This window comes from Hakea prostrata, chromosome 5 (genome assembly GCF_041222555.1).
Source record: "Hakea prostrata isolate BN-2017 chromosome 5, UWA_Hpros_2, whole genome shotgun sequence".
Classification (NCBI taxonomy): Eukaryota; Viridiplantae; Streptophyta; class Magnoliopsida; order Proteales; family Proteaceae; genus Hakea; species Hakea prostrata.
Window position 1 is genome coordinate 25996701 of NC_142604.1, and position 144179 is coordinate 26140879.

Below are 144179 nucleotides of genomic sequence, written 5' to 3' on the forward strand. Positions count from 1 at the left end.
ACAAGATATTCACAGATTGAGAAGCGTGCTCTGCTCTCATGATGGCCGCCAAGAAGCTAAGGCCATATTTTCAGGCTCATCCAATTGAGGTATTTACAACTTTCCTCTTAGTAAAGTTCTTAATAAACCTGATTTGTCTGGAAGGATGGTGTCCTGGTCGGTTGAACTCAGCGAGTTCCAAGTGAGCTTTAAGCCCAGAATCGCAATCAAGGCTCGGGCATTAGCCGACTTTGTAGTAGAAACTCTTGCACCGGTGGAACCCACCATTGAGGATCCCATTATACCAACCACTTGGGAGGTATATGTGGATGGTTCGAGTAATAAAGATGGAGCAGGAGCTGGAATTCTATTAAAAAGTCTAGCAGGATTTATTATTCGATATGCTTTGAGATTTGCATTTGAAGCAAGTAATAACGAAGCAGAATATGAGGCTCTGATAGCAGGACTTCGGTTGTCAAAAGCATTATGTATTGCAGATGTTACTATTTATAGTGACTCTCAACTTATAGTCAACCAAGTCCAAGGGGAGTATGGTATTAAAGAACCACACTTGCAGAAATATCAAGAGATAGTGCAGGCATTTCAAAACCAATTTCGGAATTTGAAGATATCTCAGATTTCGAGGAATGAAAATTCAGTGGCATACCCCCAAAGCAATGGACAGGTAGAGGTTACTAACCAAACGCTCTCTGAAGGAATAAAGAGAAGACTCGAAGGCGACAAAGCTTCTTGGGGGTCGAAGAACTTCATAATGTACTGTGGGCTTATAGAACTACGGTTCGAACACCCACAGGAGAAACTCCATTCAGGTTGGCATATGGATCCGAAGCATTGGCACCAGTGGAGATAATGGCGGGGACATTACGGGATCATGAGTTCGAGGAAAAAGCAAATGAACAAAGACTGCTTGATAGTCTTGATCTGTTGGACGAAGTTCGGGCAAAGGCAATAGCACGAACTCAACATTATCAAAGAAGGATAGCGTCTCATTATAATACTCGAGTGAAGAATCGTCGGTACTTAGCCGGAGATTTGGTGTTGAGAAACACCCTAGCTTCCGACCCGCGTCACCAAAGAAAATTGGACCCTTCCTGGGAAAGACCTTATATGGTTGTAAAACCAGTTGGTTCAGGAGCTTACAAGCTGAAGAACATCAACACCCGAAAGAGTTGGATCGTTCGTGGAATGCCGGCATCTCAAAAAGTTTTATCCTTGATGATGATTTCAATTTTGTTCGCGATGTAATCATTTTCAACTCAATCAATGCAATTTTTGGTTTTCAACAAAATATCTTTTGATTGGGGGGCATCATACACTACATTCAAGAACAAGATCCAACTATAAGGCATCGGATGAAAATTCGTGTGGGTCCTTCAACACTTATGGAATTTTTTCGAACTTTCTTAAGTCGAGGCATCGGATGAAAATCCGAGTGAGTTCCTTTTGCAAGGCGTCGGTTTGAAACCCGAGTAAGTTCCTTCAAGACTTATTGAATTTTTGAATTATCCTTAAGTAAAGGCATCAGTTTAAAACCCAAGTGAGTTCCTTCAAGACTTATTGTATTTCTCCGGAAATCCTTAAGTAAAGGCATCGGTTTAAAACCCGAGTGAGTTCCTTCAAGACTTATTGTATTTCTCTGGAAATCCTTAAGTAAAGGCATCTGTTTAAAACCCGAGTGAGTTCCTTCTCAGACTTATTGTATTTCTCCGGAAATCTTTAAGTAAAGGCATTGTTTCAAACAACTAAGACCTAATGCAACAGCGATTCAAGTGGCTAGCAAAGTTCAAGATGAAGTAAATTTCTTATTTCTTCAAAAGATCGAAAGAGGCCAGTATCAAAACAATTACTATAGCTGGATACAATCTTCGGTCAAAAAAGAAAGTCATCATCAGTGACTGTCAGAAGTTATACAAGATCGACACGACTTTGCTAGAACAAACATATGAGTCAACCATTGGATTGGATTCAAGGTAAAGAAGAGAAGAAATGAGGATTACAAAAAATATTTCGGAATGCATAAAATCCTCCGCAATTTCATACTATTTGTCCAGTTTGTCTAGGAGAAGTATGGTCCTCGACCAAACTCGCATTCAGGACAAGCTCGTCATAATTGACTTCTTCCAGGGGAGAATAAACAGGAGAATCTTCCAGATAATGCATAATATTTGAATCAGAAGGTGGAGGATCAATCTTATCCTTGGTCCAGTCGGGAGGAGGAATACCCAGGTCGGTAAATACTTCAGGATGGCAAACAGCATTGTAGGGAGTCGTATCAAAATGAGGATCATTCCTTAATATTGATTCCCATACTTCGTTCTCACCATCCCGGTACGCCTGCAAGTTATAAGCATTCAGCATATCAACAAAGGGCTTACTTGTGTAAATACTTGAAGACGCAGCTCTGCGAACATCGGTTGGAAGGGATTCGGGCAAAGGAACGACAGCTTGCCTTTGAGGTAACGTTTCGAGATCCTTTGGCTCCCGACTTTCCAACTGTTCGCTCCGATCGCCGGATCTTCTCCCTGGCATCATCCAAGTCCGATCGAAGACGACCAATCATCGAATTTTTTTCTCCCCGCCACCTCCCAAGCTAGATTCCGAAGGCGAGCAATCTCAACATCTTTAGCTTCAGAGATTTCCCGAAGCCTCGGAAACTTCATTGCTCAACCTATTGAGCCTAGAAACTGCTTCCACTTGGTTGTGGAAGTTACCAACAAGACTCCTGCAAACAACTTCCGAGTTAAGAAGGAGCAGAAGAGTAATTTTTCAGAATCAGAAGATAATGAAGAAAGACTTACATCACCAGTGACTTCGTAAAGACTTCATCTGGAAGTTTGGAAAGAACTGCGCTCTCAGAAGTCATTCGAGCAGCAGTACACCATTCCAACGTTCTGTCAAACTCGTTTGACACTAATTCAGGCGAAGGATGAGAAGGATGAGCTACACCAAGAGAAGGATGAGCTGCATCACTTGTCAACCGACGGCGCTTCCTGGTGGCAAAATCCTCCGACTCGGAAGGAGAGGAGGAGGATGCCAAACAAGCACTAAAATGGGAAATAGGAGCGGCACCTGCTGGGACCACACCTTCATCAGACGCCAACATAGTTGCCTCAGATGCCCGAAGAGTCTCCTTCGGGGGTGCACCAACAGTCTCACCAGCAGGGGCGTCAGCAGCACCATTGGCAACGGAGTGATCAAGATCTTCCTGGGAAAGACGAGCGATCATTTCGGGCAAAAGAGGCGCAGGGACGGCATCAATAGAAACTGTGGGAATCTGACTTGAAGATTCACCGATAGCAGTCGCCTTACGCTTGGAGGATTCACTAGCTGAAACCACCTCACTGGCCCCAACCACCACCGACGGAACGATTTTCTTGCAAGATTTTGCTCTGATAAAGTTCGGGTTGATCTTGGGAGCCACTATGCAAACAAACAAGCCGTATCAATACAGAAATCAAACGACAACAAAAAGAGGGAAAACCCTAGTTTTTTATCACTTCCGACAAAACCAAATAACTAAACCCCAAGTATAACTACTGTGCAGTTTACTCAGGGGGGAAGTGGGGAAAGAGATGAGTAATCAAGAAACTCACTTATCCAGAAGTTGATAGAGCTATTGTTGGAGTACGAGGAATACGGAAGCAGGCCGAAGGACGAAAGGTCGCTTTAGCACTTTAGCAAATCTAACTTGCAGATAGCACGATAGATGGAGGGTACCCACGAAGGCTTTAAATAGCCTCAGGTACTAAGACGACGGTTGAAGGCTAAGGACAACCGACAACCTAGATCAAAATGACGCTTCGAAATCCACAGAAAGCAAGATCAACGGTCGGAGGGATGCCACATGGAAACATGTGGAAACGAGCACCTGACGCAGAGATACCTCCAATCGTCGCACCGCCATTAAAACAATGGATGTATTTCCGATTCATTGAAAACAGTGAATGGTATACAAAAGCAAGAAAACGTTTGAACTTCGCAGAAAGGAAACGTGCGGACTTTGCAATAAATGAAGTGATGGGGAAGATTAATGCATCTTTCCGAAACGCATCTTCACAATATTTCTACAAGATTATTATTCGGCGAGGAATGTAAAGTTAAGTGATAAGTTTTATCATTTATACTTTGATATTCAAGGCAAGATTTCGGCAAGAGACGGGGAAATATAAAGGCCAACATGAAAAAGAAATGTCTATTCATTAAATAGAGGGTAAATCTTTACAATAAAAAGATAACTCCCTAAGCCTCTTCTTCATTGTTGCCCGAGGGACCCTGGTCGGGAGGACTTTTCTCAGGATCTTGAGAAGAGCCTTCCTCAAGAATGGCATCGGCTGAGTCCTCTACAATAGCAATTTGAGACTCGGCTTGTGGTTTCTCCTCTGGAAGTGCCGGCTCGTCACCCAGGTATGCCTCATATTGAGGGTCAGCTGGAAAAGGATCATCTTCTTCTTGAGCCCAGTCCGGGAGATCCATACCAACTTTCCCGAAGACCTCTTTGTGGCACACCTCACGAAAGGGAGCAGTGTTGAAGGCAGGGATTGATGCGAGAATTCGCTCCCAAAAGTCGTTCTGCCCCAAGCGATAAGCTTGAATGTTGTAGATACCTAGCAGCTCGGAGAAAGGTACGCTGTTCAGGTATTTCCGAACACACTCCTTCCGAAGCTCTGGCTTTATATGCTTGGGCTTGCTAGGGATCGCCAACTTCAGATGTTCTTCGAGCTCCCTACTTTTGAATTCAAGCCTGTCACCAAACAACGTGGCATCTGCTTTTTGCTTCCTGGCCTCGCGCTCGGCAACAGCGGCACGAATCTTCGAAGCTTCGAGGGCCTCCTTGAGGGAGATCACTTCTTCCTCATGCTTTTTTTGTAGCTCCACGGCAACTACAGTCAGCTGGTCTATTTCAGATTTGGCCTTGGCCAAATTCTCTTCACGAGTTTGCAAGAAGGAGCTCAGAGCGACCAACCCGGCTCAATGCTTCCATGTGTTGATAAAACCTCAACACAAGCATTCCTGGGAAGGCGGAAAATATCAGAAGAAGTCATAAGAAATTATGAAAAAATAAGTAAGCAAGAAGACCGGTACCTTGTAGATTGACTAACAAGGGAGATGTCATCCAGGGCTTCAAATTCCTGGCGATCAGAAGGAGCAAGACTGAGGGAGCTACACTCTGCAGCTTTCTCAGGATCCCGAGTCACCCTGTCGATCAGCTTCAGGGTCCACTGGGGGGTGAAGACCTCCTCACAATCCGTTGAAGCTTTGGATTTTTTATTGGAGGAAGCATCAATTGTGTCATGCCTCCTTTTGGTTCGGGCGGAGGAAGAGACATTGGACCTCTCCACCATCGGTTTTTTCCTTTACCCGAAGCATCAGCCACGGGCCCGATATTCCTGATACCCCTATAAGAGGGGTCGGGAGAGGGAACTGAAGCCTCTTGATCTACGGTCAAGGCTCTGGGTGATCGTTGCTCGGCTGTCACAACGGCCCTAGCGGCCTTCACCCGCAGGCTCTCAGGGTTCATTCTTGGAGGCACTGCAAAGAAGAATGACAAGAGTCAGAATTAAAGACATATCACTTCAGCAAAATTAAAGGATGGTGGTTAGAAGCTCACAATGAGCCAAGCCCCAGTACTGAAGAATGGAGTTATACTCCACTTCAAGTCCATGTATCTCTTAATACCATGGAATGGATTTGATCTTCCTGACGGCCACCTCGTCTTCTCTGGATAAGGGAAGGCCTCGGTTATTCTCGGAAGAAGAAGTATACCTCCTCCAGGCGGTTGGGAAGTTAAGATCTGATGGAGGCACTCGACAGAAAAAATATCGTTCGCGCCATCTTTTGTGATTAGAAGGGCAAGTTCCTTTGGCAAGGATGCTGCCCCTCCAATCAAGTTCAGCCTTATTGCGTTTGGACAGAAAAACCCATCCGGGAGGATGGGAGATAGAAAGAACATGAAAATATACAAAGAGAGAAAGAGATGGCGTAATGCCAAGTTCAAAACACAAACCCAAGAAGCCGACGATGAGACGCCAGCTATTGGGGAGGAGCATTCTGGGACAAATGTTCCAATGATTCAGAATTGCGGAGAACAAAGGATTAAAAAAGGGAAAGCGAACCCCGCTTTCCAGTGCATCTATATACAGAGAAAATTCACCCGAAAGGGTTGAATCAACCCTCTCATCAGGGTGGGGAGCCCTAACCTAATAAGAGGAAGGAAAATCAAAATCTTGGATAGCTGAAAGAAGGGTTTCCTCATTATAAATGGAGGGAACAGAGCCAGGTCCACCATCGGACCCGGAAGTTTGAGGCTGCCTAGAAGACTCGACAATCTTCGAAGATCCAGACTCGAGAAGGACAGGAGAAGTTTCGGTTTTTCTTTCTAAACCTTTTTGAGAAACTTCAGCAAACTCGCGCCAGAGGACAGTTAGGGTTTTGTTATCACTATCCGACTGCTCAGGAGCAGGAGAAGCAAAAGTCTCACTACTATTACCAACACTGGGTACCAGAGAAGCCCTATCGTCCGCCATTACTTGTTTCAGTAAACTACAAAAAGAAAAAGACCAGTAAACTTACTGATTCAGTGAGGCGGAAGCTTGAGAGCAAGAAGGCGCGAAGCAAACAACAAAGGTTCAAATTCCAGACAGGAAGAATGAAACCTACGAAGACAACGAACCGCTTTTAAAACTCCCGCACGAGTGTTCGGGAATCTGAACGATCGAGATTGATTCAAAATCAACGATCAAGATTGAAAGACGTTTTGAAAGTTTGAACTCACGAATCCGAAATAGGCGTTCGGAAACCGTCGCTTGGATGACGTGAGCCACGACAGATCAACTGCAAGGAGATACGTGGCCTTACACTCACAACGCTCGAGGAAAAGTGACCACCGCATTAAATGTGATATGACATTTAATGAAGCACGCAGAGATTATCACCTGACGACGAACCCAGTTAAAAACCAAGCCCTCGGGATCGACCGAACGCTTGGTCTGGGGGGCTCGTGATACGGAGAGATTATGATCTGACCGGGTTCGTACCTGGTCTGACCCTCGATCCTGGTCGAGACGGAGAGAACCGACCCGCTCCCGAGCGAACCGGATCCAGAAGATGGCTTGCTGAAGAAGAAAGCTTATTCGGCTGCAAGCGTGCCCTAATCCTACTTATGGATTAGGGTAATTACCCTAATGATGGCAGACTCGAATTGACGGCTGCGGATAATCATTATTGAAGGGATAATCATCACATGACCTAAAGGTTATCTCAGGAGTCCTCTACTAGTCCAAACTAGTAGAAGTCTATTGCTCAACGGATCTAACTGTTAAGATCCAACGACTACCCGAAGAAGGCTCAAGTGCATCCAACGAAGGAGATTCGAAGGTACACTCTATATAAACCTCAATACCATACAAGGTGAGGGGATTGAAAAGAATACTATCTGAGACTCAGGTTCAGATACATACTGATAGACCTAAACTATCAAGCAATCTGCGCGATCTAGATCACCTTTCCCAGCTTCTTCATTCCTTAGCTCGTGCTTCTAGCAGAGCCGTTTGTGATTAAGTTCATCAACCGACTTAGCCTTCGGAGGTGGACTCCCGACCCCAGCGGTCGGGCCACATCTGACGCTTTCGTTTTGCAGGTCATCACGAGGAAATCTAAGGGCGACGAATTTTAAACACCCATTTTTTTCTTTTTTTTTTTTTGTTTTTTTTTTTTTTTTTCCCCCCCCCCCTCCCACCACACCCACCCCAATAGAAAATTTTTTTTTTATATGGGGTAGATAATGTTTTTTTTTAGTTGAATAAAAAAAGTGTGTGTTGTTTTGGGGGCCAAAGAGAGGGGATTGTGATGTTTTTGGGGTGTTTTATTTGGGGCAAACCAAAAATTGGGGGTGGGTTCAACCAAAGGTTCTTTGATATGGGTTAGCAACATACATTGGGCTTTGATATGATACAGCAACACAAAAAAATGAAGTTTCCTTTTGCAATTGTTTTAATATATATAAAAAAGAGGGCTTTTTGTAAGTTCCTTTTGCAATCGTTTTTATATGAAAAAAAAAAAAAAGAAAAGAAGAAGTGAAGATTGCTGCAACGTTTTGGGAAAGTAGATTTGAGAGAGAAGAGAAGACATTGCTGAAACGATTTGAATCTTTCTTCCTCCATATCTTCTATTTTTCTAAAATTTTAAAAAGAGAAGAAGAAGTTGTTGTTGCTGCTTGAAGATCTGAGTTTTTAAACAAAAAGATGTTGCTGCATTTTTGAACAAGAAGAAACTGTTGTTGAAGGTTTGCATTTTGAACAAAAAGAAGCTACTGCTCTGCTTGTTGAAGATCTGCATTTTTGAACAAGAAAAAGCTGCTGTGAAGGTTTGCATTTTGAACAAAAAGAAGCTACTACTGTTGCTGTTGAAGATCTGCATTTTGAACAAGAAGAAGATGCTACAGGAAAGTCTTTTGTTTTGCTGAATAAGAAAGAAAGTGGAAAGAGAAGGAAGAAGACGCAGAAGAAGAAGAAAAGAAGGTAAAAGAAGGTAAAATGGTTGTTGTTACCTGCTTTCAAGAAAGATAAAGGGCTGCTGTTAGCCTGTCTGAAAAAGTGCAGCAAGGATGTACTTGAAACAAAAAACAGAGGTGCAACAAGTTTTTTTTTTTTTTTTTTTTTTTTAAGAGAAAGATTGAAAAGAGAAAGAAAAATTGGAGAAAAAAAAAAAAAGTATTGTTACCATGCATCTTACACAAGTGAGGTAACCTGTACTCACAAGTTCTTGTCTATTATTTTCTAAGCTACGTTAACTAATGAAAGACATAGATCATAAATTAGGGGAATTTGAATTATTTTTTTACATTGTAACCTAGCAAGTTGGAGCTTGTTTAGGGGGTTGGGGTTGGTGCCATTGTCTGAATTGCATTTTAGACTAAAGCAGGGATTATAGCAGTCAAAAAATCTAAGGAGTGTATTGAGTAATATATGAAACCTTAGGTAGGGTATTACTCCATAGACGTAGGCAATTTGGCCAAACCACGTAAACTCTGGTGCATTGTGTCTTTGGTTTATTTTACTTTGTTGCACATATTGGAGTGCCTTGATTGTAGAGTGATGGTACAGAGTTTGGTAGACCCAGTCACAATGTGGTGTGTGGTAGATGTGTCCTTGTACAGTTGATAGCTACGAGAATGTTCTAATCAATCTTGTTTTGAGATTAAAGAAACTTCACATTAAAGCGAATTTTTGAAGACATTGATTCACCCCCCCCCCCTCAATGTCAATCTAGGAATAACTGAGATCAAAATTTTCATGAACTGGGCATCGACATCTGGTGACAATAAATTTGAACCAGAACAAAAAATGAGGTTGCCAAGCATTTAGAAGGCGCTGTGCTCGATTACTTACCAAGTTGAGAGTCCATGGGCCAATGGTATTTAAGCAGAAGATTTTCGATTTCCAAATTGAGACAAGTTGAAAGAATAGAACTTACCAAAGATTGTCTTTCAACCAAATACTTTCCGCAGGGATAAGAAGCAAGGTAGTTGTGCAAAAAATAGAAAACCAAAACGGTAATAGAAAGAAGACGACTTGGGCTCCACCATTGAGGACTTTTCTCGAACACATAGTTGATATCTCGATGATTAAAATTAGCAACTCTTAAAAGTATAGAAAAGTGAAGCAGAAGACAGGGAAGAACAAGAGATTTCAAAAAAACATGACTTCTATAGGGGAATTTTTTTTTTCAGATGAGGGAGATCAGAAAACTTAACACATTACCTCTATAACACAATCTGATGTAAATCCTGTCACAAAAAAAACGAAAGCAAAACATAAAAGATCAAGATGAGTGAAATTATAAATAATTAAGAGATTTTTATGAAGAAAATTTACCTTAGAATGACGAATCAGTTGGAAGACTTGAGAAGTCTTCAGCCACCGAGTCAGGGGACCTAAAGAGGGGCCGACCCCCCCCCGGGGATTTTTTTAAAATTTTATACAATTCCCTTAATTCCTTTAATTTTTCTAGTTTTTTCTCCTCTCATATGTGAAATGCCGCTATTTGGTCCCTCGATATTGAGAACAAGTTTTTAAGGTAAAGTAATAGGTATAAATGTGATTCTTAATTAAAAACTAAAAGATATAAATGTCATTCCTAATTAAAAACTAATTCCTCAATCCCTATTTATTCTCCAGTCTTTTCTCTTTTATTTTTCTTCCTATTTATTCACTTATGTTTCTATAAACGTGGGTTAAAGTAAATTTTAGAAAAAAAAAAATCTTATTAGGTATTCAAAAATCAAAATGTCATTCCTAATTAGAAACTAACTCTTCAATCCCTATTTAATCTCTCCCATCCGCTCTCTCCTCTCTCCTCTTTTCGTCCTATTTATTCTCTTCCCTTTCTATAAGCGTAGGCCTGGTTAAGAAAATTTGGAAAAAAAAAATCTAATCAGGTACTCTTTTCTCTTTCTCAATTTATTTATGTTTTTTTTTTTTTTTTTTTTTTTTTTTAATATTCTATGATTCTTTATTTCTTATGCAATTTTGTTATTTGATTTTGTATTATGATTCCTATTTATTCTCTTCCCTTTCTTATAAACGTGTTTAAGAAAATTTGAAAAAAAATTTATTTACTCCACAATTAGGTACTCTTTCTCTTTCTAAATTTATTTATAGCTTATTTTTTTTTTTTTTTTGTTATTCTTTTTATTATATTTTATATTCTGTGTTTCTTTATTTCTTCTACAATTTTCGTTATTTGATTTTCTATTGTGAATAAAATGTTTATATTAATAGGTAACTAACAACTATTAGTTTGCATCTTACATTAAAAAAAAAAATTGTTTACATTTCTTACCAAAGAAAATTTTGGCTTGCATCTAACTTTTTAGGGTTGAAGTTATGTGTATATATATTTTTTATATTGTTGCTTTAATTTTACCTATATTTTGTCGAAAAAAAAATATCATTATCAATAAAAAATTTTTTTTTCAAATACGTGTGGCCCCACAAAATATATATGGATCTATTCTTTAATATAATAAAATAATTTAGAGGTAGGACTCCAAATGAGTCTTATAAGGGCCCATACAATATGTGTGGTAAAAAAACATTAGTGCTTCCCCAACGTGAAGGTTATTTGGCTTTTATTCTTCACCCTCAAATATTACATCTTGGTCCGCCCTTGCACTGAGTGCAATTCATTCTTCCTAGAGCAACCTTATGGCTTGAGAGTGAGAAGCGAGAAAAGAAGGAAAATCAGTGATTTTATAAAAGAATGTGCATTTACCATTTTACCCTTATCTTAATATGAAAATTTTAAGTTCAACTGTGCAAAAATGGGGAGAATGGATTCTCACTCATAATCCATAATGGACAAAAAGTCCATGGATTTTGAGAATTTTTCTATTATTTTAAATAAAAATAAAATTGAAAATGGATAACAAAACGACCCACAATTGAAAATGAGAATAGATAAAAAAAAAGAGCCTTATTTATTTAGATAAGAATGAATCAACTTATAATATAAACCTAAAAAATTCATATAAAAATAAAGAGTATATGTGATGACTCTCTTTTAAATTCTAAAATATCCATTTGGAATATAGCAAAGTGGGTTTTTTCTTTTTTCTTTTATTTTTCTTTTTGGGGTCACCAACCATATCAACAGGATATGAATGTTTCTAGCCCATCGTCACACGATCAACTATTTTTATATAATAAAAGAAGAATAAAAAAATTAAATTACTGTAAGTGGGACGTTTAAATGGAAAATTGAAATCTATACATGTATTGTTATCCAATTCTTTAATATCAATTAAGTTACTTAATTGGATTTTGCTTTCTTTCTTCTTCTTTTTTTCCCCAACTAATATTTCATTTTTTTTTGGTAAAGCCAACTAATATTTCAAGTTGAAATAACGTGATTTCCCCCCCCCCCCCCCGAGATTTCTGTATTGGTTTAGGGTCTTTTTGGTATCCACTCTCATTTTATATTTTACCTATTTAAAACAAAATAAATATAAGGATCTATTATCTGTCAAAAATGAAAAATAGTTTGGTTATTTTAGTCTAGAATAAATTATGGAATGAGAAATTAAGTCTTGTATATCAAAATGAAAAATTGGCAAAATGGATAATTAAGATTGGAAACATACACCATTAGGGTTTGGGAGTGAAAACAAAGTAAAATAATAGGGTTTTCATAGAACAATAAAAAGTATATTTACTATAGTATCCTCAATTTGCATTGAGATTTTAAGTGTCTCAAGCAAAGATGAAGAGAATGAATTTTTTTGTATCAATTCTCATAAAAAAGAGATGTTTTTTGCAATGATCATCCCGGATCAAGCTTGTCTCTAGGAATCTCAGCCTTTTGGCCAGTGTCATGGCATCCGATGGTTGGGTTGTTGTCAACACATCTTGTATCACAAGCTATATAGTCCTAGAGGAGCTCATTCTAGTCATAGTCCTTGGCCAGGGCCTCTATCAAGCAAGCAATGCTTTTGCAATAAAAGAAAAAACAAAAAATAATGCTAATAACCTTTTAATTTTGCTTTTTTGTTTAAAGCGGCCCCCCCACACCGCCCCCCCCCCCCCCCCCCCCGCGCCGCGCGAAGCAAAAGGGGGGGGGGGGCGGCCGGGCCGGCGGGGGGGGGGGGCCGCCCCCGCGGGAGGGGGGGGGGAGAGAAAAAAAAACAAAAGCAGGCGCGGAGGGGGGAGGAAAGAAAAAAAGAAGAAGGGGAGGGGAGATAAGGAAGGGGGGGGCGGATAGTTGGGGGCTATCGGAATGTGTCCGAACGGGCGCCGAGTCTCGTATAATATTCTCCTTGATCAATTGATCCGTCCCTCACCTTGTATAGTAGTGAGGTTTATATAGAGTGTACCTTCGAATCTCCTTCGTTGGATGCACTCGAGCCTTCTTCTGGTAGTCGTTGGATCTTATCAATAAGACCCGTTGAGCGATAGACTTCTACTAGTTTGGGCTAGTAGAGGACTCCCGAGATAACCGTTAGGTTATGCGATAGTTATCCCTTTGATGATGATTATCCGCAGCCGTCGCTTTGAGTCTCTGTCATCATCGGGTGATTACCCTAATCCATAAGTAAGATTAGGGCACGCTTGCAGCCGAATAATCTTTCTTCTTCAAGCAAGCCATCTTCCGGATCCGGTTCGCTCGGGAGCGATTCGGTTTTCTCCGTCTCGACCGGGGTCAAGGGTCGGACCAGGTGTGAACCCGGTCCGATCATAAACTCTCCATATCACGAGCCCCCTGCACTCCAAGCGTTCGGTCGATCCCGAGGGCTTGGTTTTTAACTCGGGTTCGTCGTCAGTGATGATCTCTGCGTGCTTCATTAAATGTCATATCACATTTAATGCGGTGGTCACTTTTCCTCGAGCGTTGTGAGTGTAAGGCCACATGTCTCCGTTGCGATTGATCTGATCTGTCGTGGCTCACGTCATCCAAGCGACGGTTTCCGAATGCCTATTTCGGATTCGTGAGTTCAAACTTTCAAAACGTCTTTCAATCTTGATCGTTGATTTTGAATCAACCTCGATCGTTCGCATTCCCGAACACTCATGCGGGAGTTTTAAAAGCGGTTCGTTGTCCTCGTAGGTTTCATTCTTCCCGTCTGGAATTTGAACCTTTGTTGTCGCTTCGCGCCTTCCCGCTCTCAAGCTTCCGTCTCACCGAATCGCAAGTTTACCGGTCTTTTCTTTTTGTAGTTTATCGAAACGAGTAATGGCGGACGATAGGGCTTCTTTAGTACCCCATGTTGGTGATAGCAATGATGCTTTTGCTTCTCCCCGCCCCCGAACAATCGGATAGTGATAACAAAACCCTAACCGTCCTCTGCGCGGAGTTCGCTGAAGTTTCTCAAAAAGGTTTTGAAAGAAAAACCGAAACTTCTCTCCGTCCTTGTCGAGTCCGGATCTTCCAAGATCGTTGATTCCTCTAGGCAACCTCAAACCTCCGGGTCCAATAGTGGACCCAGCTCTGTTCCCTCCATTTATAATGGAGAAACTCTTCTTTCCGCTGTCCAAGATTTTGACCTTCCTTCCTCATATCAGTTAGGGCTCCCCACCCCGATGAGAGGGTTGATTCATCCCTTTCGGGTGAATTTTCTCTCGTACATAGATACACCGGAAAGCGGGGTTCGCTTTCCCTTTTTTAATCCTTTATTTTCCGCAGCTTTTGAATCACTAGAACATTTGTCCCGGAATGCTTCTCCCCAATAGCTGGCGTCTCATCGTCGACTTCTTGGGTTTGTGTTTTGAGCTTGGCATCACGCCATCTCTTTCTCTTTTTGTACATTTTCATGTTCTTTCTATCTCCCATCCTCCCGGATGGGTCTTTCTTTCCAAACGCAATAGGGCTGAACTTGATTGGAGGGGCAGCATCCTCGCCAAAGGAACTTGCCCTTCTAACCACAAAAGATGGCGCGAACGATATTTTTTCTCGTCGAGCGCCTCCATCAGATCTTAACTTCCCGACCACCCGGAGGAGGTTTACTTCTTCGTCCGAAAGTAACCGGGGCCTTCCCTTATCCAAAGAAGACGAGGCGGCCATCAGGAAGATCAAATCCATTCCGTGGTATCAAGAGATACATGGATATGAAATGGAGTATAACTCCATCCTTCAGTACTGGGGCTTGGCTCATTGTGAGCTTCTAACCATCATCCTTTGATTTGACTCGAAGTGATATGTCTTGAATTCTGATCCTTGTCCTTCTTCTTTGCAAAGTGCCTCCCGAAACGAACCCCGAAAGCCTCATGGGTGAAGGCCGCTAGAGCCGTTGTGACAGCCGAACAACGATCGCCCGGGGTCTTGACTCGCAGATCAAGAGGCTTCTCTTCCCTCTCCCGATCCCTCTTACAGGGGGTATCGGGAATATCGGGCATGTAGCTGATGTTTCGGGTAAAGGGAAGAAACCAATGGTGGAGAGGGCCACCGTTTCCTCCTCCGTCCGAACCAAGAGGAGGCATGACATAATTGATGCTCCCTCCAACAAAAAATCCAAAGCTTCGACGGATGGTGAGGAAGTCTTCCTCCCCAATGGACCCCGAAGATGACCGACAGGGTCACTCGGGATCCCGAGAAAGCCGCAGAGTGGAGCTCTCTCGCCTTGCTCCTTCGATCGCCAGGAGTTTGAAGCCCTGGATGACACCTCCCTTGTGAGTCAATCTACAAGGTAACGGTCTTCTTGCTTATTTATGTTTTCATAATTTCTTATGACTTCTTCTGATATCTTCTGTCTTCCCAGGAATGCTGTGTTGAGCTTTTATCAACACATGGAAGCTTTGAGCCGTGTTGGTCGCACCAGCTCCTTGCCGCAAACTTGTGAAGAGAAATTGGCCAAGGCCAATTCCGAAATAGACCACCTGACCGCAGCTACATCGTAGAGCTGCAGAAAAAGCATGAGGAAGAAGTGACCTCCCTCAAGGAAGCCCTTGAAGCTTCAAGAATTCGTGTCTCTCGCCGCCGAGCGCGAGGCCAGAAGCAAAAGGCAGCTGCCACGTTGTTTGGTGACCGCCTTGAAAATAAGAGTAGGGATCTCGAAGAACATCCGAAGTTGGCAATCCCTAGCAAGCCCGAGCATATCAAGCCAAACCTTCGGAAGGAGTGCATCCGGAAATACCCGGACAGCGTACCTTTCTCCGAATTGCTAGGTTTCTACAACATTCAGGCTTATCGCATGGGGCAGAACGACGTTTGGGAGCAGATCCTTGGAACGATCCCTGACTTCGACACTGCTCCTTTTCGTGAGGTATGCCACCCAGAGGTCTTCGGGAAAGTTGGTATGGATCTCCCGGACTGGGCCCAGGGAGTAGATGATCCTTTTCCAGCTGACCCTCAATATGAGGCATATCTAGATGACGAGCCGGCACTTCCAGAGGAGAAATCACAAGCCGAGTCTCAAGTTGTTGCTGTAGAGGATTCAGCCGATGACATTCTTGAGGAAGGCTCTTCTCAGGATCCTGAGAAAAGTCATCCCGACCAGGGTCCCTCGGGCAACAATGAAGAAAAGGCCTAGGGTGTTGTTCCTTTGTAAAGATGTACCCTCATTTTAATGAATAGACATTTCTTTACTCATGTTGGTCTCAAAATTTCCCCATCTCTTGCCGAAGTATTGCCTTGAATATCAAAGTATTAATGATAAAACTTATCACTTAACTCTTCATTCCTCGCCGAATAATGATCTTGTAGAAATATTGTGAAGATGCGTTTCGGGAAGATGCGTTAATCTTCCCCACTACTTCATTTATTGCAAAGTCCGCACGTTTCCCTTCTGCGAAGTTCAAACGTTTTCCTCGCTTTTTGTGTACCATTCACTGTTTCCAATGAATCGGAAATACCTCCATTATTTTAATGGCAAGTGCGACGATTGGAGGTTTCTCTCGCACTGTGTGCTCGCTTCCACATGTTCCCATGTGGCATCCCTTCGACCGTTGATCTTGCTTTTTACGGATTTCGAAGCGTCGTTTCGATCTGGGTCGTCGGTTGTCCTTAGCCTTCAACCGTCGTCTTATACCTGAGGCTATTTAAAGCCTTCGTGGGTACCCTCCATCTATCCTGACTTCTGCAAGATAGATTTGCTAAAGTGCCAAAGCAACCTTTCGTCCTTCGGCCTGCCTCCGTATTCCTCGTACTTCGACGACAGCTCTATCCATTTCTGAACAAGTGAGTTTTAGATTTCTCATCTCCTTCCCCTTTTCCCCCCAATAGTAAACTGCACAGTAGTTATACTTGGGGTTTAGTTTTTTGGTCTGTCAGATGCTTTAGAAAACTAGGGTTTCCCCATTGTTGCCGTCGCTTTATTTCGTATCGATACGGCTGTTTGTTTTTTTTTGTATAGTGGCTCCCAAGATCAACCCGGACTTTATCGAGCAAAATCTCGCAAGAATAGCGTTCCGTCGGTGGTGATTGGGGCCAGTGCGGTGGTTTCAGCTAGTGAATCCTCCAAGCGTAAGGCGATCGCCGGCGGTGAATCTTCAAGTCGATTCCCGCAGCTTCGTTGATGCCGTCCCCGCGCCTCCTTTGCCCGAAGTGACCGCTCGTCTTTCCCAGGAAGATCTTGATCACCCGCTGCCGATGGTCCCGGCGGCAATCCCGCCGGTGAGCTCACGTTGGTGAGCCTCCGTCGTGCACCCCCGAAGGAGACTCTTCGGGCATCTGAGGCAACTATGTTGGCGTCTGATGAAGGTGTGGCCCCAGCAGGTGCTGCTCCTATTTCTAACTCCAATGCTTGTTTGGCATCCTCCTCCTCTCCTTCTGAGTTGGAGGATTTTGCTACCAGGAAGCGTCGTCGGACGACAAGTGATGAAGCTCATCCTTCTCTTGGTGTAGTTCGTCCTTCTCTTGAGTAGCTCATCCTTCTCATCCTTCGCTCAATTAGTGTCAAACGAGTTTGACAAAGCGTTGGAATGGTGTACCGCTGCTCGAATGACTTCGAGAGAGCGCAGCTTCTTTCCAAACTTCCAGATGAAGTCTTTACGAAGTCACCGGTGATGTAAGTCTTTCTTCATTTTCCTCTCGATTTTGAAAAATTACTTTTCTCGCTCCTCGCTAACTCGAAAGTTGTTTGCAGGAGTCTTGTCGGTAACTTCCACAACCAAGTGGAAGCAAGCATTAGACTCGTAGAGGTTGAGCAATGAAGTTTCTAGGCTTCAGGAATCTCTCGAAGCTAAAGATGTTGAGATTGCTCGCCTTCGGAATCTAGCTTGGGAGGTGGCAGGAGAAAAGAATTCGATGATTGGTCGTCTTCGGTCAGATTTGGATGATGCCAGGGAGAAGATCCGGCGACGGAACGGACAGTTGGAAAGTCGGAGCTAAAGGATCCGAAACATTACCCGAAAGGCAAGCCGTCGTTCCTTTGCCCGAATCCCTTCCAACCGATGTTCGCAGAGCCTCGTGTCTTCAAGTATTTACACAAGAAGCCTTTTGTTGATATGTTGAATGCTTACAACTTGCAAAGCGCATCGGGATGGTGAGAACGAAGTATGGGAATCAATACTAAGGAAAGATCCTCATTTTGATACGACTCCCTACAAAGGTCGTTTGCCATCCCGAAGTATTTACCAACCCGGGTATTCCTCCTCCCGACCGGACCAAGGATAAGATTGATCCTCCACCTTCCGATCCGGATATTATGCAATATCCGGAAGATTCTCCCGTTTATTCTCCGCCGGAAGAAGTCAATTATGACGAGCTTGTGCCGAATGCGAGTTTGGTCGAGGACCATTCTTCTCCCCGGACAAGCCGGGCAAAGAGTATGAAATTGCAGAGGATTTTCCGAATATTGGAATATTTTTGTAATCCTCATTTCTTCTCTTCTTTTCCTTGACTCCTCTCAATGGTTGACTCATATGTTTGTTCTAGCAAAGTCGCATCGATCTTGTATAACTTGTTAACAACACCTGTAATGACCTTCTTCTTTGATCGAGATTGTATCCAGCTCTTGTAATTGTTTTGATACCGGCCTCTTTGGATCTTCTCAAGAAATAAGAAATTACTTTATCTTGAACTTTGCTAGCCACTTGAATCGTCGTTGTATTAGGTCTTAGTTGTCCGAAACAATGCCTACACTTAAGGATTTCCGGAGAAATACAATAAGTCCGAGAAGGAACTCACTCGGGTTTTAAACCGATGCCTTATACTTAAGGATTTCCGGAGAAATACAATAATGTCCGAGAAGGAACTCACTCACTGGTTTTAAACCGATGCCTTATACTTAAGGATAATTCAAAAATTCAATAAGTCTCGAAGGAACTTACTCGGGTATTAAACCGACGCCTTGCAAAAGGAACTCACTCGGATTTTCATCCGATGCCCCGACTTAAGAAAGTTCGAAAGATTTTCCATAAGTGTTGAAGTGTTGAAGGACCCACACGAATTTTCATCCGATGCCTTATAGTTGGATCTTGTTCTTGAATGTGGTGTATGATGCCCCCCAATCAAAAGATAGTTTGTTGAAAACCAAAAATTGCATTGATTGAGTTGAAAATGATTACATCGCGAACAAAATTGAAATCATCTTCAAGGATAAAACTTTTTGAGATGCCTAGCATTCCACGAACGATCCAATTCTTTCTGGAATCAATGTTCTTCAGCTTGTAAGCTCCTCGAACCGACCGGTTTCACAACCATATAAGGTCCTTCCCAGAAGGGTCCAACTTTCTTTGGTGACGCGGGTCGGAAGCTAGGGTGTTTCTCAACACCAAATCTCCGGCTAAGTACCGACGATTCTTCACTCGAGTATTATAATGAGACGCTATCCTTCTTTGATAATGTTGAGTTCGTGCTATTGCCTTTGCCCGAACTTCATCCAACAAATCAAGACTATCAAGCAGTCCTTGTTCATTTGCTTTTTCCTCGAACTCACGATCCCTTAACGTCCCCGCCATTATCTCCACCGGTGCCAATGCTTCGGATCCATATGCCAACCTGAATGGAGTTTCTCCCGTAGGTGTTCGAACCGTAGTTCTATAAGCCCACAAGACATTATATAGTTCTTCGACCCAAGAAGCTTTGTCGCCTTCGAGTCTTCTCTTTATTCCTTCCAAAGAGCGTTCGGTTAGTAACCTCTACCTGGCCATTGCTTTGGGGGTATGCCACCGAGGACATACGATGCTCGATCATATATGTTCCACAAAATTGCTCAAATTGTGGACAAATCGAACCGAGTACCATGGTCAAGTGACAATTATCTTTGGAATCCCAAAGCGATATATGATTGATTCAAGCACAAATTTCTCCACTTTTTTCTCAGTAATTGTCGCCAAGCAGCACCGGCTTCTACCCATTTTGTGAAGTAATCAATTGCTACTATCGTATATTCTCGTCCGCCCGATGCCTTGGTGAATTTGCCCATGATATCAATTCCCCACATTGCAAAGGGAATGGGATTTAGAATTGAAGTCATAATCTCCGCCGGGCGCTTCGACATCGTAGCATGAATTTGACAAGCTACATCGACGAACGTAGTCCATAGCAGCTTCTTGGATCTTAGGCCAATATAACCCCAATCTTAGAATTTTGTGGGCCAGGGCTCGCCACCCATGTGAGCGCCACAAATTCCTTCATGAACCTCAGCCAAAGCCGAGTTTGCTCCTTCGGGGCCTATACATCTCATAAGGGGTCCAAAGATAAGATCTTTTATATAGTCTCCCATTCTGAATGACAAATCTAGCTGATCGAATCTTGATCAACCTTGCTTCTACCGGATCCTCGTGTAACTTGTCATCTCTTAGATATTCAATTATTGGATCCATCCAAAGAACGTTCGCTTCAATATAAGAAATTTCTTTCTCATGATAACTTGGAAAAGTTACCTTCTTCAATATAGACCGAAGGGTCTAGATTCTTTTCCTTGGCATTGGCTAGTCGGGATAGCTCATCTCGCCACCGAATTTTCATTCCTCGAAATCCGAGATATCTTCAAATTCCGAAATTGGTTCTCAAATGCCCGCACTATCTCCCGATATTTTTGCAAGCGTGGTTCTTTAATGCCATACTCCCCCCGGACTTGGTTGACTATAAGCCGAGAGTCACTATAAATAGTAACATCTGCAATAGCTAATGCCTTTGACAACCGAAGTCCCGCTATTAGGGCCTCGTACTCCGCTTCGTTATTACTCGCATCAAATGCGAATCTCAAAGCATATCGAATAATGAATCCCGCCGGACTTTTTAATAGAATTCCAGCGCCGCTCCATCTTTATTACTCGAACCATCGACATATACCTCCCAAGTGGTTGGTATAATGGGATCTTCAATGGTGGGTTCCACTGGTGCAAGTAGTTTCTACTACAAAGTCGGCTAATGCTTGAGCCTTGATTGCAGTCCCGGGCTTAAAGCTCACTTGGAACTCACTTAGCTCAACCGACCATGGATACCATCCTTCCGCACAAATCAGGTTTGTTAAGAACTTTACTAAGAGGAAAAGTTGTAAATACCTCAATTGGATGAGCCCGAAAATATGGCCTTAGCTTCCCGGCGGCCATCATGAGAGCCAGAGCCTCGCTTCTCAATCTGCGAATATCTCGTCTCCGCATCCAAAGAACACGTGGCTTACATAGTAAATCGGCCATCGTTTCTTATCTTTCTCCCGAACAAGTACCGCACCGACCATGAAAGGGATGTCGCTAGATATAGCTGTAATATTTCCCCTTCTCCGGCCCGGACAGATCGGTGGTTGTCCAAGTGCATCTTTTAATTCCTCAAAAGCTTTCTCGCACACTCTTCACCCACTTTGCTTCCTTATCGCCCTTCAGTCTTTAAGTGCCTTGAAGAAAGGCAAACATTTTTCTCCGCACTTGGAGATAAATCGATTTAAGGCAAGAACTCTCCCCATCAAACATTGTACATCCCGAACGGTTTTGGGAGCCTCCATATCAATCGAGCTTGTATTTTGGCAGGATTTGCCTCAATTCCCTCTCGTGATACCATGAAACCCAAGAATTTGCCCGAGGAGACTCCAAAGGCACATTTTTCGGGGTTCAACTTCATTTGATGTTTCCTTAGCACCGAGAAAACCTCACCAAATCTCGCAATGTGATTTGCTTTTGTAAAGCTTTTCACCAAAGATGTCGTCAACATATGCTTCAACGTTCTTTCCTATCAGCTCTTTGAAAATCTTGTTGACGGCCCTCCGATATGTTGCTCCCGCATTTTTCAGGCCAAAAGGCATGACCTTGTAATAATAGCTTTCACGATCACCATAAAAGCCGTATATTTCTCATCTTCCTTATTCATAAGGATCCGATTATACCCCGAGTAGGCATCCATGAAACTTAAAGTTTCATACCCCGCAAGTAGCATCTATCAAGAGGTCAATCCGAGGCAACGGGTAACAATCTTTTGGGCAAGCTTTGTTTAGATCCGTGTAGTCCGTACACATCCTCCACTTCCCATTCGCCTTTTTCACCATCACCACGTTGGCCAACCAAGTTGGGCACTCGATTGGTTCTATGAAACCAGAATTCTTAAGTTTTTCAACTTCATTCCGAACGGCTTCATACTTTTCAATAGAGAAATTTCTTCTTTTCTCGTATCACCGGTTTCGCCTTAGGGTCTATCCGTAGTTTGTGCTCGCAATGGCCCGATCGATCCGTGCATGTCCTCAGCAGACCACGCGAATACATCTTTATTCTCGTTGAAGAAATAACTTCAATTCATCTTTAAACTCTTCCAAATTGCTCAGACCCGACATAAGTAATCTTTTTCGCATCCTCGGTACACAACTGGATTTGCTCCAGTTTCTCCACCGGTTCGGGCCTTTGCATCTCTCGTCTCTTCCCGATCATCTCGAACTTCTATGGGGAGGGCAAGAACCTTCTTCGGACCCTCCTTGTCTTTTAAATAGGCAACATAACACCGCCGAGAGATCTTCCCGGTCGAGGAGACTTGACCGATTCCCATATCAGTCGGGAATTTTATCTTCAGTGCTTTGTCGAAACAATAGCACCTATCTTGGATAAAGATGGTCGCCCAAGAATCATATTATAGGCTGGTAGTTCTCGAACCACCGGAAAGTTGATTCGGACAGCTTGTTTCTTTGGGAAAACTTCCAATGGAAAGATCCAACCGAACCGATCCTTCCGCCACCGCAGATGACCCCGCAAAGCCATATAGGTGTGTTGATGAAGGTTTCATCAAATCTTGATCCACCTTCAATTTTTGATACACTTCGTAAGAAATTAGGTCACCGCACTGCACTCGTATCAATCAATACTCTATGCACTTCCCGCCGTGCAATCTCTACCTTGATGACTATAGCATCATCATGAGGTAAACAAACATCTCTCTCGTCTTCTTCGCTAAAGGTGATAGAATCTTCACCATTCAGCTTCTTCCGCTTCGCGCCTCCCGGCTCCAACAAATTTGGATTTGGTTTTTAAACTCCGGAATGATTCAGGCTCTGGACCCCCCGAAGATGGTAAGGATCGGTGACCGAGTAGCAGCTTCAATCACCTCCTTGCCTTTTTTGGACTTCGGGGCCTCCCTTGATCGTTCTCGAACCGACCGAACGATTCCTTTTAGGGGCAGCCGCACGTGGCCCGCGTGGCTCCTCCCTTCTTCTCGCTAACAAAATCGGACAGATGTCCCCGAGATATCAATCTCTCAATATCTCGCTTCGTATGACGACAATCATTAGTGTAATGACCATAGTCCTTGTGGAATCGGCAATACTTTTCCCGATCCCGCCGCTCTCCGGTTTCAAAAGAATTTTAGGCGGCCACTTCAAAATATTTTTTCTTTTGAGGATATTCGTAATATCGGCCCGAGGAGCATTCAATGGAGTGTACTCACTTCTCGCGGGGGATCTTTGGCGCCAAGGTTGGGATCTTCCAACCCGATCACGAACATTCTTCCTTGGCTTCGTCTCGTCAGAGCCTTTTGTTCCTTATTGGAGACTTTATTATCTCCTTGGCGCGCATCTAGAATCTCCATGACTTCAGCCTCGCTTCGGCATCTCTCGTACCAACTCAAAGATAAGTCGTGGGTATATCATGTAGTAATAACTCCAGGAGTTTCCGATTTGTGAGTCCCGTGAATAGAGCGGTTCTGCCACCTGCTCATCCAAGTTTTCTATCTCCATCGTCACCTTGTTGAATCTTTTCGTAAACTCTCCGATCGATTCGTTCTTTCCCCGTCTGACAAGAACAAGGTTTCTTCCGTTTTCTTGACTCGTATCCCACTCCGGAATCGCCCTATGAATTGGCGTGCCAATTCACAAAGTTTACGATCCTTCCCGAGGGGAGGTTAGAAAACCACTTTTGTGCCGCTCCAGCTAGAGATGATCCGAAACCCCCGCATAAAATTTCATCGAATTACTCCGAAACGCCCATGGTCTCGTTGGTAATAGCCAATGTGAGCTATTGGATCTCCTGAGCCATCGAATGTTGAGAAGGTAGGCAAACGGAAGTTATGGGGAAACCGATATCCCGCGATTGGCTCAAAGAAAAGGAGTCTTCCGAATGACCGAGTAAATATCCTCGCTATTCTTCCCTTAGCCAATTGCCCTAACTTCTCATTGATGTTGGCCAATTCTTGACCAATCTGGGTCGGGTGATCTTCAAAGCAATACGATCACGACCTCGATTAACACGATCATCACGTGCTACTCGATCATCACGAACAGCCCGTCCTTCACGAACGTTTCTCTCGTCACGAACCGCTTCGATCATCACGAACGGTTCTTCTCGACAATGGGTGAGTGAGTTCTTACCCTTAATCCAACCTTGTATTTGAATCGGTTGTACTCTCTTGCGGTCTATCGAACCGATCGCCTCGCCTTAGTTGATCATCAATCCTCCGAAGTCCTCGATCTCCTTCACGAAAATTCTGATCAACATTCCGGTCTTCAGCCATTCTTTGGTCACGTGGCAATGCACGTCTCCCCGAATCGTGTTGATCGTGTTCTTGTGGCAAAACCACTCGCCTGGTGAGCAAGCGGAGTGCTTGGCTCACCTCCAAGAGTTGAATCTTTACCTGATCCAATTGATCTTGGATTGTATCAGGAGGATTACGTCCTCCCCGGCCCTTATCCACTTCGATAGGATTTTGGCTTTCCCGGGGAATATCTGGATTATTCACCCTGTATCCGAACACCGGAATTGCGTTGTGCAACGGCTGCGGCTGATCTAGTCACCATGGCTTTTTCAAGTCTTTCCCACAGACGGCGCCAAATGATGCGTCCAAAATCTGCTCAGCCCTTGGATCTCCACGTAGTGTCCCGCAAAACAAAAGCGCCAGATGTGGCCCGACCGCCGGGGTCGGGAGTCCACCTCCGAAGGCTAAGTCGCTTGATGAACTTAATCACAAACGGCTCGCTAGAAGCACAGAGCTAATGAATGAAGAAACGGGAAAGGTGATCTAGATAGCAGGATGCCGATAGTTGAGGTCTATCAGCATGTATCCGAACCCGAGTCTCGTATAGTATTCTCCTTGATCAATTGATCCGTCCCTCACCTTGTATAGTAGTGAGGTTTATATAGAGTGTACCTTCGAATCTCCTTCGTTGGATGCACTCGAGCCTTCTTCGGTAGTCGTTGGATCTTATCAATAAGACCCGTTGAGCGATAGACTTCTACTAGTTTGGGCTAGTAGAGGACTCCCGAGATAACCGTTAGGTTATGCGATAGTTATCCCTTTGATGATGATTATCCGCAGCCGTCGCTTGAGTCTCGTCTGTCATCGTGGTGATTACCCTAATCCATAAGTAAGATTAGGGCACGCTTGCAGCCGAATAATCTTTCTTCTTCAAGCAAGCCATCTTCTCGATCCCCCCCCCCCCCCCCCCCCCCCCCCCCCCCCCCCCCCCCCCCCCCCCCCCCCCCCCCCCCCCCCCCCCCCCCCCCCCCCACACCCCCCCCCCATAACACAATACAAAAAAAAAATATTATTAATTTATATAAAAAAAACAAACAAAATCACCCACACACACATATATATCTCTCTTTTTTTTTTTTTTTTTTTTTTTTTTTTTAAAAAAAAAAAATGGGGGGGCCCCAAAATATATTAAAAAAAACAACCCAATACTTGTGGAGGGGAAACACCCCCTCTAACCCCCCCCCCCCATACCCCCCTCGCACCAACAATTTATATATAGGGGGGGGGGGTTTTTAAAAAGGCCGCCCCCAATGGTCAAATCCACGACCTCTCCACTAAGAGATATGGATCATACCATTCGACCAATTCTGCATTGGCTAGATAGGAACATTTAAACCTTGCATACATACATAGAGCTACATTAGGGCCAACAAGTTTTTGAAATTTTCCCTAAAATCCTCTTTCAGTCTTTTTATGTATGAAAATATCAACACCTAGTCCCCAAATATTTTGAAATTTCTTTCATTTTCTTCTCAAAAATTTAAAATTTATCCTCAAATCCACTTTTCATGTTTTGAAATATTAGTACTTGAACCCCCAATATATATAAAAATAAATAATAATAATAATAATAATAATAATAATAATAATAATAATAATAGTAATAATAATAATAATAATAATAATAATAATAATAATAATAATAATAATAATAATAATAATAATAATAATTTAACAACAAAAATAATGAATAATACATTTATTGTGTTTGATGTGAAATAACCCCACCATAGAGAGAGATGAGCGTGAGGGAGAAGGTGCAAGAGGTAGGGCAGGCAGTAGGGTTTGAGTTTCTTGGATTTCTTAGTAAGCATGTCATCGCTTTGAGCTTCTCTCTCATGATGGAGTTCTTAGTGACCTATTTTACTTCTCCTTGGGTATGGGGGTGTTGGGATGTAGGGATGTCAATGGTGTGGTTTGGAGTGGTTTCAGGTTGGGCTTAATATTTTCGAGCTCAAATACACCTAGCCCAAACACAGCCCGTTAGAAAAATATCGGTTTCGGTTTGGTGTGGTTTGGGTTCGGGCTAACTAACGGTTTAGGCTAATGGTCTATACTCGGGTTAACTAACGGTTTGGGCTAAGAATTTATTGTATGCAAGAAAGAAAAAAAGTTGAGTATCCTACAACAAGAGCCAAAATTCTATGGAAAGAAAATTTGTTATTGATTAATTCCCATTAAAAAAATGAAAAGTCATTCCACATTGTAAAAAAACACCCACTTTATAGAAATCAATAACTGAAATAGTAAGTAATAACATAGAAACTACAAGTTCATTTCCTCAAGCTCCACTGGATAGTCCTCCTAAAATAAATCTTCAAACTAAAAACCCTTTTAAATTCCAACTTGTGCTATTATTGATTGTCTTGAAATTGGATTCTTGCTTTGTGAGAATGTTGATTTTTTTTCCCTTCTACGAAATCCGTCTATTTTTTTTGTTGGTATTTAGCTTGATATGCAAAGAAATACCTTTGGATTGGATAAATATTTCCTTAATTAAACAAACTTGGTACATTCAATTGGGCATTCGTACTTAACCCTTCTAATTGTCATTTACAAGTAATAGAAAACTATTTGATCTTTGAATTCGTACTCAGTTTTTATGATAGTCTATACCAACTACCTAGTGGTAATATGATAACTCAAACAATATTTAATGTAAAACTATAAAGCAGGTTGTAAAATGGTTTATAACGGGTTGCGGTTTGGGTTCAAGTTGGTGCGGGCTCTGCCACCCTCAGCCCAAACACGGCCTATTAAGGTTCTGTCTGGGCCGATTCAGGCTATAACGGGCCGGTGCGGTTCGGTTTTAACGGATTCGGGCTAGAAATTGACACCCCTATTGGGACAAGTGGAGATGGCTGATCTATTGCTCCTAGGCTAGGGTCACATTGGTGAGGAAGCAGTGAAGAGTGAATCATCACTCGTTAGTAGAAGGTAACCGTTTCCTCACCTGCTCAGGTCTTGTCTTCCCTATTTTCAGTTGGCATGTCATGGTGCATGTGAGATCTTCTTCTCGCTGACAAATGAAGGAGACCTTTGAGACCTTGGGTGTTATCGCCGGTTGGAGGTGGCATGTGCATGCTGCTACTAAGACTCTCCCACTTACAAGTGAAAGATTGATAGATGTTTATCAATTTGACTCTTTGCATCTTACTGAAGTCTTGTAGGTTTGGGTTTACAGTCAAAGGATAAATCCTCTTAGATGTCATTCTTATATCTTCCTGGAGTCGACGTTTTCCACCCTTCCCTATCTCTGTGATATATTTATTTTGCAAGTTGTTAGTGTGCATGGTGCCTCTGTCAGCTTAGAGTGACGCTGCTCGCTTAGGATTAGCAAACGAGGAACAGTGCATGTGCCATTTGTGACAAGCTCAGGCTATGATTATGATAGGATTTTAATTTTCTTGGGTATTTATTTTCTATTGGTATGGGTCTCAAGTACTCCACATCGAGTTGATTCAAGGATAGGGGTTTCTCCCATATCTGCAACCTTCTTCAACCTTGTTATTATCTCAAGTTCAGGCGTACTATATATGGCCTTATATTTGGTTTTTCTGTCCCTCTTCTTCCTCTAAACCTACGTCCTTTGATCGTTTGGCTGCGGACTTTGCCAAGATGGAGCTACCGGTTCGTCCCCTTGCTAAGATCTCCTTGTCTAATGGCAAGCTAGAAGATATAAGAGACAACATCAAATTCACCTTGTTGGGATGGGTCATAGATGGTATCGTGGTGACTTTATATGTGTAACAACCCTCGTAATTCTAACCCGAAATCCAAATTGCAGGTCCGATAACCCGAAGGTCAAGTCGGGTTAAGTGTTGGAGTATCCGGATTGAAGTCCATGATCCATACCTTGAACCCATGGATCTTAATTCTCTTGATGAAGAACTTGCCTTGTTGGGAAGTTGGATCTTCTAGTAGAAGGCAAAAGGTGTTTGGAGATGCCCGAAATGAAGGTAAGACCTCCCCGATGTGTTGATTAGGGTTAGGTTGAGGTTGGGAATCAACCCCTTGAGCAAAGCACCCTTGTACAACAATGTACTAGGGGGCGGTTGATTAAGGCGGTTGATTGGACCAATCAACCACCCCAAGCGACCGCCAAGTCCTGCTTACGAGAATTTGCCCTAATTTGCTCATGTTCTCTATAAATAGCAACCCTTGCCCTATTAATGTATTATTATATTTGGGATTGCTATTTTGGACGGTTAGGCAGCAGTGGAGACGTGCTAGAAGGTGAGCGAAGTGCGGATTGAGATTTGGAATCTTTCCCCCTTTGTTCTTGTTGATTTGGTTGAGGTAAGTGAATCTCCATTCACCCATTCTCTTTCTTCAGTTATTGAATGATGTAGATCTATCCCCATTGTGTTGGTGGTTACCAATCTTGCTAGTTGTATCCCCTTTTCAATGTTTTTGATTGGATCCTGTCTGAAAACAAATCACCGTATTCGAATAAAGGATGGATCTAATAAGGGAAGGATTTGGGTGATAGATCTGTGTTAATTTTAGGGTTATGTTTTGCTCCATGGTTATAGACATGTTAAGTTTGCAATTTGGATTGAGATCATCCCAAAACCGGATTGAAATCGTATGATCAAAAGCCTGAGTTTCGGATTTGAAACTGTTTGTTTTTGGGGCGATTGCTTAAGGCTGTCGCTTGAGCCAAGCGACCAGTTGGGTCAGTAGGTATGTGACTTTTGGCTTTTACTCAATTTGACTCATTTATCTTATATGATCTTGTAACCCTATGTTTAGGTGTTCTCTGTCTTTACTCAAAGTCTTCTAATTGTGATCGGATTGCATTATATTTGAACTTTTACTTAATTATAGGTACATTATTGTCTTTATGCAATAACATGTACATGATAGATCAGTTGCTTGCTTTACTATTCTTTAATCATCTACCTTGTTCTAACTATATAAAGCATGATGATACTACTGTATACTTGCTGTTGTGATGTTCTTTTATATACTTTATCATTTATGATATTGAACAACTGGTTGTGGTTTGATGGTGGATGGTGTATTGTAGTTGTGATTGAAAGGGTATTTCATTGGGATATCTTGGCTTGAGATATCAGAGGGTTGTGATATGGGACACATGCTCACTAATGCCTCCAGCACTATCATGATTGTTAGATGACTTACTTTGGGAGTCTAGAACTGCATGGCTAGGTACCCCACATACCACTACCCTTTCGATAGGGGAATTGAAGCCGGATGACCTGTGATGATGGTGACGTGACTTTGTTTCATCCTCCAGCGGTAACTAGTTCGTGCGGAGATTCAGTGATCCACGTTGTTCATGAAATGGTAGGGTTGCATATGTTAGGGTTGGGCTCATGGACGTCCAAGGAGCTGACCGGGTGTCATGAGGAGCCATGAGAGCATTCTGCCCCAACAATATGTGGATGACCATAGGGTTAGGGAGTGGAGTCCAACAGGGGTAGCTAGTCCGTGAGGATTCTCATTCCTAGGTTGCGAAGGATACGGAACCGAGTTGGTTGGTGCCATAGGGGAAGTATTTGGACTTTATGTAGTGTATTACCAATATGACTTGCATTGGATTAGAAACCCCAACATGCGCCAATACTTATTGCCAATGGTCGTGGTAAGAGAGTGTTGACTTAATCCCCAACCATGGATGCCTGATGAGGACTTTACCCCTTTACCCAGGATCCCAACAAAGGTATCCAATCCATGAGGGATCAGAGTGACTAGACTACCCAGAGGAGGGCTGGTGTTATATCTTAATGCATGTCAACTATCTAGAGACTTGCATAGTTAGATCTTAGTAGCATTCATACTATTGCATAACATTCATATCATATTTGCATTATTGATTGTGTTGACATATGGATGAGAAATGTGTTATCCTTACTAAGTTCATCAGAACTCATTTCTTTACTTTGTATATTATACTAACTGTGCAGATGGTTTCACAACATCGGAAGTCGGAGATAATCCGAATGACCGAACATTCTCGTATGAAGAGGATGTGGCACCGTCAATGGGAGATGGAGATAGCGTGCACGAAGTGTCCTATGGATGCTTGGAGTGCACTTACAACACCCATTGATGGCAGAAGGAGATAGATTGGCAGACATTTTGCTAACTGTCTAGAGAAGAATTAGAGAACCCCCTTTCTTGTCAAGCATTGAACAATTTATCTTAGCTTTAGAAAAAGAATCTGGAATGAAACTTGGTGGGTGGTTTCTAAAAGCCGTCTTGAAAATATCACTTGACTTCACTTTCACTTGGTGATATCCAAACCTTAAATCAATCTTTAAGAACACTGCTGCACCCTTCAACTGATCAAAGAGATCATCAATTCGGGGCAGCGGGTATCTATTAATCTTAATGGTCAGCTTGTTCAACTCACGGTAATCAATGCACAGATGCATACTACTATCCTTCTTCTTGACAAACAAGACCGGGGCTCCCCAAGGTGATACACTAGGTTGAATGAAACTTCTATCTAAAAGTTCTTTCAACTGCTTTTGTAACTCTACCAACTCAATAGGAGCCATTCTATATGGAGCCTTAGATACTGGGGCAGCACCAAGGATTAGATCAATTGAAAATTCCACTTCTCTATTAGGTGGCACAGCTGACAGATCCTTAGGAAATACATCAATGAGTCACATACAATGCTAACTTCCTCTACTTTCTTTCCTTCCTTAACCTTTCCTTCAGATGGCATCCCATCCACTAATGCATAGACTTGTATCAGTGCAGACAATGTCTTCTTACCAATTCTTCCTTTCTCGCCTTGGAATTCAAAAATTGAACTTCCACTGATCCAAAATTGAATTCTCTTTGAAGAACAAAGAATTACAACATTATGGGTAGTCAACCAATCAATACCCAAAATGATATCAAAATCCTTCATATCTAGAAGTACCAAATTGGCTTCCAAATTCTTTCCACCGATCAAAATAGGACACTTAACTAATCCTTTATCTAGTTTCACAACAGGTCCAGTAGGGGTACAAATCAATAAACAACTAGATAAATTCTTAGGTTCTAAATCAGTCTTCTTGATGAATGTAGATGATATGAATGAATGGGAAGCACCCGTATCAAATAAGAAAAATGCAGGAATAGAAGCAAAAATTAAAGCACCTGTAACCACTTCATGATTCGCATCCTATTCAGTACCGGATATACTTAATACTCTTCCAAAAGGAGGGACAGGAGTACTTTTCATTGCAGGAGCCGACGGTTGAACTGGCTTCTTAGGACATGCACGAGCAAAGTGACCAGTCTGCTTACAGTAGAAGCAAACAAGGTTACTAAATCCAACAGGAACAGGTGCAATTGGGGGCTTCTGATCCAAAGGCCTAGGAATAGCATTCATGGGCCTAGCATTCACATTCATCGGTCTAGCATTCACATTCATCCGCGGCCGATTTCCACCATACTGACTAAGCTGGCCTGGCTGCTGAAATCCAGAGCTCTGACCTACACTCCTAGGCTGAAAAGTAGGAGTAGGGTATGGCGTAGGTCTCACAAAGCATCGATCAGTACGGTCCGCAAATCCTGGATTCCTTGACTGCCAAAGTCTTTGCACTCTAGCATTCTCCTTCTCAGTTTCTTGTAGCTTCTTGGCATTTTGCACCACCTGGGAATAACTTTCAATAGGCTGAATAGTGAGATATGCCTTGATTGCAGGTCGCAATCCCTTGAAGAATTTATTCGCTTTGGCAATGTCAATCTTCAAGGAGTCAGGGGCAAAGAAGTGAAGTTCTGAACTTCTGTTGGTACTCCAACACCGACAAAGATCCTTGAGTAAGAGCCATGAATTCAAATTCCTTCGCATCATTCACTACTTTCGAGAAATAGTTCTTGCAAAAAGCTTCCTTGAACAAATCCCATGACACAACGCCAGCATGCAAACCTTCCAAAATAAGCTGGGTGGAAGTCCACCAAGCATCAGCTTCATGTTGCAGCTTCTGCTCGGCAAACAAAATTTTCTGAGCTTCAGTACATTGCAGGTGCCTGAAAGCTTTTTCCAACTCACGTAGCCACTTGTTAAGAAACAAGATATCCTTGGATACTCCGGTGAAGTTGGGAACTTGCATTTTCAGAAAACTCTCCATCAAACGGGTATGAGGAGTTCCGGCTAATCCTCCCGCATTCTGAACTGCGGCATGAGGATTTCCATTGACACTGGCACGAGTCTCATTGTGCAGAGTCATGAAACCCGTCAGCATCTGATTGAACTAGGTTGCTTGCTGCTGCATCATATTGCCCATAATGTTGGCAATATCGCGAAAGCTTCCGACGTTCGGGGCACCGGGTACATCAGGGGTACCTTGGTCACCAGTGTTGGTATGCTAATCATGAGCACCGATTGTTATCTCGTCACTTCTGTGACCACTGGATTCACCATGCCCACTTCTTAACTTAACCATTCTGCAAAAGCCGAAATGTCAAAAACACTGGATTTCGAAGTTTCGACTTAATCCAAAAGTCCAAATGATTAAGAATCTTAAATCATGCTTAAATACATCCATTTAGTCATCAAACAATCAATCATGGGAAAAAAATCACATTTTTCCAAAATTCAACTGCAAATGGAGCTACTGGGTCCATTGGTCGATTGGTTGGTCGAGTGGTCCAGTCGACCAATGCTTACAGCACGCGAAAATCAAGGTTTTAAGCTTCAAAACCCATTCAAACTCATTCCAAACTTTGCCAACTTGAGAAGGAGCTCTGGGGAAGAAGTGCTAAGGCATTCCTAAGTGTTTTCCAAGTAGTTTGGTGCTTCAACAACAACACTACAACACTCATTCATCTTCACCCAAGGTAAATCTTCATATTCATTCTCATTTTCATCTTCTCATGCTTGCATTTCATCAAAATCCATGTTTTTCTCATGTCTATTGCTAGAAATCATGCTTAGGAACACTTAGAAACATGTTCCCTAGGTTTTTAGCACAAGGTCATGCTTAAACAACAAGTTCTAAAAGAATCTTGCATTTTCACATCATTAACCGAAATCGTTAACTTTAGAAAAATTTCGATTTCTCACAAACCGCTTGGATTTTTTGCAAGAAATCAAATGCTACATGCTCAAAATGATATTGTGAATGTGTTCATGTAATTTGATTTTACCAATTTCAAAATTTTCAAAAATCCAATTTTGACCTAGAATGCAAAATCCCCAAATTCCTTCTTGCTGAATTTTCAACTTTAGACCGAGATTTCGATTGATTTTCTTCAAATAAACTTCATAGTTATGCAATTCCAAGTATTGCGCACATGCTAGTATGTTCAATTTGCATTTCCTCAAATTTTCAATTGTGATGAAAATTACGAAAATGCCCTTCTGGCTGAATTTTCGAAACAATACTAACAAGCAATGACTTTTTGTCTTTTCCACAGACATCACATCATGTAGAGAGGTGGACAAGGTCGAGGCAGGATAGTGGGTGCTAGGCGAGGCAGAGGTCGAGTTCCAGCTCAGCCTAGAGCAGAGGTACTACGGCTTGACAAATTCGATACGCCGCAGGCAGAATTCCTATATGAGGCATACTTCGAGTACTGCCACATAGAGTACGGGCGGCTTCTTCACTTACGGGAGCTGAGGATATTCAGGATTCGACAGAGATTCGATACCCTAGGGTGGACTCATCTCTTTACGGCGGACTTGCTCGTCTACCCGGATCTAGTGAGGTTGTTCTTCAGTAACCTCACGTCTGTCGAGTAGGCCAGAGGACATGGTCGTCCTTTCAGACTCATTCTCGAGAGCAGGGTCATGGACACACAGATTTGCTTCTCTACCAGGACACTGGCACAGATTCTTCAGGTGCCATACTACCCTCATCAGTGCCTATGGATACCATCAGGAGCAGAGGTAGACCGTTACTTGCTACCCTACGAGCTTCATGAGATTTGTGCTACTCTTTGGGACAGCTCAGAGTGTTACCTTCCGCGGAACAGCGAACAGATGACGGACTCGGCTCGGATCATCGATCGCATTGTGGGCCGAAACATCATGCTGAAGGCCGGACGTCACCACAGAGTTACAGTGATGGAGGCCGTAGTCATCTACCGGATCTACATGGGATTTCAGATCGACTTGTCCTACATCATCCAGAACGTTATGATAGACCTGGTGGCACGTCCGAGTATGAGGAACCTTTGCTTTGGGAGATTACTGACATTAGTCTTCCAGCACTTCGGGGTGGATCTAGCAAGAGCAGATGTATAGTGCTATGGAGTCACGGCAGGATCGGATAGAGTCACAGATTGCACAGATGGCCGAGGACTTCAGAGCATTTAGAGATCAGAGGAGATCACCTAGATAGATTGTACTTAGGATTTTCATTTATGCTTTTTTTTTTAGATGTAAATTTTTCTTAAAGTTAATCAAGTTCTTTTTGTTTTCTCTTTATTATTGTGTATTATGCACTTTCCTTTGTTGCATTATATGACATTTGTTAAAACATAATTATTGTGCATTATTCAAAGAATCAATTATGCTTTATTAAACAAGTTTCTAATCCCAGTGTTCTATTATTCACTTCTAAGAGTAGATGAGTCCCTTCTGGGTCTATGACTCAAGAATGTTCCGTTATTGTTTTCTGTGGTTAGAATTTCCTTGAACTTTGGGCTCTGATACCACTCTGTCACATCCTCCCAGCCGGTACCCTAACTGGCATACCCGGGTGTGTGATCCACAGCTCTGAAGATCAAGTATCGAGATTTAATCATCCTCCCACATATACAATAACATAATCATGAACAAATAAAATCAAGTGTAATATTATAAATAAAAGATCTAATCAGGAAATGAATATCAGTATAATCAGAGTGCGGAAAATGATACCAGATGTAATCACATAAAAAAGAAGTAGAGTGAGGCGGAAACTCACTCCACAGATACAACGGAAATGTAGTACGTAAGTCTAAAAAGAATTACAACTGAGTTTAAAGGAAAACAATTAAAGAAAGTCAAACTGAACTACGAGTTTTCTATCCTGTAGATAACATCTTCAAAGTAATGGACTTCATCAATCCAACAGAGATGTTCCAACTCTACGTTACGCCTAATCGTAGTACGCAACTTGATCGCTCAAGGGATCATCAGGGTTATTGTCACATCCACCCAGCCGGTACCCTATCTGGCATACCCGGGATGTGATCCACAGCCCCGAAGATCCATAGTTCAGGGACCACATAATCCACATCGACGATAATACAATCATGAACAGATAATAATCATAAACTAACAATGAATGATCATGGAATTCAAAAATAAGGTGCCAGACATAATTAGAGTGCGGAAATAAATATCAAATCAGATAACTTAAGAAGGCAGTGGGCGGAATCCACTCCTTCACCAAACGGAAGTGAGGTCAAAATTTAGTTAAGTACACAACTCAAGTTATAAAGGTAAGTTAAAGTTATTACAATTTCTCTAAGTATACTGTCACAAAAGAAGGGGTAACTACTCATAAGTCTCCTCCATAATAAATATATCTTCTTCAAAGTTGAGGATCATGGAGACCCAACATGACTGCTCCCATACGACTCCGGGGCTAACCCCGGTACGCCCCGGTAATCTTCTTCGGTATGGTCACCGAAGTCTTCAACGTAGCCAGCCTCCGGATGGTAGTATGAGGTATCCGGGTCCGCCTCGGGAGGGTGCCATCGGAGTAATCACCCGTAGAATAGCCTAACAAAATATTGCAACAAAAGGAATGAGTTCAAAAGAACTCAAAGCAAGGAAGTTATCCCACCACACATAAACCACAAGATAATCATAAAATGATGCAGATGATATGAGGCATATAATGCAATATGACTTTATTCTAAGTATGCTGGTCATCTATGGTAGACATGCTTTAAGTCATAGCACCATACTTCTTTAGGTAGTCTCACCACTCATCACCGGGGGAATTGGGTCCCGCATCCCTCTCGGACAAATCCATGGTTGGGGGTTTCGGTCACCGCTCTCTCACATCACCGTTTGGTCTAAGTATTGGCGCATGTCGTGGTATAGCCTAGCCCAATGCAAGTCATCTACTTAATCATATCATGCCAGTTCCGGATACTTCCATTCCTCCCCTCTCGGGATCCTTTCCGGTATCCTTCACACTAGAGTCACGGATATTATTCACCGGACTCATCAACCCTATTGGTCATCCACAAATGGTTAACAGGAAGCTCTCACATCCCTCTCACGGATCATTTCACCGGTCTTGAGTGCCCGTGAGCCCAAGTCTAGCCATTTGTAACCCTACCAATAAATGGCCCCTTTCGGGTAACCGTAATGCAATTTATGTCCTCTCACGGAGTGGATACCGGTCTTGAGCGCCCACAAATCCACACTACTACCACGGGTTGCTCGGTCTCAATGCCCTTCCGAATCGGGTCTGATATGATAGGGACATCCTAGCCATACATCTAGACAAATCCTATGCATGTCATTCAATAACCCGGAAAGCGTCAATGGACACCTTCGGAGAACATCCCATACTATTCCCTCCGATGTCCAAGGACAAGAAGCACCAGTAGGGTACCCCTCAATCCCAAGTTATACTTAAGCAATCACATGCCCAAGTTCATCATATCAGTTCACAAGATACAACGTCATAATAAACATTCAATTCATGACATTGTCATAAGTCATCATATATTGAAATTGATAAACATGATAAAACATTGAAGTAATATAATGTAAACACAAAGCTACTGTTAAAAGACATATGTAGCAAGTCTAACATGATAAGAATATAAAATAGAAACTATATTTACTAGGTTAGGAATACCAAGTCAAGATTTCCATATCCTAGGTAATTACATCGATAACTATCCTTACCTTGAATCGGAGAAGAGAATGGTCCAAGATCACAAGCAAGGGCCCAAATAGTCTTAAAGTCCTAAACAAGCATATATGAAAGGTTAGAGAAGAAATCAGAACAATCGGAGATCAAACGAATCGGAATCGGGCAAAAGTTGCTGACAAAGAACTCTATTGGTCGATACATTTGGTCGATAGTATCGACCAATAGTATCGGCCAAATCAATTCCAGGACAGCAAGTCGGCTTTTCGGATTCTTGCCCGATTTGGTCTTCCCGGTCTCGGATTGACATGAAACTTGGAGGATAGTCTAAGCACAACATGGGGACACTAATTATCAAGAAACTTTCATAATCCAATGGTCCATTTGGAGATCCCCAAATTGACATATTAAGGTTAAGAGTTGTAGATCATAGCATTGGCTATAACTCAATGCAAATTAGGGGAAAACATGGGGGATTAGGTAGGGAATCGTTTAGAAGTAACATGGAGCACATATGCAAGGTATAGATTAAGAAAATCACGAGCTTCATCTCAGTTTTGGTAAATAAAGCAAGTTGGTAAGCAATAAATCATGGAAATGTGTAGTCAATGATCATGAGGTGAATCAATCATAGTCATATCGGTGAAAACATCATTGTATGGGGTTTAGAAGGTTCATGGCAAGGTGTATGCAAGGTTGCAGCACCTTGACCATGGTCCCAACAGTATAATAGAGAAAAGATGAGTGAGAAAGTGATTAGGAGAGAGAGTCATACCTTTAAAGTGGAACAAGAAAGTAAGAATAAGTGGTTGGCAATGATTGATGAAGAAGATGCTTCACCACTACCAAGGAGGAGTTCTTTGGAGGCTCTCTCACGTTCCCAGATGTTAAAGACGCGAGAATAGGGCTCCAGTCTCGAGGAATAAATAAATAGAAAAGAATATTCTAAGAATCTTTAAATCTGGGGCTCAAATAGAGACTTGTTGGTCGATACCTTTGGTCGATGGTATCGACCAATAGTATCGACCAAAACAAACTCTGCAGAATTTTTACAAAATAGTTCAACAACTTTAGGTGCGGACTTGGAGGGCTATACAAGGTCAAATTGCATGGGGTTTTCTCCTACAGTTCACTCAAGAGGTCTAGTTTCAGGGAGTACCTTCGGATTATGCACCGGAGTCCGTTTGCTATTTCAACTGTCTCGCTCTTCATCAGTGCGCAGATTCTAACTTAACACTGGTAATGTGCTCAAGGAAGGAGCAAGATCATCAATGTCCATAAACCGGAATCCCGACATTACGTCATCAACCAAGAGGGCCCATAAGTCCCCCCCCCCCCCCCCCCCCCCCCCCCCCCCCCCCCACAAAAAAAAAAAAAAAAAACACCCACGGCCACAAGAAAAAAAAAATAAAATAAATTTTTAAAAAACTTTCTTACACGCCCACACCCATCGCACCCCCCCCCCCCCCCCCTCTCACTCTTCTTTATAATTAAAAAAAAAAAAAAAAAAAAATAAAAAAAAAAAAAAAAAAAAAAAAAAGGAGGGAGGAAAGAAATAAGAAAGAAAAGTAACCAATCAACAAAAAAAAAAAAAAAAAAAAAAAACAAAAAAAAGAAACAAAAAAATTAAAAAAAGATAATGTATGTATGCATCTAAACTCTATGTATGCTGGTCTCTATTGGCAGACATGCTTTAAGTCATAGCACCATACTTCTTTGGGAAGGTCTCAAATCACTCATCATCAGTTGGTAATGGGTCAGGCATCCCTCTCGGACAAATCCATGGCTGGGGGTTGAGTCACCGCTCTCTCACAACACCATTGGTCTAAGTACTAGCGCATGTCAGGGTTAAGCCTAGCCCAATGCAAGTCATCTACTCAGTTACATCAACTCAGCTCCAGATATGTCCATTCCTCCCCTCTCGGGATCCTTTCCGGTATCCTTCACACTAGAGTCAGCGTATTCCCTCTCGGACTATGGACTCATCAACCCTATAGGTCATCCACATATAGTAAATGGGAAGTTCTCATGTCCTCTCACGGATATAACTCACCGGTCTTGAGCGCCCATGAGCCCAAGTCTATCCATATGCAACCCTACTCATAAATGGCCCCCACAATGTGATTCATGTCCTCTCACGGATATAAGTCACCGGTCTCGAGTGCCCGTGAATCACATTGCTACCACGGGTCGTTCGGTCTCAATACCCCTCCGACTAGGGTCTGATATAATGGGGACATCCTAGCCAAACACTGCTAGATGGCCCTAGGTATGACAACCAATGATTCGGGAAAGCGTCGATGGGCAACCCCATAAACATCCTATACTATTTCCGATAATGTCCAAGAACAGAAGTGAAAAAAGGACACTTCCCAATCCCAAATCATACCTAATCAAACACATTCTCAGATCAGTCATGACATACAAAATCAACAACTCATCATACAAAGAGAATGTAAAAGCATAATCAAATCATTAGACCATATGCAGTAATAAGCATTTCATATAATCTTGAATAATGAAAAAGAAGACATAAGTGAAGTGCTACTGTACTTACAGTAGTACATCAGAAGTATAAAATACAAGAACAGTAAATAAACTTTGAGTTTCTTAAAGTAGAAAATCAGAGAGTATGCGATTTATGTTATTGTGAAATAACTGTCCTTACCTTGATTATCGTCGAAGATAATCCAAAGATCAAAGAGAGAGACTCCAAACTTAGCAAATAAACCCCTAACAATCATATATACAACATTAGGAAAGATGCCTAAAAGATCAGAGAGCAAACGAATCAAACTAAGCAAAAAATGAAGCTACTGCCTTCATTGGTCGATTGATTGGTCTACTGACCCAATCGACCAATCAGTCGACCAATAGAGTCAGTACGAAGCAAGTACGAGAATTCTGATCCGAAACTCAATCTACAGGGTTCGGAACTCACGAAACTTGGAGGAAAACTATATGATAGTATTCTAACACTAAGGGAGTAAAGATCGGGCACTAATAATGATTAAAAACATTACCTTCAATTAACATCATGGCTTTCCCCAATTGGGAGAAAAACCCTAGAATTCGATGAAAATACACTATGGAAATCACAGCAGAGACAGGGGATGATTTAGATCTCATCCAAGAAAAAGGTAATCGAATTAGATTCAAGTACGTAATGAAAATTAGGTTTAAATGATTACGAAATCAGATCCATGGAAAGGATTAGGGTTTAAAGAAGAATTTTCAGAGTTAGGGTTTAGATCATGATGATGATCATAGACCCTCAAGAAAAGAAGAAGATTATGGAAGAGATGGTTGCAAGAATGCAACATCTTCTTCTCAATCTTAATCAAGAACAAGATCGAAGAAAGAATAAATTACAAAATAGAAGAGATACATACTAACCTTAGACTGGCAGATCGAAGATGAGAGACTTCAGATTTGGCAGAGGAATCTTCGAAGTCATCGAAAAGAGTTTCAAAAGAGTCTTCCCACGTTCTCAAAGTGTTCTGGAGGCAGAGGATACTAAGAAACACGAAGTGTGTTTAAATAGAGAGTGAAAAACCCTAAAATTGATTTTCTCGGATTTAACACACTATTGGTCGATTGATTGGTCTACTGGTCCAGTCGACCAATCAGGTCAGCAAAGTTCAAACAGGGAATTGAAGGATCAAATGGACACTAAACCTCAAGGGCTTTTGCACACATATCAAATGACATACCTAGTGTATAGAAATGCCCTCAAACCAAGTCAGATAATACTCCAAGTCCTTCAACTAATCTCATCTTCAAACAGGTGCAACTTTCTTTCTAAATCTACACAGACTTCCAAGATTGGACACCATCATCAACATCCATGAGTTCAGAGTCAAACACCATGTCTTCTACTGAGATGGCCCAAAGTTGGCTTCTTTCTTTACTCTGGGTCTTTGGACCTATAAACAATCGGGTTTCCGGGTCAGGGTTAGGGTTAGGTTAGGGCTGGGTTTCACAACCCAAGTTAGTTTAGACAACAATAGAAGGCCTTGAGAGGGTTTCAAAGTGTAGAGACTAATAGTAAGTTGAATCTCGTACCTTTCTCATCTTTGGATGGAGGTTAGATAGAGGTTACCTGGAGGCGGCGTTTCCGTTAATTTCGCCCATTTAGTTGAAGAGTGGGCGAGTTGCCTTAGGAAACACGTTCCCTTCCTTAGTGGGCTTTATAGAGCCGTTATTCCATTATCCACCTCCCCACGTTTCGGAGTGGATATGATGGGTAATTATCTCTAACTAACCCTTTTGACTTGGTCGTCTCCAACGTCATTCTTGGACTTAGCATTGAGCGTTTTCTCACTTCATGAACCTATCTCAAGTATGGATAGATCCCTTAGGGAAGGTCTTATCCAACTATTCGAGTGGATGGGTGTTTCCTCCCGAGGGGTTCTTCAAATCCTCCCGAGGAGGTGATATCCACCTACCCGAGTGGGTGTGTGTTTCCTCCTGAGGGGGTTCAACTCCTCCCGAGGGGGTGATATCCACCTACCTGAGTGGGTGTGTGTTTCCTCCCGAGGGGGTGGGGTTCTTCAACTTCTTCAAGAGGGATGATATCCACCTACCCGAGTGGGTGTGTGTTTCCTCTCGAGGGGGTTCTTCAACTCCTCCCGAGAGGGTGATATCCACCCACTTGAGTGGGTGTGTGTTTCCTCCCGAGGGGGTTCTCGGATTGCATATCCTCCACAACACTTTCTTTACACATCTATGTCTCCTCAGCATATATGTTGGTTTATGTTGTTTGATGTTTTAAATATAGGAGTACTCGTGGTTTTTCATTTTAATAAAGTATATTTATTACAAAAAAAAAAAAAAAAAAAAAAAGAAAAAAGAATGAAATAAGTTAAATAACCCCACCCGATCTTAAATCCTAGCTCGCGTCTGTGCTTACGTACAACCAATCGGGAAAAACAATGAGAAAGCAAGATGTTTCTGTTAGGATGCCAACCCTGTTGGCAGGCATCAATTGAAAACGCATTAAAGCTTGGTAGTTGTAATCGGTGAGCAGCTTCAAAGCGTTCACATTAAAAGCAATTCAATTACGTGGGCAATCGGAAACCCTGCCCTCGTTCAAATCTCTCAACAAATTAAGGCGCACGTGCGGAACATTTCAACAATTGGACAGAAGGGCATATTCGTAATTGTCAAAGTGTCGGATCCAAGACTTCTCTTTTTGAATTATTGACTTTTCCTAATTAATAAAAAATGCGAAAAGCGAAAACGAAAAAAGTTTCAAGAGTCAAGACTAAAGGCTACCTTTAAGTATCGCCTTTCAAAACTTTAACGGTCCAGATTCTCTGATTCCTTTTCATCCAACGTTCAGGTCCCTTCCCGCGAGCTCACGCCATGAATATATGTTTTGGATTTTTGTAAATTTTTTATTTATATTTTAAAAAATATTTTTTAATCTGGATATTTCGTTTTCAGCCTTAGTCGCAACTAGCAACGAAGGTTCTTAATTGATCTTTTTCAGAAGGAATAGAATCTCTCTGCGTTTGGAGGATTTTATTAAGTTTTTTTTCTCTCCAATCTTAGCGACCAAGTTTCTTGAGTTTCAGGTATCGTTTCCTCTGTCTTTGTATGACCGCAATTACGTCGGTTTTAATGGCATTGTCATTGAACGATGAAAAGTTTGTTTTTTCTTGTGGTTGGATTGGTTTAAGTGATGCAGAGTTGTTTGCATTTTTAACGGTTTCTATCTTCTTTGATTTCGTACTTCCTGTTCTTAGTTTCGTAATTTTGTTTTCGATTGAGAGATGAGATGGTTTCTTGTACGTGAAATTGGGTAATTTTATAGGATTGTAAATGCTAGTTTAGCAGTGAATTCATGTTGTTGATGGCCTCTGTTTGAACTTCTTACTCATTTTATTCTGAAAATCTTGTTTCAAAATTTATAGTTGTTATTTAGTTCTTGATTTTTCTCAATGCTCATGAATTTCCTCAGACATTTGGAAGTTCGTGTGAAGTGGAAGATCCATTTTGAACTTTTTTAGCAACTCTTAAAGTAACAACCTTTCTGTTAGTCTTCTAACATGAATTCTGTGCCCAAAAAAGAAAAAGAAAAAAAAAAAAAGAAAAGAATGAATTTCTGTTGCATTCAGTAAATTTTTTGTATCTTTGATTAAATAAGCCTGCATGATTCTAGCTGTTAGCTTTCCTGAGACATTTAGCCAGAATCTGTTAACATATCAACAAAATCCAACCGCTTCCTGTTTTTCATGAACAGTTTTTTCTTTTTACCTAGGTTAGCAATTGTTCACAGAAGTTGTAGATAGCTAACCAGCTGGAGCCTAGAACAGAGGATTAAATTAAAACAACCAGTGTCTCAGGTTTCAGTTCGACTTAACTGTGTAGCTTACTGAAAGTTGTTTAGAGATAACATGTAACTGTGCCAAATTCAAAAGGAAGAAAATTGATCCACTGCTTGCTGTGATTTTAGCATATTGAGGCAGATTTTAAATTACCCATCTTTGAAGTTATCTCAGGATATTATTGGTGATTTGTTAGGCTCTGGCTGGTTCATTTGAAAATATTTTGCAAAAAATGTCTTAAGGTTATAAGGAAATCAGACAAGGCCTTAAATACTGAGAAAGTTACTGTACTGAAATGTAATTAAAATTAATTGGAAAAACTCGTCAGTTGTTTTCTCTGATTTTCTTCCCGAAAAGAGCGGCAGTATCTTTGTCACTAATTCAGTCATTATGCATGGAGTATACCCAATCCTCATTTGGCTGGATCTTTTCTCACTGAACCATGCTCAAATATTCTTCCTTGTCTGGAGAATTAAAAATATAGACATTTTGTACAACTAGTAAAAGTGCCACGTGCAATGCACAAGGTATTTATCAATCACTATGTATTGGCCATGGAAGTTGAATGGTCTATGCATAAGTGAATATGTTAAAAACTTAAAATAGTTAAGGTTGGAATTTGGAATCAGTTTATCTTTTAAATGTGTGATTTTGATTAAATGTTTTTAATATAGTTTCTTCTTCCTCAATTAACATTTCTTGATTTTCTGGGAAAAACTCTTCATATTCTTTTTATTGTTAATGGTTTCTTGGAAAAATGAGAAAGGGAGAAACTTAAATGTTAATTGACCATTATAGATATTATTTATTATTAATACAAATGTCTAATTGAATGAATACAAAGGGGTATTGGAGGGAAACAAAATGTAGCCGTGTCCCTTGAGTTCATACTTTTATAATAGTAGTATGATAGTATGATATATGCTGTGTACATTATGACCGTCCCTAGACCCCACATTGGCAGGAGCCTCCTCCATTTGGTAAGTTGATTTTCTAAGAACATTTGGTAAGTTGATTTTCTAAGAATACACATTTTATACATGGAAACAGCCTCTCTAGAAACTTGGTTAAGGCCCAAGACCCTGCTGAACCAGAAAGCCTTGTGCTCTGGCTATGGCCTTTTTTTCTTGTTATACATTTATATATTTATATATATATATAAAGGTTGGTTTTCTGAAATATCCTGTTTTCCTGTTGAAACAACATTAGCCTGAGGGAGTTTCTTAGGAAAAAAACAGCATTTCTCAGTTTTATCTGCAACAAGCTGGATAAAAATCCTTCTCTCCATAGTAGCGTCGTGCCTTAGTATTGTATAATGGTTGACTTCCAATTCTTGAAGTTCCTTAAGAACTGTTGATTATATTTAGAATAAGGAAGAGAGAGGAGAAGAAAAGAGAGAATGACCTTTGATTTCTGGTGGAGCTTCACTAAGAACTTGTGAATCCTATTGCCTCTAGTTTTTTTTTTCCTGGATGAATATGCCTCTAGCTTTATCTATAGGTAAGTATTATATGTAGAATAGGAAACAAAGAAGGGAAACCAATCAGGACTTGGAAGTCCTATTACAATTCAGCTTCCAGTTCCATCGAGAAACAATGCCCTGTGCTAGTTCTCGATAGACCCTTTTATGGTCCATCGTATCCTTTGAACTCTTCCCCTCAAGGTGGAGCAAAACATATTATTTGTGCCCAGCTTTTTACCAATATAGTTAGTAATTTTGTTTCCCTATGCTTTGGTCAATAGATCTACTAGCTGTTCTCCTGTACAAACGTGGCTGGGAGTTATCAATCCTTGCCGTAGCTTCTCACAAACAAAGTTACAGTTGACTTTAATATGATTTGTACACCCAAAGAAAACAGGATTTGAGGTTATGTGAATTGCTCAGTATTTCACACCATGATAAGATAGGAGAACCATCAACAAAACCAAGTTATTTAAGTAGTTGTCTAATTCAAATTAGTTCACGAGTAAGTTGTGCCATTGCCTGATACTCTGATTATTCACTTGATCAAGCAACTACGGTATGCTTCTTGCTTCTCTATGAAACTAGATTTCTTCCAACAAAAGTGCAATAACCTGTGGTGGAGCTTCTATTAATTGGTGATCTTGCATAATCGGCATCTAAGAATCCTTCCACCTGCCTATAACCATGAACTGTGTATAGTAATCCACGTCTAGGAGTACCTTTGAGATACCTCAGAATCCTCATAGCAATGTCCCAATAAATTACCCCAGGAGCAGGCATGAACTAACTTATACTACTGGCAGGAAAAGGCAATACCAGGCCCAGTCACCATCAAATACTTCTCTTGACAAGTCCTCGATACTACTCAGGGTCATCAAGAATATCTCCATGATTTGGAGTAAGTTTCAAGTTTGGGAGTCTCTAGAGGTTTAGATCCTAGCATCTTGTCTTAGACTATAGATCAATTGCATACTTTCTTTGTGATAAGAAGATCCCTTTCTTGAATTATGCAACCTTGACACCCAAAAGTACTTGAGTTGTCCCAAGTCTTTGGTGTGAAATTGTTTATGTTGGTGAGTCTTCAATTTATCACTGCCTAATGAGTCTTCTCCAATAATGACAATATCATCAACATTTACAATAAGAAATAGGTTCCTAGCACTGGAATGACAAAATAATACTGAGTGATCACTCTCAGCCTAAATGATTGCTTTAGTCCATATCAAGACTTTTACATACTGAACCACTCTCTCCCTAGCAAAGAATCCTGAATGTTGCTCCATATAAACTTCCTCTTGGAGATCACTATGAAGGAAAACATTCTTCACATCAAGCTAATACAATGGCTAATGAAAAGTAGCAGCCAACAACACCATATACGAATTGAAGTGTGAGGTTAGCCACCAATGGAAAGCAAAATTTGAAGTAGGAGAGCACAACTACAGCTCTTTAGACAACTGCTAATGATATGGCTTTGATACCATATCAATTGCATCTAGAATAAGGAAGAGGAGGAGAGAAAAAAAGGAGGAGAGAAATGACCCATGATTCCTGGTGAAGCTTCACTGAGAACTTATGAAGCCTCCAATACCCCTAGCTTTATTTATAAGTAAGAATAACAAATAGAATAGGAAAAACAAAAATCAATTATGACTTTGAAGTAGAAAAACCATTTCTTGATGGAGCTTTTTCCATTTTATCCTCTTCTAACAAAAACCTTCAAGTATCTGAGATGCAGGCTGTAGCATGACCTTCACTGCTTAATGAGGTTACCTGATGGTAATGTTGAATATGGATGAACAATGAGATTCCTACTCGTATTCTATACTATCTTGGTTCCTAATCGCATTCTATACTATCTTGGTTTAGTCATTTAGAGGATCCTCTATTACATCTTCCATTATCAGGATGAAAATATTTCTTTGTCTCTTTGATATGTCTTGATGGATTGAAGGGAAGGGATGTTACTTTTTTCTTTTAGTTATATTTTTGGAATGTCTTTGTGTGTAACTGAAGCCTTACAATGTCTTTGTTTCGCAACAACTGGTACCAATCATCAAGGCTTAAAAGATTTGTAGTTTGTAAAGGTATTGGAAGGGTGATATTTTAAGAGACATATTATATCATAGCAGAGAGACACATGGATGCTAAAGATCACATGTAAATGGTTAAGAAGCATGGAAATGCTTAGGGTATAAGCATAGAATGGTTTTGAGGCATAAAACACTATGAATAATAATGTAAAATATATTGTGTATAAGTACAATAAAATATGACAAGTCACAAGACTAGTGCATTCAATTGATTATATTTTTCAACAAACATGCAAAATTGATTATATTAAGGATAATTTTTATTGCATGTAGTAATACGCACAACCAAGCTTCCAATTTGGGGAAGATTTACGTGTTAGAAGAACAAACCATTGCCAAAAAATTAAATAAGTGTGAGTTTAGTTTAATGCAATTATTCAAAATTGATGATTCATTGCAAATTCATCACTTAAAAAGAAAATAAATTTTTTTTACAGGTTTGATAAATAAATGGCCTTGCACAAATTTGGTCTCAATCCTTTACTAAGCTATTTAAACACTAAATGATGATGAAATCAATGCTATTAATTACTTTTTCTAGTTGAAGCAAAGAATCAAAGTGATTTTCCCATAACAAATTGATTAGAATGCTTTATTAGAGCTATTGATAAATGTTTTGCAGTAACGGGTCATGGTATATATTTTATAAGTGATGTATTGCATGTATTGATATTGGTATAGTATCATTTTTTTTAGATGAATAATGAATACATTAAACAATCCAAAAGGGAGGAGAAAAAGTGTGGGGACCGCAACTAAGAGAAGCATGGTTGAATCAATAAAGAGGGATCTAGACCCTAGAAAACAACATGCTTGTTTCTTGGGGAATCGATTAGGGGTTTCGAGCGAAGGGAAGCTAGTTTGAACATGACATTTCTATAGATGTTCTTCCAAATCGTGTTTGGGGTGGGGGGATTTGTGGGATCACTCGCAGATGTTGCGCTTTAACTAGCAATGAGAAATAGAAGCACCAAAATGAGCTTGCTGATGGCGTCAATGGTCAGAAAAGCTCCAAAACTAGATAATATCTAGGCACATTCCATGTCAAAGGGTTGAGGCTGTGTGTGACGATGCCAAATGGAAGAAACTCAAGAAAGGGTGAGGAGGCAGGTGGGTTTTGTAAAGTAGCAGGAGAAGAAGAGGTGGGGAATGGTTTTAGGCTTAGAATTGCAAAGGGTGCAGAAGGGAGGGGCTGGGATGTGGCAGTGGATGAGGAAATCTTGAGTGGGAAGGCAAGACATAGGGGTATGCTACACAATGAAGGACTGCATGGGGATATGGTCCTTGAACTAAACAAGTTTGGACCAAGGGACTGCAGGGAGGGGGTTTGATGAAACTCTAGGTTGAGGAGGTGGAGATACCATTCAGGGAGGGGACCCAAAATGAAAGATCAAGATGGGGGAGAGTCAGGGATGGAGGTGAGAGAGAGAGAGAGAGAGAGAGAGAGAGAGAGCTGGGGGGAAATCCGTGGGAAAATCCTAGGCAACTAAGGAGATTAAAGTTGGAGAGTGGAGTCTCTTAGGATTTTTGAGGAGTAGATGACTTGGGGGCCAACTAGAGGTAATGGATGCTAGAGGAGTGCCAAGGGTCAAGCCAAAAGGAGGTCAAAGACCCATCACCAATCTTGGTGGAAAAGACGGAGAGGGCAAGGGGCCTCTAGGAAAGAAGCTTTCTCCAGACACAACAAGGGTTAGAATGCAGGGAAACAATCCAAAGCTAGTCTTTTTTGAGAAGATATGAGTGGACCTAGTTGACCTAAATGGAGTCATCTAAGGAGAAGATCTTCCATAAGAGTTTGAGGAGACCTGCAATTTTGTGGTCTTGGATGTGGCGGATGCATAAACCTCCCTCAACTTTAGGCTTATAGACTTCAGACTAATGAAGTAGCAATTTAAAAGTTTCTTGCCTTTTCTAGAGGAAACAACAAAAAAGGGATTCTATGGTGTGAATGGTGGATTTGGGAATGGAAAATGTATCCCTACCAAAAAATGTAGGAGGCTTAAAGAACCAACTATTATAGAAATGACCTAACTACCCTTAGCATGTTTTGAAGATCACAAACACATGAAAGTGAAATCTAATGATCTAATTTTGTGTTCAAGATAGACATGTCCTTAGCATGTTTTGAAGATCACAAACACATGAAAGTGAAATCTAATGATCTAATTCTGCGTTTAAGATAGACATGTCAACATACAAAGCCAAACACCCAAGTGGAGAGCATATATTATGGGAAGCAGTCCAAGCATTGTGAATAGATGGATTTTAAGGACTCAAGGCATGGAAAACTAACGAGTGGACATCCCCAAGTACAAGTTCAAGGCTCAAGAATGTTGAAAAGACCCTTCTTGAAGACCATGCATATAGAGTAGGAAAGAGGCACATGTAATTGCATACATTTTTCAAGTTAAAGATTTTGATTAGCTAATCATATGGGCAAAAGGGACTATTTGGTTAATCTCTAGGAGTGTTATAGAAAGCCATAAAAAAGCCCACGATCTGAGTGCCAGTTGACTATGAGCTAAATAGGCCTATCGACCAACACCATTCTAGAGAGCTCACAATATGAACCGTAAAGACTCCCTAGTTGATCACTTGATTGATAGACCGTGAAGCCCAACAATCGATGATATAGCTAGTCATCTAATGGCTAGATTCCAATAGCTAGAATGATTCAATTGATCAGGAGATTCCCAAGGTTGTCCGTGAGTTAAAAATATGACCATTTCTATCCATTGGGACCCATTTTGACCCAGTCTTTTGGCTTCAAATAGGGGTCATTATGACACTTCTGGGCACAAAATTAAAGGTGCTAAAAGCTCTCTTAATTATGCCTTAGCTTTAGACATTTAGCCTCCCTAATATCTAAATTCCTTTAGATATCCACTTCCTCATCTTGAAGAAAGTAGAAGTGTTGATCTCAATGTAGTGCTTGGAAAGTTGAGGCTGATCATTCATTACTTTCATTTCGTACAAAGGGAAGTGACACCCCTGAGGTATTTGTAAATGACTGCATTTTATTTATTTATTTTGTTATTTATTATTGGGACTCTTGTAGGGAAGCAATGATTTTGTTAAGGTGCTCTTACCTATACAAAAATTTTGTAAGAAGGTTTTGCATCCCACCCATCATACTAAAAGTGGACATACAAGTGAAATCCTTCTAGAGGATTAGAAGGAAGTGGACGTAGATTCAATTGAAGCAAACCATTATAAAACTCTTCTGCATTGGTCTCATTATTTTACTTTTAATTCTTAATTAGTTGGAAAGACAAGCATGTTTCACTAGTCTAAACCTATTCACCCCCACTAGGTTTACTTTCACTTTCATCGTCTGAAACAGGTAAGCCTGCCACTTAGTAGAGAAGTTTGCCTTTCCAAAGTTGAATCCTTCCCCGAATCTAGTCAAACAGAGGGGTGTAGTGGTGAGATAGGGTGAGGGGGAGGCCCAGGTACTTGACAAAAAGGGATCCCAAGGAGAACCTGGTGGCAAGGAGAAGGAAATCAGTTACACCATCGGAGGTTCCTGAAAGAAAAAGTTTAGATTTGAGAAGGTTAACGAGGCCAGAAAAGGACTCAAAGGGGGTGGAGAGAAGACATGATGGCGGAAATAGAATGGGGGTTCACTTTGCAGAGGATCATTAGATCATCAGCGAATGTGAGGTGAGAGAGGTTATGAGATTTGCATTTAGGGAGGTGTTATAATATCTTCTTGGTATCTTATAGAGGCGGAACCTATGGTTTGCATCAGTTGGCATGGAAGAATACTTAAAAACTTACCTATTAGTCATGTAGCAATCATGTAAAAAGTGAAGAGAAAACTAAGTATAAATGGATTTCATTTTGAACATTTTCCACTTGCTAATAAGCATATTTGCAATTTTAGATTTGTATGAATAAGTCATCCAAAGCATGGCAACTTTAGGAAGAAAGATGGCAAAACTAGTTCTTCTAGGAATGGCAAATATGAATATTGACCAATGAAGTATTTTCTTTGAATTAGCCTTCTTCTTCCACAAGCATTTACTTTTCAATACAGAGATCTTCCTCCCTCACAATCTTCTCTAGAATAGGATCCCAGACTGATTTATGTTTAATGGATGCCCCAAAAAGGGTTCCAGTGTCATGTTAGAATTTTGAGTCTCATTTCTTGGTGATGCATAGTCTGCATAATTATGCAATACCATCGAAATACAACTACTTTCTTGTGCACAAATAATGAACAATCATCTGATAGACACTGAAATTCCCAACTGCCAAGTTTATGTGGTAAGCAGACAACAGTTAATTCTGGAGAGATTCAGATTCTCTTTTCTGAATTGTGGCTTGGGGTTTCTTCCTGGGAAGGATGAATAAATCTGTGTAATTAATATGAACCTAAGAAACCTAGGTATATGTTGATAGCTATCTCAATTGCTGTGCATTGATTAGCCTTGTGTCTTCCTGCTGCCCTCAATTATTTTGGTTCTGTGACCCCTTGAGAGAAGAATTTCAATCACTGTTTCTGAACACTTGATAGAAATTAGCATTGTCGTAGGTGCTGCTGCTCCCTGTAACTTCGATTCCTGGAATGGCATGTGGAAACATCTTGAGAAGGCGCATGAAAGTCTTCACGCTTGCACTGATAATCTACTTCGACTATAAGGTTTGTTTCTTTCACTTGATGATTTATTAAATGGTTTTTGAGCTTCCTGCTTTATGGGAAAGATGAACCTCCTTTTTGGTTGTCTCTGAAGGCTTTGCAGCAGAGAGAGAAGTGGATTAACAAATCTAAAAGAGCTAGCTTATGGGAAAGAGCTCATGAGCGAAATGCTAAGCGAGTTCTCAATTTGATACTACAATTAGAGGGTCTGTGGGTAAAACTTGGTCAGTACCTATCTACTCGTGCAGACGTACTTCCTGAGGCCTATATATACCTCCTCAAGCAGTTACAGGATTCCCTTCCTCCACGCCCTTTGCAAGAGGTTTCTTTACTAATATACTATGAACTAAGAATTTTTTTCATGAAAAGTTTACTAAGATATATTCAGCATACATATATGTTTGTCATTATTACAAATCTATGGAGGTGTACCTGCTCAATGTGCTTTTGTTTCCTCGACGTCCTCGTCACAATGAAACATGCTGGTATACAGTAGTGCACTACTTATTGTCTAAGTTAATGTTTTCTCTCCCTGGAATCAGAACACTCTGTTGTAGTCTCCAATCTTGAAACCTAGGCTATGTCAAGAACATTAGAGCCCATATTACCATTTGGTGACTTTGGAAATTGATTGCTCCCTCCAGGGAGGTCAGAGACTTAGAAGGCAACAAAGATCCAGACCTACAGAGTTCTAATTCTGCTGGAAATGGCTTGTTGATTGAGATGTTATCATTTATCAGGACAAACATAATTCAAAATCCAGGCTCTACCCTTGGCAATGTAGTGTCTGGTGACAGCACTCAAGGGTTTCATACCCAATTTTGATGAAGGAGGTGAGTGGAACTTGTGTTACTCTGCAGCTCTGGCTCATCTTGTTTGTCAAACTGATGAGCAGGAAGTTGACAGGTTCCTCAATATGATAAAACAATGGAGTTGTCTTTCCTGGTGGAAACATCTAAGGCTCTCAACAGACTAAATAATGATACCTAGAGACAAAGGTCAAAACTAGGGTTGTCGCAGATTCACAGTTGAGTTTGACTATGAAGCACTGTTGAAGCTGATGATCTGAAACCAGGCTCAGGCGCTAGGTTGGTTCAAGCAGTTCTACCGTAGTCATTTCTCATTAAAAGGATAGACATGCATGCCTCTTTTTGTCAGTTAGGAATAACTGGTCACAGCCATTTTATACTTTTCTGGAATGCAGTTTAATAGCTCGTGTCACATTCTTCTCTCAGCTGTCATTATCTGAAGTTTTCTTAAAAAGTTGGGAGTTCACAAAATTTGCTATTACTAAACTAGTTATTTTCTTGGAGGTGAAACATGGGGTAAATATGTAACCAACTGATCAAGAGATCATAATTATTGTGCTTCCTTTTTTCCCATGAAGATTCTGAACCAAGTCAATTATCCAATAAGTGGAAGTGGAAAATAAAATTCCAGGTCATGTGAAATAATTACATCAATAGCTAACCAAATGGAAGCATCCAAAGATTGGTGCTGAATGGTTTATTGAAGACCTGATGGTTTGGTTCCACTGAACTCTTGGGGCACTTGGGTTCATTAAGGATCAGTGTGAAACTACATCCAATGTCCAATCATCTAGGCTGGTACAGTTTTCAAAACAATGATTGAAGCCCTACCATTGGGCGAAGCTAAACCTTGAGTGCTTATTTGCTATTATTAGTATGTTTTGATGAGAAAAAGAAGACACTTCATTAAGTTAAAACATCAGTCCTTGGTTGGTACTTGGCGGTTCAACCTGGGCTTGAATACCAACATTCTGTAATTCCAAAAGCAGTAGCACCTGAAGACATGTAAAAGCTTTTTCATTTATGGGATGTGCTTAATTTTCTTCTATTAAGATATGTGATGGCTGGTGTTTGTGTTTTGAGGTATTCTCATTTTTCATTCCTTTTTCTTTTCTTCTTATTGTATTTTTCTAATAAAATTGTACTTGTTTTCCATTGAAAAGAAAAAAGATTGATGGATTGTTGAAAACTAAAGTAAAAATTGCAAATAGGAGAAGAATTATTCCTCAAGCAAAATGTCTATGTATATGGAATCTTTATGAACAGTTATTGGTTTACCATATAATTGAGTACTATGATGGCATATGATATTATCATATACATTGGTTGGTTCTAAAAGTTGAGCTCAGATATTCAAAATCTGCATATTGAGGACTTTAAAATGTATGATTCATTGTTTAGATTCTGTTGGTCCCTGATTCCCTCCTATGAGTTGGGGCAGTCATGTACTCATGTTAACTTTGACTATACAACCTTCAGAATCAGTTGTCCAGAATAACCCTGGGACTGATTAATTATCTCCTTAGTTCTTGCTTATCTGAATAGCAACACTTTAATTATTTCTTCAACAGTTCTTACTCAATTTTTGGGTGCAGCTAAGATGTGTTTGATCGTGGATCCTTTACCATAGCTTACAGTCCACTGATTGGGAGAAGGGGTGCAAAATAGAAATTACGGAAAGAAGATAATAGAACAATAAATAAAAAGGGAACCGTAACCAGAGATGTACAACTACAGGCATCTCTAATCAAGGACCCATGGGGGAAAGGGAAACAATAACAAAATGCTGAAAGTAAGTTCTAAATTAATAGTAGAAAGGGTAGAGAAAAGGGGGAATTGGAAGGGGAAGAGAAGACTATTGAAAAGGATTACTTGAACTCTACTAGAAAGAAAAAACTTGATCGATTCAAAATTCAACTGACTTGACAACCAGATCTGGACTAAGCCAAATCTGAAATTGCTAGCCTCAGCGAAATACGAATCCCACAAAGAGACTTGAACTTGAATGCCATTTGAATTTGCATTATCTAAACTAATAGTTACACTTGCTGAACAAAAAGAAATAAACAACTCTAATTGCACTAAAAGAAATTACATGCAAAATTTAAAGCCTAAACGTAAGGTCTAACAATTCAAACCCACAAAACAGCAGAGAAGGAGAAGACTTTAAACAAAACTAAGGAGAAGAAGAAGATCTCTTCCCTAAGTTTGGGATGAGAGGGGTAACTATGAGCTAGTTGAGGGGAGAGAAAATATGGAAAGAAAGGCATAATAATAAATTAATAATAACAATAAATCAAAGAAAAAAAGAAAGAAAAAGAAACCAATACACGTTAAAGAGAAGAGGAAGTGGAAGGAGAGAGAAGAAAGGAAGAGAGAAAATAGGAAAGAGGGGATGGAAAATATATATATATATATATATATATATATATATATATATATATATGTGTGTGTGTGTGTGTGTGTGTGTGTAAATATACTAGAAAGAGATAAGATGTGAAGAGGGAGAGGAACATTTGAGAAAAGTATTACAAAAAAAAGGGAAAGTGAAAGGTGGGAAGAGAGAGAAAGAGAATTTAGGAAAGAAATAAAAATATATTATATTATGATACAATTAATTAGGATAAAATAAAATAAAATGCTTCCTAGAATCTTGAGATAATACAGAAGAATATGAAGAAGACCAACTCGTATAAGGGAGGGGAATCTCAATCTTTACTACATTTGTGCCCATGCATAAACTTGGCATTTCTTTCTTTCTCTCTCCCCCCTAAAAAAAAAAATTTCTAAACAAATCTCAACCTCTGATCATAATTGCCTTCCTTTCATGCTCAAAGTATCTTTAGAATTATACAATCTGGCCTAAATTTGCATTTTGATCCACTTCCACTGATCGTGCTTAGAATTGAGCCCTCTTTTTAATTGTGAAAATAAACTGAACCGCTTTACGTGTAAATTTGCATGTATTGCACCCGATAATTGAGAATATCCTTTAAGCTCCCAAAAAATCCTAAAACCTGCAAACAGCAACAAAAACCTATGGTAGCTCAATTCTAAGTGTATAAAATGCATGCTTTATGCCCTAAGATTTCACACCTAAATGTGCTCATAACCAATCCCATCACTTGGTGCCATCTTTTGGTTTGAAAGTCATATCCCTTGTCATGCCCTCACTAGGTGGAGAACCTAAACCTTTGCCTTTCCACCTAGGCTTTCCTGGTCAACTATCACATTTTTCTCCCCCTTCACTGCATTCTTTGTTAAAATGGACTTGATGAAGTTGACCACCTTTTCTTTATAATTCCCTTTCCTACTTTCTATGGAAACAACCTATAGTTCCATTTGGCCCCGTTCTAGACCTATCTCTTGCTTTGCCTGGACATGGTTGTGGACTACCAAATTCTTTTCTAGAAATTCTATGGGTGACAATGTGGAAGCTGGTTATTTGGGGGGGGGGGTCACTATCTCATGTTTGAGCTAAGCGGAATCTAAAGAGATGAATTTCCAACTCAAGGACAATGGGCATGTTTCTGGAAAGCCATCTGTTTTGGTGTTAGTTCCCACACTTAGAGTTTACCCACCCCCCACACTTAGGTAAGTATCCAAGGAATAGGCATATTGTTCTTATCTGGGGCCTTATCTTATCTATTTGTCTTTCCCCTAGTTCTCTTCCCCCTTGCCTCCACCATCCTTTTTCTCTTTTATATTCCCTTTGACTCCCCACGCTTCGAGGTTTATTAATGAAATGTTTGTTTATTTATTTATTTATTTTATCAGTGATTCTTGTATTAGAAATAGATAGGTACATAAATAGGCAGTCTCCTAAGAACCCAAACTGATGGAAGCACACTCCTGCAAAGGAAGGCACTCTCCTCCTACTCAGGGTCCCAATTTGGAAGAAGTCCAGTTACAATTACGTGCTATAGTATACTTTGGATTTTGCATCCAGTTGGATAGACGCCTCTAATTCTCTAGTGAAATCCACAGGTTCCCATTCTAAATATCGCAATGAATTTTTCATTCACTCAAAAAAAGAAAAAAGGGTATTCTGAAACCTCTTAGCTTTTCTTTTGATGTCCAAGAAGAAACTATGTTGCTGTTACGTGCATATGTTAACTTTTCTTAACCACTATCACTTTTATTTACAAAATCTGGCTTTATGCCTTGATCTAATGTGTTATTTAATTATGTATCGGTTCACAGGTTCGCCAGACTATAGAAAAGGAGCTGGGGAAAGCTATGGGTGATTTATTTTTAGAATTTTCTGAAACAGCTCTTGCAACTGCATCAGTAAGAACTTCTATCCAAACTTAAAAAGTAAGAAATGTATATGTGCATTTGGCTCAGGATGGTCTTTTGTCTGTAACTGAGCTAGTGCAATTAACATTGCAACAGGATCAGCACTGAATAGTCTTGATTATCCTTACTGTCTCCCTAAAAGAACTAAAAGAACTGTACCTGTCTGGATAATTTTAAATATATGACCGAATTTTCTGTTTCATTGCTCTTAAAAAAATGTGTGCTCAGTGCATTAAGGCTTTCGCCACTGTGGGGGGTTGGGGAGAGTCATAATGTATGCAATGTCACCCTGGTTATGTACAGAGGCTGTTTCCAGACTCAAACTTATACTTTTGGTTACAAAAGAGCAACCAAACCCTTTCATTGTTCTTTAAAACATGTAGATTTTGGATCTCGGATGCATGTATATAACAAATTGGTACTTTTTTTCCTTTTTTCTTTTCATACAAAGCATTCTTTATTGAATATTATGATGCCTATTTGCCATCTGATGCAGATAGCACAAGTTCACCGTGCAACTCTGAGTAATGGGCAGGAGGTCGTTGTTAAAGTTCAACACGAGGGGATCAAGGCAATCATATTAGAGGTTACTAATTTCTTTAACTGAGTGTGTTTTGGATGAAGGGAGTACTTAGTGATGACTATATGTCCATATGCTATTACAGGACTTAAAAGATGCAAAGTCAATTGTAGACTGGATAGCCTGGGCTGAACCACAGTATAACTTCAACCCTATTATCGATGAATGGTGTAAAGAAGCACCTAAAGAACTAGACTTTAACCATGAAGCTGGTAAATAGATCCTTGAAATTATTCTATTTTCTGTTAAAGATAAAAAGAAGAACAAGTTCATTTGGTTAAGATAAATTATTTACTTGATCATCTTGGCTGTGATCCATCTTCTTGCATGTATTACCATTTGTTATTTCATCATATGGTTGTTTTCAATTTCTTTTCCTGTAGAAAATACCAGGACAGTCTCCAGAAACTTAGGCTGTAATCGCGGACAAGGTGATGCTACTTCTGAAGATCACATAAATGTATTGATTCCTGAAGTTATTCAGGTATTTTGCATTCACAACTTGTCCTTATATTTCCTTTGAACATGAAACATATGAATGTTACCTTTTGTTGCACATTCAGTGAGGGACTAACCATTTGAATGAATTTCAATTAGCCTTTCCTTGGTTACTAGTAAAGTGAAATCATGGAAGAAATTTTGGTTGAAACCAAAGTTTCGACCTAGGGGAAAGGTCAAAATTTTTTGGTTTCAACTGAAATTTCTGTTGAAACATTTGATTTTTTTTCTTGAAGTTTCAAGCTTTAGTTTCGAGTCTTATATGGACCCAAAATGATTTGGATTCTTGTATACTACTTATTTCAAGCATAATAAACACAATGGAACTACTAGTTTACCAAAAAAACCATTGAAAAAGTAACATTCAAGTATCTAGTATATATGAGAAGAACCGAGAATATTACCAAGTACAAGTCTGCTCTATTCCATGTTTCCCTTTTCCCCTCACACCCCATACAAATGACAATACACATCTTATGATGTTTGCTCCATATAGTTGTCGACGTAGTCGGCAACTGCAGCTCTGTATGTGGCCTCATCCACATGCCTAAGATGTTCTGATGGTGGGAAGTTGGGAATCCCTGGATAAGGATCTGGCTCAACTACATATAGAAGGGCTAGTGCTGGCTGTGGTATAAAGTGGAAGATCTAATGAACAAATGAAGAAACACCCTGGTTGTTGACAGGGGTAGGGACACCATAAGATCCATAATAATAATAAGGTTCCAGTGGCTGAGTCTTGATAGGTGACAGTGGGAGGGACACCATAAGCTCTATGACCATAAGGCTTTACAAGTGGCTGACTCTGAATTTGACAGTCAAGAGGGACACTATAAGCTCCATAACCATAAGCTTCATAAGTCGACCTAATAGAACCAATAATCTCCACAATAGTATCATTTGAGGACTCTGCAAGCCTATGCCATCCAGATCCTTTGGAGGTGGAGTCTTTGAAATCATCTATGCTCATCGATTTCATAGATCCCACCAAGCTCTCCTCATTAGCTAAACGGTAAGACCCATATGATGGCGTGTCCTCCGTGCCATATCGGTGCTATCTCCCCTTCCCTTTCCTCTAATTCGTCGATGAAACATTTTTGCCTCGACATGTAGCTCCATCGTAGTCTGAATCTTGTCTCGTATTAGTGAACTAACTTTCACCTGTGAATCTCGGTGGTTGTCCTCCCCCTCCTTGACTCTCACGTACTACTGGTGGTGGTCTGTCCCTAGGATTAGCTGAATCCTAATGACGAGGTCCAACACTCTCTTCATCCCTCCGTCATCATCATCATTGTTGTCCTCATCATCGAGGGGTGCTTGAGCGCATTATCCTGGGTGTCGGACTAGGCAATCAAATCCTCACTCTGTGTGGATGCACTAGGGTGTGGCATGAACGAACGGGTGAGCGCTGCATGTGCACTCCCCTCGTGGGCCATAAAGTTTGCCACATCAGCCACCCTCTCCTCTGCAATCTGTCTACTAGGACAACCACCCTCCTCCCCTCGTCCAGCAAGGGCTCTCTGCTGTCCCTAATCCAGTCAACTACTAGGTTATCATCATCATCCATCTCAAATATGTCGGCCAACTCGATCGTGTTACCCTCTTTGTTCATCCCCTGTCTAATATGATCATTCCTCAGTCTCATATTATATTGTAGGTAGACAAGGTCCTCTAGACGCTTCACACCCAATTGGTTGTGCCTCTTTGAGTGGATGAGGTTGAATGTGCTCAACTAGTGGTAGAACATGTCTGGGAGAGCACTTTGCATGCAATTGTACTCAAGTGGGGTGAGTCACATCCAAATTGCAACCACCATTCAGCGACAACAAATGTAGACTCCCAAGTCATTTCAATAATCAATACTTAACTAACTTAAAGATAGGATGTAACCAATTAAATATATATGGGTTAACTTACCCCCATGGGTGGATTCTCGTCCTGATATGGCCATGGAATGATCGAAGCTCCCAGTGGCATCCCTAAATGCCTTTAATAAGTATATAAAGGAAAAAAACAATAACTTGGTTAATACTTAATAACTTAGTATTAAACTATGAATTATGAATATCAAATCACTATCTCACCTCTATAAGGATGATTGCCTATTTAAATGGATGCGGTTCCAACCTCTCTACTACAATTTGGATGGAAATCTATCAAACCACCAGTCCAACCATCAACCATCACCGTCAATGCATAATAAGCTCACATGGGATTTAATCCATTAATGTACTTATTCGAGTCCTCTTTATGCTTAGGCAAATAACATTATATATCTCATGTGGGGTGGGCCCTATACACCACTCCCACCCTATGGAATACTATGGTACATAGAAAATTTAGAGGAAGCCATCCCCAACTTTCTCCTTCACACTCCCCACAAGTGCTTCAACTTTCTCTGCCTATGCTCAAGCCTCCTAAATAGGGTGGGTTGGATCATTAGGAAGAATCTCAAGATCCGGATCTGTAAGATGTGTTGATGAAGCTCAACCCCTTATTGGTGCTGGTGGGATAGGAATCTCCTCCCTCACAATGTGACTCCTCCTTATAGCAACTTGGGAGCTACATGTGCCTTTTATACCTGTTGGCTCCTTAGAGGACCCACAACCCATAGCCCACTACGCCTCCTCGTGTCTCCTCGTGTCATCAACCCTTGTCTACTCCCTACTCATCATCGTCACCCTCCTGATTTGTGGAGACTATAGGTCAGGATCACATCTATACTCTCCTGGCTGCTTTGGATCAAAATCCTGCTCTCATAGCTCTGGAAGGTCATCTAGGCATGCATCCTCAAAAATCCTCCCTCTGTGTTCTCTTCCCTTTCCTCTTTTGCTTTCCCCTAACCAAGTATGAGGCCATTGCCTTCTTGACCTTTAAGGACACCCTTTGGCATCTTACGATATCCCTATTTCCCCCAGCTAGATGCACCTTTAGTCTAATGGCTCCATTTCCTCCTATTTATTGCTTGTAGTAATTACACTCACTCTTCTTTCTATCAATTGGCAGTGGCCTTCCGTGTTGCCAAACTATGTCTGACATCTTTGAAAGAGAGTGCCTGATACAAGAAATACACACTACATTTCTTAAAAAGCTCCACAATATGCTCAAAAAATTACATACAAGCTTCTAATATGGGGCAACTTTTCTTAAATATAAAACAATGATTAATTAGTATTTTTTTAATATCTAAATAATTTAAAAATATATATAAAATAAATGCTAAGTATCATCAAAAGATCCACAACATGCTCCAAAAATTACATACATGTTTCCACTAATACTCTCCTATTTTTGAATTTTGAAACAGACATTAATTAGTAATTTTTTACTATTTAAATATTTTTAGAATGATTTAAATATCTTTCAAATAATAAAAATAAATAATTGACAACAAAAAAAATTGATTCAACACCATCACAGCAATATGGTGTCTCACATACATTAATTTGAAGCTCATACATCTACTATACAAGTATACATATACATTTTTAGTAATATATATAATTTACAAAATATATTTTAATAAAAAATAAAAATATACTAGGAAGAACCAAAAATTATTTTTGACATCAGAAATTCATAGATCAACACTCTTGACTAGACATACTTTAATTTGAAAGCAATCTAAGTTGATTTGAGCCATAAACAAAACAAAAATAAAAAAAGGAGAACTTTGTTAACTTACCTTGTTTGATTCCTTAATTCCCAATAATGTAGGAGCAAGATTGGAAAAGGAATGCGCTAAAATGAGGTGAAATGGGGGTAGAATGCAAGAGAAATGAGAAAAAATTGAAAAAGGGTTGAAACTAGCGGTGGTGTTATCACTTGAAATTGGCGAAACCTATACCATAGGTTCTGCTCGAAATGGGTTGTTTTATAACTTGAGATGTGCCGTTTCGTAACAGTATGAAATTTTGTGTCATTTCGACTGAAATTTTGTACTGATTCAGTCAAAACAAACCACTTTGATGAAAAAAATTGTATTTCGTTTCGGTTTAAAAAAATGCAGGAATTTAAGTCAAAAATTCGAAAATTTCAACCAAAATTTCTTCCATGAGTGAAATGATGGAAAGTGAAATAAAAAAGAGAAAGAAAAGTAGAAACTTTTTTATACTTTACTCTGCAACTAATTATAGAAATTTACTAAAATTTTCAACATATGCCAAATGGATTCCTTATCATTTTGCCATATTTTTCTAATATAAAATTTGGTTAGTCTTCAAGTTAGCTATGCAGTTATGATTGCTAATGATGAGAAAAGTTCCGTTTTACAACCACTTACACCCAAAATCAAAGTATTAAACAACATACAATGATATTTATCAACATAGACCAACGCCCTCTAAACACAGATGTGGCTCTACAGTTGACATCATCATGTAGTAACAAGGGGACAAAAGTGTAGGGGCACAACTACACATAACAAAAATCTCTTGTGCCTTCTAGGGATCAAACACCTGACTTCCTGGCTTTAATATCATGTTACAACTTATAACTGCTTGGCCCAACTGCTCAAGCTCTAAGTAAATGAGCAGAATTGTGTAACTTACACTAACATATCCATTATGTTCTTGTTCCATTTCACTTAACTTGAAACCACACAGCCCCCCCCCCCCCCCCAAGGAGTACATGATGTATATTACTTGTGAGAATATTAGATAGACAAACATGAAAATAGGAGAGAATAAAGTAAAACGTTAAATTGGACACAAGAAAGGGAGGTTTAGCATTATTTATATGTTTTCTTCAATGAGAAGGAAGAAATGTCCCGTAAAAATTGGAATAGTTGATGATGTACGTTCTGACATTCTCCATCCAGCTAGAGCCTATATTTCCAAAAGTGTGGCTTTGAACATACATGCCCAAAGGAACTTCTACATAAACCCTAAGTGAAAAAATCACTTAGCTGGTTGGCTGAAATTCCAAAAGGAGTAAGTATAATTAAAGGAATGAAAATTCTACTTGTTTACTCTTAAGAAATATGAGTAGACTGTAATGGCAACTTGGTTATAACTTATAAGGAAATGTTTTTATGTGCTTATTAACTATGAATCCAAAATCCTGCCTTAGTGTTTTGAACTGTGTGAGTTTAGAGGTTGTGTTGTTTACCTCTTTGTACTCTGCCTCTGCCCTGTATTGTGATTGCTTCAAGCTCTACCTTGTCACTACTTTCTACATTAAACGTATGCTATCCAGTAGAGATCTGTCTGTCACAGTCAAAACCAGCTCAATTGCACTTGAAGGACCACATGTTTGATGAGATCTATGGAAGTCATTAGATATTTGGAAATTATGGACTCTGTTTCTGTATTAATCTGTTTAGGTGTGCCCATGCTAACCTCATTTCAGAAGATATTTCAAGCTGTGAACTTTTAAACACATCAACTCGCCAACATTATATGTGAACTTGTGTTTACCTTAAATATTAATGTGCTTGCTATCTGCCTTCTAGTTTAGAACTACAAAAGTAGATATTGACTTCACCTACAACTTGTCAACTTTTGTAGGTATATCACTATATCAGCCACATACTTGTTATTGGGGAACTATGCAGTAAAAGAATTAGTTATGTTAGGATTTCAGAACCTGTAGTCAGCCTAGGGACTGAATCGAAATTCAGAAAGAGGAAGAAGAATAGAAGAAGACTGAAGAAGAATAAAAAGAAGAAGAGAAAGAGAGGGGGGGGGAGGGGAGAGCTTGCATGTATGTGTTAGCTCTCTGGCCTCTGCTGATACTTTATTTATGATGTAAAATCAAACTCAGTTTAGGAAACTTTCCTAAAGTGAGTTACAATGAAAAGGAAAATTACATATTGTATAGAATCTCTCAAATCTACTAAAATGAACTATCTTAGGGAGATTACTGTCAACCAAGCAATAAGAAAATTAGAAAGTAGCCAAAATGGAAATCTAAGCTAAAATAGAAAGTTAAATATTAACGCTCCTCCTTAAGCTGTCTTTTACATATAAAACTCTTTAGCTTGGAATAACAAGAACATATGAGGAAACTTCATTAGACTTGAGAATATGTAGCATTAATAGATGTCGGTAGACACCGAAAGAGCTTTCCCCAATAGATAATTTACAACAACTTAAGTAAACAATCTTCATATCAAATGAACCATCCAACAACGAGTAGGTAGTGATGAAGATGAACCATATCCATCAGTATAGCAACAACAATAACATCAAGGACACTCTCCAAATAATGTCAATAGTAGGGAGGAATCTCCACAAATGAAGATAAAATTTGAGCCAAAAGTCGCATATAAGCTCCTCGCAAAAGGGAAAGTAATAGGTAAAAGTATGGGTAGGTAAAAGGTAGTATGGGTTATTGCAGACCACATACGTAGACAAAAGACAGTATAGGTTATTGTGGACCAAGCAGTTAGACAAAAGGCAATATAGGTTACTGGGGACCAAGTAGGTAGGTAAAATGAAATATTGATTATTGTAGACAAAGTAGGTAGATAAAGGTAGTATATGTTAATACAGACTAATTAGGCAGGTAAATGTAGTATAGGTTATCACGGACCAGGTAGATAAACAAAAGGCAGTATGGGTTACTGCAGACCAAGTAAGTAGATAAGAGGTAGTATGAGTTACTACTGACCCAATAGATAGATCAAAGGCAACCAAGTAGTTAAGCATTGTTATAGAATACCATTTTAAGACAAAAATTGTGAATTCCTGAGCAAATAAAGAATAAACCTCCAATTTCTCCCCCACGTGTAGCATTACACGTGGATAATTAATAACAACCAATTGCTAGCATCTCAAAGTCGATACTAAGGAATTGTTTGGGTACTTGAAGGAACCATGTTACTTGGTGAAAGCAAGCACAAGAGCTTCTAATCATTACTAATGCCAATAGTTACCCAAAAGGTGTAGAACAGTAGTGGTAAGTCAATAGAAGTGCAAGATTCAATCAGTATTTGGACCCTATTTATCAGAAGGGTAAAAAACCATAACTGTAATCGATTCTAAGAAATAGGACAGCAGTAGCATTGGTAGCCATTAGGGTATGGAACCCAATAATGTAAGTTACCAGTAATAGGACAGCATCAATAAGGCATACCAGCAGAACAACTTATCATTCACCCAAAATCTTGAACCAGGCAGCAGTAAGGATCTCCCAAAACAATATCTTGGTAACCAGTAAAAAAACCTGAACAGGCAGCAGCAATGGAAGCAAGGCAACAATAATCTAACACAGCAGAGCAATTCCTTAATGCATCAAAAAACAAACCAGGGCAGCAGGAAAACAAGGAACATGTGCGGTAGTCTATCTACCAGAAGAAAGGAAAGCTGAGGTCTATTCTGGTAAATAATATGGCAGCAAGCTATTGACAAGTATCCTAGTTATTAGAAGAGAAAATATGGACGTTGCAGTTGATTCTCATAAGGGATAGTAGTACTATTCACAAAGAATTTGCGAACACTTACAGTACTTGAAACCAGTAATAGATGCAATAGGAAGGCAATACTACATCTGCAGAAAATTTTCAGAGCAAAACAGGTGCAGCAGTATCTAGTACGGCATCTACAAAATTTTCTAGAGCAGGAAAATTCCATAAAACCAGGACAGCAGTAGTATATCTTGCAGCAGAAGTCAATACAGCATCAACAGAATTTTCTAGAGCAAGAAAATTTCATAGAACAGGGGCAGCTGTGGTATATCTCAGCCGAAGGTTGTAACATTTTTGGAAAATTGCAAAGAAGCTTACTAGGAAAAAAATGCAAGGGGTCTTTGATCCATCAATAAATATCCCAAAGGTCTTCGATAAGAAAATTTTGCATCAAAATAAGTTGTGCTGATCTATTCAGCAAGGAAAAAAACTTGTATTGATCTTGGAATCCTCTCATGTTGCAAACTCAGACAAAATACAAATCCATTCCTCTAGGTCTTTGTAGTGGTGTTAGGAATACAAAGGGATCACCTCAGTAATTGTTAAAGAGGGATCTTAATCTATGGGTAAAGGCAGTGAACGGTGGCTGCACAACAGGTGAGAAAAGAAGGAGAAAAAACTGAGTAGTCAAGAGACTAAAGAAGCAGTCCCTAGGCTGATTAAACCTTCTCTGATACCATGTTAGGATTTCATAACCTGTAATCAGCCTAGGAACTGAAAGGAAATTCTGAAAGAGGAAGAAGTATAGAAGAAAACTGAAAAAGAAGAAAAAGAAGAAGAGAAGAGGGAAGAGAGCTTGAATGTATATGTTGGCTCTGTTCATCTTTGGGACTCTGTTCATCTAGATACGAAGATAATAGCAGCAAACACAAGCTTGTCTGCTATGTCACAATTGTACTATAAGAGAATGTCATATCCATCTATAGTCACTCCTTTGACAAGGAAAGAATTCTTCTATTGTGGGCCGACAGGCTTCCAAGGATTTCCCCCCTAAATTGAATAGAAAAATGGTAGAAGAAGAAAAGGTGGTCAATGTCCTTAGGCCCTTCCAACATAAGACGCAAAAGGGGGAAATTACTTGGTGATGGAACAAAAAGGATAGGATGAATCTCAGTGATTGAGGGGTATGCAGATAATGAAATTATGATGGAGGATGTGACCCTTAAACCAGACAAGTATATTGATGTTGCCTCAAAATTGAGGGCCAATTATAGGATCAATCAATTGAATCAACAGGACAACTTAGGGCTTCTTAGGACCTTAGGGCTGGGGTACTTTGGAAGCCTCTGCTTTGCGTCTAGGGTTTCCTTAGGGTTCTAAGGGAATCTAGAGGTGATGGGGAGGCGTACATAGTTCAGCCAGAAGATTTCAGGGTTTGGAAATTACAAAATTAAATCTGATTCTGTGAATTTTCAGTTTCAGGTTCAATTCCAAAGGTTTGGGTATTTAGGAAAAAGTGGGGTTTGAGTTTCGAGGTTTCAGGGGGTAGGCTAGGGTTAATACTTGGGTAGAGTGCTAGTGGGGGTGGGGAAATTATGATCCTAAGAGGAAATGGAGCTTGGTGGAGGGAGTTGAAGTTATGAAAATTAGGGTGTTGGAGGAAGAAGATGAATGCAGGTTTTTTGGTTTAGGTGGGCAATTAGGGGTGGGGTGATTGTCCTTAAAGTGGGTGGGATTTGGGGAAGTGGATTAGAAGATATGGAATTTTAGGGTTTGGGGGTGGGAGAGAGAATGCCGCAAGAGAGAGAAGAGGGGGAATTAAGGTTGCAATGGGATAGGTGTTAGGGGGCTGTTAGTTTTAAGACTTACTGCAGGTGGGAACTTGGGATGCTGAATGCTGAAAGAATGGAAAAGCCAACACTACCGCAGGGTTTCCTCCCCTTGAAAACCCTTGAATCCACTCGATTCCCCGTCATTCAACTTTTATGCAATATTCAAAACTGATTTGATTACACGTGTTGGTTTATATTTATAGCCTTGCTGAAGGATTCCTACTAGGAATCAAGTTGGAAAGAAAAATACAAACGAGGAGTTCTATTTAAGGGGAACTCCTAACAAATATTGCAAACATGAAGGACTTCTAACTTAAGAAGGAATCCAATTTAAGATAAGATCCAACTTGACCTCTCCTAACTAAACTAGGACTCTTTCATAACTTAACAAGTAAAACTAATTTAAATACCAAAATAAAATTAGATTTGGACTCCTAACATGCTGAATCCACTAACCTTAATTGGATTTCTTTAGGACTGCCCAAATTACCAAACCCTCTTATGATTCATTTTTCCTTCAGGGCTGTAGGGTGCCTGGGGCAGAATCCCTAGGCCCTATTTTGGCCCTGAACTTCATATCATTTATTCCAAGGGAGGGTGGGGGCACGAAACCTAACAAAATCCCAAGCGAGTAGGAGCTTAAGAGACCATTCGGGGAGGGAAACCAGGAAATATTGTTAGATAATAAAGAATTAGGAGATAAGAGAGATGGAAGGGAGGCCCAGATCTTGGAGATGATAGGGCATTGTGAGAAGGAAGGACCAGGAGCAACAAGATATAATAGAGGCAACAACGACCAACATCCGATAACCGGAGTAAACTATTCCTACACCAACCTTGGAAAAGAGGTCTCCTATGAGGTGTTTGTTGAAGTATATACACTTGGACTATTTACTGTTCACGACACTATTCACGTGAACAGTAAAAAAACTGTTTTTACTGTTCACGGTACTGTTCACGTGACAGTAAAGCAGATTTTACTGTTCGCGTGAACAATATTATGCTATTGTTTTTATTATATTTTCTATTTCTAATGTGGGAAGTCTTGCTACATAAGTTTTGGGAGTTTTTAGAAAGCAATAGTTTCTATTTTGGTGGTAGTTTCTATTTTCATAACTTTCTATTTTAGGAGTTAGGAAGTTACTAAAGCTGTAATATTTTGTTTCTTTTTTCTAGAGGACAATTACTTGTCTCTCAAGTTGTATTAGATTCATTAGAAGCTATAAATAAAAGTGCTCTGTGATTCTAGACTCTTAAGCAAGAATCACAGGCCTCTTCTACTTGTTCTTCATCTATCTTCTCTTCTTCTTCTTCTCTCTTTTCTTTGTTCTAGTTCAGCTGTTGTTTTGATTATTTAATGCTTGTTTTCTAAGAGGTGTTAATGAGCTAAAGAAAGGTGGATGTCCTGTTGAGGATTTTAGAGATGATAGCTCTGACAGAAATGGGGCTGAGTAGGAAGAATTTATGCTAGACCCAAGAAGAGTCCAAGGTCTGGGTGGCTGTTTAGAGGGAAAGATTTTAAGCAGGTCAAATTACAGTCAATTGATCCTAGTACTATGACGTTTGGAGGAGATTTTCCAAATTTGAGATTACCCACATATTGGGAATGTGGTATTCTTCTTAAGCCTAGGCCATCCTTGTAGGTTCATAGCATCCCGGCTTAGGGGTTAGAAGAAGTTTATGCTATTTTCTAAAGAAAAGCGTGAGATAAGAATTCAAGGGCTTTAGTAATGGTGGATCTAAGCAGCGCAAATATGCCAAATGCCAGAAAAATAAATATTGGATGATTGGAGAGCGAAACTTATTATCTCCTTTTCTTTTCGAAAAAGGTAAAAGATCAAATTTGTTAATAAGAAAAGAAAGGATCCAAGACCAATTTCCGAAGGTTACAAATTGAAGTATAAAACCTCCCAAAAAACTACAAATCAAGTCCCCTAACCAAAGACGAAATCTTGATTTTTGCATAGCATCCCCAAAAACTACTGTTGAAGTATATGCACTTTGGTGCATATTTACTGAGTGTCGTGAACAGTAAAAAAAAATCTGTTTTTACTATTCACGGTACTGTTCACGTGAACAGTAAAATCTGTGTTATTGTTCACGTGAACAGTATATGCTAGTGATGCTACTCTACTTTCTATTTCTAATGTTGGAGTCTTGCTACATAAGTTTTGGGAGTTTTTAGAAAGCATAGTTTCTATTTTGGTAGTAGTTTCTAACTTTCTATTTTCAGAATTTTCTATTTTAGGAGCTAGGATGTTACTAAAGTTGTAGTTTTTTGTTTTCCTTTTCTAGAGGACAATTACTTTTCTCTCAAGTTGTATTAGATTCATTAGAAGCTATAAATAAAAGGGCTCTGTGATTCTAGACTCTTAAGCAAGAATCATGAGCCTCTTCTACTAGTTCTTCATCTCTCTTCTCTTCTTCTTCTTCTTCTCTCTTTTCTTTGTTCAAGTTCAGCTGCTGTTTTAATTATTTAATGCTTGTTTTCTAACAACTACAAATCAAGAGCTTCTAACCAAATCGAGTATTGCATTGTCCACCTTCACTGTCTCCTCATGAGCTACAACCATATGACCATTAACAAGATCACATTGTGTTTTTCTTGATATTGTACCTTCCTCAAAATCAACTTGCTGTTGGGCATGCCTTTGCCTCCTACTCCCTTGGTTGGAAGCACCCGAAGTCCTCTTTTCAATGCATAATTCTCCCACCTCTTTTAGTATGAGCAATAGCCCTTGAGAGTGCAGGAGAAACTGCACAAGAATGTTTGATTGGTTGCAAACTTTCATGTGACAGATCCACCATCAACTCATGATCATCATCAGCCACAAGGGATGGCCAATCCTCCATACATACTCCATTCATTGAATTTTCATTTTGAAATGTTAATCCTTCATATTGAGAGTCCACTACATTTCCAACTTTCACACACCCCCCATCCACAAAATTATCATTTTGAGTTTCAAATCCTTCATCTTGACAGTTTACTACATTTCCAACTCTCACACATCCCCCCATCTTCCAAATTATCTTTTTGAATTTTGAATCCTTTACCTTGAGATCCACTACATTTCCAACCCTCTCATGTCCCCCATCCAGAGTTTTTGACTTTCAAAGCCTTCAACTTTAGAGTCCACAATATTTTCAAGTCTCCTAGGGTCCCCAAATGACTCATAATGGCACCTTATCCTCATCCACCAATTATTAAATTCAAAATTTTAAAAATTCGAATTCACCTCTTAGTTAAACTCTCCATCCTGAGCCACTAGCTCATCCAATGGCTTTTGAGCTGGAAAAGACTGAGAAATTATAGGAGTTTCAATTGATTGAGACTCTGTTGTAGCAAGAGTCCCCTCTGACCCAACTCCCCCATGTTTCTCTAACTTTGCTCACCATCCACACCATCGCCTTCCACCACCACCCTTGGCGGTGCCACCTCCTTCTCCCTTACTGCATGAGTAATGTTACCCTCCTTTTTAGGCCTATATTGTGCCACCATATGCCCAAAGCATTTACAATACATTTGCTTTTGATCCCCCTCCTCGTACTTGACTTTCTAGAGAAAGCTGAAGACTTTGGAAGTACCAGATCACATTGCTCCACCTAAATCTCCTCCACCTCCACATCCAATTCGAGTTCAACAGGAACATGAGCTAAGTTGCCAACTGTTTGGTCCTTTGATCCAAAGCTTTAAGCCTACCTGTTGTCTTTGCAATGGACAACAACACCTTCATATGCCAATATTCTAATGGTATATCCGAAAAACGAACCTACACCAACTTTGTAGATGGCTGCCACCATTGAAACCATATAGTTTGTGATCCTACCTTCAAAGAGCACGCCTCCAAACAAAAGTCATATCACCTTCATTCCCAAACTGAAAAATAACAAGGCCCTTATTGATAGAATGAAGAATGGCAGGAGTAGAAATCTTCCATCCTTGTCGAACTTCCTTCCCCAACTCAACCATCGTAATTTGTCGCAAATTAAACCTACCAATCAAAGCAAATGTAAACAAATTACGCTAGTGCTCATATGCAAACTGAGGAATTGCAATCATTTGAAATTTCCCTGCATGAATCGCTTCAAGGGGACACTTCAAAGAGATCGTAGCCCCTCCACTCACCACACCAGCATTAGATTTCTTCATCACAAACTCCTCACATGGCCAGATGTGCTCTTGCACAACCACTGGAACATCCTTCATCCGATTGTAACCTTCTCTGTGCATAATTTCTTCAACAATTTCGGACATTCTCTCTCCTCCATCCAGCTGCATTCTCTGGTACAAAAGAATAATAAAGAATCTATCAACCCATTAAGTTAGTTTGTGAAACTTATTATCTCAACCCTTCCTACGTAAGATGGAAGTTTGACATTCCAGTGTTGCATCCTCTTAAGGTCAAGTTTGGGGTACAATGATGACCAAGTCGGCCTTCCAGGAATCAAGGGAATGCCTCCACACTTAAATGGCAAGCAGCCAAGTTAAAATTCCATCAGGCCAAGGAGAGAAGCCTTCTCAGCTTTAGAGACACCTAGGAGTCTTCGGTGGGATTTAAGGAGGTTACTAAAGAAATCTTAAAGGCACTTGAAGTGTTGCAAGGATAACATCACTGAAGAGAGAGATGAAGAATTAACCTTGTAGAAGATCATAAGATTGTTAGTAAAGGTGAGGTAGGTGAGCTTGAGGGCTCAGGGCTTTGCATTTGGGGATAAGGAATGAGGAGCCGATCAGTTAGGACTAGGTAATATGGGAGGACCACTAAAGCTGAGGAGAGCTGTAAGGATGAGAGTTTTTGCCTTGGAAAATACCAAGGAGAAGAAAAATCCATTTGGAGAGGCATCCGTGAGGGAAAAATTGCGAAGACCTTTCTAGAACATTAATGTAATGTTTTAGGTTTTTCAAGTTCCTGATAATTTAATTTTTGTTAAACTTGTCTATGTTTGTTATTGTTGGTTTTATAGTTTTAAAACAGTCCTCTGCAAGTCATTTTAGAATTTCTTGGAATCTATGATGTAGGTCAAATGAAGAAGATAAGACCCATACACTATTCATGTGAACAGTGTAGTGTCACAGTGAACTTGGTGGAAATATTACTAGGTCTGGTGGGGGTGCAAGTCCAGATTGCATGGAGGCTTTATTAGAAGAGTCATTTTTTCTCTGCATGTTGGCTCTTGAAGTCTAGTTTTGTTTCTATTGTAGAAATATTCTCTTAGATATCTTTTCGTTGCCTATTAAGCAACCTTAGCTCAGTCTTGGTTTGTACTTCAAATTAGAAAGTCGGCTTAAGTGTCTATTTTCAGTTTGTTTCCTTTCTTGTAAGTTTCTAGCTTTCACTTTCTCTTTCTTTTACTTGTAAGGCAAGCAATAGATGCCCATAAATATGTATGAGCTCTTAGGAACCCCCAGCAGTTATGGTGATGAATGAATATTGCTTTTATGAGACCTTGTGGCCTGGTGAGAGGATGAAAGGTTGCAAGCCAAAACCTGTCTATCTTCTTCTCTTATCTTCTTCTACTTGATTCTTTACTGCTCCTGCTGTAGAGGTACTGCAAGTCTGCAACCAAGGGTGGCATTACATAAATAAGGCCGGATTGCAAGCTATAAAGGCTGTTTCTGTCAGTTACACCACAAGTTGAGTACCTACAGATCCTGCAGTTCAGCTTCTAAATCAGAATCAATTGGAATTTCGTGATTTCAAAACTCGGAAACCAGTGATATTTATGTGTTCATAATCAAGGCAGCTTGAGAACACATGCTGCACTGTGCTTGACTCATGAAATTGGTCTCTTCGATAACCTTTTATTTTGAAGGCTGCTTTCCAATTTCTTGCTCTCTTCAATCTTCAATCTCTAATTTTTCCCTCAGAGTTGGCTTATTTTTGAATCATAAGATCCATTCAACACCTCCACTCAATCCAAGCTTGCTGAACTTCTCTTTGCTGTTTGGTTCTTATTCTCTAAGTGTCTAATTCTGATTGCTGTTTTGATTGTCTGCTGCAAATTGTCGTTTACTCTATTATTGAGTAGTTAATTTGAATTTCTCCTACCTAAGTCATAGTTGGTTTAGTGGCTTTTATAAGAACGCTTCATGATGTACTTCAAGTACTTATGGAATATGAAATAGGAGTTAAGTTTTTCAGTGGTACGGATTTGTGGCTGAACCAGCCTGACACTTATGGCAAGCTAGACCAAATGAACTGGGTCCAATTGGATTTTGTGTTTCTATAGGAAATTTCACTTTATCTATATTTCTATTAGTTGGTTAGATCTTGTTAACTTATTAGGTTAAGTAGCAACAGAGTTTTTGGTTCAAGTTTAACTTCAGTTTTGAATTGAGCTGGGGTCTAAGTTGTGTTTGGGTTTTTGGTTGACGAAGGACTGTCTTATCAAGAGTCATATATTGTCAACTTTAAATACAAGTTTGGGTTCATTCTTTTATTCAAATTTGGTTAATAAATGAAATGTGATTATTCCTTATTGTTTCCAAAGTGGTGCATATGACCTGCTTTCTTTCTTCCTTGCATTTGCTTCTCCTGATCCCTTCTTTTAGTTCTCTACGTTATTCCTTTTCTTCTTCTATTATTCCTCCCTGCCCTGTTTCTGGGGAAGAGTTCCCCTACTTAAATTAGTATCAGAGCTGTGAATGCTGAAACCATTCCAGTTGATAGTTCCAGTATGACATTTCCTGCACCAGAATCAAGTATTTGCTTCCACCCAGAGCAATTTCAGCACATGATTGTTCCATCAACATTTTCTGATTTCAGAAGCTCTTTGGGTTTGGATTTTGGGAATTATGCAATTCATCTCACATTTTTGTTGAGCTTCGATTCAAAGGTGAGAGTTCTCTCACTTGCAACTTGCAAGCCATCCCTTCTATTCTTTTATTGAAGGTTGAAGACAACCTCATTCAGGTTTGTGTTAAAAGGATGTTATCTCATTATGCTAAATATACACCTATTCTTGTGTTTCTTACTAAATAAATCTCTTTCCAACCCCTATAATTGTTTGTTTTATCCCCCATATATATTTAGAAGACTTTTGAGTCCTAACCTACATTGACTTTCAGAAGTGGCACTTTTAAATTGTGGTTAATTATCAGATTGCCACTCCACCTTGCTACCTTTGAAATATTGACAGTTTAGCCATTTCATTTGTTACGATTTGTGTGAGATATGGATACGACTTCTGTTCCATTGGAGCTCTGGATCTTCTATAGTTTCTATTTTGGTGCTGCAGATTCCGTTTTTCTTGTATTCTATTTTTTGTGAACAGAATGTTGGTCTCAAAATTCTTCCTGATCTCTTGAAATATTTGTTTCTATTTTAGTGGACAGAATATTCTATCCAAGACTCCAAGTATATTGTAATTGCTGCCTATAAATAAAGTGGCCTGTGATCCTGGGAGATCTATCCAGAATTGCAGGGAGTTATCCTATATTTGCTGGTTCATTATTCTTTTTCTTTGCTTCTTTCTTCATTCTAGATCTGGTTTGATTCTTAGAGTTTGATTTCTGACAACATTCAGTGTCAAGCTATTTAGAGACTGTTGGGTCCATTAGTGCTCTGAGCCGTGTTCTCGAACCCCTGTTCTGCATCCCCAACATGTACACTTAGAGGCATTCCCCAAAAGCTTACAAAAACTATCCTCATGCAGTCATTTTTCTTACCGATTACTTCATGTTTTACCTCTAGAATCACAGTTTGATAAGTTTTGCCGTGAACCTCTTCTTCCGACACCCCACAAATTTTGATCAAATTAAAAAGAAAACTTAGTGGGTAAATAAATAACTTTAGTGCAGTTGTTAAGATCGTCACACCACCCCTCTTTGCTGTGGTACCACTGTACCAGAATCATTACCTCCATCTCCAGCAACTTATCCATGGCTTCCACTGCTGCCTCCTGCATCGCTCATATTCATATACTGTAAGCTGCTTCAAAGAATCTCCTAGAATTTTGGTCATAGGCATGAGCAAGAGTTACAGTCCAATCATGAGGTTTTGAAAGAATGCCATAGTAAATCAAATAAGAAGACGTATGGTAAGAAATAGAAGGGAGTGAAATTCCATTGTTCAATACTCCATTCATGAGTTTCTTCACTCATTAACCACTGTGTCCGCATTGTGAGAATGTCCGCTTGTGGTTTCCTTGGGCAATTGTTTCCTCTCTTCTCTATAGACACAAATTTTAACTAGAGGGAGAGAAGCCAGCTATAAATGCAGAATCTGATAGTTGTAGATGCAATAGAGACAAATTTTTAGTTCTATTTCGTTAAAAACTTAATTGCAAGGGAAAATGGCAAAGGGAAGCATCACCGTTGGTTGCACTAGGTGTCTGTCATTGATGATGACTGTGATCCGCAGTCATATCGATCCTTCAGAAAATTAGAGGAGATTCATCTCTGGTTAATTTGGGGAAAGACCAAGGGAATCAGTTTAGCAAAGAGCCATCAAGTGTTAACATGTCAGACGACTCAGACCTAATTGAGTGAGCATAATCTTACTGAAATGTAGAGGATGCTGCTGAAATTATGATCTCATTGTTACTGATGGGAACAGCACTGATGTTTCTTTTCCTTTCTTCTAATTTCTCTATCGCATTAAGCTCTTTTTGTTTCAAATGACAGTCGTCTGAGAAGGTTCTCATTCTCGATTATATGGATGGAGTTCGTCTAAATGACATTGAATCTCTGGAAGCTTTAGGTGTTGACAAACAAAAGCTAGTTGAAGAAATCACTCGTGCATATGCCCACCAAATTTATGTTGATGGATTTTTCAATGGTGACCCTCATCCTGGTATCATCTATATCCCATGCTATGGAATTAATTTTTGGCATTAAACTAGGTCATTCTCTCCTGAAAACTTTACTTTCGCATTGTAGTTAATTTGGCAAGTTCCAGCTTTAGTGTTTTACTATGTTGCTTATTAATGGATGCTTTGTTTGGTACCTTCCTGTAGGAAATTTTCTTGTGAGCAAGGAACCCCCTCATTGCCCTATTTTACTGGATTTTGGACTTACTAAGTCATTATCAAGTTCTATGAAGCATGCACTTGCAAAAATGTTTCTAGCATCTGCTGAGGTTTGTACTATCTATTTGTTGTTATTAACAGAAGAATGTGAAATCCTTTTTTTTCCTTTTCTGGCACCTGTATTAACCATTTGCCTGGCATTCAAGTTTTCATTTATTGTATATACTATTTCATATATAGACAGAAATAGACTACACTTGCCTTTTGCTTGTGTATCAATAAATTGTAGTTTTAGACAAGTAAATCCTTGGTGTTCAATTGTTATTGTTATATTTTATTGAACAGGATCTACGGTGTTTTTTGATTGTTGCAACCAATCCCAAAATCTGTAACCGATACTAGGTAAAGAGAAGAGAGATGGAGGGGAAGAGAACAAGGGGAGAAAAGGACTGAAGGATAGATCTTATATTGTACTGTACCAGCCAGCACATATATTATATTAAACCAAAATAGAATTACAAAAAGAAAATAACTCCTATCTAATGATGCCTAAAGCTGATAGGAAATTGAAAGTATCATGATACTAGATCATTAAAAGTTTCCAAAATTCTCAATGCTGTCATTTCAATTTGTAGATTACTAGATCATTAAAAGTATCATGATTTTCTTTTTTTAGTGGGAGAGAACCGTGCAATTTTTTACCTTGTATCATTCTCTTTCTCCTGGTGGTGATTTCTATGTCTTACAAGCAATCCTTGTTGAGACTTTTGGTCATGTTGGTCACTGCAGGGAGATCATGTGGCACTACTGTCAGCCTTTGAAGAGATGGGACTAAAGTTGCGTTTGGACATGCCAGAGCAGGCTATGCAGATCACGACTATACTCTTTCGTACTTCGACCCCAGCAAGTGAAGCTGTTGTAAGTTTTCACAGACTGATTTTGAATTGTCTGTTCATTTTCAGGAAGCCAAATCTTATACTACTTGTTTCCATCTTCTAAGGAAAATGTGAAATCTTTAGCTGAGCAAAGGACGAAAAATATGAGGGCCATCCAGGAAAAGATGAAACTTGACCAAAAAGAAGTCAAACGTTTTAATCCTGTAAGATCCAAGTTCTCCCAGTACTGATACATCTCTGTCTGTCTATTTTGAAACAACATATTTCTTTTAATTTAAACCTCCACACTTCTATTCGTTTTGAACAGCATGATGACTTTATTTTGCAGGTTGATGCTTTTCCAGGTGATGCTGTGATATTTGGACGTGTTTTAAATCTTCTCCGAGGTCAGTCCTAAACTCATTCACTGTTTGGTTCATAATGAGGAATTAGTTTTCCTTTTTTTTTTTTTTCTTCATTCAATTGTCTAATTATTTTCAGGGCTTTCATCCTTGATGAATGTTCGGATTGTATATTTGGATATAATGAGGCCATTTGCTGAAGCTGCTTTACAAGGGTAAGTCTTTTCTACACCCAATTTGTTGCTTGAGCAGATTGAGAGGTAAAATAAAAAAGCCACAATAAGAGCTTCAGAGAGTACATAAGAGAGAAAGAGACGTAAGAACAAAATCTGAGTGTCATGGTGGTTGAAGTTCCTCAGTGCTTCAGGCTTTAGTACAAGAACATCCCAATCTCTTCATGGGTGGGAGCTTTTCCCAATGTAGAAACCAGTGACCTTTCTAAAATTACCCCTCATGGAGATGCCAAACCTTCAAATATTGAATCCAACTCCTTACACTAATGCCTGGAAGTCCCAGTAGCTTGAAGACTCTTGGAGATTGGCAATTCAGACCACACACAAGTAAATAAGTGAAGATTCCTTATGTGTTCTAGACGAGAACAACTATGATGACCAAGTTTCCCTCACAAAGTGTCTGAATGCTTGGTACCTATACCACTTAAACATCCAAAAGAAGTAATGCCTAAAACTATTAAACCACCATTATCATCTGTCAGTTTTAACTATAAGCCAAACACCCCCCCCTGGTGCAACCTCCTAAAAAAAATAATAAATTAGAGCCAATTTAGTCTGTTATGCCTTTTTCCGTTCTTATATTATAATACTCCAACCTGGATTAATGAGCTGCAGAAACATTATGAAAGGACCATCAACAAATGCTCAGTGGATTCATGATACACCTGTTCAATCTGATGTGGAAGCCAAACTGAGGCAATTCTTAGTTCACCTTGGAAGTGCTGACAAAATACTCGGAATTCAGGTAAATATACATATCCAACTAGATGCATTAATTGGGTGGTGCTTCTCCTTCCATTCCTGTGTTTTTTATGTTTCATGTGATGAGAAAACATTATATATGCTGTTGCCTGGCAGAAGTACTGTGTCAAACGTGTCAAACAGTGTGATATTGGAAACAGTGAGTCAGATTTCTCTTTTTCTTTTTCATGAAAAGTTAATGATGGTATTGATGTTTCCAAAAATAAACAGCCTGTACACAGAAGCCTGTTCAAACTAAATCCTTTACATAAATACGTAGTATCCAACTTTATATTTGCAAAGTGTTGCGTCCAAAATTTCTTGGCTCTACCTGAGTAGTAGGATGACCTCTTCAGAACTCCATACATGCTACCCTAGTAGTAGGATGACCTACACTCATAAGAAGAGTTAGAGCAACCCGACCTAGGGTAGGTTTGAGAACCGCCTCCGTCAATCAAGTTAGTCCAAACATAACAGTGAAGGCTCTGAGCCCAGGGGTTCTCAAAGCGTAAGCAAATAGTAGATAGTTTTTCATAACTCACGAGTCCCATGAGTTGGGTTTATATAGAGGATACCTCCAAGTGGTTACTCTAGGAATTTTGTCCACTTAGTGAGATGTGACGTGAGTTTCCTTTGGAAGCACGTTCCCACTCTTTGGCAGTTCCCATACTAGACTCTAATTGAGTTGTTGCTTTGAGAGTCTGGTCCCTCCCCTATGCCTTGTTATGGGCGTACGGGTTGGTTACTTCCATAACTGGCCCCTTTAGTCTTCTCCACAAAGACCTTTGAATGTGGTCTTTCAGACATGGAGTACTTGTTCTCCCAACCTATGTTCTTCCCGATAGGGGTTCTTTGTGCCAATCCCAACTTGGTCTTTCTAACACTGGTTCTTCATGCCAATCTAAACTTGGTCTTCCCAACGGGGGTTCTTCACACCAATCCTGACTTGGTCTTCCTGACAGGGGTTCTTTACATAAATCCTAACTTGGTCTTCCTAACTGGGGTTCTTCACACCAATCCTGACTTGGTCGTGGGGTTCTCGGGTTGGTTCCTTGCCTAGCCCGACCATGGGGGGGTACTCGAGCTAGTTCTCTACCACAACACGAGCCCCCCATTCCATGTAGTTGACTTTATTTGAGCAGATGGAATGCCCCTTTTGCCGAGTGCCTTTGTCTGGGGTGACTACTTCAATTTCTCTTCTTCTTTCTTTAACCTTTCGTGTTCGAACTCCAATTTTGTCTTTGGACTTTGTCCCAACAAGCCAAGAATCCCCCTTCTAAGTTCTTCAGAACTATGTACTTTTGCCCGGACTATTTAAGTTCAGGTCATTTTGCCTTTCTTTTTGCTGAAGTACTGTTACTAGAGCCACTATGCTCAAAAACTTTAACCTTTTTATATGAAATTTTCAGGTCTTTCCTTATCTCTAGGTAACAACTTACCCTAAAAAGGGATGATTACAGGCATGATGAAATTAAGTGGAAGTGACACGCTCATAATTTTGTTTGAGAATATCGATGACATCGTAATTATCATCATAATCCCGATTATCAAGCTTCTTCTCCAACTCGTCGACCCATATCCGGAGCCCATTCGCATAGTGGTGACTGGACGCTTTCATGATCTGAGTAATGAGAAGGTTCTAAGGTGGGTTATCGGTTCTGTTAGTTGACCCTCCTAGGTTCCCCAACCTAACTCCACCTTTATTTTCTCCATGACTTTCTCCTTCTCCTTCCTAACTTCTTTCTCCTTGGTGTCTCCTCAAGCGCTATTATCTCGGGGTTGTTCTCTGATTTGGACCCCTTGTTTCCTTTCTCGATCATGTTTATTGGTTGTTTGGACCTACTTCACTGGTCATGTCCTTAAACCTTGTTCTTTGGACATCGTCTGGCACATACAAGTCGAATTGTCTCTCGTAATCTTCCTTGTCGGGTCTTCCGGGCAGTTTCTGGTGGCACATCGATCTAGTGAATACGCCTCTCACTACACCTTGGAGTTCTAACATTTGTTTTTGTATTTCTGTTCACATGTTTTGTAGATCAGTTGTTGCTGGCACTGATGGATGGTTCGAACCTACTTTTCCATGTGGCGTTGGCAAGGTTCGTGAGGGGTTCTCCAAGATTTTTCTCTTGGTTTTGGATTTGTTGATCTGAAAGTAAGGGAACTTGATTTTGCTCGTCTTCTTGATTGTGCTCATTCTCGGTCTCCCTTCCTCCTGTGTTGTTCGTAGTTTGTTGGTATTTTGAACTACTTGATTCGTTGTTATTCATCTCACCATGGCTCTTCGTTAGTTTCCTATATACAACGCCAATCTATTGTGTCCAAAACTTGGCGCTACTTGAGTAGTACTCATAAGAAGAGTTAGAGCGGCCCGACCTTGGGCCTCCGACGATCAAGTTAGTCTAGACACAACGGTGAAGGCTCTGAGAGGGTTTCTTAGAGTGTAAGCAATAGTAGTAGATTGTTCTTTATACCTTACGAGTCCCATGAGTTGGGTTTATATAGAGGTTACTCCAAGAATCTCATCCACTTAACAAGAGGTGACATGAGTTTCTTTTGGGAGCATGCTCCCACTCTTTGGTAGTTCCCATATTGGACTCTAATTCAGCCGTTGCTCCGAGTGTCACTCCCCCATGCCTCACTATAGGCGTATGGGGCGGTTACTTCCATAACTGGCCCTATGGATTTAGTCTCTCCATGGAGACTTTGAATGTAGTCTTCTAGACTTGGAGTACTTGTTCTCCTAACTTGTGTTCTTTCCCGATAGGGGCTCTTCATGCCATTCCTGACTTCTGGCGGGGGTTATTCACACCAATCTCAACTTGGTCTTTCCAATTGGGGTTCTTCACACCAATCCCGACTTGGTCGTGGCCTAGCCCATCCATGGGGGGGCGTACTCAGGCTGGTTCTTTACCACTACACAAAGATACTCCATCTTAGCTTCCTCCCCGGTCCCCTGACGCTCAACTCTACCTCCTCGGTGAATCTTTGATCATTTCTTCAAAATATTCCAAAGAATGGTAAAGGGGCTCAACTTCTGGATGATGGCTGCCCTTACCTGCGTAAGACCTTGTTTGGATTGCTCCAAAACAGCAGCAAATTGTTTGGAAAATTGCACGCTTCACACCACCAACAACAATTCTCTCCATGCAACCCAAAAGCAAATTGATGTAGGGGGAACCCTAGGGACTAGAGATTCCTATGAGAGCTGGTTAGAAGTCCTCTTAGGTGGGGCAAATACTAATGAGAAAAGGGCCAGCAAAAGAAAGGGACTGCAGCAGCTAATAGATGATGAGTATGCAAATTAGACAAAACGAAGCGAAGATCAACATTAGCTGAAACTATTATGCAAGACTAAACAATGTTCAATATGTAAGCATGAGGGTGGGTGTTGTTAGACGTAATTAGTAGGTTTACTATTCATATTTGGGGTTTCCTTGTTTCAAGTAGATTTTCTAGGATCCTTTTGATCTTTTATTTTTATATAAATTCCCACACTAGGAAGATTTGTGTATTTGGTAAGTTATTAGAATAAAGAAAGCTTATATTGTGTCCTTTAGACACAAGTCAGGATTTTTCCAACTCTTTTGACATGGTATTAGAGCCAACTCTGTTCCATCACTGAGTCTCATCACCACCATCCATCTTCTCTCTCAATCACGTGCACCACTAACTATTGGGTTAGGGTGTCTTGTATTCTGCAAATCCATGTAGTTAGTGTGGTTGTATTTGTAATTGGAACATGGTTTTGGGTCAATTACTTATATAGGGATAAAATTGTAATGATATAAGGATTAGGGTTTTAGGTTTCTCTACGAATAGTCTCTGCGGGATAACCAATGAAACAAGATAACCAAAATGTAGCACACTGTGAGGCATGAGAGTGGTGAGATTTTCAAAATAGTGGAACCTTTTTTTCTCTCTGGTGGATAGTAGGCAATCTTGCCAAGCCACGTTAAATTCCTCGTGTGTCTTTTGTTTGTGTTCTTCTTTGTGGTTGTGCATCTGTCTTCAACAAGTGGTATCAAAGGTGGAGGATGATAAAACTATGATGAGGTAGAATTCTGATTTCTATCGTTTTTACGGCAAGCCAATTTCTAGTCAACTTGTATTTGTTTCAAGTGTGTTTATTTCTATTGTTTGATTCCTATCTTTTGTTGATCTTTATCTATGTATTGACAGCCTATTTTCTTTAGGTATGTGCCTACAAAGATGGAGAAGTTATAATTGATACTTCTGCTGGTCAGCTTGGAAGATATGATCCTCGGCCTGTTCAACCTGATAGTCTATTTCCTGTTTTTTCAGTAACTAAGGGGATTACTGCAGGAATGTTACATTGGCTGGTTGACAACGGGTAATTTTTGAACTTTTCTTTGGATGAATGAAATTTTAGTTTTATCAGTTTCCTTTTTTGGATGATAAAAATGTTATTTCTATTAGTTCAAGGTTATAGATGCAATTATGCATAAAGACAAAGGGTTATTCTAGTCTCATATTTATTGGTAATAAGCTTATGTATAACATTGTAATTTTGGGTATAATGGTAGAATTATCTGTGGAGATTATATCTTATGTTGCAATATAGGTATTTCTATTATTTATACCCTGTAGTTTGAGAACTCACGAGATCTCACCAAATATCCCGAGATATCTTGGTTTTTGAGATCTCTAGATGAGATCTTATGTGAAACTTGGGTTATACAATATCTCTTCCGAGATCTAAGTTCGAGATCTCAATTGAACAAAGATTTTGGTCAAGGCTTAGCTTTAAATATTCACTCACATACTCAATACACCATAGTTCAAAATTTTGTTTCATCTCAAGATTTCGACCACCCTAAGATGACCAAAGTTATGAAATTTTGATGAAAATTTGGGACAAAATTGTGCTAGGTTTTTTTGGGGTTTATGCTTTTTATCATCTAGTTTTTGTTGGATACCATATTTTAAGGCCAATGAACACATTCCAATGGTTAGTTTGACTAGAAGACAAAACAAATTGGTCTCTTTGATTCGTATATGTGGACAAAACTTAATGTTGTATTTTCACAAATCTAAACATGTTTGAATGAGAAACAATTTCAATTAGTAAACAAGAAAACATTAAAACTTTTCGTATGACATGGGAAGCACTTCAAAATAATGTAGGAAGCCCTTTCATTTTTTTTCTATGACTTTTAGAACCATATCATGTATTTTCCCTATTTCCCCTTTTTTTATGATTTTTATATGATTATCCTAATTTTTGGATAATAAATAAATAACTATGGAGTGGAAAAATATTTCTACTCCGTGAGACCATAGATCAACTAATGGAGTTCAAAATATATTTTATTCCATCACCAGAGAATACATTTATCTTTTACATTTTCTTATGTAAGAAAGTACATCTTTCAAATCTAAATTTAAAAAACAATACATTTTTGAAAAAATTTCAATACCGTGAGTTCATATATTGGCCTAAGGTGTTCAACATATATTAACTTCATCATGATTGAATAAGTTTTAAACATACATTTTCAAAAATACTAATTCAGAGAAAATGGGATAGTTCAAATGGGGTAAAACACCTCAATTATGCTGTTGGTAGGGCATTTGGCCAGCCCTGGCAGCTGCATGTCCAGGGAAGTTGTTTTGGGCTTGAATTCCAGGCTATCTTTGACCTGCTGAGCCTGGTTGCATCACCTCCTCTTCTTCCCCAAACCCTGCAGCAATTTTCTGGATTCTTCCATAGCTGTAATTCCAGAAAACAGCAATTCCTCCCTTCTAAGACCCAAACCATTATAGGAATAGCCTCCCCAAAACCCCTATACCCTTTGGTTGTGAACAGCAGACGCTCCCCACCCTGGAAACCCTAGAACTTCACCCCTAACCTTGTGCAACCCTAACCCTGACCTGGGATTTCAAAATGGCAAAAGAGTAACAAAGTCAGATTGAATTGAAGCTTTCCTTGTAGGGATCGACGATTCAGCATCTATCCTTCAAGTTCGTAACCTTTTCAGCTAAACTAATACCCTAAAACCCTAGCCACAAGCCCTAGAAGCCCAATTCCCCTTCCCTCCTGTTCCAAAAACCCTAGAAAAGTGCTGCTAATCATCTACAGCAGGAAGAAAAGTCCTTTTCCTCCTTGTTTTACATCATTTATCCTCTAAATTTGATGTTTGGCCTTATTTCTATTTCATAGACCTCTGAATTAAATTAGTACAGCCACCATTATTTCAGTTAATTTTTCTTTAAATTCTTTCTCTTTATGATAATTCTGAAGACTACTATTGATGTAGAGGTTTATCTTGACTTTTGATTGGATTGCTTCATCTTGACGAATGTTTTGTAATGCCCCAAGCTTTTTTCCTGATAATTTCCGTAGGCCGAACTTTGCGACTGGTAATACTAAATATGGAATTTTACTTTTTTCAAAGTGTCCCTTTTGAGATTCAATAGCTTCAGTGATAAAATTACTTGCCTCTAAATTACACTATGGAACCTGTGGACTTCTAAGCCCTTTCACATGAAGAACATTCCCCCAACCAAATCGTCCAAGAAGATGTGATACAAGTTACCAGTGGAACAGAAATTCACAGAAGACTTTTGAAGCTAGCCTGCTTCTGTTTGTTTTCATTACAGATCACCAGATGTCACACATCAACTGATTGGAAGTGATGATGCAAAAACCATGTCAACATGCATTGATTGGTTCTTGAGTATGACTTTTAGATTTATATACATGGGATACTCCAAACTTCAGTGTTTTGGAAAAATTGTAAGCTTTGTTTCATGAGCTTGCAAATGTTTGCTGTTTCTATTGTGATTCCTCTTCTGTCAGCTATAGTGTGCCTAGGTGATTGTGTTTCTTTGCTCGTCCATTTGTTCAGGTAATGTTATATGTTTCGGTGTACCATCCAACTCTATTTTTTAGTTTCAGAATTTCTCTATCTTTTAGTCCATTGCAATAAAAAATGCATCTTTCAAGAATTTCAACTACAACCTACAAAGCAAGGAGTAACAATCTTGTCTTCCTTTTAATGAAGGAAACTGCAACTCGAGGAAAATATCGCAAACATCTGGCCACAATTCAAAACAAACGGAAAAGATTCAATAAAAGTATTTCGTCTGCTCTTTACTTTCAGTTCAACCAAGTTTAACTGCTTTTCGAATAGTCTTTCTTAATGGGGGTCTTATTTTTCAGGTTTGCCATGTCCTGAATCATACATCTGGATTGCACAATGCGATGGCTGATATAAGAGAGAACCCTTTGCTAATATGTGACTGGAATGAATGCTTGAACCATATTGCTATGTCAGTTCCTGAAACCGAGCCTGGACAAGAGCAGCTTTATCATTATTTGTCATTTGGCTGGTTGTGTGGAGGAATAATTGAGGTACTTTTTCCTGTGAGAATTATTGTCAATACCAGATTTGCCTTCAGATTGAATTATTATTCATCATACTAAATGGCATTAGTTCTTATCCAGAATAAAAACTTACTCTTGTAGCACTTGCAAACGGGTAGGATTCAGGGGGAAGAAAAGAAAAACTGAGATCACCCACACTACACTGAAATTGACATCTAACCTAGTAACATGAGATTCAACCTCAAGGCTCAAGTACTTGCAGAGATGACCATGGATGTGTAACCTCGAGTCATTTTCTGTAGAAGGGTACATTATTGTCAGCTGTTAGTCTAGCTTTAGCTAGTCTAAATGCTATATAGCACTGGTTTGTAATTGAAGAAAAAAAATGACATACTTACTGATATAGCCTTAGTTGATACTTGATAGGGATCAAGCAAGTACCACTTCTTCCAAGATCTCAAAATATAGACAACAGCGGCATAGTTTTGGTTAAATTTTAAGTGAGTGATCGAGAGGTTGAAATATGAAATGAATCTGAACTTGAATCAATTTTGATGGTGGTTTTGTAAACCTTAAGACTTGGGGTTGTTGAGAGAATTTACGGATCAAAAGTCAAAGGGGTTAGAGGCACTTTTTTGGCTGAAATTTGGACCAAATGGAGGGATAATTAGGGAGGGTGGTTTCCTAAGAAGAAAAGCTTACAGTGGATAAAAAGTACGAAATGAAAAGTTGCACGTTTAACAAAAAGTCCATAAATATGTTGATAAAGAGACCTCAAAATCAACTTTAGGCTTCACCTTGAGGGTTGTTGTAGTTACTCAAGTCAACCCAGCCTGGACCAAGAACAGAGAACCAATTGGACCAGTATCTGCCCTGAACTTCTTTAATGTGCATTTGTGAATGAGTAATGTACACATACTTGGTCAAGAACAGTGACCAGAATTTTAAGAGCCAAAGTATAAATGTACTACATTGGGAATATAATTTTTCTGAGGGCAATGACCATTACAGCTGGGTCCCTAGTCGTGAACAGGTTTATAGTGAACATCTTAAAAAGGTGGAATGGTGAAATAAGGATCTATGTGGCAAATCCCAAGTAATTCTGAATAAGACTTGGTGAGATGAGCTGTGATGCTGGACCATGGCACCCGCGCTTGGTTCTCTGAGCCCATTCAGTTGATGCCTTGTTGGGACCCCCAGCTGATGCATCTTTTCTGTAAACTAAATTGCATCAGTCCATGTCATTTAGACACCCCATAATTAGTTAAACACACAATGAGTAATGATGTGTTATGGAGCACTCTATTGTACAATACTTTTGGATGAAATCATATGATATAACAAAGTTGCTGAAAACTAACTTGAATGTTATCTAGCTGGCCCCAAACATTCTTGATGTTATCTCTTGAAAAATGAAGATTCAATACCTGGATTTTAATTATTTGTTGATTTTAACTTTTCAGTGGAGAAAGCTTCTCCAAAATTGTCCAATGGATGTTCTTTTGTGGTGCTTCAGCGCCAATTTTGGCATCCATCACTAAACTGCCTGTTTTACTGATTTGACTGGAGTACACACACACACACACACAGAGAGAGAGAGAGAGAGAGAGTTGATCATGTCATGTATCTGTTAATTGTTTTTTTATGTTACCAATTTTTTCGTTTGTCTGCTTTAGAGTTCTAACTGTTTACTGGATGGAACAGCATGCATCTGGAAAAAAATTTCAAGAGGTCCTAGAAGAAGCAATCATTCGTCCTCTGAACATTGAAGGCGAACTTTATATTGGCATTCCTCCAGGCATGACACTCTTTCTCTTCATCTTGGAGCATTTCTGACTTATATTGTCAAAATATTTGAAAATGAGAATGTTCAGGAGCCACTTGTTCATTTTGTCTTCTTCCCTTTGGAATACAACTTTCTTTTTCCTTTTTCTCTCTTGCATATTTCCATCGGATGTTGGATTTATGTCTGTTGCAAGAAGTGATTTGCTTTCTTATTTCCATCCCCATATTTAATGATTACCTCAGGTGTGGAATCTCGCCTTGCAACACTCACTTTAGATATGGAAGACCTCTACAAGATCTCCAGGATAAGCAGTTCACCTGATCTTCCTTCCTCCTTCCAGCCAAATAATATGTTGCAGCTTGTAACAGGACTTCCTGCTCTCTTCAACACACTTAATGTGCGCCGTGCCATTATTCCTGCTGCTAATGGGCATTGCTCAGCCCGAGCGCTTGCACGCTATTATGCAACCCTTGCTGGTGGTGGCCTGGTTCCACCACCACATGCATCTTCCAGGCCACTGCTTGGCAGCCACTCTCACATCCCAAAGTTTCACTCCTCGCAATCACCACAGAAAAAGAAAGCCAACAAAATGAAGGAGATAATTGTTCCGATGCAGAAAAGTAAAGTTGATGACCACAAAAGAAAATCAAAGAACGGTGATAATGAAAAATTGACTAGCATTGACAGGTACACTAAGCTCTGTACCAGCAGTGGTAGTAGTTCCAGTAGTAGTTCTGATACAATTGAACGTGTTGATGGAAGTGAGAGCGATGACCATAGAAGAGTTATCAGCAAGATTTTTGGTAACCAAAAGATTCATGATGCATTCTTGGGTGTTGGTGACTATGGTAATCTAGTTTTGCCAAATGGAAAATTTGGGCTAGGTTTCAGGAGGTTCAGCCTGAAGGATGGATCCTTAACTAGTTTTGGCCACTCAGGCGTTGGCGGATCAACAGGTTTTTGTGACATGGAGAATAGGTTTGCAATAGCTGTTACTTTGAACAAGCTCTCGCTTGGGTCTGTGACAGGGAACATAATACAGTTTGTATGCTCTGAGCTAAATTTGCCTGTGCCAGAGGAGTTCGCAAGATTTGGTCCAAGTGGATCTGATATAAACCCAAATTTTGAAAGGCCTTTGATAAATTAAATGATTATTTTTTAACTAAATTTTTGAATGATGTATCTATAAACATGTATATTTGTTTGTAACCTGATACTCCATAACAGCAAGTTCCCATATCCTGTAAAACAGAGATGCATAGAATACAAATGTTTATCTAATTGTCTTTGGGAGTTGAGCATGCGGAGAATTATGAATATTTTTTCGTATGCTGTAGTTGCAATTTGTTCTCTGTTTCCAGAATCATAAGAGATTCTTTGACCAATTAAGAGGAATTATTCCGGAGACGAGGCCGTGTGAAAATATTAATTTTTACCTCTGATGCAGTTCAGAAGAACAAGAAGGCAGGCCAACATCAAATCAGGCCAGTAAACTTTGCTAAGAGTGGACCAAAATACACTTAATTTTGGGTATCCAATGATTATTATGGTCCTATTTTTAAGTTGATTATGATATTATGGTCAACTATATCAGATATTACAGATTTAATTATTGTTAGAGATTTCAAATCTACAGACTTCAAATCTCTCGAGTCATGGTTCGTAAAATTAACTGTTTGGTTAGTTTGAATTTTTGTAATGAAATTTCTAGATTTATCCTAAAAAAATATTTATTGAATTATGGTTCAAATCTTTAATGCTTTGATAATATGGGTGAAATCTCTGGATTTCACCTCATACCCATAAATCTACAGATTCACGTTTTTAGTGTAAAAATATGAATCTCTAGATTTCATGAATCTAGGGATTCACACAACCAAACAGGTAAAAATCTCCCATTTGGGAATTCAGAGATTTCAAATCTCTGGATTCGCTTAACCAAACAGGCCCTAAGAAAATTGCCCTACCCCCACCACCCCTCCCCACAAAAATAAATTTTTGCTTGTGCAAAGGCCTTCGGCATCAGTTCGTCTTTGTTGTATGCTATAATCCAATTAATGGGAGTTCTAAAAGAGTTCTTATTTGTGGAAACTTTAGTTTTAAGGGTTTTGCTTGGTCAATGGGGTGCTAATCGAGGTTTAGGTGGGATGCTAAGTTCATATTCGTTCTATCTTGGATTTCATCTGTAAAAAAATCTACTAGTGTTCTTTTCCATCACTATATGCAATTGATCTCCCACTGGTTCTTCTCATGTTTGAGACTGATTTTGCGTTAGTCTCTATCTGTTCATTCTCTGAGTCTATAATTAGAGATGCTTCTCACTTGTTTTTTCTCCTAATAAGCCATTTTTAATATGCACTAACTGGTCAAGCAATCCAGAAACTTTTCCAAGATTTAGCAAGTCAACAAATTAATTCACCGAGGGGGGTGCTTTGTGTAAAAGTGTCATTGGCTAACAAAAACAAGGTCTTTAACATTTTGGGGCTTGATATAGGGATGGTGTTGGATTTATTGCATTTTAGGAGAATCCTTTGTAATGCGAGTACTCTAAAACCAGAAAACAGTGAAGTCTTGGAGAGAATACAGAGAAAGAAGAAGAAAAAGTGAGGAGAAAGGAGAGATTCAATTGCTAGCTGATCTCCCCCTCAAACGTGAAATATATCATCAAGGGTTCCAATCCCCCTCGGACTGGGGGCGAAGCCATGCCCATATATTTAGTTTATGTAAAAAAGCTACCCTCTAAGAATATAGTAAAGGTGCACATAAGCTGGTCCGGGCAAATTCAATTCCAAAATCATAGAGTTTCAGCTTAGGATAGTAGACCGTGTTTGAAATAACCATTGTTTGCTGTAATTAAATCAAAATTTAATAAATAATAATAAATAAATAAAAACTGTTAACGTAGGTTGGGGGAAAATTTTCCTAAGCTGATTGCAAAACAGAAGAGAAATAATCAGATTTGTATGAGTTTCCTAAATTATATACATTGGGAATCTAGAAAAATATCCGTGCGATGTCTAACTTGTGATGCCTTGCTTGACATCAAAGTAACAAGTACAAAGGTAGATGGTAAAACCCTACTTGCAACCATCAATTGAACATCGTTTAACATTCCCTCTTAAGCTAGAGCATACAAGTTACTCGTGCCTGCTTGGAACAACTATTCTTGAAGACAGACCACCCTGAGGTTTGGTGAAGATATCATGAAGCTGGTCTGTAAATTAAATAAAGGCTGTGTTAATCTTCTTCCTAAGGACAACACCATGTACAAATTGACAAACAACTTCAATATGCTTTATTTGCTTATGGAGCACAGGAATAATGGGATAGCAAAGGAAATGTCCGGCATAGTAATCGTTAGGTAAACCTCCAATACTAATGAGTATCATTAATGTCTTCACTCTCAATAGAGCCAAATTTTTATGAGGATCCATAGGGTTACCAACTTGTTTGTCAGCAATGAATCCTTCATCAGTAAACAAGTCAGCACATATTCCCTTCGAGACACATCAATACCTTTCTTCCTGCGGAATACTTCAATACCCAAAAATATCTAAGTAGGCATACGTCCTCCATTTGGAAGTTGTGATGAAGTTAAGTCTTTGCATAAGTGATACTGGTAGCATCCTTACTAGAGATGACGACATTATCAACATACACCACAAGAATCCCAACTCTTGAATTATGACGGTGAACAAGCACAGAGTGATCAGGATAGCATTGTAGAAAACCATATTGGATAACAATGGAGCTGAACTTTTCAACCAAGCACGAAGAGACTATTTCAGTCCATAAATGCCCTTATGAAGCCTGTAAACTTTGCTAGCATCTCCTCTTGAGTAACAAACCTTGGAGGTTGCTCCATGCAAATTTCATCCATAGGTTCACTATAGAGGAAGGCGTTTTTATCATCCAAGTGGTAAAGAGGCCAATCCAATCAAGATTGTTAGCGATGGATATGCATAGGATTTTGCCAAGTCACTAGAGAAAAGGTCTCAAAATAGTTGAGCTCTTATGTCTTAGTGTAGCCTTTAGCAACCAACTAAACTTTAAGATGTTCAATGCTACCTATCAAGAAGGTACTTTATGGTCTACACCTAGCGACAATGGGCGACATCCTTACTAAGAGGCAAACCCACAAGAGACCATGTTCTCCGTGACAACAATGCCATCCATCTCAATGTCCATAGTAGCTTTCCACCCAAGATGAGAGATAGTCCCAACTTGAGACTCACGGTGAGATTTGGGAATGGTGTTATTAGATATTAAGGACATAAAGAACAACACAAAAATGGAAGATATGGATCAAGAATGTACTAAGCAATCAATTAAGTAGCTAAATCTACAAAAGACAATGTTTTCCATGACAATAATGCATCTCTCTCAATGTTTAATTGGCTGTTGACCCTTGACAATAGATAGTCTCAAAGCTTCCATCTAAACATCCTTACTAGGAGGCAAATCCACCCGAGATCATTCTTTCCATGATAACAATGCATCCATCTCAATGTCCATAGCCATTTTCCACCCGTGATGAGAGATAGTCTTAATGTGAGATTTGGACGTGTTCGTTTATAATGAGGACAGTCTCAATGTGAGATTTGGAGGTGTTAGTATATAATGAGGACATAAAAGAACGATGCAAATATGGAAGATGCGAATAAAGAATGTATTGAGCAATCAAATACATCAAGGTCTTAAGGCGTAAGAGTGTGTACATTTGCAAACAGAAAATAGTGAGTCTGGTAGATCTACAGTGTCATAAGGAGGACCAGGGATGACTTGATCAAGAGCTATGATGACTTCTGACCCTTGAGGGGGCTATTGTGTTGCCTCCATTGATACAGTAACACTGGTTGGGATTTTGTAGGAGTAGTATGTTGAGGCAGCATGTCACACTCCACCCGCCGGTCTCGGTTACCTACCCAACAACCAATGGGAGTGATCCGTCACAAGATCCACGGTCTTACCCGTCAATAATAATAAATGCAAGTAAAGATAATCATGAGCAAGAATAAGTTCAATAATTAAATAAAATGATTATAGGAGTCCAAATACTCCAATAAAATAATCAAGGAAAGAATAAACGATCAAAAAGAATATGAGTTCAGCAGAAGCAATAAAAAAGAATTAAATGATCTTCTTTCCAGTTTCTTTCTCTAAAGCTAGAAAATGTTTCTCATATTTTTCAAGAAAAGGGGTTCTTCAATTCTTCTCCATACAATGGGCAAACTGCCTGGCAACCTATCTCCTCCGCCCATCAATGAGTGCTATAAGCGCACTCCATGCACTCGTAGGAGCTCCCGCACAGGCTATCTCCATGTCCCACTGCCGGTGCCACATCCTCTTCATACGAGAAGGCTCCTTCATGGGAAACCAATCCATCTTCCGATGTATATCCTCCATCTGTACAGGCTAATGTAACATAGAAAATAAAGGAATGAGTTCTAATGAACTCAGTAAGAACAACAATAATTCTCATTCATATGTCAACATCAACAGAAATGAATATATGATATGTATGAAGTGGAAAGTATGAATACCACTAAGATCTAACTATGCAAGTCTCTAACAGTTGACATGCTTTAAGATAAACACCAGCCCACCTCTGGGTAGGTCTAGTCACTCTGATCCGGCAAGGACTGGCTACCTCTGTAGGGATCTTGGGTAAAATGGTAAGTCCACACTGGCTCTCAAACCATGGCTGGGGTTAAGTCAACACTCTCTCACCACGACCATTGGCATGAGTACTGGCGCATGTCGGGGTTTCTAATCCAATGCAGGTCATAATGGTAACATACTACATGAAGTCCAGATACATCCCCTATGGCACCAACCAACTCGGTTCAGTATCCTTCGCAACCTAGAATGAGAACCCTCACGGACTGGCTAGAAATGAGATCCCAAACTATGAAGCCTCGGTGGGTGACTTGTTTGGTTTCCAAGATGTTGGCGACTATGAGCAATATAGTGAAGCAGACCTATGTGATGACGGAGCGTACCAAAATTAGCCGGATCTTGAAGCTTTACTCTTTCTTTTTGTTTAGTTTTATAATGATTCTTAGTTTCCTTTTAATTCTTGTAGTTTTAATCAAGGTCCAACATGTCGACCTGTGTCACCGTGTCGGTGCATGGTGACACAGGCCGACATATCGGGAGACTTTTTGAGGGGGTTCAATGAAAAATCGACCCCCTGTTTCGAAAGGTATTTCGGGTCATTTTGACCTGAAATTTGACGTGAAACCTAATTTGAGGCCAATAAACACATTGAGGGTGTTATTTTGACCTAAAACATCACCTAAACTAATGTTCTTAATCGACCCATGTCCAATTGTATGCGGGAAAAAGCCCTGAAACTAGAAATTTGAAAACTCATATAAACCAAATCATCTAAAGTCTACAATTTATTGTACAAGTACATAGAGTCATCCAATCATATAAAATATCCAACTCTCAATTCCAAGTACTGTGCCTAGGTGGATCAAACTCCATTTGACTGTGTTGTGCCTATCTCCAATAATCTCCCAACAAACTCATATACTGATCCCATCTCATACGATACTGATAGTTCTCCAGATAATCATCAATTGCAACTTTATAGCAATCATCTTCCACCTCCAAGAGAACTCCCATGTGAGGGAAGTGAGAATAGGGCCAAGGAAGGTGCTGCATGTCTGATGATGCTGATCGTGCCAATGACTGTGAAGTTATGGACTCCTCAATAGACATTGGCCTCCTAAGACCATGGTCATAGTAAGTATCGCCCTGCGAATGCCCAGAATACAAAGTACTAGAGGGGATACTCATATCCATACTCATACCATACTGTCCATGTGAAGGAGGGATACCATAAATACCAGTAGGCCAATAACTTGATGTGGAGCTTACAGACTCATCCAAGCTTAGGGACCCCATCGCTCCTATTAAGTTACCTGCCGGATCTGAAGGATTAACATAAGAACCATAAGATCCGTAATCGTAAGAACCGTAAGATCTGTGCGGGAGGGTGACATCATTATAACCACCTTTGTGCTATTGTTGGTTCCCATGGCCCTTCCCCTTCTGATGGTGGCTCGGCCTCGTATCAGGATATTCACGACCACGATGATGATCACCACCATGATCATAATCCTGGGTGGCATGTGTGAAATGAGTCTCCCCAGTGTATTTGAGTGGGGGCTGCTGTGTCTTTGGTAGTGGAACATGCAAACGCTCTTCAAGGCCTCCACCACCACCACCACCATCATCATCATCATCCCCTCGCATTCGACTAGGAGGAAGTTTGTCATCTAGATCGTCATCCTGCAGCTCCTCCGTACCTGGTGGCATCATCCAATCCTCATCAACAGTGGCAGCTGCCTCTACATGTGCCTTACCCTCTCGAGAGGCCATAAACTCATCCACATCAACCCTTGCAACTCGAGCTAGCTCTGGGTCAGGCCTCCTCCAGGTTGGTCCAACACCGGCTCACCCCTATCCAACATCCACTAAGTGAGGGGATCTTGGTCATCTGCGCCCACCTCAAATATATCATTGAGATCGATGTACTGCCTACTATTCTCAACCTGCTTCCTGACATGTTGTATCTTCAACTTCATATTATAGTGACAAAACACCAGATCATTTAGGCACTAGCTTCCCAACAGGTTCCTCCTCTTGGAGCGGATCATGCTGAATGAATTTCAATTCCTCTCACATCCAGTGGTAGAGCAAGTTTGAGACAGGATCCTGATCGCCAATCTCCGAAGGTTTGATGCACTGTTGCCATAGAGATACCACCACTCAGCTACATTATCACAAAAACATTAAGTTAGAAACTCATAATTTTAATACTTAAGATCAAATCAACTTATCTATAATAATAATACTAATAATAATGCATTTATGCATTTATGCATCTAAGTATCTAACTATCTAAGTATCTAAGTATCTAACTTGGATCACTGGTTTCTCTGCCCCGTACAGCAGCATCTCCACTTAAAGACCCAAATGCATCCCTAAACAACTTGATCTGCAATAATACAATCATTAGTATTGATTGGTTAGCTAAATTCTTAAACAATAAATACAAATTCTAATCGTTTGAAATTCCCCATGTCTCACCTCGTTGTGGCAAAATGATTGGAGCACCGGATCTGGCTCCAATCTCAAAATCACCTGTTACAGGGTATCCAACATGTTTGTGTCCAACCCTAAATGTTCACTATATTGATATTTAGGGTTTAGAAAATAGGTTGCATAATTAAAAAATCTTACAATTAGTACTTAGAGGCTTAGAGCTAGGATTGAATGAATTACCAATACCTACAAGGCTACAACTACAAGTCAATAACCCACAATATTTACATACCGGCCTTGTGCAGGGGATGCATCAGATGAGTTGTCCATCGTGCATCCACAATATCCAAGAAAGCCTGGTGCCCTCTAGGGTTTGGTGCCTTTATAGCAACCTTCATACGCTCAAGGGATGCATACAAGTGGGGCATAGTGGGTCCCCTCAAGGAAGAGTCCACCATACGCAAGACCTTTACAATAGGCTCTAAGGTCTGCAACACCACAGTAACACTTCTCCAGAACTCATCAGATGATATGGTGTTTTGTGCCTCGCACCCGTTGGTTGTGCTGAATTATCACGAACTCATTAAGTCAATAGATAGTAGATAACTAGATACAAGATAATCATGGATTCATAGTATAATAATTTATAAGATGAAATAGTAGATAGTTATCTTACTTGGATCCAACCTAATCAAACCACTCCTGGGATGCAAACATGGATCTGAGGCCTGACTTCTTCTCTTTCATGTTGCTCAAGGCGAAGAAATTCGTCGAGAATCTTGTCGAACCAGGTTGCACCAACTCACCTCCACAATATCTCCCTATCATGGCCAAAACAGTGTTATGATTGCAGATGAAGTAACCTGTCTTGCCCTTTCAACTGTGTTGTGGACAATGCTGATTTTTCCAATGTCCTTCAGCATTAGGTCAATAGAATGAGTTGCACAAGGTGTCCAAAAAAGATGATAATCAAGTGAACCCATCAACACTTCACCAGCATTCTTGAAGTTGGAGCCATTGTCAGTGACAATTTGCACCACATTTGTCCTACCAACCTCATCTATCACATCCTGTAGGAGACCCATGATATATCTATGGTCTTTTATACGACCAGTAGCATCCACTGATTTTAAGAAAATGGTTCTCCTATCACAGTATACCATAAAGTTGATGATGGACTTTCTCGTCTAGCCGGTCCATCCATCAGACATGATGGTGCATCCATAAGTATCCCAGAAGGGTTTCATACTATCAATATACTACTGCAACTCTTCCTTCTCCTCCTGAAGGAGGGTGGTCATCAACTTTGTAGGGTTGGGACCCTCATATCCAGGGCCTGCCTCTGCAATAGTATCAATCATGTGCCTGTAGTATGGACCCTGTGCCGTGTTTGCTGGGATGTGACTGTAATATATCTACTTTGATATTGCTTTTTTATTTACCTTCCTGGATATACCTTTCCATGCTCTAGAAATCTTGGGCTGCTTGGCCCCCTTCCTCCTGAATATATCAGGATCCTGCTCCATGATCGGTCCCCATGTCGTGGATAATCAGATGGTGGTGCTAAACCTGATGTACGAGGGGCCCACATACTCTGTGATCTACCAAATATGCCAAATACACCTCCCCTCCCCCCCCAAATTCAGAAGATCTAGCCCCTGCAGCCCTAGAGGGACCAACTCCTGGAGCTCTAGCTCTAGCAATATCCTGCTCTTGATTGTGCAATTGTCTACTCTCTGCCATGGCCCCCTGCATGTCCCTTTCTTGATCTCTTGCCACATCAACAGGATCAACATCCCTATCATCATATAAATCATCGACATATGATGACGGTCCCCGCATTGCATCATCTAGTGCTTTGTTGACTCTCCTTCGATCATTTTTCTTCTTCCCCTTCACTTTTTGTAAATCCCTAAGTGCCTTCACTACATCTGGTGGGCCTCTGTGCATGTCATCACATCCTTTGAACTCCCAGTGATGTGACCCTTGAACCTGTTGATGCCACTTGAGTAGATTCTCTTTCCACAAAAATTACACTGTGTTTTATTTTTATCTCCATCAATAGCCACACAATATTGCCATGCTGGGTTAGTCCTCCCTCCAATTGCTGGTCTCTCAGGCTATCCCTGTGTCTATCCCCATCGTTGTGACTGTCCCCATTCACCTTGGGAAAACCTAGCTCCCCTCTGACTCCCATTAGTAGACATGATGATTGTTGCATTCAAAATGAGGGCATAACCACATAAGTCACTTAACAACACCAAAATAATTTTCTCTAAACAATCATGTATGAATATTGCATGTATGATGTAAATATGTAAGCATGTACTGATGTACCTAAGAATTACTGTATAAGTATATAACTATTAATTATTAAATACTAAGTATTAAGTATTAACTAGCAATTCTTCATCTTATTTTTAAATACAAAATGATTTTTTTACAATTTTCTCGGCAAAAAAAATAGGTATATCAAAACCGGTGATGAAGCCACATGGGCAACACAAGTTACAGCATAATGTAGCTCATAAATCAAAGAGAAAATACAACTATTCTCAAAGGAAAGTAAGGAAATGATAAGCAAACTAAACTAAATGTTTTCTACTTTATAGAGAACGTCTTCATAAACATAGACTTCATCAACCACGCACAGACGTTCCCACTCCACAGAAGAGCTAATCATGGTACGTAACATGATCACACAAGGAATCATCAATGTGATCTTCATAGTTGCCAGCACCTTACGTATAGTACACTTCTTCAACATGCGCTTCCTCATATTGCCCTTCATAGTATTCAGTACCTGTAGAGTAATCTAACAAAAATATTGCACAAAAAGGAGTGAGTTCAAAAGAACTCAACAAGGTAAGTTAATCCACCACAACATAAATAACATGATTGCAGAACATAACATGATGCAATGCGATATGAAACAGACAATGAATGTATGAATCTAACTCTATGTATGCTGGTCTCTATAGGTAAACATGCTTTAAGTCATAGCACCATACTTCTTTGGGTAAGTCTCAATTCACACATCCTCGGTTGGTAGTGGGTCCGACATCCCTCGGGACAATCCATGGCTGGGGTATAAGTCACCACTCTCTCACATCACCATTGGTCTAAGTATTGGCGCATGTTAAGGTAAAACCTAGCCAAATGCAAGTCATCTACTTAGTCATATCAACTCAGATCCAGATACGTCCATTCCTGGCCCCTGGCGATCCTTTCCGGTATCCTTCACACTAGAGTCAGCATAGTTCCCGACTATGGACTCATTAACCCTACTGGTCATCCACAAATAATAGACGGGAAGCTCTCATGTCCCCTCACGGATTGGTTACCGATCTTGAGCGCCCATGAGCCCAAGTCTACTATTTGCAACCCTACCAATAAATGGCCCCCACAATGTGATTCATGGACCCTCACGGATTGGTTACCGGTCTTGAGTAACCACGAATCCCCATTGCTACCACGGGTCGTTCGGTTTCAATACCCTTCCGAATTGGGTCTGATATAATATGGACATCCTAGCCAAACACTGCTAGACAAGCCCTAGGTATGACAATCAATAATTGGGAAGTGTCAAAGGGCACCATTGGAAACATCCCATACTATTCCCACTTATGTCCAAGGACATAAATGTCGAAAGGACACTTCTCAATCCCAAATCATACCTATTCAATCACATTCTCAAATCAGTCACAACATACATAACTGATAACTCATCATATAGAAAGATACGCATAAACATGATCAATCGCATATGTAACTAATAAGAATAAGTATTCATAATTAAAAGAATACATGAACATGATACTACTGTAGTCAAAGTACTTGCATCGGTAATAGAATAATAAGAAAAATTATTTATGGTAGTGAATCTAAGAGAATCCAAAAATAGAAACTAAGATTCACACAATCTATGTAATTATGGAAATAATTGTCCTTACCTTAAATAGCTTTGATGAATATCCTAAGATCAAAGAGAGAGGTTCCAAACTTAGCAAATAAACCCTGAACAATCATAGATACAACATTAGGAAATAGGCCTAAAAGATTGAAGATCAAACGAATCAAATCGAGCGAAAAATAGAGCTACTGTCTTGCTTGGTCGATTGGGTGGTAGTTTGGTCCAGTCGACCAAGCAATCGACCACCTAAAACGGTACGAAGCAAAAATGTGATTTTTTATTTGAAACTCAATGAAACTTGGAGGAAACCTCTAGAACAGTAATCTAACACTAAAGTAGTATAGATTAGCCACCAAAAAAAAAAAAAAAAAAAAAAAAAACTACTAATTAATTTGGAATCATGACTTTCTAATTTGGTAAAATCCCTAGTTTTCGATGAAAACATGATATGAATCCAAAGGAAAACTAAAGATGACCAGATCTCATTCTAGTAGATGATAAGCAAGAGATCATACATGAAAACATCATGCAAAACAGATCTATCATGCTTAAGAAATCGAATCTAGAGAGTGATCATAGTTTCATGAGGGTTTTACAAGGATCACGGCGAAGATCAATGTAAATGTCATAAAACCTTAATAATGGAAGGAGATTATAGAAGAGATGGTTGCAAGGATGCAACATCTTTTCATAGTCTGAATCATAAAGAATAAATCATAGAAGAAGTAGATCTATATGACACTAGAGAGATCACTAACCTTAGATTGAAGAATTGGAGATGAGAAGCTTGAAGTCTTGCAATGTTCTTCACAAACTCCAAGGAGAGGCTTTGAGAGAGTCTTCCCACGTTCTATGAGGGTTTTAGAAACAAAGGAGGCTATGAAACACGTACTTCTATTATATAGAGCACCAATAGACCTAAACATAAAATTTTGCTAGATTCTTACTGTGAAATCAAGCCCAAAACCCAAATTAGACACCCTATTTGTTTTGGATGAAGAAGAAGTTGTTTGATGTTTGACTTGAAGTTGGACCTTGAGTATGGTGTTGATATGTTTAGAAGGTCCTAGGAAGTCAAGTCGGACCTCTCCCTTAGTGTAGATTCGAAAACCCATAGAAAATTGATGATGGAATTCCCTACTTGAAGAGCTTGGCTGATTTAGAAAAGAGAATGCACCTTGATGAAGAGAAGATTGGTTGATGACCTTAGAGCATGGTTTGATATGATTTAAAGCCATTTTCCTATGCTAGGTAAGTTATAGTTGTTGTGTAGAAAGTTTCGTTTGATTCCGATAAGAGAAAGGCCCTCAAATCCCTATTTTAGGCTATGCTCTCAGCCTAGGTCGAGTGCCTGGGTCGACTGGGCCATGCTACCCACCCACTCGACCCAAGCAAACAGAATTCGAGCAGAATCTTCTGTTTAGGTCCTTATTGCTATATATACATCATAACTTCGTGTTTTTAGTATCCCTAGCCTCCAAAACACCTAGAGAACGAAGGAAACTCATCTCCAAGCCTCCTTTGGTGTAGAAGAAGATCTACATTCAACTCTCAAGCTTTCTCTCTCTTGTTCTTCAATCAAATGTTAGTATTCAATCTATTATGCTATTGATTCATTCTTACTATGATCATTCTCTTCTCTGATCTGAGATTATGAGGAAGATATTGCATCTCTGCAATCATATCTTCTACAATCTCTTCTCATTCTATATGCTATGATTTCATATTCATTCTCTACATGATTTTCATGATTTCTTCTTAAACTATGATCATGTTCTTATTTCGATTTCTTCTAGCTTATTAGATACATCTCTATGATCATTCTTACTCTTGATTTACTGTATTCATGTACTAGAATGAGATCTCATCATCTCCAGTTCATCTCTTTCATTCATAGCTTGTTTTCAATGAAAATCATGTTGTTTTCCAAATTAGAAAGTCTTGTTTTCCAAAATAGAAACTATGATTCTAAATTAGTAAGTAATGGTTTTAATGGTGTTTGATGTCTAAATTATGCTTTTTAGTCTTAGACTACTGTGTTAGACAATCCCTCCAAGTTTCGTCGCATTCCAGTTTGTGTAGCATAGGTTTCAGATCAAGATTCTCTTTTTATTTCCGGATTTGCTCTTGGGCAGATTGCCTGGGTCGGCTGGAGCACTCAACCTAGCCAATCAAAGCAACTCTGTTTTTTATCCGTTTCGACTCCAATCTTTTGGAATCACTTCTTATGACCTATACATGTTTTGTCAAGCTTGCTTAGGTGATTTTGGATCTGTTCTCTGATCTCTTATTTGAAGACTATAAGTTCGGATTACGAGGTGAGTATTCCAACTCACAATATGCCTATTTACATGTCTTTATGTATAATGACATGAATGCATGATTTAGCTATTGTTATGTTAGTTTCCATTATGATATGAATGCCATAAGTATAGTAGGATCTTATTTCCTTATTTACTTTATGTACTTGATCATGAATGAATACTCATTCATGTATGTTTCTTATTCATTTAATCTTGCCTTATTATACTCTTCTATTTGATGAGATATCTGTCGTGGATGATATCATTGAACTATGATTGTGATTGTTTAGGTATGATTTGGGATTGGGGAATGTCCTTTTGACATTTCTGTCCTTGGACATCATTGGGGATAGTATGGGATATTTCCAATGTTGCCCTTTGACACTTTCCCGGATTATTGGTTGTCATACCTAGGACTTGTCTAGCAGTGTTTGGCTAGGTTATACCCCTGTTATATCAGACCCGATTCGGAAGGGTATTGAGACCGAACGACCCGTGGTAGCAATGGGGATTCATGGGCGCTCAAGACCGGTAACCAACCCGTGAGGGGACATAAATCACATTGTGGGGGCCATTTATGGGTAGGGTTGCATATGGGTAGACTTGGGCTCATGGGCGCTTAAGATCGGTAACCAACCCGTGAGAGGACATGAGAGCTTCCCGTTTACTATATGTGGATGACCTATAGGGTTGATGAGTCCGTAGTCTGGGACTATGCTGACTCTAGTGTGAAGGATACCGGAAAGGATCGCTAGGGGCAAGGAATGGACGTATCTGGATCTGAGTTGATATGACTAAGTAGAAGACTTGCATTGGGCTAGGCTTTACCTTGACATGCGCCAATACTTAGACCAAACGGTTATGTGAGAGAGCGGTGACTTAACCCCCAGCCATGGATTGTCCAAGATGGATGAAGGACCCTTTGCCAACCGGCGTTGTGAGATGAAACCTACCCAAAGAAGTATGGTGCTATGACTTAAAGCATGTCTGCCAATAGAGACCAGCATACATATATAGAGTTAGAAGCATATTTGCATATATTGTTTCATATCATTTCATATATGTTTGTTTGTGAATGCATGTGAAGATGCTTATTGTGTTTGGATTACTTGCTAAGTTCTTTTGAGCTTACCCTTCGGGGGACTTGTTTTTAGATGACATTGCAGGTACGAAAGAGAACCCGTGCACCAGCACGAAGAACCTTTCCTTATATGGTACAGCTCCGGATGTCCTTGGACAAGGTAATGAACAGCGAGGCAGCCAACACTTGGATTTGGGCTGCATTGATGGCTCCTATTGATGGCAGCCAGCATCATCTTATTCGCCGATGGGATCGTGCGCTAGATGCTGATCTGAAGCTTCAAGAGCATGACCCTAAAGTGAAGAGGATGAAGACTGAAGAAGAAGAAGAGCCGACTGAAGAAGTGGATTAGATTCTCTTGTTTCTTCTAGACTTTTATTTTACTTGTATTAGCTTAGAGCTTGCTTTAGATTTCGATCTACCTTCCGCATATGTTCTGGGGTATATTTCCGCTATACTCTACTCCGCACTCTGATAATTCTTTAGTGATCCTTCTGTGATCCTTTCTTGACTTTTACTATTAACTTATTAGAATACAATGATTTGTTCTTGCTTTTGATTATGTTATTGTGCTAAATGGATATGATCGTTTCTAAACTTGATCTTTTGGGCTGTGGATCACTCCCCCAGGTAACCCAGATAGGGTATAGGCTGGGTGTATTTGGGCGGGATGTGACACTGACCCTGTTGGTTGATTGGCCCAATCGACCACCCAGTCGACCAAGCTAGTCGGCAAGGCCAAGACAGGGAATTGAAGGCCCAACTCTATGCATTCTTTGAAGCCATATGGTGAATCTCCTTGATTTTTCTTGTTTCTAAATTGGTTTTGATAGCATGATTCTTTCTTACTCTAGTTTTTCCTTTCTAATCCATATTAGACATGCTTATTCTTAGTTTTCATTGCTGATCTATTGTATACAATGTCTTTGAATGAATCTCCATTCATTCCATTGATGATATGATCTTCATGCTTGAATTCTTAGCCATGATTATATGATATCTTCATTATCATTCCTTTAATCTGATTTCTCTAGCATATTAGATCTGAATTCATGTTAGTATTCATCTCTAATCTATTACTAATGATCCTCTTGAGTGAATCCTTAATTCTCCTTTGCAGCCATGGTTGTTTTCATTAAAAACCATGTTTTTCATCAAAATAGAAAGTCATGTTTTTAAATTATAAAGTCATGTTTCCAAATTATAAAGTCATTGATTTTGATCATGGATGGTGTCTAATCCATGCTAGATAGTCTTAGTATATTTATGTGGAGTTCCCCTTCGAATTTCGGAGCAATTGGACTTCAAACGAAGAAGTCATGACCGATTTATGGTTGCTGTCGCGTACTGCTCATCTAGTCGATTGCTTGGTCGATTGGACCAAGCTACCACCCAATCGACCAAGGCAAGCAACTCCAATTTTGCTCTATTTCGACTCCTATCTCTTGGATTTACTTCTTATGACCTATACATGTGTCACATCCCGCCCAAAATCCACCCGGGGGTACCCTATCTGGGGTTACTCGCGCGGGAGTGATCCACAGCCCAACATATCCAGTTTAGGAACGATCATATCCACTTAGCACAATAATATAATCAAAAGCAAGAACAAATTATGGTATTCTAGTAATCTAATAATAAAAGTTAAGAAATGATCACAGAAGGATCACAAAGAACATCAGAGTGCGGAATAACAAGTACCAAATCAAAAGACAACTATAGAGTATAGCGGAAATATACTCTACAACCGTGTGCGGAAGGTAGATCGAAATAAGGTAAAGATTACAACCAGATCTCCAAAAAAGGGAATAAAAAGGTAAGCAACTAAATTACAGTTTCTTCTAACTTATACAATGTCTCCTCAATAACATAATCATAAGAAACTAAGCCAGGCCGGATCTACTGCTGACAAATATGAGTCTTGAACTGATAGCCTTCATAGATGTAGTCACCGTAGCCAAAGTAGTATGAGTCACCAACTTAGTCCTCAAAGTGTTGACCGTCACAGTCAATAGTAGTAGTACCTGTAGAAAAGTCTAACAAAATATGTTGCAAACAGGAGTGAGTTCAAAAGAACTCAGCAAGGAAAGTTATTCCATAATAACATAAATCATATGATGCACAGCATAGCATGATGCAATATGATATGAGACACATGATGCAAACATGAATCTAACTCTAAGTATGTTGGTCTCTATGGTAGACATGCTTTAAGTCATAGCACCATACTTCTTTGGGTCGTCTGTCACTCCCCCTCAATCATACATGATATCTTGGGTCTGCCAGGGTAATTGGGTAAAGTCCTCTCAAACCATGGTAGGGGATTCGGTCACCGCTCTCTCACATCACCATTTGGTATAAGTATTGGCGCATGTCATGGTAAAGCCTAGCCCAATGCAAGTCATCTACTCAATTGTATCAACTTAGATCCAGATACGTCCATTCATTGCCCCCGGCGATCCTTTCCGGTATCCTTCACACTAGAGTCAACATAATCCCGGATTATGGACTCTTCAACCCTATTGGTCATCCACAAATAGTAAACAAGAAGCTCTCACGTCCTCTCACGGGTTGGATACCAGTCTTGAGCGCCCGTGAGCCCAAGTCTAGCCATTTGCAACCCTACCAATAAATGACCCCTTTCGGGTATCCGCAATGCGATTTATGTCCTCTCACGGGATGGTTACCGGTCTTGAGCGCCCACAAATCCACACTACTACCACAGGTCATTCGGTCTCAATGCCCTTCCGATTCGGGTCGGATAAGACAGGGACATCCAAGCCATACATCTAGACAAGCCCTATGTATGTCATCCAATAATTCGAAAAAGCATCGATGGGCATCTTCGGAGAACATCCCATACTATTCCTTCCGATGTCCAAGGATAGAAGTACCAGTAGGGCACTCCCCAATCCCAAATCATACCTAAGCAATCACATGCTTATTTCCATCCATTACATATCAACAATACATTATCATATTGAAAACATGTCATAACATCTCATAATACAGTGTATAAATAAATGATAAGAATAAGTAAACATGATAAACCAAGTAATTATGTATGGTGCTACTGTCATAAGGTAACTACAGTAGTCATATGATGTCTAAAATCAACTAATAAGTTAAGTCTACTAAGTTACCAACAACAGTGTAAAAGTCATACAGTCTATGTTATATGGCAATAACCATCCTTACCTCAAATTGTGAAGAAGATGATCCGAAGTCACAAGAGAATGGTCCAATTATAGTCTTAAAGCCCTAAACAAACATACATGAAGGATTATAGAAGAAATCAAAACAATCGGATATCGAACGGATCAAAACTGGGCAAAAGTTGTTGACAACAACTCTGTTGGTTGATACATTGGGTTGATGGTATCGACCAACAGTATCGACCCAAAGAGTCTCGGACAACAAGTTGGATTTTTGGGTTTTGGCTCAAAATTGGTCTTTCGGGTCTCAGATCAATACGAAACTTGGGGAACAGTTCAAACACAATATTGACACTAATTATCAAGTAATTAACATGATCCAATGGTCAATTTAGAAAACCCCAAATTGACATATCAAGTTCAAGAGTTGGAATTCATGGTCTTCAATGGAATCAATTGCAAATGCAAGAGAGCTTACGAATTTAATCAATAGAATGATGAGCAGTAGAATATAGACAATTACTAACATATAATCAGACCTCATTGCTAAAGAAAATCAGATTAAGAAAATGAACTCATGTTGCCATGAAGAGGAATCAAAGTAAGAGAGCAAGAACATCAAGTTTCATAATGAAATCAATGCAATTGCAAGGGAGATCAGGGATTCAATCAAGAGAATGATAAGCAATAGATTAGGAATGATTATTAACATATAATCAGACTTAGCATACTATAGGAATCAGTTTAGGAGATGAAATCATGTTGCTATGGAGGAATTTCATAAGAAAAACAAGGTTAAGAATCGATATGAGATACATAGCATTGATAGAATGAATGGGGGTTTATAGGAATCACAAGAGACATTAGAAGAGGTGGTTGCAAGGTTGCAACACCTCCTTCATAGCCCCAACAGCAAGAATAAGGTGAGGTAGAAGTAGATTAGAGAGAGAGTGAGAGATTACATACCTTGTAGAAGAGATTAGAGAAGAGAGACAAAGGATTCTTGAAGAAGATCAACACCCAAGCCAAGGAGGAGGCTTAGAGGAGCTTTCCCACGTTCTCAGATATTGAAATGAGTGAAATAATGTTTTAGGTTCGAGGTTTCACTTAAAAGGAGGAAGGAATATCCAAAAAGCACCTTTTTATTCAAATCTGGGTTTGTTGGGTCGATGCTCTTGGTTGATGGTATCGACCAACAATATCGACCCAAGGTAGTTTCAACAGAATTTTCAGAAATAGTTCAGCAACTTCGAATATTGATTCGGAGGGCTATACAAGGTCAAATTGAGTGCGGTTTTCTCCTACAAGTCAATAAATAATTTTAGTTTCCAGAGATATCTTCGGATTGGGCATGGGAGTTCATTAGGTCCACTAACTAAGCTCACATTCTTCGCTGCGCAGATTCTCATAGCACACTGACAATGCTTCCAAGTATGGAGCACCATCATCAAAATCCATGGGTTTCAGGTCGAACGCCATGTCTTCCATATAGAGGGCCCACAAGGACTTCTCCCATCACTTCGGGTCATTGGATCTATAGACAATATAAATTCCAGGCCGGGTCAGGGTAAGGATAAGGCCGAATTTCACAGGATCTACCCTAAGGAAAAGGTCGAACATGGTCTCCTAAGGCTTTCAAGGATAACAACATTGAAATCAAGGTCCGACTTCAAGGTCTAACATTAAACAAGACTTTCTTTATCCCAAAACAAATAGGGTGCCCCGGGCTAGGTTTGGGTTGGATTTCACAACATGTTTTGTCAAGCTTTTCTAGGTGATTTTGGATCTATTCTCTGATCTCTTACTTGAAGATTATAAGTTTGGATTACGATGTGAGTATTCCAACTCACAATATGCTTATTTACATGTCTTATTGGAATATAACATGAATGAATGACCTAGCTACTACTATTTAATTTCCTTTACATCATAATACTTTTGCAACTACAATAGCTTGTCCATATTGTAAATTACTTATTAGAATTGATTAATAATTATGAGAATGTGATATGGACTATGATGTGGATATGAGTGTGAATATGATATGTATGGAATCATGATGTGATGTGGATGCCTAGGTCATAGTTGTGTAATGGGGAATGCCCTATTGGCGTTTCTGTCTTTGGACACCAGTGGAGGTGGTATGGGACACTCTCCCATGGTGCCCCTTGACTCTTTCCCTAACTACTGGTTGACATACCTAGGATTGGTCTAGCAGTGCTTGGCTAGGAATCCCCTGTTATATCAGACCCGGTTTAGAAGGGTATTGAGACCAAATGACCTGTGGCAGCAATGGGGATTTGTGGGCGCTCAAGACCGATAGCCAACCCAAGAGGACATGAATCACATTGTGGGGGCCATTTATTGGTAAGGTTGCAAATAGTAGACTTGAGCTCATGGGCGCTCAAGACCAACAGCCAACCCGTGAGAGGACATGAGAGCTTCCTGTCTATTATTTGTGGATGACCAATAGGGTTAGTGAATCCATAGTCCAGGACTACGCTGACTCTAGTGAGAAGGATATCGGAAAGGATCGCCCGAGGCGAGGAATGGATGTATCTGGATCTAAGTTAATATAACTAAGTAGAAGACTTGCATTGGGCTAGGCTTAACCCTGACATGCGCCAGTACTCAGACCAAACTGTGGCGTGAGAGAGCGGTGACCTAAACCCTAGCCATGGAATGTCCCGAGGGATGCAGGACCCATTACCAACCGGTGAACAGAGTGAGATCTACCCAAAGGAGTATGGTGCTATGACTTAAAGCATGTCTGCCAATAGAGACCATCATACATACATAGAGTTAGAAGCATATTTACATATATTGTTTCATATCATTGCACAGATGTTTGCCTTTGATTGCATGTGAAGATGCTTATTGTGTTTGGATTACTTGCTAAGTTCTTTTGAGCTTACCCTTTGGGGACTTGTTTTTAGATGACATTGTAGGACCAGGAGAGAACTCGTGCCACAGCACAGAGGAACCTTCCATACATGGTACAACTCCGAAAGTCCTTGGATAAGGTGTTGACCAACAAGGCTGCCAACACACAAATTTGGACTGCATTGATGGCTCCTATTGACGGCAGCCGGCATCGTCTTGTTTGCAGATGGGATCGTGCGCTAGATGCTGATATGAAGCTTCGAGAGCATTACCCAAAGGTGAAGAATATGAAGAATGAAGAAGAAGAAGAGCCAACTGAAGATGTGGATTAGATCCTCTTGTTTCTTCTAGACTTTTGTTTTACCTGTATTAGCTTAGAGCTTTACTTTAGATTTTGATCTACCTTCAGCATATGTTTGTGGGGGTATATTTCCGCTATACTCTACAGTTGTGTTTTGATTTGGTATCTTGTTATTCCACACTCTAATATTCTTTAGTGATCTTTCTGAGATCCTTTCTTGACTTTTATTATTAATTTATCAGAATACAACGATTTGTTCTTGCTTTTGATTTTGTTATTGTGCTGAATAGATATGATCGTTCCTAAACTTGATCTTCAGAGCTGTGGATCACACACTCAGGTATTCCAGATAGGGTATCAGCAAGGTAGACGTGACATAATTAACTTTCCAGTTAACTAAAATCATAGCATTCATTCATGGATGATCAGTCAATAAATGAAATTACTCATAAGCTAAAATGTTGAATTAATTTGATAATAGATCGTGCTACAGTAAAGCTAAATAAAACTTAATAATTACAGCTCAAAACACAGGTTCAAGTACTCTTATCATCCCAACACAATAAGAGCTTAGCTAATATCAAAGTTCATAAGCAGATAAATATATACAATCATTAATATAGTTCAGCTAGAGTATGAAGATTTAAGAATTATAAAACCAAAATTAGAAAACTAGGAGATGCTTCCACACTGCTCTAGCTTCCTATCTCCAGCAGGTATGCTTCTTGCACGAGGTCCAACCCTCTCTTCTTCCAGCCCCTGCAATCTCTTCCTTGCTATCCTCTTTAGCTCATGCGCCTCTCTTCTCATTTCCCCCAAATTTTCCTTAAGTGATAGGGTAGAAAAATGTGTTGTAGGATTAGAACATTCCCTTTTAATATCAAGGGTTGAGATCCTTCATGTATTGACAAGAAGAAAGTCCAGTTAGTTAGCCCTTTTTAGTCATTTCACTAAGTGGTACCACGTGTGTTCAATCTGAGAATATTTTGCTACGTAATGCTGCAGCATCTTTATAATAAAGTGAGAAGACATGTTCTTTGTTCCTCTTCTATGTTTCATGTCATAACTTCATCATTTATTATTCTTTTCCTACAAGACCAAGAGAAAGAGGGCTGATCAATTCCATATCAGGAGAAATTCACGCATGAATGACATAAAAGACCTTTACAAAATTTAAATCACTAAGACTTGCTAAAACAAAATCTAATTGCAACTAACACTAAAACAAAGATAAAAATACCCTTGAATCAAGCTATCTCCAGTATAAAATTATTAGAATTAACTCTATTTCATAGAGTTATCAGTTACTACTCTTATCAGTGTGTAAGAAAGGTACATAAGGTATTCATCCAAAAAACAGAAGCTGAACTAGGCCTACTTTACACTAGATTGTATGCTTGTTTAGATTACTGAGAAGATGTGATGGGCATATCAATGTATGGAAAGACATTTTCAAGCTCCCAACCAACATATTGTAAGCAGTATCATTTGAAAACTATTCAATTCCCTAGGAAAAACCCCAAACCTACTCCAAAGAACTGTCAAGAGCTCTACAAATCTGCTTTTAAATACCTGAACCACTTCACTAAACTAAAACCAACACTTAAAACCATAAAGATTCAACATAGAGAACCTCAACAAACAAAACGAAATACTCCTCCAGAATTAGTAAATTTTGAAACTTTCCTAATTCAAGCAAGCATTAAAACTAAAAGATTAGCAAAAAAACACATGCTTGTCTTTCAATCACCAAGCATTTCAATGAATGCAAAAAGATAAACACTTGGAGCTTAAAAAATGCATAGAAAAAGGAGGTATTCGAGGTTCCCATTTAGAGGTTAAACAGATGCAAGACTCACCTTTGAGTTGTATTGACTAAACTCTATTAACTCGTTACATTTAAAAAATAAAAAATAAAAGAAGAAGAAGAAGAAGAAGAAGAAGAAGAAGAAGAAGAAGAAGAAGAAGAAGAAGAAGAAGAAGAAGAAAGAAAAACTCTGTTTTCAGAACCGTAGCTAGTGCTAAAAAAAACTCGATTAGAAAGGATTGAAGCTTACAAAATGCAGTGAAGGGTCCGTTTTGCTAATTGACTCAGTGTAGAAGAAAGCAATGCAAAATCGAAAGCTTCACCAACTCGGATTGTCCATTCTCTATTTTTTAACTAAAAATTGATTCACTGGATCCATCAAACAATTAAAAGAAAATAAAATCAAACAAATCTATGGAAATATCATTTCTACTTAGCTAAGTATAACCAACGATGAGATTAAAATTTTTAAATAAAAGAACTTATAGAGGGAAAATCACACGCACGATTTGCAACTTGATTGCAGACGAAACAAACCCAAAGTTTGGTTGTCAAGCTAAAATGGAAGAAGAAGAAACCAGGATTCCTTGCACTGATATTCCAATAACTTCTTCTTCAAAATCACCAATAACTTCTTCAGGAATGGGTTGAATCTCAGCATTTTTCAGAGCTTCTTCTTTTGAAATTATGGTAGAAAGAAATGGATTGAATCTTGTTCGCTCCCTCCGTTCCTCAGCCACCAAAATTGAAAGCTCAAATGGAAGAGGGCATCCAACAGAGGGCTTCAAATTGTAAAGTTAAAATGTAATAGAGAATCGTGAGGGAAAATCGTGAGAGATGATTTTTTCAAAAATACCAGAGAGCTTTAGATGCGATTTCAGACGAAGATATGTGGAAGAAAGAGAGAATCCCGCGCTTGATTTTGGTCATTTTGAAAAGAATGTGTTGTTTATGGTTCGTCTGGTCCAGCGGTTTGGATCGTTTCGGTTCGTCAGCTCTAAAAACCAGGTGGTTTCTCACATAACCATTCCTACCACAATCAACAGCTAGGATTAATTTGGCGCAATCGGATGGTCTATTGAACAGTCATGCACATCTGCTGAACAGTCCTGCTCATTATTGGGCAGTGAGGTCTCTCATTGCAATGCCATTTTAATCTTCTTTCTTTTTTTATGGCCATCACATAAAAGGTGGTTACCAATCAAAAAACTATTCTAAAAACAAAAAAGAAGAAGAAAAACACCACAAACCTGATTATGAAACAGCACGTCTCATCTTTCTTCGTCGTCCCATTATCTTTTTTATCTTTTATAGAGACCTTAGTTGTTGTTTCCCTTTTTTATTTTGGGAGCCGATTGTAACCTTTTACGTTTGAGCTACTTTTCCGCTGCTACTGTGGAGGGTTTCCACCTCACTCTACACTTGTTTTGTATCTTTTCTGCACTCTGATTGTATTCTTGAACTGTATCGTGATATTTTGATTAATAAAGTTAAACATTCGATTTGTTATTTAATTTAATAAAAAAACAGAAACCAGATCAGAGAGGGCACTTGGACCAAAAAGAAATTTGTTACTTTCAAAATGTCTCACACTCTCAAGTAAGACGTTAAATTAATCAATGTTGGATTTATATCAAAATCCATTGTAGATCAAATCAATTTAAACAACTCATAAAGATGGTGGATTGATGAAGGGTCAGGCAATTGGTCATGTGAGATTCAAATTAAAACCAGCCTTCTTACGACGCATTTTGGCAGGACTTTTGCATCCAATTAAATTAATGGGTGAGAAACAAACAAAAACCCACAAATCTCATCATGAATCAATCAACACCCATATACAATCAGTCACTACTGGTGACCCTAGCCACAATTTGGCTCAGATACCAATATTAAAGAATTTGTTTAGATATGGGTTCAAGATCATTTACCTTTGAGATATTGAGTGCAATGGATCCAAACACAGGAGATGCCTTTTTGTGTTCTTGTTCCTTTACGTTTTAGCTTCGCCACTCTAATCTGCTTTCTCATAGGTTATTTCCACGCTTCCAAATCGACGAATTACAATGATAGAGGTTCAGGATTAACTTCTTTCTAAAAAGAAGTCGCAGAGAGAACAAGCGAGAGTATTCAAAAATTTTCAATTAGTCTATTTTGTATTTTATCTCACTATTTATAATATTTTTTTCCATCAACTCTATTCCTTAATTAGAGTTTCATTCAGACTCAACTAAGTGAGGAAAAGTAATATTAGAGTCCTTCTCTTACTCAACCAGATAAAGTAGTTTTCTAGGAATACCTAACCGTTTTGCTGCCACCTTATGCACAAAGTGTAGTGGGTCCCACCCACTGTGATTAACACAATAGAATAGACAAAATGATTGGTCAAGAAAAACAACAGTCAAACCATTTGGACAAGAATAATAAAGTGTGTCCTCAAAAAATGTGACACCATCACTTGTAAAATGACAATTTGAGCTCTGTCAACACAATAATACCCCTTTTGGATACGAAAATATACAAGGAAAATACATTTCAATGCACCTGGAGAAAACTTGTTTGACTCCTAGTTTGAAATCATGAACAAAACACACACCCAAAAAGATGAGGAGAAAGAGGGAACAAGGGTGTATTGACGTACAAAAGATGTGATGAATTTTACTATCTAACTACGTGTTAATGACTAAAATGGTTATTCTATATCTCCCGGTCTGAACCGGCAGTTGCTCGATCCGACCAGGTTCGCAACCTAACAAGGTCCGACCAAGCGGTTCATGGTAGGACCGACCATAGTGATAAGCCCATCCAAATAGTAGGATGAGATAGCCTCATTAAGGTAGACTCCTACCACCCAACAACTGGAGAAGAGAGTTAGCTAGGTAAAAGGACTCTCTTAAAGAGTTACTCTCCTAAAGCAACTCATATTAGAGTCATATTCCAAATAAAACTCCATCACCATACACTATATAAAGACCTCAGGTAAACACCATGAGGTAGGTATTCATACTTTGTGTGATCAATTACTTGAATTCTCCATTGAGTAGTTGAGATCATATTATTGGTATTGACTTGTTCATCGGAGACGTACCTCGACCCCCCAAGGTCGAGCTCGTATCTTGCAGGTTTGTGACAGGGAAGGACGAGCGAGATTCCGTATCAACAATTGACGCCGTCTGTGGGAACTGCATCAAAAAGTCATGGTGCGATCAAAGGCAAAGGTTGTAAACCAGAAGGAGGTTGATGATGATGCTTCAAAGGGAAATCCTCAAACTGAAAAATCGGTAATCCCGATTAGGTGGAGATTAAATGTGAAACCCAGCCCTGACCCTAATCCAGAACTCTATTTATTGTAGGTCCAGTGACCCGAAGTAAGGTAAGAAGTCATCTTTGGGCCATTTCTGTTGAAGACTTGATGGCTGGATTGGAATCCATGAGTGTTGATGCTAGTGTCCCAATGGTGGAAACTGCACCAGGATGTAGATTGGATTAATTGATGGTCTTGGAGTGGTCTCTGTATTGATTCAAAGGCATTTCTAACTCCTAGGTATGTCACTCTAGAGGTGTGCAAAACCCCTTGATGTTTGGACTTGATCTGAGCCTTCAATTCCCTGTTTTGAAGTTGTTGTCTTGATTGGTCGACTCATTGGTCGATTGGACCAATCGACCAATCAATCGACCAATTGATTCTGTTTTTGAAATTTGAATCTGTCTCTTCTATTTAAGTCTAATCTCGAGAATACTCCGCCTCCTCTGCCTCCTAAGCCTTTGGAGCGAGTTAGAACCCTAATCTAACCCATTCCCTTGCATTCTTTGGTGATCTCTTACAAAGACTTGAAGAATTCTTCGTCTTTCTACGGCAAAGGTATGATCTTACTCACTCTCTCTTCTATCTCTGATTTTCTTTCTTTTATTCTATTTTTTTCATTGAGATCAGAAGATGATGAAGCATTCTTGTAATCATCAATTCTCCGATCTCACCATATTCTTTAAGACTCATGATCATCATCATGTTCTTAAACCCTACCTATTGAATTCTTGAAAACCTAACCCTAATCCTTTGAAAACCATAACCTGTGTGATTTTCTGGAGAACTTTTGGTAACCTACCTTGTGAAAGGGAAATCCTTTTTGGGTGACCTTGTGTTAACCTAAAACTTAATCATCTATACTTTCTGTTTTGATTTGTCTTTGTTCATTCAGATCTCACAATTATTTGTCTAGGGAGCCAAAAGGGTGAAACCCTAATTCTCTTGGATTAAACCCAGGAATCCCCTAGTTGATCATGTTAACCCAATTATTATGTTTTCTTTACTAGATTTGAATTCTTTCATATCCTAGTTCATTATCTTTAAATTTTCTATTTTTCCCTCCTAACCTATGTTCAACCTAATTAGGTTAACCTCATGATTTCTAGGTTGTAACTTGAGAACTTGTTTTGAGTTATGATTTGATATCCTCTATACCCTAGAATACTACCATGATAATTCCCCTCTTAATTGTACCCTTTTTAACCATCGAATTCGTTTCGGATTCTCAAAATTCGGATTCTTGCGGGCCCACTTCCCATTGGTCGACTCATTGGTCGATTGGTCCAGCAGACCAATCAATCGACCAATGAGTACAGCAACCTCAATCTTGGTCTGTTTCGATTGATTTATGATCTTTTCCTTTATGCATCTTTCCTAACATGTTGTGTGCACTTGTTTAGGACTGTCTTCTCTGGTTTAGTCAAGATCATACTTGATTCTTTAAGATTCCATTCAAGTTAGAAGGTAAGGACAGTTGATTCCTTAACTACATAGATTGCTTGTTCTCTGGTTTCTACTTTGTGGAACTATGAGATTACTTACCGTTATTATAATTTAATTCTGATCTCCTTTGTGGGAACAGTAGCACTTGTTTATATCATTTTTTCATTATTTATGTTATATGAATTACTTATTCTTGCTTAATCCGATGTTGCTTTTACATTCTCTTTTATATGATGAACTACTGGTTGTGTATGTCATGGCCGATCCGAGAATGTGTTTGCTTAAGTTTGGTTTGGGATTGGGAAGTGTCCTTTTGACACTTCTGTCCTTGGACATTATTGGAAATAGTATGGGATGTTTCCGGGGTTGCCCATCGACGCTTTCCCGAATCAATGATTGTCATACCTAGGGATGTCTAGTGGTGTTTGGCTAGGATACACCCCTGTTATATCAGACCCGATTCGGAAGGGTATTGAGACCGAACGACCCGTGGTAGCAATGGGGATTCACGGGCGCTCAAGACCGGTGAAATGATCCGTGAGAGGACGGGAATCACATTGTGGGGGCCATTTATTGGAGGGTTGCATATGGCTAGACTTGGGCCCATGGGCGCTCAAGACCGGTGAAATGATCCGTGAGGGGACATGAGAGCTTCCCGTTTACCATATGTGGATAACCAATAGGGTTGATGAGTCCGGTGAGTAATATCCGTGACTCTAGTGGAAAGGATACTGGAAAGGATCGCCGGGGCGAGGAATGGAAGTATCCGGACCTGAGTTGATGTAATTGAGTAGATGACTTGCATTGGGCTAGGCTTTTCTTGAGATGCGCCGATGACTTATGCCAAATGGTTGTGAAAGAGTGTGTTGACTTAACCCCCTGCCATGGTTTGTCCTGAGGGATGAAGGACCCATTACCAACCGGCTGCCCAAGATACCTTAAATGGGTGAGGGAACCCAAGATATCTTTTATGGTTGAGGGTGTGAGCGGACCTTCCCAAAGAAGTACGGTGCTATGACTTAAAGCATGTCTCCATAGAGACCATCATACATAGAGTCGGATGCATACATACATTACTTGTTGCATCTTGCATTGCATCATGTTATGTTTTGCCACATGTTATCTATGATGTTATGGATTAACTACCTTACTGAGTTTCTTGAAACTCATTCTTGTTGTATATTTCTTTTTGTTAGATTATCCTGCAGGTACAGAATATTATGACGACAAATTGCGAAGCACAAGCTTTGAAGCGTATTACACGCAAAGTGTTGGCAACGATCAAGATTACTTTGATGATCCCCGGCGGATCAAGCTGCGTACTACTTTTGAGAATGGCATAGAGTTAGAACGGATTCATTGGATTGATGAAGTCCATACTTATGAAGACGTTATCTATAAACTTGAAGACGCTAGATCTTAGTTTATTTCTTAGTACATTTGTTTCAGTTGTAATCCCTTTTGATTTTCATACTACTTTCCGCTATTTTGGTAAAGTGAGTTTCGCCTCACTTCACTCCTTTTTGATATCATTGGATATCCTGGTATCTTCTGCACTCTGATTATCTTGATTATTCATTTCTTGTTTTGAACCTTGTTTATAATATTAAACCTTGATTTATTTATGTTTATGATTATGTTATTGTATATGTGGGAGGATGATTTCCTCGATACTTGATCTTTGGGGCTGTGGATCACACTCTCGGGTATGCCGGTTAGGCAGGGGGGAGGATGTGACATTAATCTTGACCAGAGAAAAATCCCGATCAAGGGAGAAAAACCCCGAACACCCGAATCAAGGAGCATTAGCAAATCAAGTTGAGACACTCCAGGAACATACAAAGCTTCGAGAGGAAATATCCTCCTTGAATGAACTAGTCGGGATGGCCATGGGTCATATAATTGCCCCAATGCGACCCTAAAAATACTCAAAAAGTATTTGAGGAAGCAAGAATAACCACCTAGTCATTCCCGATCAAACGCCTCGACCATCTCTAGAAAACGGACAAAAGTTAAAAGAGAAGGTAGGCGAGAAGTCCCGGACATCCGAAAAAATTCCAAATAAAGACCCTCCCGATCGACGAAGATAACGATCGGGAAGCAGCAACAATCCTCTCAAAGAACCAAAAGACAAAAGAGTTGAGACCGGATCGAGCAAGCGAGAAGAGTGCATGAGCAAACAAATCAAAGAGTTAGACGAGAGCTAAATAAGTTAAGCGATCCAAACAAAGATGAGCTATATGCTTTTCTAAAGGAGGATCCTTTCATCCAAGCTATCTTTGAGGCGGAAATACCAAAAAGCTTCAAATGCCCAATTTTTACATTGTTCGATGGATCACAATGTCCAAAACATCACATCACTCGCTCAGGTCACTCATGTCAATCTATAAGCATAGTGAGGCAGCCATGTGCCAAAGTTTTGCTGCCTCTTTAACCGGTTCCGCATTGGACTGGTTCTTGGCGTTCTTATTAAAGTTTCGATCAGCTAGGCAGTGTTTGTGCTGCGCTTCGGAGGAGTCGGATTGAAGAAAAGAGAAGATACTTTGTTTGCTATAAAACAAGGTAGAACGGAATCTATCCAAGTTTCCTTCAAAGATTCAATAATTTTACCATGCAATTGAAAGCATGACAGAATTACCTTTCATGCGTTGTACCAAGGATTACTCATGAAGGATTGCTAGAGCGACTACTCCAAGATATGCCAAAAACATATCCCGACAATGTCATAAACAAGAAATTTAACCATAGAATCTCGAAAAACCAAGAGCTAAGAAGGTAAAGGGCACCACCAACCGGATGTTGGGATAAGCTCACCAAAGCTCGCAATCCCCAAAGCAGAGATCGGTATCTCCCACCCCTGATAGATATCCATCTTGTGCTACTCAGGACTCAAGTGCGGCCCACCAATATATTCCGATCCGGTCTTGGACCTTGAAATCTGTGGGATCTTCTCGGACCTAATATTCCACCGCGCCCCAACACCTTCTCCTCGAGAGTCTTTTTGGGCTCCTCTCGCCTTTTGTCTTCTTTCTTTTTCTTCCTTCCCTTTTCCTTTTCTCCTTTTTTGGTTTTTCTTGTGTTGGTGTTTTCCCTTTTCCCCCCTCTTTCTCTGGTGTCCCTTTTTGGTTTCTTTCTTTTTTTGGTCCCTCTTTTCCTCCCCTTTTCTTTTTTTTCCTTTCCTTCTTTTTCCTTTCCCGTTTTGGTTTCCTCTTTTGTTTTTGTTCCGGCTTCTTTTTTCCTTGTTAAGAAAATTTTCTTGCCTTCTTTTGGTTGGTAACTTTTTCTGTATCAAAATCCATTGTAGATCAAATCAATTTAAACAACTCATAAAGATGGTGGATTGATGAAGGGTCGTATTGGTCTGTGAGATTCAAATTAAAACCACTCTTCCTATTTTGCGGGTTTGCATCCAATTAAATTAATGGGTGAGAAACAAACAAAAACCCACAAATCTCATCATGAATCAATCAACACCCATATACATCAGTCATTACCGGTGACCCTAGCCACAATTTGGCTCAGATACCAATATTAAAGAATTTGTTTAGATATGGGTTCAAGATCATTTACCTTTGAGATATTGGGTGCAATGGATCCAAACACAGGAGATGCCTTTTTGTGTTCTTGTTCCTTTACGTTTTAGTTCCCACTCTAGTATGCTTTCTCTAGGTTATTTCCACGCTTCCAAATCGACGATTACTACAATGATAGAGGTTCGATTAACTTCTTTCTAAAAAGAAGTCCAGAGAGAACAAGCGAGAGTATTCAAAAATTTTCAATTAGTCTATTTCGTATTTTATCTCACTATTTATAATATTTTTTTCCATCAACTCTATTCCTTAATTAGAGTTTCATTCAGACTCAACTAAGTGAGGAAAAGTAATATTAGAGTCCTTCTCTTACTCAACCAGATAAAGTAGTTTTCTAGGAATACCTAACCGTTTTGCTGCCACCTTATGCACAAAGTGTAGTGGGTCCCACCCACTGTGATTAACACAATAGAATAGACAAAATGATTGGTCAAGAAAAACAACATCAAACCATTTGGACAAGAATAATAAAGTGTTCCTCAAAAATGTGACACCATCACTTGTAAAATGACAATTTGAGCTCTCACACAATAATACCCCTTTTGGATACGAAAATATACAAGGAAAATACATTTCAATGCACCTGGAGAAAACTTGTTTGACTCCTAGTTTGAAATCATGAACAAAACACACACCCAAAAAGATGAGGAGAAAGAGGGAACAAGGGTGTATTGACGTACAAAAGATGTGATGAATTTTACTATCTAACTACGTGTTAATGACTAAAATGGTTATTCTATATCTCCCGGTCTGAACCGGCTTGCTCGATCCACCGTTCGCAACCTAACAAGGTCCGACCAGCGGTTCTGGTAGACCGACCATAGTGATAAGCCCATCCAAATAGTAGGATGAGATAGCCTCATTAAGGTAGACTCCTACCACCCAACAACTGGAGAAGAGAGTTAGCTAGGTAAAAGGACTCTCTTAAAGAGTTACTCTCCTAAAGCAACTCATATTAGAGTCATATTCCAAATAAAACTCCATCACCATACACTATATAAAGACCTCAGGTAAACACCATGAGGTAGGTATTCATACTTTGTGTGATCAATTACTTGAATTCTCCATTGAGTAGTTGAGATCATATTATTGGTATTGACTTGTTCATCGGAGACGTACCTCGACCCCCCAAGGTCGAGCTCGTATCTTGCAGGTTTGTGACAGGGAAGGACGAGCGAGATTCCGTATCAACAATTGACGCCGTCTGTGGGAACTGCATCAAAAAGTCATGGTGCGATCAAAGGCAAAGGTTGTAAACCAGAAGGAGGTTGATGATGATGCTTCAAAGGGAAATCCTCAACCTGAAAAATCGGTAATCCCAATTAGGTGGAGATTAAATGTGAAACCCAGCCCTGACCCTAATCCAGAACTCTGTTTATTGTAGGTCCAGTGACCCGAAGTAAGGTAAGAAGTCATCTTTGGGCCATTTCTGTTGAAGACTTGATGGCTGGATTGGAATCCATGAGTGTTGATGCTAGCGTCCCAATGGTGGAAACTGCACCAGGATGTAGATTGGATTAATTGATGGTCTTGGAGTGGTCTCTGTATTGATTCAAAGGCATTTCTAACTCCTAGGTATGTCACTCTAGAGGTGTGCAAAACCCCTTGATGTTTGGACTTGATCTGAGCCTTCAATTCCCTGTTTTGAAGTTGTTGTCTTGATTGGTCGACTCATTGGTCGATTGGACCAATCGACCAATCAATCGACCAATTGATTCTGTTTTTGAAATTTGAATCCTGTCTCTTCTATTTAAGTCTAATCTCGAGAATACTCCGCCTCCTCTGCCTCCTAAGCCTTTGGAACGAGTTAGAACCCTAATCTAACCCATTCCCTTGCATTCTTTGGTGATCTCTTACAAAGACTTGAAGAATTCTTCGTCTTTCTACGGCAAAGGTATGATCTTACTCACTCTCTCTTCTATCTCTGATTTTCTTTCTTTTATTCTATTTTTTTCATTGAGATCAGAAAGATGATGAAGCATTCTTGTAATCATCAATTCTCTGATCTCACCATATTCTTTAAGACTCATGATCATCATCATGTTCTTAAACCCTACCTATTGAATTCTTGAAAACCTAACCCTAATCCTTTGAAAACCATAACCTGTGTGATTTTCTGGAGAACTTTTGGTAACCTACCTTGTGAAAGGGAAATCCTTTTTGGGTGACCTTGTGTTAACCTAAAACTTAATCATCTATACTTTCCTGTTTTGATTTGTCTTTGTTCATTCAGATCTCACAATTATTTGTCTAGGGAGCCAAAAGGGTGAAACCCTAATTCTCTTGGATTAAACCCAGGAATCCCCTAGTTGATCATGTTAACCCAATTATTATGTTTTCTTTACTAGATTTGAATTCTTTCATATCCTAGTTCATTATCTTTAAATTTTCTATTTTTCCCTCCTAACCTATGTTCAACCTAATTAGGTTAACCTCATGATTTCTAGGTTGTAACTTGAGAACTTGTTTTCAGTTATGATTTGATATCCTCTATACCCTAGAATACTACCATGATAATTCCCCTCTTAATTGTACCCTTTTTAACCATCGAATTCGTTTCTGGATTCTCAAAATTCTGATTCTTGCAGGCCACTGTCTGCATTGGTCGACTCATTGGTCGATTGGTCCAGCAGACCAATCAATCGACCAATGAGTACAGCAACCTCAATCTTGGTCTGTTTCGATTGATTTATGATCTTTTCCTTTATGCATCTTTCCTAACATGTTGTGTGCACTTGTTTAGGACTGTCTTCTCTGGTTTAGTCAAGATCATACTTGATTCTTTAAGATTCCATTCAAGTTAGAAGGTAAGGACAGTTGATTCCTTAACTACATAGATTGCTTGTTCTCTGGTTTCTACTTTGTGGAACTATGAGATTACTTACTGTTATTATAATTTAATTCTGATCTCCTACTGTGGGAACAGTAGCACTTGTTTATATCATTTTTTCATTATTTATGTTATATGAATTACTTATTACTGCTTAATCCGATGTTGCTTTTACATTCTCTTTTATATGATGAACTACTGGTTGTGTATGTCATGACTGATCTGAGAATGTGTTTGCTTAAGTTTGGTTTGGGATTGGGAAGTGTCCTTTTGACACTTCTGTCCTTGGACATTATCGGAAATAGTATGGGATGTTTCCGGGGTTGCCCATCGACGCTTTCCCTAATCAATGATTGTCATACCTAGGGATGTCTAGTGGTGTTTGGCTAGGATACACCCCTGTTATATCAGACCCGATTCGGAAGGGTATTGAGACCGAACGACCCGTGGTAGCAATGGGGATTCATGGGTGCTCAAGACCGGTGAAATGATCCATGAGAGGACGGGAATCACATTGTGGGGGCCATTTATTGGAGGGTTGCATATGGCTAGACTTGGGCTCATGGGCGCTCAAGACCGATGAAATGATCCGTGAGGGGACATGAGAGCTTCCCGTTTACCATATGTGGATAACCAATAGGGTTGATGAGTCCGGTGAGTAATATCCGTGACTCTAGTGGAAAGGATACCGGAAAGGATCGCCCGGGGCGAGGAATGGAAGTATCTGGACCTGAGTTGATGTAATTGAGTAGATGACTTGCATTGGGCTAGGCTTTTCCTTGAGATGCGCCAGTACTTATGCCAAATGGTTGTGAAAGAGTGTGTTGACTTAACCCCCTGCCATGGTTTGTCCTGAGGGATGAAGGACCCATTACCAACCGGCTGCCCAAGATACCTTAAATGGGTGAGGGAACCCAAGATATCTTTTATGGTTGAGGGTGTGAGCGGACCTTCCCAAAGAAGTACGGTGCTATGACTTAAAGCATGTCTGCCATAGAGACCATCATACATAGAGTCAGATGCATACATACATTACTTGTTGCATACTGCATTGCATCATGTTATGTTTTGCCACATGTTATCTATGATGTTATGGATTAACTACCTTACTGAGTTTCTTCGAAACTCATTCTTGTTGTATATTTCTTTTTGTTAGATTATCCTGCAAGTACAGAATATTATGACGAGCGTAGACAGTGAAGCACAAGCTGTTGAAGTGTATTACACGCAAAGTGTTGGCAACGATCAAGATTACTTTGATGATCCCCCGGCGGATCAAGCTGCGTACTACTTTTGAGAATGGCATAGAGTTAGAACGGATTCATTGGATTGATGAAGTCCATACTTATGAAGACGTTATCTATAAACTTGAAGACGCTAGATCTTAGTTTATTTCTTAGTACATTTGTTTCAGTTGTAATCCCTTTTGATTTTCATACTACGTTCCGCTATTTTGGTAAAGTGAGTTTCTGCCTCACTTCACTCCTTTTTGATATCATTGGATATCTGGTATCTTTCTGCACTCTGATTATACTGATTATTCATTTCTTGTTTTGAACCTTGTTTATAATATTAAACCTTGATTTATTTCTGTTTATGATTATGTTATTGTATATGTGGGAGGATGATTTCCTCGATACTTGATCTTTGGGGCTGTGGATCACACTCTCGGGTATGCCAGTTAGGGTACCGGCTGGGAGGATGTGACATTAATCTTGACCAGGTAGAGAAAAATCCCGATCAAGGGGAGAAAAACCCCGAACACCCGAATCAAGGAGCATTAGCAAATCAAGTTGAGACACTCCAGAAGGAACATACAAAGCTTCGAGAGGAAATATCCTCCTTGAATGAACTAGTCAGGATGGCCATGGGTCATATAATTGCCCCGAATGCAGACCCTAAAAATACTCAAAAAGTATTTGAGGGAAGCAAGAATAACCACCTAGTCATTCCCGATCAAACGCCTCGACCATCTCTAGAAAACGGACAAAAGTTAAAAGAGAAGGTAGGCGAGAAGTCCCGGGCATCTGAGAAAGAAATTCCAAATAAAGACCCTCTGATCGACGAAGATAACGATCGAGGAAGCAGCAACAATCCTCTCAAAGAACCAAAAGACAAAAGAGTTGAGACCGGATCGAGCAAGCGAGAAGAGTGCATGAGCAAACAAATCAAAGAGTTAGACGAGAAGCTAAATAAGTTAAGCGATCCAAACAAAGATGAGCTATATGCTTTTCTAAAGGAGGATCCTTTCATCCAAGCTATCTTTGAGGCGGAAATACCAAAAAGCTTCAAATGCCCAATTTTTACATTGTTCGATGGATCACAATGTCCAAAACATCACATCACTCGCTACAGGTCGACCATGTCAATCTATAAGCATAGTGAGGCAGCCATGTGCCAAAGTTTTGCTGCCTCTTTAACCGGTTCCGCATTGGACTGGTTCTTGGCGTTGCCAAGCGGTTTGATTAAGAGTTTCGATCAGCTAGGACGAGTGTTTGTGCTGCGCTTCTAGGGAGGAGTCGGATTGAAGAAAAGAGAAGATACTTTGTTTGCTATAAAACAAGGTAGAACGGAATCTATCCGAAGTTTCCTTCAAAGATTCAATAATTTTACCATGCAAATTGAAAGCATGGACGAGAAAATTACCTTTCATGCGTTGTACCAAGGAATTACTCATGAAGGATTGCTAGAGCGACTACTCCAAGATATGCCAAAAACATATGCGGAACTGAACGAAAGATGTCATAAACAAGCAGAAATTTCGGAAACCATAGAATCTCGAAAGAGAGAACCAAGAGCTGAAAGAAGGAGCAGTCGAGAAAGGGCACCACCAACCAGGATGTTAGGGATAAGCTCGACCAAGAAAGCTCGAGCAGAATCCCCAAAAAAGCAAGAGATCAGTAATCTCCCACCACTGAATACAAGAATATCCGAAATCTTGATGCAAATAAAACATCAAGGACATCTGAAGTGGCCGGAGAAAATCCGAGCACCGCCGGGAAAACGTGATAAACAAAAGTACTGTGAATATCACAAGGATCACGGTCATTGGACGGACGATTGCAAAAATCTAAAGATGGAGATAGAAAACTTAATTTCTCGAGGACACTTAAAGAAGTATATCCAACCTAAGCAAGAAGGCCGACCACAGGACAAACCTGCCCCGAAGAGAGAAAGGTCGGACCACAAGGAAGAAAGAAGAAGTCCGGCCAAGCGCCGACCTGAGGCGGGCGAAAATCAAGGAAGAAGGAGTCCAGTGTATATTGTATTTGGAGGCTCGACGGAAGAATCAAGTCGGCAGACAAAGAGAAAAGCACGATATATTGGGAATACTGAAACCAATAAAAATATATCTTCTGAGCCAATAACTTTTTCTTCCAGCGATCTACGGAACATCACTATCCCTCATGATGATGCCCTAGTAATCAAAGTTCTCCTAGAAGGAACTGAGATCCATAGAGTTCTAGTGGATATTGGATCCTCAGCAGACATACTATCATTGGAGGCATTCAAGAAGATGAAGTTGAAGGAGAATAGGCTTGTTCCATGCGAAACCCAGCTTTATGGTTTCACAGGATCAACCACCCGAGCAGAAGGCACGATCCAATTAGAGCTACGAATCGGAGAGTACCCAGGGGATAGGATCGTACAAACCAATTTTATGGTTGTACGAGACTTATCGGCATATAATGCTATTATAGGATGACCAACCCTCTGCGCACTCGAAGCTGTGGTCTCCTCACTACACATGAAGATGAAATTCCCGACCACAGAGGGTATTTGAGAATGTGTAGCCGACCAGAAAAGTAGCCGGCAAAATTACAACAACTACATGTAGAAGAAGAGAAGGACAAACTCGACCATGACTATTGAAGTCAGGGACGACCGTGATGAAGAAACTTTTCAAAGAGTTGAACCAGTGGAAAAGCTAGAAAGAATCCACTTCAATCCCGACCAAAAGGAGCAAGGTACCATGATTGGTTCCGAGCAAGAAGCAGATGTCAAATCAGAGCTCACTGAGTTTCTAAAGAAAAATTTTGATGTTTTCGCTTGGTCGACTGAAGACATGCCAGGGATCAACAGGGAGGTGGCTGAGCATAAACTCTGTATTGATCCATAGGCAATTCCGATTGTTCAGAAAAGAAGAAATTTTGCCATTGAAAAACATGAAGCCATTCGAACTGAAGTGCAAAAGCTAAGACAGTCTGGCTTCATAAAGCGCACAGACCACCCGCAATGGCTAGCTAATGTGGTAATGGTCAAAAAAGCAAACGGGAAGTGGCGGATGTGTACTGATTACACAGATCTCAACAAAGCCTGCCCGAAGGACCACTATCCACTTCCAAGAATCGATCTTCTCATAGATGCAACAGCAGGACATGAAATGCTCAGTTTTATGGATGCATATTCAGGATACAATCAGATCCTTATGCACCGTGAAGATGAAAAGCATACAACATTCATGACTGATAGGGACAACTATTACTATAAAGTAATGCCTTTTGGTCTAAAAAATGCGGGAGCAACATACCAAAGGGCGGTAAATAAAATCTTCACACATCAAATTGGCCGAAACATGGAGGTATATATGGATGACATGCTGGTAAAAAGCATCTCAAAAGGAGATCATCTGACTGACCTGGCAGAAGTATTCAAGGTGCTTCGAAAATACAAGATGAAACTTAATCCTGAAAAGTGCGCTTTAGGGGTGTCTTCGGGAAAATTCCTTGGATTCATGGTGTCTCAAAGAGGAATCGAAGCCAATCCTGAGAAAATCAAAGCAATCTTAGACATAAAAACACCCAAAACCATCAGAGAAGTCCAATGTTTGACTGGTCGGGTGGCAGCACTGAATAGATTTATTTCTAGATCAGATGAAAAATGCCTACCATTCTTTAAAATTTTAAAGCAGGTAGCAAGTCAAAAAGGAAACATCTAGAATGATGAATGCCAGGGAGCATTTGAAGAGCTAAAAGAAAAACAATCCCGACCACCTTTGCTCGTGATGCCGACCAACAAGAAGGAGTTACAACTATATTTAGCCGCTTCATCAGTAGCGGTTAGTGCGGTTAGTGCGGTTCTCGTGCAAGAAGAGGGTAATATACAGCAACCTGTCTACTATGTCAGTCATGTCCTGAATGATGCCGAGACTCGCTACCTGGAAGTGGACAAACAAGCCCTAGCACTGGTTATAGTAGCCAGGAAACTCCGTCCATATTTTCAATCTCATCCCATTACAGTGATGACGAATTTACCACTCAAAAAGATCCTTCACCGACCAGACCTGGCCGGAAGAATGGTGATATGGGCGGTGGAATTGAGCGAACATCAAATAGAATTCAAACCCCGACCAAGCATCAAAGCTCAGTCCTTGGCAGACTTCCTTGTTGAAAAACAAGAAGCAAATCAAGAGAAAGATGGGCAAGAGGTAGAATCAATCAAAAGATGGACTTTGTTTGTAGACGGATTGAGCAATTCTCAAGGAAGCGGAGCAGGCCTGTTGATGAAGAGTCCAGGGGGATTTGAAATAAAATATGCTCTTCGTTTCAAATTTAAAGCATCCAACAATGAGTCCGAATATGAAGCTATGTTGGCAGGACTCAGAATGGCCAAAGCTCTAAGCATTCAACACCTGGAAATCAAAAGTGACTCACACCTGATTGTAAATCAGGTAAAGGGAGTCTATGAAGCCAAAGAAATGAGAATGGAGAAATACCTGAACCTGGTCAATCAGTACAAAAAACACTTTAAAGAGTTAGAAATAACTCAAGTACCAAGGGCTGAAAACGACCAGGCCGACTCATTATCTCACTTAGCCACGGAAGGAATGGATGTCCAGGCACCAGTGATCTACCTCGAAGAGCTTGAAGGCCCCAGCATAAAACAATCCCACATGCAAATCTCAACCGAGCAGGGTTGGATGGAGCCGATCATACATTATCTGGAGAATGACCAGCTCCCAGAAGACAAAAAAATTGCTCGAGCAATACGACAGAGAGTGGCTCGGTTCACGATCAGGGATGGATTATTGTACAAAAGATCCTTTACCCGACCACTGCTAAGATGCCTGGGACCACTAGAAGCTACAAATGTTTTAAGAGAAGTGCACGAAGGGATTTGCGGATCTCACGTAGGATCCCGAACACTCTTTAATACAATTATACGCCAAGGATTCTATTGGCCGACCTTAGAAGAAGATGCCAAAGACTTTATTAAGAAGTGTGACAAGTGCCAGGCACATGCAAAGATCTCCCACATCCCCGCAGTTCCTTTAACATCAACTCTATCCCCAATACCTTTCGCAAGGTGGGGAATAGACTTGGTAGGGAAGTTGCCTAAAGCGTCGGGAGGGAGAGAATACTTGGTAGTGGCAGTAGACTATTTTACAAAGTGGGTAGAAGCTGAACCCCTTGCAACTATCAATACTGAGCAGATGAAGCGCTTTGTCAAGCATAACATATCGTACAGATATGGAGTTCCAAAAATATTAGTAACCGACCATGGAAAACAATTCGAGAATGCAGCATTCTCAACATTCTACAAAGAACAAGGGATCGAGCACATATTTTCTCCAGTAGCATATCCCCAAAGTAACGGCCAGATTGATGTTACTCATAGAACCATGCTCGACGGGCTCAAGAAGAGGCTCGACCAGCTCAAAGGGAGATGGGTAGATGAACTACCTAGTGTACTGTGGTCGTACCGAACAACACCAAGAACGACCACCGGAGAATCCCCATTCCGACTAGCATATGGAGCAGGGGCTAGAGTCCCAGTTGAAATCCAAATTGGATCACTTCGAGAAATAGAATTCGAAGAAGAGGCAAACATCGAAGGAATGCGAACCAATCTGGATCTGATTGACGAAGTAAGGGACAAAGCCTAGTTCCGACTTGAAGAATATCAACGAAGGATAGCGACATATTATAATGCCAAAGTTCGAAACGAACAATACTTGCCCGGCGAATTAGTGCTTCGCCGAACAGCTGCTTCAGATCCAACCAATCAAGGGAAGTTATCCCCAAATTGGGAAGGACCATACATAGTCATACGACAAGTCGCCCCCGGAGCATATCATTTACAAGATCCGGAAACGAGCGACAGGATCCCTCGATCATGGAATTCAAACAATCTCAGGAAATACTATCAATAAGAATAGTATCTGAGAAAGTCGTGAACACGACAATTTTGAGCGTTTTATTCCAGTCTTGCTATTTATTTAAGTATGTAGACAACATGGGAGATTCATAATCCCAAGAAGTTAGATTAGTTTTTATATATAAATAAAGACATTTCATACAAATTACTACTCAACTTTAACAAGACACTCAGAAAAGACCTGAAATTCTCAAGCAGAAAAGTCCTGAAATTCTCAGGCAGAAAAGACCTAGGCAAAAAAAGACCTGAGATTCCTAGGAAGGCCCTATGAATCTTAAGGCATGAAAGACCTAAGATACTACTTAGGCAGAAAAGACCTACACTCAATAGGCAATAAAGACCTAATATTCCTTAGGCACGAATACTTCAAAAAGTCATACCAAGTTATCATGCCCGGGAGGTAGGGGTTATGGACGAACAGTTGTTGATGAACAACTATTTAGCCCATGACCGAACAAAACTTACTATAACGAATAGCATGGCTTGGAATGATACAAATGCATGCCTCGAACGAGAAACCCTTATATACTGAACAAGGGTATTCCACCGACCAAGCAAACTTGGTACAAAGGAGTGAAATATGCTAAACAATGGTATTCCACCGACCAAGTAAACTCCGGGGGAAATATGCCAAAAATGGTATCATACCGAACAAGTTTACTTAGGAAAATACCATTGACAAAAAAATTTACATAGGTAAAATAACCTATGATAAATTATCCATTACAAACTTACCATTGTTTAAAGCTGTTTTTAACAGCAACAAAAGATTGCACAAAGCAAATAAAGCTATTTGACATTTACATCATCCGAAGCTATCAAATCAGTGGTGTCAGTTGGATTGGTGGTCCTCAAGGGATCGGCTGGATCGGTGCGCGTCGAGGGGCCGGCTTCATCTTCCTCCTCAGGAGCTGGTTCCCAGTCGGAGTCCAAAAAATCTTGTACGCTCACTTTCTTCGGTAAAGGGAAAGCCTTCTTACCAACCGCCCAAGATGGTCGAGGAAGCTTTAGCTCATGAAAGATGCTCGGGTCAACATATTTTTGTAATAGTGCAAGATCGACTCTGGATAATTTTCAATAATTTTGGAAAAAGCATCCCTCCGACCATATTTAAAGCCCGGAGCTGAAACTTTGGAGACAAACCCTATGCAACCTTTGGTACATACCCATCTCTGAATCACCTCCCAACGTAATTCCTCAGAAAGATTCTCGAAGGAGACAGGGCATGCTCGAGAAAGTTGATCGTTCAAATCCTTTATAAATTGATCCTTTTCTTGCTCGACCTTAGTAAAGGCAACATCTTTGTCCTCCAAAGACTTCTACAAGCCGGCAACCTCACGCTCGAGGGCTAAAATTCGTTCCTCGGCGGACACTGCTCGAGCATCTGAGGTCGCCTTTTCATCTTTCAAAGTGACATTTTCACCAATCACATTCTCTAGACGACCACTCAAATCTTTGACTTTATCATTAAGCTGAAAGATAGTGGACTCATCTCTCCGAGCAGTCTCTAGGTTACCTCCCCAAGCTTGGGTCAAGGCACAAAGTAACCTACCAAAAGAGAATAAAAAAATGATGACGGAGGACTACACAGGAAACTCTATCTCATACGGCAACCACATACCTGGTCGTTATGTCTTGAGTTCGGGTAAGTCCAATTTTCTGAAGAAATTGTTGATCAGTTGAAAGCAAAACTGTTGGCAACCAAGCCTTAGCAACTTCAGTCCCATCATCTTTGTTATTCAAAACATAAGATCCAGCCTTGAGTGGTCCGGAAGAAGGGGCACCGATAGATTGGGTACTTTGAGGATCTTCGGGAGGGACGGAAGGAGTGGCATCCCCGTCTCCTCCTGAGCCAGCCATAAATGAGGAAGGAGCTCTCTTCTTGGTTGGCCTAGCAAGCACGTCGGACACAACCGCAGATCTTTTTGGGCCAATTAGAATTTGTTTCTTTCTTTCAGAGCGGACCCGATCAGACTTGGTAGGGATCCGTGCTTCAGCCTCTTCCATATCCTCATCAGCTGCCCGAGAACAATTTGCCCGGTTAAGCATCACTGGAAGGACATAAAAAAGTTAATCCTGATCAGAACAAGATTGCTATAAAATGAATGTCTACACCAACAAACAAGGATACTCACCAGGAAGGAATCCCCAATAACGTAGTATATTGGGGTATTCCGGACAATGGCAATGAACGGAAAACTTGTTCTTATCCTTGGTAGGAAGCCGAAGAATCTTCTCCCTGGCACTTTGCTCGGCTCCGGAAAGGGTAGGGATGTCATTGGAACCTGTACTCGGTCCACGAACCCAGAAAATGGGAAAGGAAGGTTTTGATGGCGGCCGAACAAAAAAGAATTTGGGACGCCAACCTTTCGTGTTGGAAGGTAGAGTCTCTGTTTCGACAAAGTTACCTTCCCAACCACACTGGGAGAAGGTACGCTTGGAAAGGTAAAACCAACCATCTTGCTCCTGCTTCTTCGCCACGAAGAAATGAAGAAATAAAGCTAGGGATGGTCGAACACCTACCTTTTGGCAAAAACCCAAAAGCAAATAAAATTGCGCTAACTGTTCGGCACAAAAATCCCCGGACACATTTTAAAATGTACCATTACACCTATAAACAAGGGATGTACGGGAAGACGAAAACCACTCTTCAAAGCGTCCTCATAAAAGGCAAACTCGCCCGGGGAAGGGGAGTTGGCACGTTCATTTCTGGTAGGGACACGAATAATATGATCTAAAGGAATTTCATATTTTACTCGAAGAAACTCTAGTCGCTCTTCTGTCATTTGGGAGGGTATGAAGTCAGGACCAGACGAATAAGGGTCATAATCTATGTGGTCGGGAGTCAACTCCTTGATTTGTTCTAACTTATACTCTTCGAGGGTTAGATTGTCTTTCCACCGTCGTCGCTCAGCCTTAAAACGGGCTCGAGCACTTTTACCGACTACAGCAGGACGGGACTCTATTGCCTCTTCACCATCCCGGCTAATGTTTTCTCGACCAAGAGATTCCTCAGGCACCTCTTCGGACCTATCACCAAGGCTATGTCTGGGATCTACCGAGTGTTCGAGGGTTTCAGAAACAGAGGGCCCCTCATCTAAGTCTCTCCCATGTATTAAAGTTGTAGAACCCCTCTTCACTATTACCATTACTCTTTAAAATGGGAATATGAAGAAAAAAAGGGAAGAAAAACGTACACAAAGACAAAAAAACAAAAGGAAATATATAAGCTTTTTTTGAAGGAAGAATACTGCCATTACAACTACTATCAACAGAAAAGAAAATGGAAAAAGAGATGCAGAAGACTTACTCGTTTGAAGCTTTCCTGAAGAAAAGATGAAGAAACGAAAGTTGTAAGCTCTTCCACAGGGGGGCAAGGAGACTTCGTTTTTTCACACCATCACAAGAGGAAGACTTAGTTTTTCAAAAACTTGCAAGAGGGAAAATTTGCAGAACACAGAGGAAGAAATGAGGAAGGAGACGACGATCACCTTTATATATTGGAAAAAGATTCCAATCCAAAGGCCTTCTGAATCCCTTAAAAGAACGATAAGGATTAAACCATCCAAAAATCCTCATCCAACGAACAACAAAAACATCACGTGGACAGTGAGAGATCAACAATCTCTTCATCATGATGGCAAGCATTTAATATGAAGCGACAGCACTGACACATTTCAATCACGCACACATTTTGAAGAACGTGCCTCGGCTTCTATGCAAAAATGACGGCTACTCATGAATGGGACGTTACAGATTTTGATAAAGAGCATATTGGTCGGTTCGACCATACACCCCCTAAATGGAAAAGATAATCCCTTGAGCCGAACACAATGTTCTCGACCACAATGGACTGGGGGGCTTATGTTAATGACTAAAATGGTCATTCTATATCTCCCGGTCTGAACCGGCAGTTGCATGATCCGACCAGGTTCGCAACCTAACAAGGTCCGACCAGGCGGTTCATGGTAGGACCGACCATAGTGATAAGCCCATCCAAATAGCAGGATGAGATAGCCTCATTAAGGTAGACTCCTAGCACCCAACAACTGGACAAGAGAGTTAGCTAGGTAAAAGGACTCTCTTAAAGAGTTACTCTCCTAAAGCAACTCATATTAGAGTCATATTCCAAATAAAACTCCATCACCATACACTATATAAAGACCTCAGGTAAACACCATGAGGTAGGTATTCATACTTTGTGTGATCAATTACTTGAATTCTCCATTGAGTAGCTGAGATCATATTATTGGTACTGACTTGTTCGTTGGAGACATACCTCGACCCCCCATGGTCGAGCTCGTATCTTGCAGGTTCGTGATAGGGAAGGACGAGCGAGATTCCGTATCAACACTACGGAAGAAGGCGTACAATTTATAAGAAAACATGTATTATGAGTAGCATCATACAAAAACGTTTAGGAACCTTCATCTAAAAATGATAGAACGAGCAATATCCAACAAGTTCCAATTCTCACTTTCAGCCACACCTTTTTTGGGGATGTAAGACCAACTTGTTTGATGAATCAATCCTTTAGATAAAAAAGAGTTAGAAATATCATTTTGAACATACTAAATAGCATTATTAGACAAAAAAAATCTTAATGCAAGCATCAAACTAAGTTTTCATTTCATTATAGAAGTTTTAAAAGACAAAAACAAATTGTGACCTATCTTTGAACGAAGCAAATCTAAGTCAACCGAGAATAGTCATCTACAAAATCGACAAAATAATTAAACTAATCTATTGCAGACACAACAAGGACCCCAAATGTTAGAATGGACTAAAGAAAATAAAGTAGAACTACGTGTATTACTACTAGCAAGAAGAATGACCGATGATGTTTCCCCAATTTACATTGTCACACCCCAGCCGTAGGTATTGGTCTCGCCCAACAACTTGTGGGTGCGATCCATAGTCACCATATCCACGGTTTACCCATCAATGATAATAAACACACATAATAATAATCAAGAGCAAGAATAATCTAAATAATTATATAAAAAGGAATAGCATGAGTCCAATACTCAAAAGGAAAGAATCAAAGAAAGTGGAATAAAGTAATCATGTCCAAAAATGATAGAGTTTCAACGGAAGCAAAATAAATTATGTTTGTTTGATGGTTTCTTTGTGCTCTTTCATAAGCGATGGTCTTTTCTTCTAGCTTTTCAATGAAAGGGGTCATCTAACCCTCCTTCATTAACCTCTCAAAATGTTCGACCACCTGTACCCTCCTGCCATCAATGGGGGGTTGTAAGCATCCTCCATGCATCCGTAGGTGGCTTCGTGGTATACATCGCCACTTCCCACTGGTTCCTCCACAGCTTCTTCACATGAGTTATCCTAGTCTTGTAGAAGTTCTCCTGATCCAAAATACCCATCTGTATAATATAACACAATCCACAAAAGGAATTAGTTATGACAAACTCAGTAAGGATACACATCTCATATACATGTCAGCGTCATATCATGGTAAACAATATATGTAAAAGATGGTATGCAAATGTGTAGATGCATCTAGAATCTAATTATGCAAGTCTCTAATACGGTAGACATGCTTTAAGATATAACACCAGCCCTCCTCTGGGTAGGTCTAGTCACTCTGATCCCTCACTGACTAGTTACCTCTATTGGGATTCTGGGCAAGGGGTTCAATCCTCATCAATCAATCATGGCTGGGGTTTAGGTCTACACTCTCTCAGCATGACCATTGGCATGAGTACTAGTACATATCGGGGTTTCTAATCAATACAAGGTCATATAGTGACATACTACATGTAATCCAGATACTTCTCTTATGGAACCAACCAACTTGGTTCAGTATCCTTCTCTACCTAGGAATGGGAATTCTCACGAATTGGCTACCTCTAGTGGACTCCATTCCCTAACCTTATGGTCATCCACATATTGTTGGGGCAGAAGCTCTCATGTCCCCTCACAACTCCCAGACGCTCCTTGGACACTCATGAGCCCGACCCTAACATATGCAACCCTACCAATGCATGATTAACAGTGGACCACTAAATCTCTATATAGACTGAGCTACTGTTGTAGGATGAGATGGAGTCACATCACCGTCATCATAGGTCATTCGGCTTCAATACCCCTACCGAAAGGGTAGTAGCATGTATGGGTACCTAGCCATGAAATCTAGGGGTGCAAGTTTGGCCTTGGCTGCCATGACCTGCCCTGAGCCCAAATAGGGCTTGGGCTAAAGATTTTGGCCCTAAGGGTAGGTTAGGGCCAAAATATTCTGGCCCTAGACTAGGGCCAAGGGCGGGCTTGGGATTACTCTCTGGCCCTGATTCTAGCCCATGCCGGCTCGTCCCTGATTTTGGCCCTGATTCTGGCCCTGATTCTAGCCCTGATTTTGGCCCTAATTGACCCTAATCTCGACCCTGATCTTGGCCTTGATTCTGGCCCTGATTTTGGCCTTGATTCTGCCCTGATTCTAGCTTTGATTTTGGCCCTGATTTTAACCCTGATCTTGGCCCCGATTCCAGCCCTAATTTTGGCCCCGATCTCGCCTTCGATTTTGGCCCTGATTCTGACCCTGATCTTGGCCCTGATTTTGACCCTAATCTTTGCCCTGATTTAGACCCATGATTTTGGCCCTGATTTGAGTCTGGACTCTCCACCCATATGGAGAGGAGTTAATTATAATCCACATGGGTGAATATTTGACACGTGTCAAATTTTAAAAACATGATCATGTTTTGTAAAAAATTAATAAAAATAAATTATATATTCATTACCAATGTAGTAAGCATCCGTTTGATTTTTGCCCGATCCTGACCCTAATTTTGGCTCTAGTTTTAATGTTAATTTGACCCTGATCATGTATTAGATTTTTACCCTAATCTTCACATTAACATTGATATAACTATAAGTCTCGACTTTGACCTTCAGTCATTTTGATCATATTAGACTCTATGAGTTCACTTTTTATATTATTTTTAAGATAATTTTTATTTTTCGAACTAAGTCATTTTCAGTTCAAAAAAAATCATTGATTTTTTTTTTGGACTAAGGCGAGATAATATATTATAAATAATAAAAGCTAGTATATAGAGAATTAATATCTAAATAAATATTGACCCCAACTTCTCATCATGAATATTGACATCTTTCTTTTGCCTCCAATGTGATATTTCATAAGAAGGGGGAACAAAATATTAAGGATAGATAGCTATGTTTGTAACTAAAATATAATTTTCCTCAACTATGAAAAAAATATCAATACTAAATTATCGTTGATTTACTTGTTAACAAAGTTTTGAATTTGATTTTTTTTTTATTTTTTTTTTAATTTTTTTTTTTGAATAAGGATATCAATGGGAGGGTTTTTCAATTTCCATCACCAAAGTAATGGGAGATGTTTTCAATTTCCATCATCAAAGCAATGAGAGACTTTCAGAGATCAATATAGAATTATTAAGTAAGAATTTATTTATGTTTAAAGCAACATTATCAACTTATTGATTATTTTATCATTTTGTATGAGCTTGAATCATCTTATATTTCTATGAATTTTATTTTTAGTTTACTTATGATACTTTTATTTTTATTATTATTATTATATTTTTTTTTATGAATTTTACATTTGATATTTTAGGTCCAAGGATAGGACCAATTAAGGCTTGGGCCAAGATAGGGTCAATCAGGGTCAGGGCCAATTAGGACTAGGGACAGGGCCAATCAGGGCCAATCAGGGCTAGGGACAGGGCCAATTAGGGCCAGGGACAGGGCCAATCAGGGCTAATCAAGGCTAGGGTCAAGGCCAACCCAACCCGACTAGGCCCAATAAGGGCCAATTAGGGTGGGAATGGGCTTGGCTTGGCCCTGTAGGGCTTAGGGCCAGGGACAATAATCCTTGGCCCTGAACTAGGGTCAGGGCGGGAATGGGCTTGGATTATAACATATAGGGCTGGGCTTGGGATTGCAAAAGCCCGGCCCAGTTGCAGCCCGAATGAAATCTAGACCCCACCCGCCGGTATCGGTTATGCCCAACAACCCGTGGGTGCTGTAAAACCCAGCCCTAACCTTGACCCGGAAACCTTGTTATTTGTAGGTCCAGTGACCCGAAGTAAAGTAAGAGGTCAGCTTTGGGCCATCCCAGTGGAGGACTTGGTGTCTGGCTTTGAATCCATGAGAGTTGATGATGAGGTTCTATTTATGGAAACTGAATCTTGATGAAGATCGAATTAGTTGATGGACTTGGAGTGCTCTCTATCATGGTTTGAAGGCATTTCTACCTATTAGGTAAGTCACTTGATATGTGTGCAAAACCCCTTTAGGATTGGATTTGATCTCGGGTCTTCAATTCCCCGTTTAGGAGTTCTTTGAACTGATTGGTCGTTTGGACCAGTCGACCAATCCACTCGATCAATGGGTGCTTGTCTTTGGCAATTAGGTCTTGCTTGCTCTATTTAAGTCCAATCTCGAGTCTACTTCGTATTTTCTGCCTCCAAACTCTTTGGAGCAGAACAAAGACCTCTGCAAGTCATCTCCCTTGCATCCTTGGTGTTTTTCTTGACGGATCTTCGTCAAAACTCTTCCTTTTGCATGAAAGGTATGTCTACACTCTCTTCTTCTCCTCCATCTCTGTTTTTCTTTCCTTTTTGAGTTGAGACAGTAGAGGAGATGCTGCATTCTCTGTTGCAAACATCTCTGGACTTGTCTCTCATGATCTTCCTAAGGATTAATGGCTAATGCAATGATCTTAACCATGATCATTGCAAGCTTTTGAAGGAATCATGATCAAATCATGATCTTGTCTTTGTTTATCTTTTGATTTGAATTCTGATCTCCTTAGATCTACTATATTGATCATGTTAGTAGTCAATTGCTGTGTTTTCTTTTCATGATCCATGATCTATCAATCTCTAGTTGTTTCTCTTCTACCATACCATGTTTTCTTCATGAATCATGATAGTTACATATATGGTAGGTTTTGTTTCCTTATTTAGGTTTATGCTCTTAGGTCTATGTTCTTGAAGATCTAAGTATGCCTTTCATGATACCTTTACCTGAATCAATGATTCATTCTCCTATTGTTCTTGTCTTTGATTTCTATCTTGAATTCTTCAAGAACCATGATTGATCTAATTATGGTAACTTTTTGTTTCCTAATTTGTATCTTGATGACTTAATTTGATTAGTGTTTTGAGATCCCCTATATGTTAGGATACTACTAATGTAGTTTACCCCTTGATTAGTACCCTTTTGAACCACCAAATTCGGATTTTATATCCTAAAACTCCGATTTTATAGGCTATCGTCTCGCATTGGTCGACCGATTGGTCGATGGGGCGCATAGACCAATCCAATCGACCAATGAGTACAAACAACTCCAAAATTGGTCTGTTTTGGATGTTTTGGTATCTTTTCTGTTAGGGATCTTTCCTAATATGTTGTATACACTTGTTTAGGACCTTCTTTTCAAGTTGTCAAGATCTTACTTGATTCCTTAGGATTCCTTTGCAAGTTATAAAAGGTAAGGATGGTTACTTCTTTAAAAACATAAATTGCATATCTTAGTTTCTATATTTGAATCTTGTTAAGTTATTTCTTTAATTAGATTCTTATAATGTTATACTTCTTTGGTACTTGTCTTGATATCGGTAGCATTACTTGTTTATATTGAATTGACTCATGTATGATTTACTTACCGATTATATACAAATTGATTGTAATTATTGATTTCTTTCCATATATGAAGTTACCATATATGCGATGTTATGAATTGATGTTTGTGTATGCTTAAGTATGGTTTGGAAAGGAGAGGTGTCCTTTTGACACTTCGTCCTTGGACTACTACGGGAATATTATGGGATGTTTCCGGAGATGCCCTCTGGACACCTTCCTAAACTGTTGGATGACATATTTAGGACTGTCTAGTAGTGTTTGGCTAGGATGTCCCGTTATGTCGGACCCTAATCGGAGGGGTATTGAGACCCGAACGACCCGTGGTAGCAATGGGGATTCATGGGCGCTCATGACCGGTAACCAACCCGTGACGAGGACGGGAATCAGATTGTGGGGGCCATTTATTGGTAGGGTTGCATATGGATAGACTTGGGCTCACGGGCGCTCAAGACCGGTAACCAACCCGTGAGGGGACGTGAGAGCTTCCCGTTTACCATATGTGGATAACCAGTAGGGTTGATGAGTCCGTAGTCAGGGACTATGAGGACTCTAGTGTGAAGGATACCGGAAAGGATCGTCAGGGACGAGGAATGGACGTATCTGGATCCGACTTGATGTAACTAAGTAGAAGACTTGCATTTGGCTAGGCTTTACCCTGACATGCGCCGGTACTTAGACCAATGGTGATGTGAGAGAGTGGTGACCTATACCCCCAGCCATGGAATCTCCCGAGGGATGCCGGACCCATTACCAACTGATGATGAGAGATTGAGACCTTCCTAAAGAAGTACGGTGCTATGACTTAAAGCATGTCTGCCAATAGAGACCAGCATATGTAGAGTTAGATTCATACATTCATTGTTTGCTTCATACCATATTGCATTTATGTCTGTTCTGAAATCCTGCCATTTATGTTATTATGGATTTAACTGCCTTACTAAGTTTCTTTGAAACTCATTCCTTTATTGTACAATGTTGTTAGACTATTCTACAGGTTCTGAATATCATGACGACCCGTATGAAGAAGCGCAAGGAGAAGAGGCATATCTCCAGGAAGGTGATTGCGGTTACAACAATTACACTGAAGATCCCGCGAGTGGTTATGCTCCGTACGATGCTTAGTCCGACCATAGAGTGGAAGCGCCCTTGTGCCGTTTATGAGATTTATACCTATAGGGATATTGTCTATAAGATTGAGAACAATTTAGTTACCTATTGTACCTGCTATTGGGATTAGATTCTATCTTGCTTATTCTCTTTTAGAACTACTTTTCCGCTGGTTGTAGAGTGGGATTTCGCCTCACTTTATTTATCTGATTTAGACACTCTGATTATATCTAGTACTCTGATTTATATATGATTCATCCTTTCCTTATTTGGATCTATGGTTTATCTTCCGCACTTTCATTATTATTGTTCATGATTATGTTATTGTTTATGTGGGAGGTTGATTACTCGATACCTGATCTTCGGGCTGCGGATCACACTCTCGGGTACTCCAGATAGGGTACCAGCTGGGAGGATGTGACAGATTGGTATCAGAGCCCAAGGTTCGAGGAAATCCTAACCACAAAAGACAATAACTGAACATTCCTGAATCATTGATCTGAAATGACTCCTCTACTCTTAGAAGTGAATAACAGAACACTTGGATTAGAAACTTAACCTATGAAGCATAACAGAACATTTCCGAATAACATACCATAATTATACTTAAATAAATGTCACTAATGCAAATAAAAGAAAGGTGCATAATATACAATAATTAAGTGAAACAAAATGAACTTCATTAATTTCAAAAGCTTTTACAACGATTACATCTGAAATGCATAAATGGAAATCCTAGGGTGCAGTCTATCTAGGTGATCTTCTCCGATCTCTGTATGCTACCGAACTCCTCTCGCTAGCTGAGTCACCCGATGCTCTATCCTATCCCGTCGTGACTCCATCCTCTCATACATCTGCTCTCGTCGACCTCCATCCTCTCTAGCATGGAAGTCATCGATCTCATCTGTGCCCCAAGATCTGAAGTCTCTGGAACTGCATAAGAAGGGCCACCTGCCTCGAAGTGTGATGAAGGAAACTCGTGATGCACTGGCTCAGCCTCGTGCATCTCTGTATCGTCTCCGGCCTGATCATCACTATCAGGACCGATATCCTCTCCTCCATCCTCTGACTCCTGATCCTCATCCTCTGACTCCTCATCATCCTCACCCTCCGGACCAGGAGATCTCTCAGACTGCTGTAGTCTCATCTGACAAATGGTCCGAGTCTCGATGACGTATCCCTATGAACCAGTGTCCACTGGTGTATCCTCGAAACTCACCCCGAAATGCCTAAAGATCAAGGTCAGTAGCCTCCCATAGCAAAGGTTCCGCATGCTAGGCCGCAGAACCAAGTCCAGCATGACTCGCTGAATGATGTAGGAGAGATCGATCTCGAAGCCCATGTAGATGTGGTAGATGACTAAGGCCTCCATCACTGTGACCCGATGGTGATGTCCGACCTTCGGCATAATGTTTCGGCCGACTATACGACCGATAATCCGTGCAGAATCCGTCATCCGTCCGCTGGTCCACGGAGTGAAGCATCGACGACTATCCCATAGTGTAGAGCATATCTCGTGTAGCTCGTACGGCATTAGATAGCTGTCCAAATCCGCTCCTGCAGGTATCCACACACACTACTATGGATAGTAAGGAACCTGCAAGATCTCAGCCAGTGCTCGGGTGGAAAAGCGAATCTGAGTCTGGAAGACCCTGCTCCTTAGGACAAGTCTAAGTGGATGTCCTTGACCTTGAGCCTCCTCTGTGTAGGTAAGGTTGCTGAAGAACAACCTCACTAGCTCTGGGTATACCGGCAGATCCTCAATGAAGAGATGAGTCCACTGCAACGTGTCGAATCTCTGCCGAATCCTAAAGACTCTGAGCTGGCGTAGGTGAAGCAGACGTCCCAACTCGATGTTACAGTAACTGAAGTAGGCCTCATACAAAAACTCGGCCTGAGGTGTGTCGAACATGTCCGGTCTCCGAACCTCCTGTCTAGGCTCTGAAGGAACTTGACCTCTGCCCCTAAGTGCCCCTACAATGCAACCACGACCTCTACCTCGTCCTCGCCCTCCCCTCTGCATAGTGTGTATCTGTGAAAGAGACAAGAGACATTTCCGAGTTAGTGCTACTTTAAGATTTGAGCCAAAAGGGTATTTTCGTAATTTTTTGGAAAATTTCAAATTTGGGGAAATTTTGATTTGAACATACTAGCATGTGCGCAATACTTGGAATTTCATGTCTATGAAGTTTGTTTGAAGAAAATCGATCGAAAACTTGAATTTAAGCGAAAAATTCAGCAAGAAGGAAAATTTGGGGATTTTGCAATTTAGGTCAAAATTGGATTTTTGAAAAGTTGAAATTGGTTAAATCAAATTTTATGGACCTATCTACAATATCATCTTGAGCATGTAGCATTTGATTTCGTGCGGAAATTTCAAGCGGTTTGTGAGAAAACAAAAATTTTCTAAAGATAACGATTTCGGTATGAAAACGTTGCGAGATGAACACCATATGTTAGAACTTGTTGTCTATGCATGGCATTGTGTTTGAAACCTAAGGAATATGTTTCTAAGCATTCCTAAGCATGATTTCTTGCATTGAATACAAGCAAAGCATGGTTTTGATTGAAATGCAAGCATGAGAAGATGAAAATGGAAGAAAGAATGAGAGATTTACCTTGTTTGTGATGGTTGTGTGTTGATGTGTTGTTGTTGAAGCACCAAAACACCTCAAGAACACTTGGTAGAACCTTTGGAGACTTTCCCTAGAGCTCTCTCACCTTTGAAAGAGGATAAAATGAAGTTGGAATGTGGAAATGAGGCTTATAATGCGAATTTTCGCATTACATGTGATTGGTCGACTCATTGGTCGGCGGGTCAGTCGACCAATCACTCGACCAATGGTCACGAGGACCTCTTTTGCTGTTGAATTTTTGGAAAATGTGATTTTTGCCTTATGGATTATTGTTTGATGACTATATGGATATATTTAAGCATGATTCAAAGTTTTCGAATCATTTGGACTTGTGGTTTATGTTGAAACTTGAAATTTGGTATTTTGATGTTCTCGGTTTTGCGGGAATGGTTACTCTGAGAAGTGGGCGTGGTGAATCCAGTGGTCAAGGAAGTGGTGAAATACCTCATGGAGGTGGTGAGATACCTAACGTTGATCAGGGTACCCATGAGATACCTGGTGCCCCGAATGTTGGAAGCTTTCGTGATATTGCCAATATAATGGGCAATATGATGCAGGCAACAAGCGGCTCGGTTCAACCGGATGTTGGTGGGTTTCATGACTACGCATAATGAGACTCGAACTGGTGCTAATGTGAATCCTCATGCCGCGATCCCGAATGCGGGAGGTTTAGCTGGAACTCCTCATACTACTTTGATGGAGAGTTTTACGAAGATGCAAGTACCCACTTTCACTTGGAGTTACCAAGGACCCCTTGTTTCCTAACAAGTGGCTTCGTGAGTTGGAGAAGGCTTTCCGACATCTACAATGCTCGGAAGCTCGGAAGATCTGTTCTTTGAACGAAGTTGCAACATGAAGCTGATGCATGGTGGACCTCCACTCGGCCTGTTTTGGAAGGTTTGCATGCAGGAGTTGTAACTTGGGAGTTGTTCAAAGAGGCTTTTTGTATGAATTATTTCCCCGAGGAGGTGAAAGATGCGAAGGAAGCTGAGTTTTTGGTTCTCACACAAGGATCCTTGTGCGTGTTGGAGTACCAACGAAGTTTGAGGAGCTTCATTTCGTTGCTCCAGATTCTCTCGAAAGTCGATCTCGCCAAAGCGAAGAAGTTCTTCAAAGGACTGCGCCACTGCCATTAAAGCTTACCTCACGATCCAGCCTATAGTGAGCTATGCTCAAGTGGTGCGAGAACTCGAAGAAGTTGGAAGAAACAGAGTGAAGGAAAGTGCACGTGTGCAAAGGCCACAGGCAGCCAAGGAACCCCGGGTTGGTGGATCGTAATGATCGGCGTTTTGTGAGACCTACACCCTACCCCACTCCTACCTCTCAGCCTAGGAGTGTAGGTCAGAACTCGGGTTTTCAGCAGCCCGGCCAGTTTAGACAGTATGGCGGAAATCGACCACCAGTGAGTGCAAGTGCTAGGCCTTTTGTTCAGAAGCCCTCTGTTGCAGCTACCCCAGTTGGACCCAGCAATCCTGTTTGCTTTTACTGCAAGCAAGCTGGTCATTTCGCTCATGCCTGTCCCAAAGCGGCTCATCCGGCAGACTGCTCCGGTGGTGAAGAGTGCTCCT

General features: G+C 40.0%; 1 protein-coding gene across 3 annotated transcripts; it reads left to right on the plus strand.

Moving 5' to 3' along the window:
• Positions 1 to 42638: 42638 nt before the first annotated feature.
• Positions 42639 to 88862, plus strand: LOC149015757 (ABC1 family protein). 3 transcript variants are annotated; one of them, XM_089155337.1, is made up of 19 exons: positions 42639 to 42754; positions 51585 to 51710; positions 51802 to 52029; positions 56720 to 56806; positions 57312 to 57401; positions 57481 to 57607; positions 57779 to 57879; positions 75703 to 75871; positions 76035 to 76156; positions 76836 to 76964; positions 77047 to 77145; positions 77271 to 77328; positions 77423 to 77498; positions 78132 to 78261; positions 82451 to 82608; positions 85283 to 85355; positions 85441 to 85632; positions 87310 to 87403; positions 87634 to 88862. In XM_089155337.1, the coding sequence occupies exons 2-19, from the start codon at positions 51636 to 51638 to the stop codon at positions 88536 to 88538; spliced, it is 2913 nt and encodes a 970-aa protein (XP_089011463.1). In that variant the 5' UTR covers positions 42639 to 42754; positions 51585 to 51635; the 3' UTR covers positions 88539 to 88862. The 3 variants fall into 3 exon arrangements, with proteins under 3 accessions (XP_089011463.1, XP_089011462.1, XP_089011461.1); XM_089155336.1 differs by having other exon boundaries at positions 51603 to 51710; XM_089155335.1 differs by lacking the exon at positions 42639 to 42754 and adding an exon at positions 42771 to 42887 and having other exon boundaries at positions 51603 to 51710.
• Positions 88863 to 144179: the final 55317 nt, after the last annotated feature.

Coding starts and splice junctions, on each gene's coding strand:
- LOC149015757 (XM_089155335.1), top strand. CDS start 42,777: ATGACCGCAATTACGTCGGTTTTAATGGCATTGTCATTGAACGATGAA. Junction 51,711..51,801: donor TAATCTACTTCGACTATAAG/GTTTGTTTCTTT, acceptor TTGTCTCTGAAG/GCTTTGCAGCAGAGAGAGAA. Junction 57,880..75,702: donor TGATTCCTGAAGTTATTCAG/GTATTTTGCATT, acceptor TTCAAATGACAG/TCGTCTGAGAAGGTTCTCAT.